This window comes from Leptodactylus fuscus, chromosome 7, assembly GCF_031893055.1.
Source record: "Leptodactylus fuscus isolate aLepFus1 chromosome 7, aLepFus1.hap2, whole genome shotgun sequence".
Taxonomy (NCBI): Eukaryota; Metazoa; Chordata; class Amphibia; order Anura; family Leptodactylidae; genus Leptodactylus; species Leptodactylus fuscus.
The window spans coordinates 147,886,798-148,030,976 of record NC_134271.1 but is presented as its reverse complement, the minus strand read 5'-3'; the positions used below and the strand labels follow the sequence as shown (position 1 = coordinate 148,030,976).

The following is a 144,179-nucleotide window of genomic DNA, read 5'->3' as shown; positions in this document are numbered from 1 at the left end:
CATATGTTGGGGAAACCACCCAGCGTGTGTGCGGGACCGCATTCGCCAGCATAAATCTAACATCAGGTGCAACCTCACCCATCTACCAGTCCCATCCCATTTTATTGCCATTAAGCATACAGTAGCCCAGCTCTGATTCCAGGTCTTGGAACAGGTGGAGCTCCCTAGAAGGGGAGGTGACAGGGTGCGCCTCCTAAAAAAAAGGGAGGCGTATAGGCTGCAGACCATGGAACCAATGGGTATGAATCGGGAGTACCAATTACAGTGATACCTCAGTTCTCGAACGCCTTGACTTTCGACCAAATCGGTATTCGAACAGGAAATTCGAGAAAATTTTGTCTTGGAATCCGAACAAATATTTGGAACTCGAACAGCCGAACGTCCGAGATTAGCCGAGTTGAGCCGAATGGCGTTCATTCGGCCCAGCGCCTTGCCTGCGTCATCATTGTGAGTCAGTGAGAGAGAGAGAGTACTGCACTGTACTGCAAATTACTGTACTGTACTGTACACTGAATTTAACCCTTAGACATGGGTCCAAAGAAAGCCAGAAGTGGTAATGCAGACAAAGGTAAGCGGAAAGCTGTGAGAACAACGATTGAACTCAAGAAGGAAATCATTGGCAAATATGAACAGGGCACACGTGTGTCGGATCTGTCTGCAGAGTATGGCATGCCAAAATCAACCATCTCTACCTTCCTTAAGAATAAAGCTGTTATAAAGGCTGCCAGTGTTGCCAAAGGTGTTACACTGTTAACTAAGCAAAGGCCTCAGATAATGGAGGAAATGGAGAAGCTGCTCCTTATTTTCATTAAAGAAAAAGAGTTAGCAGGTGACAGCATCAATGAGGTCGTTATTTGTGAGAAAGCACTCCAAATATTTAGTGACCTGAACACAGAAACACCTGGTACAAGTGGTGAAGGTGCTTTCACGTTTAAAGCCAGCAGAGGTTGGTTTGAGAATTTCAGACATAGAAGTGGCATACATCGCGTCACTAGGCATGGGGAGGCAGCTAGTGCAAACCAGCAGGCTGCTAATAGCTTCATAAAAGAATTTAGTGACTATGTCAAGGCAGAAGGGTTTGTTCCTGAGCAGGTCTTCAACTGCGATGAGACCGGATTATTCTGGAAAAAAATGCCAGCCAACACCTACATAACCAAAGAGGAAAAAGCACTACCAGGGCACAAGCCTATGAAAGATAGGCTTACTCTTTTGTTTTGTGCAAATGCAAGTGGTGATTGCAAGGTAAAACCCTTGCTTGTCTATCATTCTGACAATCCCCGGCCATTCAAAAGGCACAATGTCATGAAGAGTAAATTGGCTGTGATGTGGCGGTCTAACGCCAAAGCTTGGGTTACCCGACAATTCTTTACAGAGTGGGTGCGTGAAGTTTTTGCACCTCGAGTGAAGGAATACCTGACAGGAAAAAATTTGCCATTAAAATGTCTATTAGTGATGGACAATGCTCCTGCTCACCCCCCAGCTTTAGAAGAAGATCTAGTTGATGACTATAGCTTCATAAAAGTAAAATTCTTACCCCCCAATACAACCCCTATTCTGCAACCCATGGACCAACAGGTCATATCCAATTTTAAGAAATTGTACACAAAGGCCCTCTTCCAGAAGTGCTTTGAAGTGACAAATGACACACAGTTAACTCTGAGGGAATTTTGGAAAGAACACTTCAACATCTTGAATTGTGTAAACTTGATTGACACTGCTTGGAGTAATGTCACTCATCGCACATTGTATGCTGCATGGCGAAAACTTTGGCCCGAAAGGGACAGTGAGGCTTTAGAACCTGAGTCAGCTCCTGTCGTTGATGAAGATGTTGCTGTGGTTGATGATGTTGTGGCCATAGGAAAGACCATGGGCCTTGACATTCAACAAGATGACATCAACGAACTTGTGGAAGGTCACGCTGCTGAGTTAACCACCGAGGAACTGATGCACCTACAACAACAGCAGCAGAAGGATATGGTTGAAGAAATTTCTTCTGAAGAAGAGGAGAGAGTGGAGGATATTTCTAGTGGCCTTATTCATGAAATGTGTGCTAAATGGGCAGAAATCGCCAATTTTGTTGAACAACATCACCCTGATAAAGTGGTAGCAAATAGAGCAGTTAACATTTTTAATGACAATGTTATGTCCACTTTCCGCAAAATTTTGCAAAGGAGAAAAAAACAGCAAACCATTGACAAATTCTTCCGTAAAGAAATCAGACAAGCAACTGCAGAGCAAGATTCTGATTCTCCTCAGCAAAAGAGACAGAGAACAGAAACACCCAAAGAGCAGTTACCCTCTGTTTTTATTGAAGAGGACTTCCCATCAGAACAATAACCATCCCCCTTCCCTCCTCCCTCCACTTTCATTCCCTCCTGCCATAAAGGTTGGTACAGGTACAGTAAATGAAACACAATTTACTGTACTGTACAATACATTTTATTTTTTTTTGTTTTAATAAATACACTTTTATTTCTTATTTCTTGTTGAGACTCATGTTTTTCTACATATTATATACAAATTAGGCCAGTAAATAGGCATTTTCTGGGGCTTGGAACGAATTAATCCAGTTTCCATTATTTCCTATGGGTTTTTTTGTTTCGGTTCTCGAACAATTTGGTTCTCGACCGACCTCCCGGAACGAATTATGTTCGAGAACCGAGGTATCACTGTATCTGCTTTTATTTGACTGATACTTCCGTGATAATTAACTTTGACTTTCTCTTTTCAGAACCGTCCATAATGCCTCTACACTGGACCCGAACACCGGGATACTGAATGGATTCATATCCTTGATCACTAATGGGACGTGTATCACACCCACTGTGTAATACATGACACTTATACGCACAAGGTGGTTATCTGTCTTTCGCTACTCATTTTTTTCCTTTTTTTCTTTTTCTTTTTTTCAACTTTAGCCAATTTACTTATCCTTGTAATACAACTCTTGTCTTCCTGGACTTGAGTACTGCTTATGAAATTCTACAGACGAATTATAGTAGTATACATACGCTGGCCCTTTAAATAGATGCATTATAGTAGTATACATACGCTGGCCCTTTAAATAGACGCATAATATTAGTATACATACGCTGGCCCTTTAAATAGACGCATAATATTAGTATACATACGCTGGCCCTTTAAATAGACGCATTATAGTAGTGTACATACGCTGGCCCTTTAAATAGACGCATTATAGTAGTATACATACGCTGGCCCTTTAAATAGACGCATTATAGTAGAATACATACGCTGGCCCTTTAAATATTCGCATTATAGTAGTACACATACGCTGGCCCTTTAAATAGACGCATTATAGTAGTACACATACGCTGGCCCTTTAAATAGACGCATTATATTAGTATACATACGCTGGCCCTTTAAATAGACGCATTATATTAGTATACATACGCTGGCCCTTTAAATAAACGCATTATAGTAGTATATATACGCTGGCCCTTTAAATAGACGCATTATAGTAGTACACATACGCTGGCCCTTTAAAAAGACGCATTATAGTAGTATACATACGCTGGCCCTTTAAATAGACGCATTATAGTAGTGTACATACGCTGGCCCTTTAAATAGACGCATTATAGTAGTATTCATACGCTGGCCCATTAAATAGACGCATTATATTAGCGTACATACACTGGCCCTTTAAATAGACGCATTATATTAGAATACATACGCTGGCCCTTTAAATAGATGCATTATAGTAGAATACATACACTGGCCCTTTAAATAGACGCATTATATTAGTGTACATACGCTGGCCCTTTAAATAGACGCATTATAGTAATATACATACGCTGGCCCTTTAAATAGACGCATTATAGAAGTATACATACGCTGGCCCTTTAAATAGACGCATTATAGTAGTATACATACGCTGGCCCTTTAAATAGACGCATTGTATTAGTGTACTTACGCTGGCCCTTTAAATAGACGCATTGTATTAGTGTACTTACGCTGGCCCTTTAAATAGACGCATTATAGTAGAATACATACGCTGGCCCTTTAAATAGACGCATTATATTAGTGTACATACGCTGGCCCTTTAAATAGACGCATTATATTAGTACACATACGCTGGCCCTTTAAATAGACGCATTATATTAGTATACATACGCTGGCCCTTTAAATAGACGCATTATAGTAGTGTACATACGCTGGCCCTTTAAATAGACACATTATAGAAGTGTACATACGCTGGCCCTTTAAATAGTCGCATTTCTTAGTGTACATACGCTGGCCCTTTAAAAAGACGCATTATAGTAGTATACATACGCTGGCCCTTTAAATAGACGCATTATAGTAGTATACATACGCTGGCCCTTTAAATAGACGTATTATAGTAGTACACATACGCTGGCCCTTTAAATAGACGTATTATAGTAGTATTCATACGCTGGCCCTTTAAATAGACGTATTATATTAGCGTACATACACTGGCCCTTTAAATAGACGCATTATAGTAGTGTACATACGCTGGCCCTTTAAATAGACGCATTATAGTAGTATACATACGCTGGCCCTTTAAATAGATGCATTATAGTAGTATACATACGCTGGCCCTTTAAATAGACGCATTATAGTAGTATACATACGCTGGCCCTTTAAATAGACGCATTATATTAGTGTACATACGCTGGCCCTTTAAATAGACGCATTATAGTAGAATACATACGCTGGCCCTTTAAATAGACGTATTATAGTAGTACACATACACTGGCCCTTTAAATAGACGCATTATAGTAGAATACATACGCTGGCCCTTTAAATAGACGCATTATAGTAGTATACATACGCTGGCCCTTTAAATAGACGCATTATAGTAGTGTACATACGCTGGCCCTTTAAATAGACGCATTATAGTAGTGTACATACGCTGGCCCTTTAAATAGATGCATTATAGTAGAATACATACGCTGGCCCTTTAAATATTCGCATTATAGTAGTATACATACGCTGGCCCTTGAAATAGACGCATTATATTAGTGTACATACGCTGGCCCTTTAAATAGACGCATTATAGTAGTATACATACGCTGGCCCTTTAAATAGATGCAATATATTAGTATACATACGCTGGCCCTTTAAATAGACGCATTATAGTTGTATACATACGCTGGCCCTTTAAATAGACGCATTATAGTAGTATACATACACTGGCCCTTTAAATAGACGCATTATAGTAGTGTACATACGCTGGCCCTTTAAATAGACGCATTATAGTAGTGTACATACGCTGGCCCTTTAAATAGATGCATTATAGTAGTGTACATACGCTGGCCCTTTAAATAGACGCATTTTAGTAGTATACATACGCTGGCCCTTTAAATAGACGCATTATAGTAGTATATATACGCTGGCCCTTTAAATAGACGCATTATAGTAGTACACATACGCTGGCCCTTTAAATAGACGCATTATAGTAGTATACATACGCTGGCCCTTTAAATAGACGCATTATAGTAGTATATATACGCTGGCCCTTTAAATAGACGCATTATAGTAGTACACATACGCTGGCCCTTTAAATAGACGCATTATAGTAGTACACATACGCTGGCCCTTTAAATAGACGCATTATAGTAGTATACATACGCTGGCCCTTTAAATAGACGCATTATAGTAGTACACATACGCTGGCCCTTTAAATAGACGCATTATAGTAGTGTACATACGGGCTGGCCCTTTAAATAGACGCATTATAGTAGTGTACATACGCTGGCCCTTTAAATAGACGCATTATAGTAGTATACATACGCTGGCCCTTTAAATAGACGCATTATAGTAGTATTCATACGCTGGCCCATTAAATAGACGCATTATATTAGCGTACATACACTGGCCCTTTAAATAGACGCATTATAGTAGTGTACATACGCTGGCCCTTTAAATAGACGCATTATATTAGTATACATACGCTGGCCCTTTAAATAGACGCATTATAGTAGAATACATACGCTGGCCCTTTAAATAGACGTATTATAGTAGTACACATACGCTGGCCCTTTAAATAGACGTATTATAGTAGTATTCATACGCTGGCCCTTTAAATAGACGTATTATATTAGCGTACATACACTGGCCCTTTAAATAGACGCATTATAGTAGTGTACATACGCTGGCCCTTTAAATAGACGCATTATAGTAGTATACATACGCTGGCCCTTTAAATAGATGCATTATAGTAGTATACATATGCTGGCCCTTTAAATAGACACATTATAGAAGTACACATACGCTGGCCCTTTAAATAGACGCATTATAGAAGTATACATACGCTGGCCCTTTAAATAGACGCATTATAGTAGAATACATACGCTGGCCCTTTAAATAGACGTATTATAGTAGTACACATACGCTGGCCCTTTAAATAGACGTATTATAGTAGTATTCATACGCTGGCCCTTTAAATAGACGTATTATATTAGCGTACATACACTGGCCCTTTAAATAGACGCATTATAGTAGTGTACATACGCTGGCCCTTTAAATAGACGCATTATAGTAGTATACATACGCTGGCCCTTTAAATAGATGCATTATAGTAGTACACATACGCTGGCCCTTTAAATAGACGCATTATAGAAGTATACATACGCTGGCCCTTTAAATAGACGCATTATAGTAGAATACATACGCTGGCCCTTTAAATAGACGTATTATAGTAGTACACATACGCTGGCCCTTTAAATAGACGTATTATAGTAGTATTCATACGCTGGCCCTTTAAATAGACGTATTATATTAGCGTACATACACTGGCCCTTTAAATAGACGCATTATAGTAGTGTACATACGCTGGCCCTTTAAATAGACGCATTATAGTAGTATACATACGCTGGCCCTTTAAATAGATGCATTATAGTAGTGTACATACGCTGGCCCTTTAAATAGATGCGTTATAGAAGTATACATACGCTGGCCCTTTAAATAGACGCATTATAGTAGTGTACATACGCTGGCCCTTTAAATAGACGCATTATAGTAGTGTACATACACTGGCCCTTTAAATAGACGCATTATATTAGCGTACATACACTGGCCCTTTAAATAGACGCATTATAGTAGTGTACATACGCTGGCCCTTTAAATAGACGCATTATAGTAGTACACATACGCTGGCCCTTTAAATAGACGCATTATAGTAGTACACATACGCTGGCCCTTTAAATAGACGCATTATAGTAGTGTACATACGCTGGCCCTTTAAATAGACGCATTATAGTAGTGTACATACGCTGGCCCTTTAAATAGACGCATTATAGAAGTATACATACGCTGGCCCTTTAAATAGATGCATTATAGTAGTATACATACGCTGGCCCTTTAAATAGACGCATTATAGTAGTGTACATACGCTGGCCCTTTAAATAGACGCATTATATTAGCGTACATACACTGGCCCTTTAAATAGACGCATTATAGTAGTGTACATACGCTGGCCCTTTAAATAGACGCATTATAGTAGTGTACATACGCTGGCCCTTTAAATAGATGCATTATAGTAGTGTACATACGCTGGCCCTTTAAATAGACGCATTTTAGTAGTATACATACGCTGGCCCTTTAAATAGACGCATTATAGTAGTATATATACGCTGGCCCTTTAAATAGACGCATTATAGTAGTACACATACGCTGGCCCTTTAAATAGACGCATTATAGTAGTATACATACGCTGGCCCTTTAAATAGACGCATTATAGTAGTGTACATACGGGCTGGCCCTTTAAATAGACGCATTATAGTAGTGTACATACGCTGGCCCTTTAAATAGACGCATTATAGTAGTATACATACGCTGGCCCTTTAAATAGACGCATTATAGTAGTATTCATACGCTGGCCCATTAAATAGACGCATTATATTAGCGTACATACACTGGCCCTTTAAATAGACGCATTATAGTAGTATACATACGCTGGCCCTTTAAATAGACGCATTATATTAGTATACATACGCTGGCCCTTTAAATAGACGCATTATAGTAGAATACATACGCTGGCCCTTTATATAGACGTATTATAGTAGTACACATACGCTGGCCCTTTAAATAGACGTATTATAGTAGTATTCATACGCTGGCCCTTTAAATAGACGTATTATATTAGCGTACATACACTGGCCCTTTAAATAGACGCATTATAGTAGTGTACATACGCTGGCCCTTTAAATAGACGCATTATAGTAGTATACATACGCTGGCCCTTTAAATAGATGCATTATAGTAGTGTACATACGCTGGCCCTTTAAATAGATGCATTATAGAAGTATACATACGCTGGCCCTTTAAATAGATGCATTATAGAAGTATACATACGCTGGCCCTTTAAATAGACGCATTATAGTAGTGTACATACGCTGGCCCTTTAAATAGACGCATTATAGTAGTGTACATACGCTGGCCCTTTAAATAGACGCATTATATTATTGTACATACGCTGGCCCTTTAAATAGACGCATTATATTAGTATACATACGCTGGCCCTTTAAATAGACGCATTATAGTAGTATACATACGCTGGCCCTTTAAATAGACGCATTATAGTAGTATACATACGCTGGCCCTTTAAATAGACGCATTATAGTAGTATACATATGCTGGCCCTTTAAATAGACGCATTATAGTAGTATTCATACGCTGGCCCATTAAATAGACGCATTATATTAGCGTACATACACTGGCCCTTTAAATAGACGCATTATAGTAGTATACATACGCTGGCCCTTTAAATAGACGCATTATATTAGTATACATACGCTGGCCCTTTAAATAGACGCATTATAGTAGAATACATACGCTGGCCCTTTAAATAGACGTATTATAGTAGTACACATACGCTGGCCCTTTAAATAGACGTATTATAGTAGTACACATACGCTGGCCCTTTAAATAGACGTATTATAGTAGTATTCATACGCTGGCCATTTAAATAGACGTATTATATTAGCGTACATACACTGGCCCTTTAAATAGACGCATTATAGTAGAATACATACGCTGGCCCTTTAAATAGACGTATTATAGTAGTGTACATACACTGGCCCTTTAAATAGACGCATTATAGTAGTGTACATACGCTGGCCCTTTAAATAGACGCATTATATTAGCGTACATACACTGGCCCTTTAAATAGACACATTATAGTAGTATACATACGCTGGCCCTTTAAATAGACACATTATATTAGTATACATACGCTGGCCCTTTAAATAGACGCATTATAGTAGAATACATACGCTGGCCCTTTAAATAGACCCATTATAGTAGTGTACATACGCTGGCCCTTTAAATAGACACATTATAGTAGTGTACATACGCTGGCCCTTTAAATAGACGCATTATAGTAGTGTACATACGCTGGCCCTTTAAATAGACGCATTATAGAAGTATACATACGCTGGCCCTTTAAATAGATGCATTATAGTAGTGTACATACGCTGGCCCTTTAAATAGACGTATTATAGTAGTATACATACGCTGGCCCTTTAAATAGACGCATTTTAGTAGTATACATACGCTGGCCCTTTAAATACCTTTAGTAACGAGTAAGCGGCAACTACACTATTTTTCACACAACATTTTTCTACGCATTCCTTTTACCCGTTGGTGGGATCACAGTACAGAAGGGGCATTTATGAGATGGTATCTCTAATGGTACTGATCCAGAAGGTTCTGTATGATTTGTTCATGTATGTTGAGGGCACTAACCTTTACAGTACACTACATACGAGGAGTTCATTATATGGGCCTGGAGTACTGGACTATACTCATGTGACATTGCTTTTTGTACATTCTGTATATAGTTTATTACTTTATTTCTCCATAGAGATGAGCGAACACTAAAATGTTCGAGGTTCGAAATTCGATTCGAACAGCCGCTCACTGTTCGAGTGTTCGAATGGGTTTCGAACCCCATTATAGTCTATGGGGAACATAAACTCGTTAAGGGGGAAACCCAAATTCGTGTCTGGAGGGTCACCAAGTCCACTATGACACCCCAGGAAATGATACCAACACCCTGGAATGACACTGGGACAGCAGGGGAAGCATGTCTGGGGGCATAAAAGTCACTTTATTTCATGGAAATCCCTGTCAGTTTGCGATTTTCGCAAGCTAACTTTTCCCCATAGAAATGCATTGGCCAGTGCTGATTGGCCAGAGTACGGAACTCGACCAATCAGCGCTGGCTCTGCTGGAGGAGGCGGAGTCTAAGATAGCTCCACACCAGTCTCCATTCAGGTCCGACCTTAGACTCCGCCTCCTCCGGCAGAGCCAGCGCTGATTGGCCGAAGGCTGGCCAATGCATTCCTATGCGAATGCAGAGACTTAGCAGTGCTGAGTCAGTTTTGCTCAACTACACATCTGATGCACACTCGGCACTGCTACATCAGATGTAGCAATCTGATGTAGCAGAGCCGAGGGTGCACTAGAACCCCTGTGCAAACTCAGTTCACGCTAATAGAATGCATTGGCCAGCGCTGATTGGCCAATGCATTCTATTAGCCCGATGAAGTAGAGCTGAATGTGTGTGCTAAGCACACACATTCAGCACTGCTTCATCAAGCCAATACAATGCATTAGCCAGTGCTGATTGGCCAGAGTACGGAATTCGGCCAATCAGCGCTGGCTCTGCTGGAGGAGGCGGAGTCTAAGATCGCTCCACACCAGTCTCCATTCAGGTCCGACCTTAGACTCCGCCTCCTCCGGCAGAGCCAGCGCTGATTGGCCGAATTCCGTACTCTGGCCAATCAGCGCTGGCCAATGCATTCTATTAGCTTGATGAAGCAGAGTGTGCACAAGGGTTCAAGCGCACCCTCGGCTCTGATGTAGCAGAGCTGAGGGTGCACAAGGGTTCAAGTGCACCCTCGGCTCTCCTACATCAGAGCCGAGGGTGCGCTTGAACCCTTGTGCACACTCTGCTTCATCAAGCTAATAGAATGCATTGGCCAGCACTGATTGGCCAGAGTACGGAATTCGGCCAATCAGCGCTGGCCAATGCATCCCTATGGGAAAAAGTTTATCTCACAAAAATCACAATTACACACCCGATAGAGCCCCAAAAAGTTATTTTTAATAACATTCCCCCCTAAATAAAGGTTATCCCTAGCTATCCCTGCCTGTACAGCTATCCCTGTCTCATAGTCACAAAGTTCACATTCTCATATGACCCGGATTTGAAATCCACTATTCGTCTAAAATGGAGGTCACCTGATTTCGGCAGCCAATGACTTTTTCCAATTTTTTTCAATGCCCCCAGTGTCGTAGTTCCTGTCCCACCTCCCCTGCGCTGTTATTGGTGCAAAAAAGGCGCCAGGGAAGGTGGGAGGGGAATCGAATTTTGGCGCACTTTACCACGTGGTGTTCGATTCGATTCGAACATGGCGAACACCCTGATATCCGATCGAACATGTGTTCGATAGAACACTGTTCGCTCATCTCTATTTCTCCACAAATGTAATTTACTTGTGTACACATTTGGTGTTTGTCTGCTCATTTTGTTCTATGTTATGTATTCCATTTATAGAGTCTGAGGAAGGCTTTATTTGAGCCGAAAACGTTTACACCTATACCATCTGTTGTAACGAATTCCTGTTATTTGAAATAAATCGGAATTGCAATCATAAAAAACAGTGGGATTCTTCTATATATATGAAAAGATGTCAAAGAGGTGGCACAAAAAGTTGGTGATGGGGACGATTTGGGGACTGATAGTCCATCTGACAGATATCATGTAGTTAGGGTTCAACGATCGGGAAAGATCGGATCCCGATTGGCGATCGAGCAAATTTCGCGATCAGGATCGGCTGGAAAACGATCGATGTTTGAAATCTCAAGATCGGCTCAACCACAAAAGTGACTTTTCCCAAAGAGAAGCATTGACTAGGTTTCTTCTAGGGTTGAGCAATCGGGATCAGAAAATATCGGATTTCACGATCGCATTTTGAATTCTGGTCCCGATCTTTTTAGGCGGGATTGAGTTCTCACGTTAGTTCCCACAATGCTTGGGACTGGCCAATCATTGTAGGGAAAGCTAACATTAGAGTTGAATGATCGGGAAAGATCAGATCTCGATCGGCGATTGAGCAAATTTCACGATCGGCTGGAAAATGATCGGAAATCGGATTTTAAAATCGAGCCTGAAATCTCAAGATCGGCTCAACCCTACATGTAGTACTTCAGGACCGGGCGGTGGGAACCATATCCCTATATAGGGCAGACGTAACCACACGTATATATACAGGTATAAGAATCCGTCTGTATTACATTTACATCTCATCTGACCGAAAAATACTTAAAAATATCTAAAAACAAGCAAATTTAAAAAATCCGGTGGCCGAAGTATAATATACAAAAATAAAATTGTTAGAATACAGATTAGGACAATCCCACAGTCCAGGATAACTACCTTATACATTACTTATCTCTCTTATATAGCGCCATCATATTCCGCGGATATATTACAAACATTGTCCGTCACTGTCCCATATAGGGCTCACAATCTACATTCCCTATCAGGATGGCTTCAGAGGGTTGGAGGAACCCAGAGTACCCGGAGGAAAACCACCAACACGGGGAGAACATACAAACTCCTTGTAGATGGATGTTGTCTTTGGCTGGATTCGAACCCAGGACTCCAACACACAGCATCCAGTAGCGTAGTATAATGCAACACCAAGGGAAAATGACACCAATGTTGGGTCACAACATACTGTATAATGTCAACCAGAAAAAGAACAAAACAAAAAAATCATAACTCCCAGAGACCTGTTCACCAGAACACTGGCACTCACGTCATGCAAAAATTCTCACTTGCATTTTTTTTTTTACTTTTGCACACCCCATAATGCTTCTTTCAGTGGGCGCATGGCTGGGTACGATGAGGGCAGGGCCATCAGTCCCATCAGCTTTATCATCATGGACTCCAGTTTTTGGGCAGATTTCTGTTCAGGTGCACAGGCCCTGGAGGACATGACTGATTTATGACATGGTTCTTCAGAAATTGGGTGCAAACCCTTTATGGGGCAAGGAGTATCAAGACTGGAGTACAAAATGTCAGTCTTAGCCTTATCGTGAGCGACAACCACCAGCTTTCTCAAGGGTTACTCAAGAATGGTGGGATGTATTCAGAAACTCCTGCCTTGGGTATCAACAGAGATTTCTCTGCCCCATTTGTAAAAATGGTGCTCCGGGATATCCAAAATTCAGATTTTTTAATGGTCTATGCAATACAACACATAGTCTATTGATAAGGGTGGTCCATTATTTCGATAATTTTTTTTCTAACTTTGGACAACTTTGGGTCCTATTTTTCAAAAGTTAGGCCCTGTTCCCACGGAGTAACGCGACGCTCATTCTGACACGTAAACACGTGTCAGAGTGAGCGCTGTAAAACAGAATCCCATTGACTTCAATGGGTGCCATCTTGATTGATTGATTGAAGTCAATGGGATTCTGGTTTACAGCGCTCACTCTGACACTTGTTTGCGTGTCAGAATGAGCGGCGCGTTACTCTGTAGGAACGGAGCCTTAGGCTCAACCATAAAAATTGACTATATCTGCTAAAAATTTTGCAATCTTTATGTTAGTTTAACTTTTTCTGCTTCCATTTATTCCATTTTTTTATTTTATTATTTTTGATTTTTCTTCTTTACATCTAGAGACGGAGATGTTTTCAGGTGTATCATGTGAAACTACAGTCATACAACACAAAAGCCCAACTCTTGTCATCTGATGTCCATGTCTATCTGAGCATCTTACAGATGGACAGAAATGTAAAAACATCTCAAAAGATACATAGATGTTCTTTCCAGGAAGAAGTCCACTTTCAGTGGGTGACCTCTAGAACCCATTACTTCTATTGTTCTCAGTCCAGACTTGGCACTTGGAGAATCTTCACCAATTGTCTTCTGAGGACTCCATCACCTCCGTTATCATGTGATGGCAAAAAATCAAGAAGAGGATGATCAATACACAGGCAGACAGCTTGAGCCGTATTATGTTCAGGACCGTGTAGTCTTCTAGTTTCCATTGTTTACCTAAAATAAGCCAAAAAAAATAATTTTAAAATCCCAAAATCGGTGCAACTTGAGATGGACATCACCAGAGGTGTCACAGGGTTGACCATTGGTAATAGTTAGAGATGAGCGAGTAGTACTCGATCGAGTAGGTGTTCGATCGAATACTACGGTATTCGAAATACTCGTACTCGATCGAGTACCACTCGCTGTTCGAATGTAAAAGTTCGATGCAGAACCAGCATTGATTGGCCGAATGCTATACAGTCAGCCAATCAACGCTGGTTCTTCTCCTACCTTTAGAAGTCTCCTCCGTGCAGCTTCCCGGCGGCGTCTTCCGGCTCTTCATTCACTCTGCCAGGCATCGCTTGTAGTGCGGGCATGCGCAGTCGGCTCTGCCCAGGCCCGATGCCTGGCAGAGTGAATTCAGAGCCGGAAGACGCCACGGGGACGCTGCAAGGAGAAGAATTCTTGGAGAATCCAGCCCGACCCTCACTCGTGGACTTGATAAGTATAATTTGATCGAACGTTGCCTACCCCTGAAACGAGCATTTTCCCCCATAGACTATAATAGGGTTCGATATTCGATTTGAGTAGTCGAATATTGAGGGGCTACTCGAAAAGAATATCGAACCTCGAACATTTTACTGTTCGCTCATCTCTAGTAATAGTTGTGAGGCAGAAACTTTATGTAATTTGTGAAGCTACCGTACCTCACTACATGGGGTCTTCAACGTTTGGGCTCAGAAATCAGGCAGGTTGGAGATGAAAGCTACAGTCACCCAAAAATCTCAAGTTTCTAACTCAATCAGGAGATGGCGCCCAACAGCGCTCCCCGTAGGGTGATATTTTGTACATGTACTGGATGTGTGCATATATACAGTACATGTGGGTATTGAGTATGTATATGAATATACTGTATATGTTAGAGATATTTCTCTATCTACATACATAGAGTCACGGCCATATTTGTTGGCGCCCCAGAAATCTTTCCAGACAATGAGCTATTTCTCTCAGTAAATTATTGCGATTACTCGTGTTTTGTTACACTTTTATTTCCTAAATTGGAACAACAAAAAAATCAGAGAAAAAAAAATCTAAAAAAGATATAATTTGATGAAAATATTAAGAAACTGAGCAGACAAAATTACTGACACCCTCAATGTAATATTTGGTTGCGCGTTCTTTGGAAAAAATAACCAAAATCAATCACTTCCTATATGGAAGCAAAACAACCCCAATACGTCTTTGAACCTCCTCCATATATGACTCTTGGTCCGGAGTTCTTTTCTTTTAGGCAGTCCAGTCTCGGTGCCAGCAGTGGGGATCTTCCAGGTCTTCTGACAGATAGATTGCACTGACACTGAGCCAGCAGGACAGCTTGAATGTCTTTGGCACTTGATGGGGCTTTTCCACCATCCGGACTTTCCTGCGTTGCAACCTTTCAGCAATTTTTCTCTTCCATAATCAACTTCTTGATTATGTTGCGCACGTTGGACAAAGGAATCTGAAGATCTCTGGAGATGGACTTGTAACCTTGATATTATTGATTTTTTTCCACAATTTTGGTTCTCATGTCTTCTTCTCCTTTTTCTTGGCTTTATGCTTAGTGTGACACACACAGACACAATGCAAAGATTGAGCCAACCTCTCTCCTTTTTATCTGGTTTCGGGTGTGATTTTTATATTGTAACCAAAACTCGTATGTGAACTAATTAAATACAAAACTTTATTTCGGGTACGTATCCCTACGTTAAAATAGTTAATAAAACTAATATTAATATGTTAATAAAACTAGAGATGAGCGAACAGTAAAATGTCCGAGGTTCGATATTCGTTTCGAGTAGCCCCTCAATATTCGACTACACGAATCGAATATCGAACCCTATTATAGTCTATGGGGGGGAAATGCTCGTTTCAGGGGTAGGTAACGTTCCATCAAATTATACTTACCAAGTCCACATGTGAGGGTCGGGCTGGATCCTCCGAGAAGTCTTCTCCGTGCAGCGTCCCCGCGGCATCTTCCGGCTCTGAATTCACTCTGCCAGGCATTAGGCCTGGGCAGAACCGACTGCGCATGTCCGCACTACAAGAGGACTGTGTGCAGGGGCCACTATGGGGCATAATACTGTGTACTGGGGCCACTATGGGGGATAATACTGTGTACTGGGGCCACTATGGGGGATAATACTGTGTGCAGGGGCCACTATGGGGGATAATACTGTGTGCAGGGGCCACTATGGGACATAATACTGTGTGCAGCGGCCACTAAGGGACATAATACTGTGTGCAGGGGCCACTATGGGGGATAATACTGTGTGCAGGGGCCACTATGGGACATAATACTGTGTGCAGCGGCCACTAAGGGACATAATACTGTGTGCAGGGGCCACTATGGGGAATAATACTGTGTGCAGGGGCCACTATGGGGCATAATACTGTGTGCAGGGGCCACTATGGGGCATAATACTGTGTGCAGGGGCCACTATGGGGGATAATACTGAGTGCAGGGGCCACTATGGGGGATAATACTGAGTGCAGGGGCCACTAAGGGACATAATACTGTGTGCAGGGCCGCTATGGGGATAATACTGTGTTCAGGGGCCACTATGGGGGATAATACTGAGTGCAGGGGCCACTATGGGGGATAATACTGTGTGCAGGGGCCACTATGGGGGATAATACTGTGTGCAGCGGCCACTAAGGGACATAATACTGTGTGCAGGGGCCACTATGGGGAATAATACTGTGTGCAGGGGCCACTATGGGGCATAATACTGTGTGCAGGGGCCACTATGGGGCATAATACTGTGTACTGGGGCCACTATGGGGGATAATACTGTGTACTGGGGCCACTATGGGGGATAATACTGTGTGCAGGGGCCACTATGGGGGATAATACTGTGTGCAGCGGCCACTAAGGGACATAATACTGTGTGCAGGGGCCACTATGGGGAATAATACTGTGTGCAGGGGCCACTATGGGGCATAATACTGTGTGCAGGGGCCACTATGGGGCATAATACTGTGTGCAGGGGCCACTATGGGGGATAATACTGAGTGCAGGGGCCACTAAGGGACATAATACTGTGTGCAGGGCCGCTATGGGGATAATACTGTGTTCAGGGGCCACTATGGGGGATAATACTGAGTGCAGGGGCCACTATGGGGGATAATACTGTATGCAGGGGCCAGTATGGGACATAATACTGTGTGCAGGGGCCACTATGGGGGATAATACTGTGTGCAGGGGCCACTATGGTGGATAATACTGTGTGCAGCGGCCACTAAGGGACATAATACTGTGTGCAGGGGCCACTATGGGGAATAATACTGTGTGCAGGAGCCGCTAAGGGGCATAATACTGTGTGCAGGGGCCACTAAGGGACATAATACTGTGTGCAGGGCCGCTATGGGGATAATACTGTGTGCAGGGACCACTATGGGGCATAATACTGTGTGCAGGGGCCACTATGGGGTATAATACTGTGTGCAGGGGCCACTATGGGGGATAATACTGTGTGCAGGGGTCACTATGGGGGATAATACTGTGTGCAGGGACCACTATGGGGTATAATACTGTGTGCAGGGCCGCTATGGGGATAATACTGTGTGCAGGGGCCACTATGGGGTATAATACTGTGTGCAGGGCCGCTATGGGGATAATACTGTGTTCAGGGGCCACTATGGGGGATAATACTGAGTGTAGGGGCCACTATGGGGGATAATACTGAGTGTAGGGGCCACTATGGGGGATAATACTGTGTGCAGGGGCCACTATGGGGGATAATACTGTGTGCAGGGGCCACTATGGGGCATAATACTGTGTGCAGGGGCCACTATGGGACATAATAGAACGCGCGGAAATGCGTAGGAGTGGATCGGTCGAGGTCTTCGGTGTTGGTTGGGGTGGGGGCCATGTCAAAAGTTCGCCATGGGGCCCCGCCATTCCTAGTTACGCCACTGATAATACTGTCCAGTCTGCTTTAAACTCATAAAACAAGGTTCCTGAGCAGAGACTGGAGAGATTATACCTGTATACCCTGTGGTGTATGTTTAGTGTGTATCTTCTGTGGGTATCTGCTGTAATGGATGGAGTGTATCAGTTTCACTAGTGCGCTAAAGTTCGTAACTGATCAGAGATAAATCATCTAATAGACTTAGAGAAGTGCATTTAGAGACCTCGGTAAACCTGGGCATTGAACCAGTTACATAAATGGTGACACATTATTGTATTAATTCTACAGTCTGCGTCATTTCTACATCAGGAACGGTTGAAATGATAGTTCCTCATTCAAGCCCTGTGGTTTCAGGGTGTTTAAACGGAAAATCCCAAATTTTGTTTTATTTTTTCGTAATTTCCACCCCTCGGTGATGGTTCCACTTTTTCCAGGACAAGGAACCTATTGGCCCTGATGGTAAGTATTAACATGGTTCGCGACCGGTGTATCTGATCTACGATTGATGTCACCAACACGCTCAAGGATTCTACATCGAAGTTCTCTGTTGGTTTTGCCCACAGACACATGTCAGAAGGTATATCACGCCCACGGAGGTGGCATTGATTTTATATGTGAAATTGGGTAGGGAAGGGGCTAATACATGAGCAGTAGGCATTCGATACTTGGGTTCTAGCAATGCTAGTTCAGCAGTAGTGAGCAGGTAGACACAGGGGAGATAGTTTGTATCTGTATGAGTGGCTGGTGTAGCCATGTGGCAGGGATCAGTAGGTGATGGAGTGTTGGTATCTGGAATCCTCGTCACCACAAATATATTCCCACACAGAGTCTAGCCCTATGAGGAATTACTGCCCGCTCCATAGCATTCCCCGGGGAATCTCTGGAAACTAGACTGCCTGATATAGTGTTATCATTGCTAGATAAAGTCCCAATTTATGGGTCCCCGCCGAGTATTTGTTAGGCAGCGCTTTTTTAGCAGGTAGATTAAAAGAGAGTAATGGGGGCAAACTAAAAGCTGACCTACCTGTCAGTTGTATCCTCCTTGGAATGGAGGCCTGGGTGTAGACAGGCTGGGAGGGGAAGGTACTGATCTCGTCTCCACAATCTACATGTAGGAGCTAATATCACCTCCCCACCCCACTAGCTAACAAAACTACAAGACACAAGCGTTTTTAACTATTTTACCGTAGGTCTACGTACCCGAAATAAAGTTTCGCATTTAATTAGTTCACATACAAGTTTTGGTTACATTAAGATGTGAATGACCCCGGTGTCATCACTAGATACAGGTTCTTTTTGTTTTGATTTTTATATTGCCCACACCTGTTACTTGCCACAGGTCTGTGTGAATGATTATCACATGCTTGAAAAAAAAGTTATTTACCCACAATTTTAAAAAAGGTGTCAACAATTTTGTCCAGCCCATTTTTGCAGTTTCGGGGTAAATTATGTCCAGTTTGACTTTTTTCTCTGTATTTTTTGTGTCGTTCCAAACAAAGGAAATAAACGTGTGTATAACAAAACAGGTGTAGCTGCAATAATTTTCTGAGAGAAATGTGTTATAATATATATCGTTGTATTATACTGTATACATATATAATAATGTACAGTATACAGCTGTAAAGTGTGACTCTACCTTCCTTGCAGTATTCCCAGGGGGTGACAGATTTGGAGGCGCTGGTGACGGGGTTCCGTACTGTACAGGTATAGATGGCTTTTGGATCAGGACTTTGTACTTGTACAACACTACTGCTCACGTTTATGTCATTTCCAATTGAACTTTCCCAGGTAATGGTCACATCCGATCCCCGTCCTGTGCAGCTGAGGGTTATATTACACGTCTCAGTCCTGGAAACCTCATAGTCAATCTGGATATTCTCCTCTTGTATAACTTCTGTGCAGGAACATAAAATAAAGTCTACATTTAGAATGTAAGTTCTTTCTCTGATTTTATAGGTAATGAAATTATGGTTTGTTTTTTACTACAAAATCCAGTTTACAGCTCAATGTCAGTCGGCAGCAGTAGGGTTGAGCAATTGTGTTCAGAAAAGATCGGATTCCGATCGGCGATCGAGAAAATGTCACGATCGCGATCGGAATTCCGAACACGATCTTTTTAGGTGGGATTGAGATCGGTACTATTTCCCACAATGCTTTTCTTAGCCTGCACACTGTGTATATGTACCGCTCGTTCTGAGCGGAGTGTATACTCAGTGTGAAGGCTCCGCTGCGGTTCCATAGGAATGAATGGAAGCAGCCGGCACACAGCCTTAACTTAACCCCTGCGCGCCGGCTGCCTCCATTCATTCTAATGGGAGACTAAACTAACATCTCTAGTAGCTACTTACCTCCAGAGATGGCTGCTCCGGTGCCCGGTGTTCTCCTTCTTCTTTGCCTCGCTGCCGTTCCACGCTGCTCTTCTCGCCTCGCTGCCGCCGCCTCCCAGGTTAGTGTTTAAAGAGCTAGGAAGGCGGGGCTTGTGGCTTAGGAGAGTGTGGGCGGGCACAGGGCGGGGAGATGTGACGTCTCCCCTCCCAGTACCCGCCCACACTCTCCTAATCTGGGAGGCAGGGGGCAGCGAGGCGAGAAGAGCAGCGTGGCGTGGCAGCAAGGCAAAGAAGAACACCAGACACCGGAGCAGCCATCTCTGCAGGTAAGTGGACACCAGGGGGGACTAAGTAGCCAGAGGATTAAAAAAATCCTCTGGCTACCTAGTGATTCACTACACAGCGTGGATTCTAACAATTATAGCGTTCAATTGTTAGACTCCATGCTGTAGAGTGAATAGGATTGCTTTTAATATCCGATCTCCGATTAATAAAAAAATCCTATTGACTTGCATTGGGATCGGAATTGGGATCGAGATCGGGTTCGAATGAAAAATGATCGGAAATCGGATTTTAAAATCGATCCTGAAAAGTCAAGATCGGCTCAACCCTAGGCAGCAGTAAAGAATGTTGCATTTTCAATATCCCCTTAATAATACGGTATATACAGATTGCTGCCATTCTATGCTATTACAACACCCTCTAGTGACATAGGATAGGAACAGCAAGCGGTGCCTGATAATGAGGTATTGGTTACCAATGGTGGTGACTATGGTGATGTATAGTACTTATGTACCCATTGTATACAGTCCTATGACTGATCAGTAAATGTCCTTCTCTTACCGTATACTCTGAGGTCATAGATCAGTGCACAAAGCTCTTCTTTTCTTGACGTACTTTTTAGGGTACTCGCTATATAGGTCCCTTGATCTTTCTCGGACAGGTTTCTTAAGAGTAACGATCCATCCTCCATACTGTACACTTTTCCTTGATATCGATTATCCCGAATTTTTAGGTCTTTTCCAGATTCTGAGGTTGCAAAATGATTTCCAGAGGTGAACCAAGTGATGTCTCCCACGACTCCATGTGGATCCACCTGAAGTATGACATCACTGCCCTCGGCGCCAACAACGTGACTCTTATGTCCACAGGATCCATCACATAACGTACCTGGGAATACAATAAAAACAGGTTAAACTGTGATATATAATCATCTATCTGTATACAGTATGGGTTACACCATGTATAGCTTGGCTATAGAAAGGATTCTTTGCACTAAGAGCCTTGGATTGTTCCATTTTTGCAGTGCAGGTTTGAAGGCAATGAAGCCAATTCGATGGTATTTTTGGGTTGTGGGACTGCACCATAAAATAGTGACTTGTCGAGGTAATGGATTGCAACTTTTTTCTTTTACTTGGGTCCTAGGTATGAAGTCATCCAAAGGGCCATGGATTGGTCTACTTTGTCCTCCTTGTATTGGTGTCTTCCGTGAATAGTTGCACGTAAATTTTTGGTATGAAATTCTCCAACCCTTCCCCAATGTGTTCCACAGCTCCAAATATAAGTGCCATAAAAATGATTGTGTGTTGTACAAGGAATCAAGGGAACAAATGTTCAAGCCCCCTACAGGTACTGAAAACAAGAGTAAAGGAAAGTTTAATCAAGTTGTTAAAATTATTTAAAAAATTATAAAAAATTCCCCAATTATTAAAAAGTTTTTTTTGGGTGCAATGAAACGGGAAAAAAAACATCAATTTGGCACGTTTGAATAATATTATCGTTAAGGTGGGATCCATATTTTTATAGTTTGGACATTTTTTGATGAAGGGGTGCCCTATTTAGTTTTGATTATATTTTTTTATTTGTGATCTAGGTAAGGGGAGTGAATGGAATGATTGATTTTTATTTTTTTTTGACTTTTGAAAAAAAAATATTGTTAAAATTTTTTAAATTCTCTTTTTAGGTTCCTGAAGGAGTGACGATATCCCCCTAACCCTGTCTAAGCCTCTCACCTCTACCAGGTTAGTCTTCTGTACATCGGGCTGACGAGATGCAATAACATAGAAACGGCCGTTCTCGGTTGAGAGACTATACCTGGTAATAATCCCGGCATCATTGCAAAACAAAGGCCTCTTGGAAGGTCGAGCATGATGTTAAAGGGAGCAGCCTTTATTGGGCTATATCACTGAGATTCTGTCTTCCTAATTACATCAGGGAAGACAGGCTTGCACATTCCAGTGAGCGCCCTCTATTGGTTTGCAACACTGAGGCACCTGACTTCCTAATTACATCATGGAAGACAGATTTGCATATTCTTAGCATAGTTCCTTGCAAAGTGGAGTGCTAAAGGCTTAATAAGTCTCCACACACCTATATGGTGGTCTCTCCCCAAGGAGTGACGATATCCCTCTAACCCTAGGTTCCTGACTGTCATGGAGATAGTTCAGAACCCACAATCTCAGCGTGAAGAAGCCATCTTAGAAATTGAAAATTAGTGGGTGGTGGGTGACAGTACGGGAGTGGGATTGGAGGGGGGATTGGCCCAAAAAAGAAAGGGAAGAATCTGTTTGTGGGCACTACCACATGGTCTCCATTGCCTGTAATATCAGAGACGTAGGAGTTATTGCGTCTGCTTTTCTTGTGAGCGGGTGCCATAAAAAGACCCAATATCTTGCATAATAGTATGGCTGAAGATGGAAAGGGGTGGAAGGGGAAATGGTAACACTACAAAAATAAATTTAAGAAAAAATTTACAAAAAAATCTCAAAATGGTACCAACATAAACTACGGCTCACCCTGCAAAACACAGGTCTTTGATTAAAAAAAAAAAAAGTTATGGGTCTCAGAATATACCAGCACAGCATTTTTTTAAACAATTTTTGTTTATTCCTTGAAACCAGTACAAGATAGGAAAACTTTTTTTGGCATTGCTGTAAGTAGATATAAAAATATTATAATAATTCATAGGTTTTTCATAAATATTCCCATATATAATTTTTTTAAAAAAACATTCTAAATACAATAAATTACAAGGTAAATAGCGTCATTGAAAAATACAGCTCATCCTACAAAAAAAAAACCTGTGACTATATCAACAGAGAAATAAAAAAAATAATTCTAATTTGAATAATTGGAATGGAACAAAAATTAGGCATGATGGGGAAGGTTATGGTCAGGTCATTATATAATAGAATTATTCTGTAATATTAATATTGGCTCCAGGACAAGTTAGAATTTCACTGATCTCAAAAATCATAAATTCAAAAATTTCTAAATTCATCCTTAAAACAGCGAATGAATCCCATTTGCCAAGCCAAATGTCCACAGACAATCTAAAGGCAAAGTCTTTAAGAGATATAGTAATATCAGAATAAAACACAATAGAAAAATACTCACATTTTAGGTAAATTCCCAGTAGGATCCACCAGAGACAGCTCATCCTCGTTGGCTGCATTGCCCTGTTTGTTCTGATCTTCCTGAGAGCTGACGAGGGATTTCATACTGCAGAGTAAACATCCTCCAAAGGGGAACTTTTCACTTTCTAATATCTAGTTTCAAGGGTTATATATAACGTGACCAAGCTGAGACTTTGGCACAACATCTGCAGGTCCTACCCAAGGATTTTGTAGAGGAACCTGTCCGAAATCCAGATGTGGTAGTCTTCCATCCAGCAACAGTTAGGGTGGAATTCCACAATGGTTTATCTTCTGGATTGTCTTCTGCTTGACCATTGGACATAGGCTTGATACCTTTCCACCCAAATATACCAGTCCAGTTTAGAGTGTGATGAAGATGCTAATTTTCAGACATTTTTGCTGCAATTTTTTGCAAGTCGCACCTAAAGAAAGTCTACAAACCTGGCAGGGGTAGACCCTAATGTGGGTAAAGTGGGTGTAGTGTAAAGAGTAGGATCTTACGCTGAGTGTGATCTGCCACTTTGGTTTTGGAGCCTAAAGTAGGCTTTGTATATAAGACGCATTGTTACCGAACCCACTGTTATACATAGGACCGTCCAACTATCGATGTAGGGAACATGCGGACAGGAAGGTACTTCACAATCTACTTTTCTGTCCGCATGTTCTGTGCAGAAATCTCACGGCAAGCACATGGACCCCATAGACTATAATGGGGTCCATGTGCTTTCACTGCACACTGCTTGCAAATGCATTCGGTAGTCCATTCCCCATGTGGACTCCCCAAATGGATTACCAAACGCAGATATCAGCCAAGGGTGAGTTGAGAGCATAGATTTGTATAGGGAGGTATTGTCCATATATATCACTGCTGAATGTGACACCAATGGTCCAAGGGCTTGGAATTCTATAGAAGGAGTAACCAATCCAAATAGGACGTAACCTTCTCTGAGCATATACTGCCTTGTTATGAAAATTGCTTACTTTTATAGGTAAAATTTTTGTACTAGCAACTGCCCAACAGTATTACAATTCACTGACCTGGGGAAACCCAATTTATGGGGGTCCGTTATTATGTCAGAGCTTAGACCACCTGAAGATCTAAACAGATGTGATCCAAACCTCAAAATAATAGTTTAGGGCACCGTTTCACCTGAATGCCGTTGGCCCAGTTATCAATCACTTGCTACAAGATCCAAAAATGAATTGACCCTTCCATAGAAAATTCGTCCAGTGTTTTAACCCTCCAGGGTGAACTCTGATCCCAGGCATTAGCTCCGAGTCTCCACTGCACGTTAGAGTGAAGACCCAGTAGCTATGGCGGCCATTCTACAGCAGAGAGGCCACCATATCATTCAGACTCTTTTTTTTTTCTCACTAACTTGTCGGAATAGCCTTAAGAATGGCTATTCTTCTCCTACCTTTCGATGTCTGCCGTTCGCTTGAAATCCCGTTTTTTGTCAATATGCAAATAAGTTCTCTCGCAGCACTGGGGGCATCACCAATGCTGCAAGAGAACTCTCTCCAGCACTGCCTCCATGTTCTTCAGCAACGGCCTCTTCACGTGTCTTCTTACGGCGCACGGGGGGGGGGGGGGGGGGATCAAAGTCTGCCAGCAGACTTTGGGCAGAGCGAACTACACATGTGGGTGGCCATTTTTTTATGGCCACTTACGCGAGCATACGCAGTACACTCCTGTAGTTCTATGGCCAAGGCCCGCTGGCAGAGCCAACTTGCCCATGCGTTGAATTTTGACCCCTCGCGCACCAGAAGAAGACACGTGAAGAGGCCGTTGCTGAAGAAGATGGAGGCGGCGCTGGAGAGAGTTCTCTCGCAGCATTGGGGACGTCCCGGGTGCTGTGAGAGAACTCATTTGCATACAGACAAAAAATGAGATTTCAAGTGAACGGCGGTGCGGAGAAGACATCAAAAGGTATGAGATTAGCCTTTCTTAAGGCTATTCTGACGTGTTGGTGAGAAAAAAAAGAGTCTGAATAATAGGATCCCTTTAAAGATGGTGGCCTCTCTGCTGTAGAATGGCCGCCATAGCTACTGGGTCTCCACTGTAATACCTGGGATCAGAGTTCACTCTGGTGAGTTAATACACTGGATGCATTTTCTATGGAAGGTCAATTCATTTTTGGATCTTGTAGCAAGTGATTGATTCTGATGTGCCAAAATTCTTGCTCAAATTTTTTAATGAGTCAAAAAATTGCCTTGTACCAAAATTCTGTCTCAACTGAATTTCCAATTAAGTTTACACCGTTTTAAACTTTGTCTATTTTCTAGAAGAAAATCTGCCTCATTTCTGTTTCGGGTGTCAAGTTAGACGCTCCTAGACCGCGCCCATTCTGGGGCACATTTTTCAAAAAGTTTCGAGTCTGTCGTATTTTTCTGTTCTTTGTGGCACACGCTGTTCTTAAATATGTTGTAAATGCTGCTGTAAATGTAGGGTATGGGGGCACTCGTCCACATTAGGGAGAGTGTTCACCTACATAGGCAGTACGGAGACTTACAAGTCATTCCTGCTCCACTGGGGATTATGGGTAAAAAATATGCAAATCTATTCTCCAGGATGGAATTAGGAGAACAGAGTGCACTCTGTACACCACCCTATAGAGGGCGGCATCCTTAACACCATGAACGACTCAGTTATAAAGTCTTTTAATCATAATGTGGATTTAATTGCTAAATCAGTATTTCTGTCCCAAAAGGAACAGATTCCCAGCTATGGACAGCGCTGTTTCGGCCTATTGGGCCATCCTCAGCATAGCGCAGGGATACTGATTTAGCAGAGTGAGAGACTATAGACCAGGGTATGGGGGCACTCGTCCACATTAGGGAGAGTGTTTGCCTCTGTTCTCCTAATTCCATCCAGGAGATTAGATTTGCATATTTTTTACCCATAATCCCTAGCGGAGCAGGAATGACTTGTAAGTCTCCGTACTGCCTATGTAGGTGAACACTCTCCCTAATGTGGACGAGCTGTAAATGTAGTCAGAAAAGAGTCAAACTTCAGTTGATAAAGATGCCCCAATATAGTCCATCCTGTGGCAAAAAGGTGCCCTACTTACAACCATCTGCGCCAGAAAATGGATGTTTAGTAGAGATGAGCGAACAGTGTTCTATCGAACTCATGTTCGATCGGATATTAGGCTGTTCGGCATGTTCGAATCGAATCGAACACCGCGTGGTAAAGTGCGCCATTACTCGATTCCCCTCCCACCTTCCCTGGCGCCTTTTTTGCTCCAATAACAGCGCAGGGTAGGTGGGACAGGAACTACGACACCGGTGACGTTGAAAAAAGTAGGCAAAACCCATTGGCTGCCGAAAACATGTGACCTCTAATTTAAAAGAACAGCGCCGCCCAGGTTCGCGTCATTCTGAGCTTGCAATTCACCGAGGACGGAGGTTTCCGTCCAGTTATCTAGGGCTTAGATTCTGGGTAGGCAGGGACAGGCTAGGATAGGAAGGAGAAGACAACCAACAGCTCTTATAAGAGCTAAATTCCAGGGAGAAGCTTGTCAGTGTAACGTGGCACTGACGGGCTCAATCGCCGCAACCCAGCTTTCCCAGGATCCTGAATGGAATACACTGTCAGTGTATTCCCGTATACCCCATATATACACCCCAAATCCCCGTTCCAACGGTGTGCCCCCCCACCTTCACCCCAGAAATACCCTGCAAGTCCCCTAGCAATAGAATTGGGGCTATATACACCCACTATTTTTGCTACTGCCATATAGTGCCATTGTCTGACTGGGAATTCAAAGAATATATTGGGGTTACAAATACCCTCATTTCTTGCTACTGGTATATAGTGCCATTGTCTGACTGGGAATTCAAAGAATATATTGGGGTTACAAATACCCTCATTTCTTGCTACTGGTATATAGTGCCATTGTCTGACTGGTAATTCAAAGAATATATTGGGGTTACAAATACCCTCATTTCTTGCTACTGCCATATAGTGCCAGTTTCTGACTGGTAATTCAAAGAATATATTGGGGTTACGTGCACCCAAAATTTTTGCTACTGGTATATAGTGCCATTGTCTGACTGGGAATTCAAAGAATATATTGGGGTTACAAATACCCTCATTTCTTGCTACTGGTATATAGTGCCATTGTCTGACTGGGAATTCAAAGAATATATTGGGGTTACAAATACCCTCATTTCTTGCTACTGCCATATAGTGCCAGTTTCTGACTGGTAATTCAAAGAATATATTGGGGTTACGTGCACCCACAATTTTTGCTACTGGTATATAGTGCCAATTTCTAACTGGGAATTCAAAATGCGCAAGGCTCCCGGAAAGGGACGTGGACGAGGCCGTGGGCGAGGTCGGGGGAATGGTTCTGGGGAGCAAGGTAGCAGTGAAGCCACAGGGCGTCTCGTGCCTACTCCTGTGGGGCAGCAAGCATTGCGCCACTCCACAGTGCCAGGGTTGCTTGCCACATTAACTAAACTGCAGGGTACAAACCTTAGTAGGCCCGAGAACCAGGAACAGGTCTTGCAATGGCTGTCAGAGAACGCTTACAGCACATTGTCCATCAGCCAGTCAGACTCTGCCTCCTCTCCTCCTATTACCCAACAGTCTTGTCCTCCTTCCTCCCAAAATTCCCAAGCTTCACAGAACAATAACCCCAACTGTCCCTGCTCCCCAGAGCTATTCTCCGCTCCATTCATTGTCCCTCAACCTGCCCCTCCACGTCACGATTCCACGAACCTAACAGAGGAGCATCTGTGTCCAGATGCTCAAACACTAGAGTCTCCTCCATCTCCGTTCGATTTGGTGGTGGATGGCCAGCAACCCACCCTCATCGACGATGATGTGACGCAGTTGCCGTCAGGGCATCCAGTTGACCGGCACATTGTGCGGGAGGAGGAGATGAGACAGGAGTTGGAAGAGGAAGTGGTGGATGATGAGGACACTGACCCGACCTGGACAGGGGGGATGTCAAGCGGGGAAAGTAGTGTGGATGTTGAGGCAGGTGCAGCACCAAAAAGGGTAGCTAGAGGCAGAGGCAGAGGTCAGCAGCTTAGGCGAAGCCAGGCCACACCCGGAATCTCCCAAGATGTTCCAGTTCGTACCCAGCCCCGAAAAACTCCCACCTCGAGGGCACGTTTCTCGAAGGTGTGGAGTTTTTTCAAGGAATGCGCCGAGGACAGATATAGTGTTGTCTGCACAATTTGCCTCTCGAAATTGATTAGGGGCTCTGAGAAGAGCAACCTGTCCACCACTTCAATGCGCCGTCATTTGGAATCCAAGCACTGGAATCAGTGGCAGGCAGCAACGGCAGGACAAAGGCCGCCTGCCGTTCACGCCACTGCCACTGCCTCTGCCACTGCCACTGCTGACTGTGCTGGCGATGCACTCCAGAGGACGAGCCAGGACACCACTTCATCTGCCTCCGCCACTTTGTTGACTTCTTCCTCATCCTCCCCTGTTCCTGTCTTATCTCCTTCTCCTGCACCATCAAAGGCACCATCAGGCGCTTCTTTACAACAACCCACCATCTCTCAGACATTGGAGCGGCGGCAGAAATACACTGCTAACCACCCACACGCGCAAGCCTTGAACGCCAACATCGCTAAACTGCTGGCCCAGGAGATGTTGGCGTTCCGGCTTGTTGAAACTCCCGCCTTCCTGGACCTGATGGCAACTGCGGCACCTCGCTATGCCGTCCCTAGCCGTCACTACTTCTCCCGGTGTGCCGTCCCCGCCTTGCACCAGCACGTGTCACTCAACATCAGGTGGGCCCTTAGTTCCGCGCTTTGCACAAAGGTCCACTTGACCACCGACGCGTGGACAAGTGCATGCGGACAGGGACGCTACATTTCACTGACGGCACACTGGGTGAATGTAGTTGAGGCTGGGACTGCTTCCCAAACTGGCCCGGTGTACCTCGTCTCCCCGCCTAACATTCCTGGCAGGGACACAAGAAGAACACCCCCCTCCTCCTCCTCCTCCACCGCCTCCTCCTCCGCCACCGCCTCCTCCTCCGCCACCGCCTCCTCCTCCGCTGTTAGATTGACCCCAGCTACGAGTTGGAAACGTTGCAGCACTGGCGTTGGTAGACGTCAGCAGGCTGTGCTGAAGCTGATCAGCTTGGGGGACAGACAGCACACTGCCTCCGAGGTGAGGAATGCCCTCCTCGATGAGACGGCAATATGGTTTGAGCCGCTGCACCTGGGCCCAGGCATGGTCGTTTGTGATAACGGCCGGAACCTGGTAGCAGCTCTGGAGCTTGCCGGACTCCAACATGTTCCATGCCTGGCCCACGTCTTCAACCTAGTGGTGCAACGTTTCCTAAAGAGCTACCCCAATGTTCCAGAGCTACTGGTGAAAGTGCGGCGCATGTGCGCCCACTTTCGCAAGTCGACAGTAGCCGCTGCTAGCTTAAAATCTCTCCAGCAACGCCTGCATGTGCCACAACACCGGCTTTTGTGCGACGTCCCCACACGCTGGAACTCAACGTTTCAGATGTTGAATAGAGTGGTTGAGCAGCAGAGACCTTTGATGGAATACCAGCTACAAAACCCTAGGGTGCCACAAAGTCAGCTGCCTCAGTTTCACATCCATGAGTGGCCATGGATGAGAGACCTTTGTGACATCCTACGGGTCTTTGAGGAGTCCACAAGGAGGGTGAGCTCTGAGGATGCGATGGTGAGCCTTACAATCCCGCTCTTGTGTGTTCTGAGAGAATCCCTGATTGACATCAGGGATAACTCAGATCACACAGAGGAGTTAGGGATAGCATCCGATCCGTCACAGCTGGAGAGTAGGTCCACACATCTGTCCGCTTCACTGCGTTTAATGGAGGAGGAGGAGGAGGAGGAGGAGGAAGAAGAGTTGTCCGATGATGTGATGGTGATACAGGAGGCTTCCGGGCAACTTCGAATCGTCCCATTGTTGCAGCGCGGATGGGTAGACATGGAGGATGAGGAGGAAATGGAGATTGAACTTTCCGGTGGGGCCAGAGGAGTCATGCCAACTAACACTGTGGCAGACATGGCTGAGTTCATGTTGGGGTGCTTTACAACCGACAAGCGTATTGTCAAAATCATGGAGGACAACCAGTACTGGATCTTTGCTATCCTTGACCCCCGGTATAAAAACAACATCTCCTCTTTTATTCCGGTAGAGGGGAGGGCCAATCGCATCAATGCTTGCCACAAGCAATTGGTGCAGAATATGATGGAGATGTTTCCAGCATGTGACGTTGGCGGCAGGGAGGGCAGTTCCTCCAGTAGGCGACCAAGTTCTCACCGGTCCACACAAACGAGGGGCACACTGTCTAAGGTCTGGGACACCTTGATGGCACCCCCTCGCCAAAGTGCCGCCACGGAGGGTCCTAGTGTCACCAGGCGTGAGAAGTATAGCGCATGTTGCGGGAATACCTTTCCGACCACAGCCCTGTCCTCTCCGACCCCTCTGCGCCCTACACGTATTGGGTGTCGAAGTTGGACCTGTGGCTTGAACTTGCCCTATATGCCTTGGAGGTGCTGTCCTGTCCTGCCGCCAGCGTCCTATCTGAGAGGGTGTTCAGTGCAGCCGGTGGCATCATCACTGACAAGCGCACCCGTCTGTCAGCTGAGAGTGCCGACCGGCTCACTTTGATAAAAATGAACGACCACTGGATAGAGCCTTCATTTTTGTGCCCACCTGTGTAAAGCACCCCAACATGAAACTCCATGTCTGTACTCAACCTCTCCAATTCCTCCGCATCCTCATACTCATCCACCATAAGTGTTGCACAATTCTGCTAATACTAGGCTCCCTCCACCCTGATTTCCCCCAACTCTGCTGGTTAGAGGCTCCCTCCACCCTGATTTCCACCAACTCTGCTGGTTAGAGGCTCCCTCCACCCTGCTTTCCCACAACTCTGCTGGTTAGAGGCTCCCTCCACCCTGCTTTCCCACAACTCTGCTGGTTAGAGGCTCCCTCCACCCTGCTTTCCCACAACTCTGCTGGTTAGAGGCTCCCTCCACCCTGATTTCCACCAACTCTGCTGGTTAGAGGCTCCCTCCACCCTGCTTTCCCACAACTCTGCTGGTTAGAGGCTCCCTCCACCCTGATTTCCACCAACTCTGCTGGTTAGAGGCTCCCTCCACCCTGCTTTCCCACAACTCTGCTGGTTAGAAGCTCCCTCCACCCTGATTTCCACCAACTCTGCTGGTTAGAGGCTCCCTCCACCCTGTTTTCCCACAACTCTGCTGGTTAGAGGCTCCCTCCACCATGAATTGGTCCAAACTGGGTTTTTTAGAGGCTCCCTCCACCATGAATTGGTCCAAACTGGGCTGTTTAGAGGCTCCCTCCACCATGAATTGGTCCAAACTGGGTTTTTTAGAGGCTCCCTCCACCATGAATTGGTCCAAACTGGGGTTTTTAGAGGCTCCCTCCACCATGAATTGGTCCAAACTGGGGTTTTTAGAGGCTCCATCCACCATGAATTTGCCCAAACTGGGCTGTTTAGAGGCTCCCTCCATCATGAATTGGTCCAAACTGGGCTGTTTAGAGGCTCCCTCCATCATGAATTGGTCCAAACTGGGGTTTTAGAGGCTCCTTCCACCATGAATTGGTCCAAAATGGGTTTTTTAGAGACTCCCTCCACCATGAATTTGCCCAAACTGGCCTGGTTAGAGGCTCCCTCCACCATTAATTGGTCCAAACTGGGCTGGTTAGAGGCTCCCTCCACCATTAATTGGTCCAAACTGGGCTGGTTAGAGGCTCCCTCCACCATGAATTTGCCCAAACTGGGCTGTTTAGAGGCTCCCTCCATCATGAATTGGTCCAAACTGGGGTTTTAGAGGTTCCCTCCACCATGAATTGGTCCAAAATGGGTTTTTTAGAGACTCCCTCCACCATGAATTTGCCCAAACTGGGCTGGTTAGAGGCTCCCTCCACCATTAATTGGTCCAAACTGGGCTGATTAGAGACTCCCTCCACCATGAATTTGCCCAAACTGGGCTGTTTAGAGGCTCCCTCCACCATGAATTGGTCCAAACTGGGCTGGTTAGAGGCTCCCTCCACCATGAATTGGTCCAAACTGGGTTTTTTAGAGGCTCCCTCCACCATGAATTGATCCAAACTGGGCTGGTTAGAGGCTCCCTCCACCATGAATTGGTCCAAACTGGGCTGGTTAGAGGCTCCCTCCACCATGAATTGGTCCAAACTGGGTTTTTTAGAGGCTCCCTCCACCATGAATTGGTCCAAACTGGGCTGTTTAGAGGCTCCCTCCACCATGAATTAGTCCAAACTGGGGTTTTTAGAGGCTCCCTCCACCATGAATTGGTCCAAACTGGGGTTTTTAGAGGCTCCCTCCACCATGAATTGGTCCAAAATGGGTTTTTTAGAGACTCCCTCCACCATGAATTTGCCCAAACTGGGCTGGTTAGAGGCTCCCTCCACCATTAATTGGTCCAAACTGGGCTGATTAGAGACTCCCTCCACCATGAATTTGCCCAAACTGGGCTGTTTAGAGGCTCCCTCCACCATGAATTGGTCCAAACTGGGCTGGTTAGAGGCTCCCTCCACCATGAATTGGTCCAAACTGGGTTTTTTAGAGGCTCCCTCCACCATGAATTGATCCAAACTGGGCTGGTTAGAGGCTCCCTCCACCATGAATTGGTCCAAACTGGGCTGGTTAGAGGCTCCATCCACCATGAATTTGCCCAAACTGGGCTGTTTAGAGGCTCCCTCCATCATGAATTGGTCCAAACTGGCCTGGTTAGAGGCTCCCTCCACCATGAATTTGCCCAAACTGGGCGGTTTAGAGGCTCCCTCCATCATGAATTGGTCCAAACTGGGGTTTTAGAGGCTCCCTCCACCATGAATTGGTCCAAAATGGGTTTTTTAGAGACTCCCTCCACCATGAATTTGCCCAAACTGGGCTGGTTAGAGGCTCCCTCCACCATGAATTTGCCCAAACTGGGCTGTTTAGAGACTCCCTCCACCATGAATTTGCCCAAACTGGGCTGGTTAGAGGCTCAATCCACCCTGATTTTCAAAACAAATGTTGGTGCCAACCTCAACTTACTACAAGGGCCAAATTCACTGCTGGTGACAAGCTCTCCTCACTGCAAGTGCCAAATACACATGTTTCAAGGTGTTTTCCTACTGTCAGAGAGGTGGTATTGAGTGTGTAAAGTGTGTAGTTGTTAGGCTGTGATGTTGGGGTAATAGAGGGTCTTTGGTGTGTTAGATGCCCCCAGACATGCTTCCCCTGCTGTCCCAGTGTCATTCCAGAGGTGTTGGTATCATTTCCTGGGGTGTCATAGTGGACTTGGTGACCCTCCAGACACGGATTTGGGTTTCCCCCTTAACGAGTATATGTTCACCATAGACTATAATGGGGTTCGAAACCCGTTCGAACACATGAACATTGAGCGGCTGTTCGAATCGAATTTCGAACCTCGAACATTTTAGTGTTCGCTCATCTCTAATGTTTAGTGAATTCACCCAAATTTAAAAGATCTTTTTTGTACAGCAGATGAATAGATTGTTTGGAATATTAGGAAAAAAACTTGATTGTGGATATGTCACATAAACAAGCACAAAAACAAGCAGAATAACAAGAAAAACAATCCTGGTGACCTCTCCACCAGAATGCCTGGAGACATAAAATTTGCTGAATAGTGGATGGAGCCTTAAAAAAAACAATAGACTATAGATATTTGGAGTTTGTCCTCTGAAACTGAAAATGTTCCACTCGTATGCTGTGGCAGAAATAGCTGACTCCATGGTTCTCCCTACGTAGGTGCCATTTCCCAGTGGACATTTTGGCTAGTGGTTGTTGACTAACAGTTTGATGCCTCGTGTTATGAGATTGCTGAGCGCCCCAAGACCTTCCCTGAAGGAACGAATATTTTAATGCAGAAATGTCTGGTGTATGGTTTGGTTGTCTACTTACCTGCTCATGTAGGTACCTAAAAAGAAGATTTATGCTTGAGCTGTGGCTAGCTGGCTACAGAGAAAGACGTATCCAGTGATATTTCCTGAATACATATTCTCTTATTGGCAAATCTGCCAATATACTGGCCTCAACCCAGGGTAGGGTTGAGCGATCGAGATCGGGAAAGATCGGATCCCAATCGGCAATCGAGGAAATTTCACGATCGGGATCGTCTGGAAAAAAGAGCTTCTCGGCCTTTTGGCTAAGATCAAGTGTAGTATCTGTTCTTATCAGAAGCAGTAAGTAAGTGAAACTGCCGGAGGTGCTAGACTAGGGCCCACCGTGCAGGAGTAGACCGAACGCTGTGGAGATGGGAATGGAGCAACCACTTTGGGCACGTTGGTGGGGGATGCAGTCAGTAATCTGTTCCGCCAGTGGTTTTGACGCCAGCCACTGTAGGGGACCGACAGAACGCTGATGACGCTGGCAACACGACCACCTGGCGCTTCGGTGCCAGTGGATCTTGGCTGGGGGCCGGGGAGCGCTCGAAGGCCTCTTGTGTTGTGCCCTGGGGGCTGAGTGGACCCCGGGGTGCCTTAGACCACTGGGCGTGGGAAACCCACTGGTTTTCGGCACATTGCGTGGCACAAATTTACACCTTTTTGAGAACCCCACCCCCTATGCCTGGATTACCAGAGCGGGAGAATTTTTATAGATCCGGTGGTAAACCGGGCTCTTGATGGGCACTTTACCACTTATTTAACTGTTTTTCACTTCTTTTGTTCACTCGTCACCTTTTTTTTGTGTGTCGACGAAGGGATGCTGTCCCCTTTTGGGACGCCCCCGACGGACGTTATGGAAGGTGAAGTCTGCAATGGGCTTCCCTTCTGTCTCTTTCTTGGTGATCCTCCCAGGGTTGACTGGGGAGGACGCAGGTATTCGGTCTGAGTCCGGGAGTATCCTAGGTGGTGGCAGCCCAAAGAGAAACCAGACGAGGGTCAGTCCTTAGTACCCTAGGTGGTGGCAGCCCAAGGAGAAACTGGACAAGGGTAAGTCCTTAATACCCTAGGTGGTGGCAGCCCAAGGGGAAAAAGATGTTTGAGGGCTTTCGGCTTCGGCTGTTTAGCCCACTGGTATTCGACTCCGCTTGGCGCCTTTTGGACCTTGTGGGGAAGGGTAAACATCGGGAACCCTCTCTTCCATTTTGGGGAGGGGAAGGGATCGTTTTTGACAGACAGCATCCTGGGCACGTTTTTTTTAGTGGCACTCCCACTTTTTTCGTGCACTGTGGTGTTTACGATGGCACTGTTTGAGGCCTCCGATTAAAAAAAAACAAAAAACCTCGGGAACTCCATACCCTTTCGGGGAAGGGTACGTTTTTGACAGCATCTTGGGCACGTTTTTTTTTAGTGGCACTCCCACTTTTTTCGTGCACTGGGTGTTTACGTTGGTACTGTGTGAGGCCTTTGATAAAAAATCGGCTGGAAAAAGATCAGAAATCGAATTTTGAAATCTAAAGATCGGCTCAACCCTAAAAGTGACTTTTCCCATTGAGAAGCATTGACTAGGGTTGAGCGATCGGGAAAGATCGGATACCGATCGGCGATCAAGCAAATTTCACGATCGCCTATTGGGATCAGCTGGAAAATGATTGGAAATCGGATTTTAAAATCGATCCTGAAATCTCAAGATCGGCTCAACCCCACATCAGGGTCCTTTCCTCAGGTGCAAGTTCTCATTTTTAGGGGTTCTTTGATTGAATCACGAGAGTTCTGCAATGGCCACATTAATTTGTCGCATTTGTGTGGCCTACCCACCAAGAGCGGTCTACCCACCTCTGCTGCACTATTGCTATAGCATTCCTCTCATGTCTGTAACTGACATACCCAAGATACCGCTCAGCAGTCTGAGGAAACCCAGACCCTACTTGTTCCTCTGGACCTCAATGGACCTCCATAGAGTTATCGGAGTCATCTTCTGTCTGGAAAACCGTTATTTTATACTTCTTCCACACAGTGGTCATACCTCTTCCTAATACATAGGCCAAGCTCAAAAATTTATTTCTGAATTTATTGTGGAAGGGAAGAGATCAAGAATTTGGCTACAAACCATGACCAGACCTTGGTTCTTGGGGAAAAAGAGCGCTCTAAATGCTAAAAAAATATATTATGATAGTACTTAACCACATAAAATCTTGGTGGCACGGTAGTGCTTGCAGCCATTGGGTTGACATTGAAGAGACTGCAGTGGGTGTTCCACTTTTAGGCATGCTTGATCTTCATGACGTTGGCCTTGTCTTCCTACCTACTTCCCCAGTTTGGTCTTGAAACAGATCCAGGTCCAGCCAACTTCTACGGGGGATCTTCTGTATTCTACAAGACTCTTATTCACCTGTTGGAGCAGATTAAATCTTTCTATGTTAGGAGACGGGAGAAGGACCTATGCCGACCAATTTTTTTGCCAGAATGGCAAAAGCATCCTAAACCATTGGAAGTCAGCCTGCAAGATCTCCATCAGGTGGTATCGTAATCTCAACTTGTTCACATCGATCATACCTCACCATTCTGGTGCACGGGCATACAAATCATTTACGAAGAGCCTAGAATGGGAATGGGAATTCGAGAAAATTTACAGATCTTTATGGCTAAAATGAGTTAGGTCTCTAAGGGGTTAAAAAGCGCTCATGACACTGGAGTCAGGTGTTAGCTATATTTACTAGAAAAAGCGAACCGGCTTGGATGGAACTGGATTCAACTTGAACTTTTCAAAAGTTTTCATCTTGTCCGAACGCAAAACTCTTGGGGCTTGTCATCCATAAACGTAAGTGAAATTATTATACGGTGAGATCTCTGCAGACCTCAGGGTATAATAGCTGGAGGACCAGGGGAGATGTAAGATGTAACTAAGATTTATACTCACCTCTTCTTGGCCCCCTCGTAGTGTCCCACTCTCTCTCTAGGTCTTGACCTTTTGGGTGATGTCTAGAGATGAGCAAGTAGTATTCCATCGAGTACCTCACTGCCCTAGGAATGCGTGTAAGCAGCCGATGACCAAGGGGTTAAGAGCATTGAATATTCGATGCACTTAACCCCTTTTTGATCACCCTCTTACACGCATTCCTATGGCAGCGAGGTGTTCAATCGAATACTACTCGCTCATCTCTAGTGATGTCATATGGCCTGATTTGGCCTCATTGGTCCATTGGGGCTTGCTGAGCATCATGATGGTCAACTGAGGGTCAACTCACCTGAACCAGAGATCAAACAAATCTTTAGAGGTTCACCTGTCTCAAATTTTTTCTTGATACATAAATAAAAAAATTGCAATAAAAAGTGACAAGTTTCAAAGAGTTTTTCTCATTTTAATAGGGTTGAGGGGATATCGTCCCTCCATAGGGAGAGACCACCATTTAGGTGTGTGGAGTCTTATTAATCCATTAGCGCTCCACTGTGCAGATGTCTTCCTAGTTACATCATGGACGACAGACTTGCACATCCTCAGGGAGCGCCCTCTATTGGACTGCATGACTGAGGTACTGACTTCCTAATTACATCATGGAAGACAGATTTGCATATTCTTCCCATAATTTTAATAGGACTTTGAGACATTGCTTACCGCCCAGCGATGAGGCTGAGGAGTGAGGAACACCTCCCCAGTACTCATCTATGGACGAGTACTATCAGGATTAGGGGAGGTGTTCCTCACCACTCAGCGTCATCGACGGGCGGTAAGCCCCCTCTCCCAGTACAGACCAATAGAGGCTACTGTGAGGAAGAGCGTTCCTGACTGACTGTCAGAAACACCCTTCTGATAGTGAAGAGCTACAATACCGCCACCGATAGCTCTTCAGCGGTGGCACAGAACGGGAAAGCTGAAAGTGCGCTGAATTCAATGCACTGTCGTCTTTCTAGCGTTGTATCACACCGCATGTGCCCGAAGACGTGAAAGATACTCTTTAAATATAACAATGTATTATAAGAAATGTTGCTGCCCCAGAAGAAGCGGATCTGCAGTGTAGGACACATCATGTGATACAAACAAAACCAACGTCACATCTTTACTCCATCATAAGCAGAATCATCATTTCTCGTAGACGTTCAGTCTCCTCCAAAAATACATAGAGGGGCGACCACCAGGTGTCAGTGCAGAGCTAAAAATTTCAGACAAATATTTTAATCGCAGTTCTTTTTACCCTATCCTGGGCCGAGATTCGCTTCCGGGTTGATATTTCTAGCACACGTGGGTCTGAGTCACTGTATTATGACACGTGCTGCTTCACTAGTCATCGCCCTTAACCCTACCTAGTTATTAACAAAGAAATAGCACCAAGAATTGGACAGTCATTCTGTTAGATGGCAGCCATTCTTTCTGTCATAGGAATAGAAGAACGGAAAGAACAGTCAAGACAAAACACCACTGGATCCCGAGAGATCCCATTGATTGTAACGGGTTGTGTCTGGTATCCATTATGGAAGCTGTCTTATTGCAAGACTGTAGCCATTCTCTCCATTCTGTTCTGTTATAGGAACAGAATAATGGGAAGAAAAGTGAAAGTGGATCCGTCAATGGAGGCCAACAGATCCCACTGACTATAATGGGGTCCATCCGATATCCATTTTTCCAGATGAAAGTCGCTCTTACCATTCTTCTAGTCCTTCATAGCAACAGATGAAGGGAAAGAATGGTAAAGACGGATCCATGATGAACACCAATGCAGCTGACAGATCCTATTGACTATAATGGGATCCATCTGGTATCTGTCATAGAGATGAGCGAACAGTGAAATATTCGAGGTTCGATGTTCGTTTTGAGTAGAGCCTCAAAATTCGACTACTCGATCGAATATCGAATCCCATTATAGTCTATGGGGGAAAAATGCTCGTTTCAGGGGAAACCACTATTCGACTCAAGGAGAGTCACCAAGTCCACGAGTAGCAGGAGGAGAGTGTTTAGGAGGAGCGCTGAGCAGTTAAAGCGCATGGACCCCATTATAGTCTATGGGGTCTGTGCGTTTTAACTGCACAGTGCTTGCAGTTGCGCTGATAAAAAGTAAGCTCCCTCGTAACCGCAAGCTGACAGCTCTCCTAGCTAGCAAAGACGAACCTGCTGCAGAACCAGCATTGATTTGCCGCAGGCTCGTCCTTGTTAGTCAGAAGAGCTGGCAGCTTGCTGTTACGAGGGAGGTGAATTTTTCTCATAGGAATGCATTGACCAGCGATGATTGGCCAGTGTACAGCATTCGGCCAATCAATGCTTGTCCTGCCGGAGGCTCGTCTGTGAGGAGGCAGAGTCTAAAATCGGACCACAATGGAGACTGCTGTGGTCCTATCTTAGACTCCGCCTCTTCACAGACGAGCCTCCGTCAGGACCAGCGTTGATTGGCCGAATGCTGTACACTGGCCAATCAATGCCGGTTAATTCAATTTTATGAGAAAAAGTAAGCTCCCTCGTAACAGCAAGCTGCCAGCTCTCCTATACTAGCATTCGGCCAATCAACGCTGGTTCTGAATCGAATATTTACTGCGAATAGCAGCAGTAGTATTCGATCGAGTATGAATATTTTGAATACCTACTCGATCAAATACCTACTCGCTCATCTCTAGTACCCATCAGTTTGCGTGCAGGACTTTTTTTGTCCATAATTTTAGACTGTCTATAAATTTAGTGGTGCCTCCGACACAAATGTGACTTACTCCATGATCACAGACAGATCCAGGATCTGGGGTAATGGGGAATATTCTTATTATTAATATTTAATATTATTTCGCTCTTCTGTTTCATTGGCAGCAAACCAAGTCAATTTATTCACCGGCTGACGTTTACGGCACAGAAATCCACCTACAAGAAGATGCCACGTACATACCGTCACAGTGTCTGCTGTGGGTCTCACTAGGAGGTTTTACTTCCTCTCTCACAATCTTCCTGTTAGTCAAGTTGAAAATAAACCAAATCACGAGAACTCTACGCTCCAGATATATGACACACTATATAATGAGAAGACAAAGTCACTCTACTTGTGACTGCAAGCAATCCCCGATGGTAAGACAAAACCACGGAGAAAGCAGAAGTCGCGCTCTACAACTATTCACTGGGTAAACAGGACAGAACTGTGGACATAATGTAATAAAGCCAACAGCAGGTAAAGAGCTCAAAAGGGCAGATACATAAAACACATCATCATCCACGTGGTTACGGCATCAGTCAGCCCTACTCGAGTTTTTCTGGTAATGTCTTCTTCCATGGCCACCAAAGAGGTTATTTCCCCACCGTAAAGTTCATAGAACAATTAAAAGTATAAAAAAACCCCACAAAAAGTACAAACTAATAAACTCTAAGAGAAGATAGAAGTATATACAGAACACGAAGAGAACATGAAAAGAACATGAAGAGAACATACCACTAATATACAGAAAAAGTAATATATATATAAACACCAGAGGCAAAATGGACATAGTATTAAAAGCTAAAAGAAGCTAGAACTACCGTATATACTCGAGTATAAGCCGACCCGAATATAAGCCGACCCCCCTAATTTTTACCACAAAAAACTGGGACAACTTATTGACTCGAGTATAAGCCGAGGGGGGGGGGGGGATGCAGCAGCTACTGGAACATTTCAAAAATTAAAATGGACAGAGTTTTTGGGTGCAGTAGTTGCTGGGGAAGGGGAGGGGGTGTTTTGGTTGTCTGTCTGCCCCTTCCCTGAGCTTGAGGACTGTTTTTTCTCCCCCACTTGGAATTCAGCCTGGCTGACTATAGGGTATCTGCAGTGCTCCTATTAACCCCTTCTCGACGATCCCCTATATTCAGTAGGCCGGGCACTGTCAGACACAGGGATACCTAATGTGTATAATGTGTCTCACACTCATTTTCTGTTTCAGTATGTATTCTAGGGAAAGGAGGGATTTACAACTTTTATTTTACTTTTTTTAAATCTTTTTTTTTTTTTTGCACTATTTTATGGGAGATTCTATACATTGATATTGTGGCTGGTCATAGACCCCCTCCCCCCTAAAAAAAAAATATATATATATAAATTATTTTTTTTTTTTTTTTTGCTGACTTGAGTATAAGGGAGGGAGGCTTTTTCAGCACAAAAACTGGGCTGAAAAATTTGGCTTATACTCGAGTATATACAATAAATAAAAACACGATAGGCAAAAAGTACATACCATGGATATCTATAAACAAGGCAAGGGTATAAAAACACAAAAAGCAAAAAGTACATACCACAGATATCCAAAAACAGTAATGTGTATAAAAATACAATAAGCAAAACATACATTCTATTAAAATCTAAAAGAAAATAAAGGAATATAAAACCACAAAAAGCACATACCACGGATATCTAAAAGGTATAAATATATACATATACATAAGGTATAAAGTTTTGTTATTTCACATGGACCCCCAAAAATATTAATAAAAGCTCATCGAAACATTATCTGTACCCCAAAGTGGTGCCTTATAAAAGTACAACTCATCATGTAAAGAATAAGCCCTGACATAGCGATGTCAACAGTAAAATGAAGAAGTTATGAATTTTGGAAGATGGAGAAGAAAAATATGCAAAAAGTTTCCGAGCATTAAAATACTACCGTACGACCTTAAGGACTCACTGAAGTAACATAAGGGGACACTCTTCTACATATGCAGTGATATATACAGGAACAGAAAGAGAAGTCACCATACAAAATGGGAAGTCGAATATTCTAAAGTTCTATCATATGTATTCTGTTGTGGAAGTCAAATCTGAAAGCTCAGGGCAAAATGTAGTGAAGTCTCTAAAAATGAGCAGAAAAAAGAACAAGAAAAACTCCTAAACTGATGTCTCAAGACCTCGTATATATATGATAGAATTTTCTGTCTAAAAATAGTCCTGAATAAGAAATTTGGGCCCATGGCCATATATTGGTTGTAGGAGTCTCCAGAACATCAGAGTAAAGGATTAAGATTTTTTTCACCTCCTTTGCACCTCCCCCTATTAGACTCTGTCGTCTGAAGAGAATAATACTGTCACTTTCACTTTGACTAGGGTTGAGCCGATCTTGAGATTTCAGGATCGATTTTAAAATCCGATTGTCGATCATTTTCCAGCCGATCCGGATTGCGATCGTGAAATTTGCTCAAACGCCGATCGGGATCTGATCTTTCCTGATCCCGATCGCTCAACCCTAACTTTGACATAACTTTGGCTGTGTTTGCCTGACACCATGTTCACAGCTGCCTTCAGGTTTCTGTTTTTCGGGCTCATGCTCCTCCTCATCTTCTCCTGATCTTCTGCCTTGCATAGGCATACGACGCTGCACTATACAGGGATGAAATCTCGCGCATGCGTAGTCAGCTCTGCCTCTTCTGGTTCGGCCAGAGCCGACTGTACATGCTCGGTCCGTCATTTTGTGGTGGCCTGTTACACAAGCGTACTGCGTCTCCTGCTGCCCAATAGTTTATTGTCCTCCTCTAATTTACCCCAGTTTATAGTGTGGGGACATTGTAGGGGAACATTTTAATGCGGGGGCATATAATGTTAGGGTGACTGTAGGAATATTATACTGTGGGGGTACAAAGAAAAGTTAATGAGAAGGGGTGGAGTCATCATAAAAGTGGGGGCGGAGCTAAAATTGCAGCAACTCTCTTCATATTCTGTCCCTATTTCTGTCCTTTGAAAGTTGGGAGTTTTCATGGAAAGTTGAAACATGTGCAGGGTCTTGCTAGTCCTTTTACTGTATAAGCCTCAATACACGGTGTCCTATCAGTTTTTTTCTACTGTTAATCATCACATTCTAGCTGCAGCACATTTTACATTTGTCTCTGAGGCAGTGGGCGTATACGACAAGGCACAGTCTGTCCCCTCCTCTATCCATTACTGACATTACTGGTTTCTTTTTATATAATTCTGCCAGGAGTAACTGTACAATAGTAAACAAGTAATTGAGAAAAGCCCAAGTGTCCATAATATAAGAGATTCAGGAACACTAGACTGGAAATACATATATGGCAAATACATGCAGGCAAAAAGATCTATGAACACGGTCAGTAAAGCTGCTGACTGTATGTGAATAATATCCCATCTGTAATCACTCAAGCAGCCATAATTAGATACCAGTACATAGAAGACTTTTCTTACATTGTAAGGTGTGATATATGAAGAAGGTCAATCCTTTGCACAGAGCAAACAGTTTACAGAGATGCTGTGAGGAGAATTAACCCCTCCCCTCTCCTTATAATGCATGAAGACAGAACAGAACCTCACTCTTCACTCACTGTGAAGAAGTTTTGCTAATGGGCGGCATGTAATGCTACATTTGCAGTAGAGGACTCTCCAGTGGTCATGGCTAGCTCATCATTGGGGATTTACCTTCTACTACCTTTTACAACTCCTTACCATTAGATACATTTTTGAAATGGTGAACAAGATGTGTTTACTAGAGATGAGCGAGTAGTATTCGATCGAGTAGGTATTCGATATACTCGTACTCGATCAAGTACCACTCGCTATTCGAATGTAAAAGTTCGATGCAGAACCAGCATTGATTGGCCGAATGCTATACAGTCAGCCAATCAACGCTGGTTCTTCTCCTACCTTTAGAAGTCTTCTCCATGCAGCTTCCCCGCGGCGTTTTCCGGCTCTTCATTCACTCTGCTAGGCATCGGGCCTGGGCAGAGCCGACTGCGCATGCCCGCTTGTAGTGCCCAGGCCCGATGGCTGGCAGAGTGAATTCAGAGCCGGAAGATGCTGCGGGGACGCTGCACGGAGAAGACTTCTCGGAGGATCCAGTCCAACCCTCACTCGTGGACTTGGTAAGTATAATTTGATCGAACATTGCCTACCCCTGAAACGAGCATTTTCCCCCCCATAGACTATAATAGGGTTCGATATTCGATTCAAGTAGTGGAATATTGAGGGGTTACTCGAAACGAATATCGAACCTCGAACATTTTACTGTTCGCTCATCTCTAGTGTTTACATAACTCTTATATAACCTTATAACCTTGGAGAGCCCCTTTGGTCCTTCCCCATTTCTAACCCGGTGAAGTTCACAGTTGTGGCCTATTGCTGCATCTATTTATTGTAAAATGAAGAAGCAATTTTGCAATTTTGTTTTTGTTATGGTTCCTTAGAGCTTTAGAAACAGACAAAATATTTCTTCACCAACCATTGAGCCAAAGAGTACACAGAATGTTTGCGGTATGTCGTCCCCTTCATGAAAAATCCCGTAGTCAGAGAGTAGCCCTAAAATCTTCAGGAAGTCCTAAATAAATACACAAAGCCCTGTTTTTTTCTCTATTCCCTGCCATTCCTGAGTAATTGGTGCTGGTAGTTTTGGTGCCTGATATGCTAATTAGGCTCTTTATTATCAGGTGGTCTGTCTCAGGGAGAAGTAGGGAAGGGAGCATTATTCGGAACTCTCTGACACTATCCAACCAGAGGCGAGTGTCTGAGCTCAGAGTTTGTTTGTAGTCTTTTACCATGGAGACACCTAGATCTCCATAAGAGCTGTAGACACTCAAGAATGTTCCACTCCAGACAGATGCACTGCGGTGATGTCTCTTCATGTGAAACTTAACCAGAACTGTAATTTTTTTCATATACTGTAGGATGATTTTCTCACTTACTGACCAGTCTTGGTCTATAAATTTCCGTTACTTGTCTTGTGGGTTTTCCGCTTATCTTACATCCGCCTTTACACTTCTTGTGTGTAAACCACTAAAAATTTAACATCTACAGATGTGTCAAGAGCTCTCAAGCATATAGGACCTATAGTACCTTTATTTGTTCATTTTTATTGCAAAAATATATAAAAAAATAAATAAAAAAATATTCATATATTCAAGTATTGCAATAACCATTACCCTTCCTGACACCTCCAATTATTAAAGGGGGTTTCTGACCCCCAAACAAAAATTAGAATAGGGCAGGAAAGAGGTTGAAGTACAGAAACCAAGTCATACTTTCCCGCCCTTTGCCCTACTGTCCCAGTTCCTCCGTGTTAGTCCCGAGTCTTTGGTTTTGGCACTCCATTATCATGCGTCTTGCAACCAATCACTGGTCTCAGCGATCATAGGAAGTTATTGGGCACCTTATCGCTACAGACGTTGTGATGTTATTAGGGTTGAGCGATCGGGATCGGAAAAGATTGGATTCCGATCGGCGATGGAGTAAATTTCACGATCGCAATTGGAATTCCAATCCTTTCCGGTGGGATTGAGGTTGGATGCTTGGTTACCGGCCATTCATTGTGGGAAAACCTAGCATTAAGGTTGAGCGATCGGGATTGGAAAAGATCGGATTCCGATCGGCGGTAGAGCAAATTTTACAATCGGGATCGGCTGGAAAATGATTGAAAATCGGATTTTAAAAACGATCCTAAAATCTCAAGATCGGCTCATCCCTAGATGCCGTACCAGACTACTGCAGAAGGGATGGTGGGATGAAGGAAACATGGTGACTAGAGATGAGCGAACACTAAAATGTTCGAGGTTCGAAATCCGATTCAAACAGCCGCTCACTGTTCGACTGTTCGAACGGATTTCGAACCCCATTATAGTCTATGGGGGGAAATGCTCATTTCAGGGGTACGCGAAATTTGATAAAATTATACTTACCAAGTCCACGAGTGACGGTCGGGTTGGATCCTCCGAGAAGTCTTCTCCGCGCTGCGTCCCCGCGTCTTTTTCCGGCTGGAATTTACTCTGCCTAGGCATCGGGGCCTAGGCAGAGCCGACTGCGCATGCGAGGGCTTGCCCGCGCATGCGCAGTCGGCTCTGCCTAGGCCGGATGCCTGGCAGAGTGAATTCCAGCCGGAAGACGCCGCGGGGACGCTGCACGGAGAAGACTTCTAAAGGTAAGAGAAGAACCAGCGTTGATTGGCAGAATGTATAGCATTCTGCCAATCAACGCTGGTTCTGCATCGAACCTTAAACTTCGAACAGCTAGTAGTGTTCGATTGAGTACGAGTATTTTGAATACCGTAGTATTCGATCGTACACCTACACGATCGAACACTACTCGCTCATCTCTAATGGCGACTTCAGCTGACTGCAGTCCTGGGTGTAAGAAAGCCGCCCCCATCTGATACCTGTACATCGTACAATGGGTTAGAACAAACAAAAAGAAAAGTCACCAATATAAATGGTTTATTAAACTGACAAAAAATTCAGATAAGAAAAACACAAAAAAAAACAAGTTCTTCTACTTAAAAAAATATATATCTTAAGTACATATTAATTACAACTCATAAAATAAGTCCACGCTCAAGAACATGTCCACATGTGTGTCCATCACAGAACCAAAACAAGAGAACGGACAACATCAGATCCCACGAATCCCACTGACGGTAACAGGATCCACCATGGATGAAGAATCCAGAATCCATGTCCGGGATTTTTATTGGTTTCTGCCCCCGAGGCTCCAAACAGAGAGTCCGTGAACGTGTCCTACGCCATTACCAAAGTCCCAATAGCCGTTTTGTAATACCGATATGTTAGGCATATAACCCGTATAATATCAGCACTACAGTAATATAATAATACTGACGGGCCATCTCTTAGAGAGGAACTTTAACCCCATAAGACAACCTATACAAAAAACATAGCAAATGAAATACTGATCACTGACGGACCCAGCCGTATCTAAAAACACTGTAAATAATAGTTTTATACATACTATACACTCTTTGTTTCAATGTGCACATTTTTTATCTGGTCATGTAAATCATATAAAAGCTCTGTAAACCTAAAAAGTAAAAAAATAAAAATAATTTTTTTTTAAATTATATTATTTTCTCTTTTCTCTCGGGACTTTCCTTTTCCGTGCGGGAGTCTTCCTGGGGGCGATTTCCTTGTACGTGGGGTTTCTTTTACCTGGTGTGTAAGTGGGGAGGGGTTTGTTTTGTTTTTTCAAGGAAATGTTTTTTTTTCCCAGTTACTGCACTTTTTTTTTTTTTTTTTAAATAAAACTTTGTAAACATTTACATGAAACACTTCTGTTTCCACTGATGCTCCCTGCTAGCTCCACTCCGACCCCTAACCCATAATACACTTAGTACTTCACGTTGAATCTAGTAACTAGAAATAAATGAATCCATTTGCACCTACTCAACATTATTTATTATTTCCCCAAAATTTTCCAACGGATCTGAATTTTTTGGAATTATATCTGTACGAATCAGGAAAACGGCAGCTATTTTGCTTTTAGTTTTAAGGCCTGGAAGGGAATCTCGGCCCCCCCCCCCAACGCAGCCGCCGGTCTTCTGTTCCTCTTGCCCAGTGCCATCTCCCATCTTCATGACATCATTTGGAGCATCTTATTCTGACATCCATAACTTTTTTGTTTTTCTTTCTTGATGAAGCTATGTGTGCGGGGTTTTTTTCTGTTTTTTTTTGCAAAACAAGTTGTAGATTTTATTGGGACTAGTTTATGGTCTGTAGTTATTGATCAAATTTTATAGCCTCTTTAGGGGAGGCGAGTGATTGAAATACATTCATTTGCACATTGAGGTTTGGTTTTTTACGCCATTCACCATACGCGATAAATAATATTATTATTAATCTTTATTTTTTACGTTATTTTTTTTTTATTTGGAAATAGTTTTTTAAATGTATTTATTTTTTTAGACTTTTTTTCAAACTAGTTTCACTTTTATTTTTATTGTCCCACAAGGGAAATTGAACCTGGGATCAATTGATCCATGTACAGTATACTGCATTATTTCTCTACTGCAGTATATACTACAGTCACTACTTATATGGATTAGGACAAGGTATCTTGGAGGCTGTTGACTGGCTTCTAGAGATGAGCGAACACTAAAATGTCCGAGGTTCGAAATCCTATTCGAACAGCCGCTCACAGTTCGATTGTTCGAACCCCATTATAGTCTATGGGGGGAAATGCTCGTTTCAGGGGTAGGCAAAATTCGATAAAATTATACTTACCAAGTCCACGAGTGACGGTCGGGCTGGATTCATCTTGAAGTCTTCTCCTGGCGCAGGGTCCCCGCGGCGTCTTCCAGCTGGAATTCACTCTGCCTAGGCATCGGGGCCTAGGCAGAGCCGACTACGCATGCGCGGTCGGCTCTGCCCGGCCCGACACCTGAGCAGAGCCGACTGCGCATGCGAGGGCATGCCCGTGCATGCGCAGTCGGCTCTGCCTAGGTCGGATGCCTAGGCAGAGTGAATTCCAGCCGGAAGGCGCCACACCGAGAAGACTTCTAAAGGTAAGAGAAGAACCAGTGTTGATTGGCAGAATGTATAGCATTCTGCCAATCAACGCTGGTTCTGCATAGAACCTTAAACTTCGAACATCTAGTAGTGTTCGATCGAGTACAAGTATTTCGAATACCGTAGTATTCGATCGAACACCTACTTGATCGAACACTACTCGCTCATCTCTACTGGCCTCCCCTTAGAACTTCACAAACTCACTGTTGGGGTCACAGAAGATTACACTGATCACAGTATCTGAGGGGTTAATCTTCTGGAGTCGGAGCATTTTCTGACTCCAGCAGTTAGTTACAGGGCTTGGCTATATACCACAGCTGCAAACTGGAAGCTATGTATCAGTTAGAGAGCTGAGGAATCTGTTCCTTTTGGAATACAAATACTAATTTGGCAATAAACCCCGCATCATGTCGGTTGGCTTATTAACTGAGTCATGCATGATGTTAAGGGGGGTTCCCTCTAGATGGCAGCATACAGAGTGCACTGTTCTCCTAATTACATCCTGGAGAATAGATTTGCATATTTTTTTACCCAGAATCCCTAGCGGAGCAGGAATGACTTGTGAGTCTCCGTACGCCTATGTAGGCGCACACTCTCCCTAATGTGTTAGAGAGTTGAAGCAAGGATAGGAATTAGAGAAGTTCAGTGCAAAAAAACAAATGTGTAAGAGCAAAGAATGTGATTAAAAAAAAAAGCTGAATCTCCTATTGGTCCGTCACTTCGGTCATCCCTTTGTTTATCTTTCTGCAGCCTATCACGAGCAAGACATCCATGTGACCCATAGAATTAGTCACTGACCTCAACCATGGGCTACAGAGGTCATGTGGGTATATAAGACACGACTGCTGGAGACCAACGGAGCACCAGCGCAGGTTCGGAGGGGAACACAAGAGGTTAGGAATATTACCCCAATTTTATCATGATCCCTACACTTACACCATTTTATTTTTTTCAAAACGTCCTTAAAAGCCCCTTTAAGATCCATGGAAAACTGTGAAATCTTGGGCTGCTCTGGGCCTTCCCATTAGAAACCACGGAAAGTAGAGTTATTGTATGCCCAATGTGAGAGAAATAGTGGAAATGTGACCTAACATGGAATAAGGATCCAGATTATGCAGGGGTATCACCTTACACAGTATTAGCAGACTAGACCCCCCCCCCCCCCCGTCCTCCTTACAAGAAGTAGCACATTTCCGAGGTAATGATTGCCTCACAATTTCAGTTCTGACTGTGGTTTCCGGAGTGAATTATTTCTAGACGTGCCAAACCCTATTCAATCTAGCAGAAAATTGGTGTCAATGCACACTTCTTCATAGCAGCACAAACTCAAAAATAATAAAGTACTGGATCCTTCATGTAACAGACAACGGTCCGTTCCCTCAGAACCATTGTATCTTGTGGTCCAAGGAACTTCAGTCCCACAGTAACATATTCTACTGTATAACATTTGGTCATATTAGTTCATTCGGCACCTGATAGAATAAAACCAGAGTCAAATAACCAAGGAAGATTTCTAGATGCCATGATGACTTGGCCACCAGTTTATCGCTCAAATCCACTTGTGAATTCATAAGTTCCTGATAAGAAATCCAAGGTAAGGGAGAACAAAGATTTATTTACATGCTGGCTTGATGAAGATTTTTGTGGCTTAGGTCAAAAAGTTTGGCCTATGTTATATTAAAAGACCATCATGAGATGTTGTTTCCATCTTAGGTGCTCCATAAGTGATATCCAGATAGTGCGGTCTATAGATGGCATCCTTGGTTTGGTTGATACTTCATGGCTCTTGTGGAAATCAGACATGATTTTTTTATGGATTAGAACAGGGGTCCTCAAACTGTGGCCCGCGGGCCACATGCGGCCCGACAAGCACTTCTGTCTGGCCTCGCCAACAACGCCGGCAGGCGTGCATTTATAATGAAGCTCCTGGGGAGCTCGGGCCAGGCCATGGAGCACACTTCACTTTACCTATTGGAGGGCATCGCTCCTGATGTCTGTGCCACCTGCTCTGCCTCCGGCCCACTGTTTAAAAAGTTTGAGGACCCCTGGATTAGAAGGTCAAAAAGTTTGGCCTATGTTATATCAGAAGACCATCAAAAGACACCATTTCCATTGTAGGTGCCCCAGAAGAGATATCCAGACAGTGCGGTCTATAGATGGCATCCTTGGTTTGGTTGATACCTCATGGCTCCCATGGAAATCAGACATTTTTTTGTGGATTAGATGGTCAAAAAGTTTGGCCTATGTTATATCAGAAGATCATCACGAGACACCGTTTCCATTGTAGGTGCCCCTTAAGAGATATCCAGACAGTGCGGTCTATAGATGGCGTCCTTGGTTTGGTTGATACTTTACAGCTCGCATGGAAATCAGACATTTGTTTGTGGATTAGAAGGTCAAGGCTGGTTCAGAAATCAGACGATAAGTTAGCAGTCTATTGAACACCTCCCAATATTACAATGAAGATGGTTTACGTTTGAACCTTGAAATGAAATAAGAAACATGGAATCAGTGACTCAAGCAATGTCAATGCCATACAAGGACTTTTAATATATTTTGGCCAAACGCATTAAGTTTTTGAAATATTCTGAATTATTTTTTGTGGCTTTCAATGTAACTTGTGCTCAAGACACAATATCTATACTTAGAAAAGACACCGACATTTGCTTCCTGTAGATACTGAGACCACAAAACACCACTTTACCCCAGATCGACATGTACAAGCTATAGAAGCGTTTGTGAAAAATTATATTCTAGCACAAGACAAAAATTCTGAACACTCAGAGACCAAAATGTAATTGACGACAAAACCTTTTGAAATGACTTTGTTTTCTTCGTTCGGGATGGTTTAACCCATCTCTGGTTTCAGAATGAGTAGAATGGGTCTATTGAGTCATGTAACACACCCAGACTGGAGATGAGCGAACTGGTTCCTTACCAGTAGGGTATGGTCATGTTTGGGGATTGTAGAAAATCAGATACAGAATAATCTATAATATATAAGATCTAGATGTATTTTTATTTCAGATTGGATATTGTCCAATGATTTTCCTGGAAACACAATGACATCTCTGTGACCAATAATACAGGAACACTGACACTTGGGGTACAGTATGATGACACGGGATACATTGAACACTATGGATGTTATATTTGTGTCGTACCTCGGGCAGAGTGACGGTGCTGTACAAGCTTTCTGCTCCATTTACCTCTTTCCTGTCCCACGTCTTTGGAGAATTTGTTGTTTTCTGACATCAAAATATGAAACATTCTCTTACTATAGTAATATATGTCCAGTTATCACTTACACCTTGTAGTCACATAATTAAAATACATATTCAAGATAGACAAATAGGAAGGACGGTGGTGGTGGGGGGGAGCACCTGCTGCAGTTAGTTGTCTTATAGCCAGATATAGAATGAAACTGACACTTGGGGTACAGGATAATGACACTGACACTTGGGGTACAGGATAATGACAGGCTGACACTTGGGGTACAGGATAATGACAGGCTGATACTTGGGGTACAGGATAATGACATGCTGATACTTGGGGTACAGGATAATGACAGGCTGACACTTGGGGTACAGGATAATGACAGGCTGACACTTAGGGTACAGGATAATGACACTGACACTTGGGGTACAGGATAATGACAGGCTGATACTTGGGGTACAGGATAATGACACTGACACTTGGGGTACAGGATAATGACAGGCTGACACTTGGGGTACAGGATAATGACAGGCTGATACTTGGGGTACAGGATAATGACACTGACACTTGGGGTACAGGATAATGACAGGCTGACACTTAGGGTACAGGATAATGACACTGACACTTGGGGTACAGGATAATGACAGGCTGATACTTGGGGTACAGGATAATGACACTGACACTTGGGGTACAGGATAATGACAGGCTGACACTTGGGGTACAGGATAATGACAGGCTGATACTTGGGGTACAGGATAATGACAGGCTGATACTTGGGGTACAGGATAATGACAGGCTGACACTTGGGGTACAGGATAATGACACTGACACTTGGGGTACAGGATAATGACAGGCTGATACTTGGGGTACAGGATAATGACACTGACACTTGGGGTACAGGATAATGACAGGCTGACACTTGGGGTACAGGATAATGACAGGCTGACACTTGGGGTACAGGATAATGACAGGCTGACACTTGGGGTTCAGGATAATGACAGGCTGATACTCGGGGTACAGGATAATGACAGGCTGACACTCGGGGTACAGGATAATGACAGGCTGATACTCGGGGTACAGGATAATGACAGGCTGATACTTGGGGTACAGGATAATGACAGGCTGATACTTGGGGTACAGGATAATGACAGGCTGACACTTGGGGTACAGGATAATGACAGGCTGATACTTGGGGTACAGGATAATGACAGGCTGACACTTGGGGTACGGGATAATGACAGGCTGATACTTGGGGTACGGGATAATGACAGGCTGATACTTGGGGTACAGGATTATGACACTTGGGGTACAGGCTGATTGTTGGGGTACAGGATGATGACACTGAACACTATTACAGCACTATATTTGTGTCCTACCTCTGGCAGTGTGACGGTGCTGTACATGCTTTCTGTTTCATTTACCTCTTTCTTGTCCGACTTCTTTGGAGAATTTTGTTGTTGTTTTCTTGTTTTCTGACATCAAAACATGAAATTTCTCTTACTATAGTAATATATGTCCAGTTATCACTTACATCTTGTAAGCACATAGTTACAATCCATATTCAAAATAGACAGAGGGGGAGAGGCTCCTGGTGCAGTTAGTTGTCTTATAGCCAGACAAAGAACTGTATGCCAAGATGATGATAATAATAATAATAATAATAATAATAATAATAATAATAATAATAATAAATAATAATATTTACTTTACTTAGCACATGATCCTATGCCCCTATAGTGTACACAGCACAGAGCAATATAGTGTATAGAACACATGTCCCTATAGTGTGACTTTATTTCATGGGTTATCCATGTTATTTCTTTACACACCATGGCATTGTTATAGTCACTTGCTCCTGTAGACTTGGTCTCCTTTCCATTTTGTTGGATTTCCTACAATAGAGAAAAGAAAAAAAAATGCACAAAATGACATTATTGTTTAGGGATTGTAGAAAATCAGATACAGAATAATCTATAATATGTAAGATCTAGAAGTATTGTTATTTCAGATTGGATATTGTCTAATGATTTTCCTGAAAACCCAATGACATCTCTGTGACCAATAATACAGGAACACTGACACTTGGGGTACAGGATAATGACAGAAGTATTGGCGCCCTCAGCCTAATACTTGGTAGCACAACCTTTAGACACAATAACTGCGCACAACCGCTTCCGCTAACCAGCAATGAGTTTCTTACAAGGCTCTGCTGGAATCTTAGGCCATTCTTCTTTGGCAAACTGCTCCAGGTCCCCCCTGAGATGTGAAGGGGGCCTTCTCCAAACTGCCATCAGGAGATCTCTCCCCCTCCCCCACAGGTGTTCTATGGGATTCAGGGCTGGACTCATTGCTGCCACTTTACAAGTCTCCAGGGCTTTCTCTCACCACCATTTTCTAGTGCTGACCTGAAGTGTGTTTTGGGTCATTGTCCTGCTGGAAGAGCCCTGACCTCTGAGGGAGACCCAGCTTTCTCACACTGGGCCCTACATTATGCTGCACAATGTGTTGGTCGTCTTCAGACTTCATAATACCATGCACACGGTCAAGCAGTCCAGGGCCAGAGGCAGCAAAGCAACCCCAAAACATCAGGGACCTCCGCCATGTCTGACTGTAGGGGGCGTCTTCTTCTCTTTGAAGGCCTCTGTTTTTCCCTGTAAACTCTATGTTGATGCCTTTTCCTACTTTTGTCTCATCTGACCAGAGAACATTCTTCCAGAACGTTTTTGGCTTTCTCAGGTAAGTTTTGGCAAACTCCAGCCTGGCTTTTTTATGTCTCTGGGTAAGAAGTGGGGTCTTCCTGGGTCTCCTACCATACAGTACCTTTTCATTCAGGCGCCGACGGATAGTACGTGGTGACACTGTTGTACCCTCGGACTGCAGGGCAGCTTGGACTTGTTTGGATGTTAGTCGAGGTTCTTTATCCACCATATCTTGCGGTGAAATCTCTGGGCAATGTTTCTTTTCCATCCAGGGAGGTTAGCCACAGTGTCATGGGCTTTAAACTTCTTGATGACACTGAGCACGGTAGACACAGGAACATTCAGGTCTTTGGAGATGGACTTGTAGCCTTGAGATTGCTCATGCTTCCTCACAATTTTGTTTCTCGAGTCCTCAGACAGTTCTTTGGTCTTCTTTCTTTTCTCCATGCTCAATGTGGTCACACAAGGACACAGGACAGAGGTTGAGTCAACTTTAATCCATTTCAACTGGCTGCAAGTGTGATTTAGTTATTGTCACCACCTGTTAGGTGCCTCAGGTAAGTAACAGGCGCTGTTAATTACACAAATTAGAGAAGCATCACATGATTTTTCAAACAGTGCCAATACTTTTGTCCACCCCCTTTTTTATGTTTGCTGTGGAATTATATCCAATTTGGCTTTTTGACAATTCTTTTTGTGGTTTTCCATCGAAGACAAATTAAATTTGTGATTGCAATCATTATCTGGAAGACAATGAGTATTATCTGACAGAATTGCAGGGGTGCCAATACTTTTGGCCAACACTGTATATATGTGTATCTATCCCACAGCAGTGCCTGCACAGTTCCCCACTGTGGCACAATAGACTGTGGGGCATCATAGAGGTTACAGGAGCCACAGTGGACCCTTAAAGCTCTATTATGCCCCACAGTTGCACACCCATGAACTATTATTATACTTAGGGATCTTCTCAGACCCCCGAGTATAATAATCGGAGCCCCAGGGGAGGTGAGGGAACATAATAAATAGTGATACTTACCTCTCCGGGATCCGATGTTATTATCATACAGGCCCAAAGCCTGCTAGGATTGTGTCAGACGTCACGTGGTCTGGGATATGACCATATAGGCCAAAGCCTATGCTAGCAGTACTATACAGACACAAAACTTGTGCTAGCAGTAATAGGCTATTACTACTAGCACAGGCTTTGGGCCTAGATTGTACTGCTAGCATAGGCTTTGGCCTATATGGTCATATCCCAGACCACGTGACGTCTGACACATTACCATACAGGCCCAAAGCCTGCTAGGATTAACATCGGATCCCGGAGAGGTAAGTATCACTATTTATTATGTTCCCTCACCTCTCCTAAGGGCTCCGATTATTATACTCGGGGGTCACTTGACGCTGACACTTGGGGTAAAAGATAATGACAGGCTGATACTTGGGGTACAAGATAATGTTATTTGGGGTACAGGATTATGACACTTGGGGTACAGGCTGATACTTGGAGTACAGGATGATGACATTGAACACTATTACAGCACTATATTTGTGTCCTACCTTGGGTAATGTGACGGTGATGTACACGCTATCTGGAACATTTATCTCTTTCCTGTCCGACGTCTTTGGAGAATTTTGTTGTTTTTTTGTTTTCTGACATCAAAATATGAAACATCTCTTACTATAGTAATATATGTCCAGTTATCACTTTCATTTTGTAGTCACATAGTTAAAATCCATATTCAAGATAGACAAATAGTCACCATACCAAAGGAAGGACAAAGTGGGGAGAGGCTCCTGCTGCAGAACTGCTATAGAACTGCAAGCCAGGAGAATAATAATAATAATGATGATAAAAGTATTATTATTATTATTATTATTATTATTATTATCATCATCAACAACAACAATCTGAAGAATGAACCTATCAGGATATTTAGTGTGGAATGAGCACACTATAAAAATAAAGATAAAAACTATTGAAAAAATAGCTTTCTATATACTGTAAATTTATTACTGAAATTATAGGAGGAGATTTATGAAGCCTGGCGGTTTCTATGCTGGTCTTTATTTCTGGTGCGGAGGGTCCACGCCTCCTCATAAATCTGCCACGCCCTGGGGCAAGTCATAGCTAGTACAGTATAGAGTTCAGCTATACCTTTCTCCAGTTTTCTGGCATAAATGATAATAAATCTTATGGGAGCTGGTGATCCCACCCCTAGCCATGACCCTTTTTAGGGAAGTGTCGAGGGTAGAGAAGAGGAGAAAAAAGTGGCAATTTTTTTCCACAAAAACTTAACTTGTATCATCGGCCCTACCAAGTTTTAAAAATGTCCATTGCAAAAATCACACAGCCAATTTTTCCCTTTCACGTGAATACGGCCTGAGACTTTTTCAGGTTTGGTCACTAATGGGTCAAGGAGTCAGGCATTCTGGGTCATCACCTATGAATGGAGATTGAGAATTATTCTCCATCATGAGGATCACACCCTTTGTGAAACCACAGGATGACGCACCTTGTTGACATACTGGACCTCACTATATAAAGTCTTAGATTGTTCATCTTGACTCTGATGAGAAGGACGTTCCTCTTGTTTTTGATTGTCTCCTTTCTGTAATATATTTAGATATGAGAAATAAATATGACGTTAGCTGACTTTTTATTTTTATCCCCCTACACCCAAACAACCCACCAGAGGAGATAAAAAAAAACACAATGTAACCCAAAATGGACAAAAGACTCTGGAGACCAAGGAGTCCAGCCAAGGGTTCCAAATTTTAGACATTTAGAACATCAACATTCTGATAGTAAGAACCTTCTCTTTCCTAAATTCACCTATCTGATAGATACTTAGAAATCCATAATGTAAGCTTAGATGCGACAAATAGTAACCTACAAACCAAAGTCGTAACTGGAAACTGTCCAGAAAATTGAGGTAAATCTGATAGACACAACCTCAAAGACTTAACTGGCTTAGAACAATGCCAACCCATATGGATCCAGTCCACGCCACCCCTAAACTCGACAACTTAGGGAGTAGATTGTACAAGTTCTGGGGTGGAGGAGGCAGAGATACAGAGTGAGCTTTAGTCGTTGGACTTTCAACAAGATGCCCAATGGAGAATCTGACCAAAATCCCAATCAATAATAGGGACATGAAAAACCATCCCAGGGCAAACTCAATTGGCACTCTAGAGCACTGGACTGGTTCAAGGAGAGGTCAACCATTGACAGAAGCCACCAGCAAAAATTTCTGTAGGGATCACATGATGATCAACTAGAGCTTGATAAATGAAACTTCCAGGAGAACCAGAATCCAGAAAACTTTTGTTGGTACATTAGTTTGACCTGGAATCTGGGTGACAGGAACGGATAGCTTGGGAGAGGGAACATCTCTAACTAGAGTAGACTCCCAACAGTTCAAGCTGATTGGATCCCAGTTTAAGGGAATACTTGCGGACATAGCGTTCCTTACGACCACAAAAGAGACCGAGGTTATCATTGTGCAACCCTTAGGAAGGAGTTTCAGGTGCTCAACCTGTTTGGGTTTCTGAGGGACTTCAGGAGCTGGGAAGAGGTTAAGGAGTCAGGCATTGACTGTCAGGGTCATTATCTATAAGTGGTGATTGGTAGAAAGACATATCATACACACCCAGGGAACATTGCTTAAAATACTCCTGATATTTGTACCTTGACATGCTGGACCGTAGCATATACAGTTTTAGACTTCTGCTCCTCTCCTGGACTCTGATAAGGATTTTCCTGTGTTGTTTCAGGATCTTCCGTCTGTAGAATTAGTATTATGTTGAAGAAATATATATCACATTATCTGACATCTTTTTTTTTATTCTTATTTTCCTATTTCAGCAGTACAAGTCACCCAGTATACAACAGTACTTAAATAAGCCCCTAACCCCAAACCACCCACCCACTACGGTAGAGGAACAACCCCACAATGTGACCCAAAATGGACAAATGATTTACGAGACCAAGGAGTTCATCCGAGGCCGTATCCTCTGATAATAAGAATATCCCCTTTTCCTAAGACCGTCTACCTGAGATTTCCAGAAGTTAACAAGGGAGACCATGGACACGGGAGACCAGACTGGGCACATCGGCCAGATTAACTGGTGTGGACCTGGTCAGGAGACGGGACTCTTTGTATCATTGTGATCTATGATGGTGGGAGTGCTCGCTTCCTAGTGGGTCTACTATACTGTAATATATACAGTGCGGGAGAGTATAGCCACAAGGAAGCAGGGATTTCCAACATCATGGATCATGAGGATACAAAGAGTCCTGTCTCCTGACTAGGTTTGGACCAGGAATTCCTACTCTTGTATGGACCGGGTTTTCTGGTCCAGCTTGCCTTGTGTATATGTGTGTGTATGGTGCCTTAGCGCTAACCACAAAGTGACGGCAAGTTTATGTGTAGCAAATAATCATCTAGAGACTGCCCAGAGAATTCAGGTAAATCTCTCAATAGACACAACCCTACTTAGCTATGGCTTCCCGATACGTAACTAACTTAGGACTAAGCAAACCCATATGGATATGGTCCTCAGTTGCCCTCAAACATGTTGGACATTGATTCGCATCACATCTTATATGTAAATATAAAAATTAGGAGAAAAAGGTTTTCTATAAATTATTATATATTGTACCCATCTGTTTGGCTCTTAGAGTCTACAGCATAAAAAAATAAAATAAAAATAATACAAAGATAATAATAATAATAATAATAATAATAATAATAATAATAATAATATAATTACAATAAAGATAATAATGATAATATTAACAATAATAATAATAATAATAACAACAATAAAGATAATATTAACAATGATAATAAATATAATAATAATAATAATAATAATAATAATAATAATATAATTACAATAAAGATAATAATGATAATATTAACAATGATAATAATAATAATAATAATAATAATAATAATAATAATACAATAAAGATAATAATGATAATAACAATAATAATTATTATTATTATTATTATGATTATTAATAATAATAATCTGACTACTACTAGTAATAGACTAAACTCTGTAGAGAATTATAATGGATCCTCTTTAGGGTTGAGCTGATATTGAGATTTCAGGATCAATTTTAAAATCCGATTTCCGATCATTTTCCAGCCGATCTCAATCGCGATCGTGAAATTTGCTTGATCGCTGATCGGGATCCGATCATTCCCGATCACTCAACCCTAGTCAATACTTCTCTATGGGAAAAGTCACTTTTAGGCTGAGTTCACACATAGTAAAGTGGAGCGCAATCTGGCACGTATACGCGTGTCAGGAGTTTGCGCGCTCAAAAAGATCCCATTGATTTCAATAGGAGTTACGAGCGTATACAGAGTATACACTTGTAACTCCCATTGAAATCAATGGGATCTTTTTGAGTGCGCAAACTGCTGACACACGTATACGTGCCAGATTGCGCTCCACTTTACTATGTGTGAATTCCCCCTTGCGATTGAGCCGATCTTGAGATTTCAAAATTCGATTTCCGATCATTTTCCAGCCAATCCTGATCCCGATCGTGAAACTTGCTCGATCGCCGATTGGGATCTGTTCTTTTCCGATCCTGATCGCTCAACCGTAATCCTTTTCATTCATTTCAATACAAGGGACACTGGATACATTATATAGTACAAATATCAGCACATATCAGGAATATCGATCTATAAGTCACACCTACTCGACTAAAATATTATCTAAATATTAATATTTTGTATTATAGAATAAATAAGGGATTCTAACCAGAGCGTTCTCTGTCGGAGGTTCCATACTTTGGCTTGCACCTAAAATAAAACCCCAAAGTATTAGTGTACTCTAATTCACTCCTGATAATAACTAGAGATGAGCGAACACTAAAATGTTCGAGGTTCGAAATTCGATTCGAACAGCCGCTCACTGTTCGAGTGTTCGAATGGGTTTCGAACCCCATTATAGTCTATGGGGAACATAAACTCGTTAAGGGGGAAACCCAAATTCGTGTCTGGAGGGTCACCAAGTCCACTATGACACCCCAGGAAATGATACCAACACCCTGGAATGACACTGGGACAGCAGGGGAAGCATGTCTGGGGGCATAAAAGTCACTTTATTTCATGGAAATCCCTGTCAGTTTGCGATTTTCGCAAGCTAACTTTTCCCCATAGAAATGCATTGGCCAGTGCTGATTGGCCAGAGTACGGAACTCGACAAATCAGCGCTGGCTCTGCTGGAGGAGGCGGAGTCTAAGATAGCTCCACACCAGTCTCCATTCAGGTCCGACCTTAGACTCCGCCTCCTCCGGCAGAGCCAGCGCTGATTGGCCGAAGGCTGGCCAATGCATTCCTATGCGAATGCAGACTTAGCAGTGCTGAGTCAGTTTTGCTCAACTACACATCTGATGCACACTCGGCACTGCTACATCAGATGTAGCAATCTGATGTAGCAGAGCCGAGGGTGCACTAGAACCCCTGTGCAAACTCAGTTCACGCTAATAGAATGCATTGGCCAGCGCTGATTGGCCAATGCATTCTATTAGCCCGATGAAGTAGAGCTGAATGTGTGTGCTAAGCACACACATTCAGCACTGCTTCATCAAGCCAATACAATGCATTAGCCAGTGCTGATTGGCCAGAGTACGGAATTCGGCCAATCAGCGCTGGCTCTGCTGGAGGAGGCGGAGTCTAAGGTCGGACCTGAATGGAGACTGGTGTGGAGCGATCTTAGACTCCGCCTCCTCCAGCAGAGCCAGCGCTGATTGGCCGAATTCCGTACTCTGGCCAATCAGCACTGGCTAATGCATTGTATTGGCGTGATGAAGCAGTGCTGAATGTGTGTGCTTAGCACACACATTCAGCTCTACTTCATCGGGCTAATAGAATGCATTGGCCAGCGCTGATTGGCCGAATTCCGTACTCTGGCCAATCAGTGCTGGCCAATGCATTCTATTAGCTTGATGAAGCAGAGTGTGCACAAGGGTTCAAGCGCACCCTCGGCTCTGATGTAGCAGAGCCGAGGCTGCACAAGGGTTCAAGCGCACCCTCGGCTCTGATGTAGGAGAGCCGAGGGTGCACTTGAACCCTTGTGCAGCCTCGGCTCTGCTACATCAGAGCCGAGGGTGCGCTTGAACCCTTGTGCACACTCTGCTTCATCAAGCTAATAGAATGCATTGGCCAGCGCTGATTGGCCAATGTATTCTATTAGCCTGATGAAGTAGAGCTGAATGTGTGTGCTAAGCACACACATTCAGCTCTACTTCATCGGGCTAATAGAATGCATTGGCCAGCGCTGATTGGCCAGAGTACGGAACTCGACCAATCAGCGCTGGCTCTGCTGGAGGAGGCGGAGTCTAAGATCGCTCCACACCAGTCTCCATTCAGGTCCGACCTTAGACTCCGCCTCCTCCAGCAGAGCCAGCGCTGATTGGCCGAATTCCGTACTCTGGCCAATCAGCACTGGCTAATGCATTGTATTGGCGTGATGAAGCAGTGCTGAATGTGTGTGCTTAGCACACACATTCAGCTCTACTTCATCGGGCTAATAGAATGCATTGGCCAATCAGCGCTGGCCAATGCATTCTATTAGCGTGAACTGAGTTTGCACAGGGGTTCTAGTGCACCCTCGGCTCTGCTACATCAGATTGCTACATCTGATGTAGCAGTGCCGAGTGTGCATCAGATGTGTAGTTGAGCAAAACTGACTCAGCACTGCTAAGTCTCTGCATTCGCATAGGAATGCATTGGCCAGCCTTCGGCCAATCAGCGCTGGCTCTGCCGGAGGAGGCGGAGTCTAAGGTCGGACCTGAATGGAGACTGGTGTGGAGCGATCTTAGACTCCGCCTCCTCCAGCAGAGCCAGCGCTGATTGGTCGAGTTCCGTACTCTGGCCAATCAGCGCTGGCCAATGCATTCTATTAGCCCGATGAAGTAGAGCTGAATGTGTGTGCTTAGCACACACATTCAGCTCTACTTCATCAGGCTAATAGAATACATTGGCCAATCAGCGCTGGCCAATGCATTCTATTAGCTTGATGAAGCAGAGTGTGCACAAGGGTTCAAGCGCACCCTCGGCTCTGATGTAGCAGAGCTGAGGGTGCACAAGGGTTCAAGTGCACCCTCGGCTCTCCTACATCAGAGCCGAGGGTGCGCTTGAACCCTTGTGCAGCCTCGGCTCTGCTACATCAGAGCCGAGGGTGCGCTTGAACCCTTGTGCACACTCTGCTTCATCAAGCTAATAGAATGCATTGGCCAGCACTGATTGGCCAGAGTACGGAATTCGGCCAATCAGCGCTGGCCAATGCATCCCTATGGGAAAAAGTTTATCTCACAAAAATCACAATTACACACCCGATAGAGCCCCAAAAAGTTATTTTTAATAACATTCCCCCCTAAATAAAGGTTATCCCTAGCTATCCCTGCCTGTACAGCTATCCCTGTCTCATAGTCACAAAGTTCACATTCTCATATGACCCGGATTTGAAATCCACTATTCGTCTAAAATGGAGGTCACCTGATTTCGGCAGCCAATGACTTTTTCCAATTTTTTTCAATGCCCCCAGTGTCGTAGTTCCTGTCCCACCTCCCCTGCACTGTTATTGGTGCAAAAAAGGCGCCAGGGAAGGTGGGAGGGGAATCGAATTTTGGCGCACTTTACCACGTGGTGTTCGATTCGATTCGAACATGGCGAACACCCTGATATCCGATCGAACATGTGTTCGATAGAACACTGTTCGCTCATCTCTAATAATAACACAATGACATCTGCCTATGAATGACGTGTTGTTATTGGGGTCCTATTCAAGGACGGCTCAGTGATGGTCCATGAGAGGCAACTAACATGATGGTTACAACAGTCTTATATATAAGACACAAGTGTAATGACTACTGTATAACCCAAAGAAAAATACCAACTGCACCAGAATGTGTGGAGCAGCTCCTATTGAATGATACTAAGAGCTGAAGCTGTTGAAAGGCCCCCATTAACTTTGGCAAAGGGCCCTATACTTGTAGACAGTGTCCTAACATTCTCCTGTACCCCAAGCAGTGGTTGTCAGTACTGGAGCAATGACAACACTTGTATATAAGTAGAGATGAGCGAACACTAAAATGTCAGAGGTTCGAAATCCGATTCGAACAGCCGCTCAATGTTCAACTGTTCGAACGGATTTTGAACCCCATTATAGTCTATGGGGGGAAATGCTCGTTTCAGGGGTACGCAAAATTCGATAAAATTAAACTTACCAAGTCCACGAGTGAGGGTCGGGCTGGCTTCTGCTTGAAGTCTTCTCCCGGTGCAGCGCCCCCGCGGCGTTTTCCGGCTGTAATTCACTCTGCCTAGGCATCCGGCCTGAAGCTTGAGCAGAGCCGAATGCGCATGTGCAGTCGGCTCTGCATAGGCCAGATGCCTAGGCAGAGTGAATTACAGCCGGAAGATGCCGCACGGAGAAGACTTCTAAAGGTAAGAGAAGAACCAGCGTTGATTGGCATTGTATAGCATTCTGCTAATCAACGCTGGTTCTGCATCAAACCTTAAACTTCGAACAGCTAGTAGTGTTCAATCGAATACCATAGTATTTGATCAAACACCTACTCAATCGAACACTACTCGCTCATCTCTACATATAAGTACAGTCCTAGGTGGTGTATGTGAGTACTTTCTTAGTACACTGTGCCTATCAGATGGCGCTCCACATGGCAGGGATCTATGACACTCTCAGTGTTAGATGCTCCTCAACAACAGAACCTTCTCCATAGTGGTCTGTGGCAAATATATATATATATATATACATACATATATATATACATACACACTCACCGGCCACTTTATTAGGTACACCATGCTAGTAACGGGTTGGACCCCCTTTTGCCTTCAGAACTGCCTCAATTCTTCGTGGCATAGATTCAACAAGGTGCTGGAAGCATTCCTCAGAGATTTTGGTCCATATTGACATGATGGCATCACACAGTTGCAGTCGCAGATTTGTCGGCTGCACATCCATGATGCGAATCTCCCGTTCCACCACATCCCAAAGATGCTCCTCTATTGGATTGAGATCTGGTGACTGTGGAGGCCATTGGAGTACAGTGAACTCATTGTCATGTTCAAGAAACCAGTCTGAGATGATTCCAGCTTTATGACATGGCGCATTATCCTGCTGAAAGTAGCCATCAGATGTTGGGTACATTGTGGTCATAAAGGGATGGACATGGTCAGCAACAATACTCAGGTAGGCTTTGGCGTTGCAACGATGCTCAATTGGTACCAAGGGGCCCAAAGAGTGCCAAGAAAATATTCCCCACACCATGACACCACCACCACCAGCCTGAACCGTTACCGATACAAGGCAGGATGGATCCATGCTTTCATGTTGTTGATGCCAAATTCTGACCCTACCATCCGAATGTCGCAGCAGAAATCGAGACTCATCAGACCAGGCAACGTTTTTCCAATCTTCAATTGTCCAATTTCGATGAGCTTGTGCAAATTGTAGCCTCAGTTTCCTGTTCTTAGCTGAAAGGAGTAGCACCCGGTGTGGTCTTCTGCTGCTGTAGCCCATCTGCCTCAAAGTTGGACGTACTGTGCGGCGTTCAGAGATGCTCTTCTGGCTACCTTGGTTGTAACGGGTGGCTATTTGAGTCACTGTTGCCTTTCTATCAGCTCGAACCAGTCTGGCCATTCTCCTCTGACCTCTGGCATCAACAACGCATTTCCGCCCACAGAACTGCCGCTCACTGTATGTTTTTTCTTTTTCGGACCATTCTCTGTAAACCCTAGAGATGGTTGTGCGTGAAAATCCCAGTAGATCAGCAGTTTCTGAAATACTCAGACCAGCCCTTCTGGCACCAACAACCATGCCACGTTCAAAGGCACTCAAATCACCTTTCTTCCCCATACTGATGCTCGGTTTGAACTGCAGGAGATTGTCTTGACCATGTCTACATGCCTAAATGCACTGAGTTGCCGCCATGTGATTGGCTGATTAGAAATTAAGTGTTAACGAGCAGTTGGACAGGTGTACCTAATAAAGTGGCCGGTGAGTGTATATATATATATATATATATATATATATATATATATATATATATATATATATTTATTTCTCCAGTCCTCTATTTGAGTCTTCTGGTCAGTATAACTAGGCTTGGCCCAATTTCCAGTGATGTCACTAACTATGGAGTGGTGTGCATTATACATGAGTGATAGTGAAGTGTCATACTGACACTTGGGGTACAGGATAGTGACAGGCTGACACTTGGGGTACAGGATAATGACACTGACACTTGGGGTACAGGATAATGACAGGCTGATACTTGGGGTACAGGATAATGACAGGCTGATACTTGGGGTACAGGATAATGACAGGCTGACACTCGGGGTACAGGATAATGACAGGCTGATACTTGGGGTACAGGATAGTGACAGGCTGACACTTGGGGTACAGGATAATGACAGGCTGATACTGGGGGTACAGGATAATGACAGGCTGACACTTGGGGTACAGGATAATGACAGGCTGACACTTGGGGTACAGGATAATGACAGGCTGATACTTGGGGTACAGTATAATGACAGGCTGATACTTGGGGTACAGGATAATGACATTATTATTATTTCCAGGACATTGTACATACTGTAGGTATTCTTGTATAACTTACCTTTCTGTTGTATTACACTTTTCCTGAAGCAACGTACATAGACAATCCCAATGATCACTATGATCACTATGACAATTACCGATATAGTTAGAATACGTTCCCTATCATGGAGGTCGCTCCTCTTCTCTGGTCCTGCAGGAGGAATATAGAAGATATTACTGTATATCAGGATATCTCACAGTCTTGTTACTTCTTGGTAAATATTATATTAGTGATGACTTTCCTCTGCCCGGTCACTATATACAGTAATACTCCTATATAGAGCAGGATCTGATGTCACAGTCTTATGATTATAGTAAGAGATACATAGACATATACATATATACATAGACATACATAGACATACATATATACTGTAAAAGCGGATGCTTGGGGCTGGTTGTTAGGCAAGTAAAATACACGTGAAGCTTGGTCTTCAGGTTCAACGGATGTTCGGTTTATTAAGAGCAAATTCACAAAGTTCAACATAAACAGCTTTCTTCAGCAACAAAGGAAAAGAAAAGGCTTACTTCAGCCACAAGGCAATCACTTCACTTCAGTGGAGCATGATCGGAGATGAGCCTGAATCTCCTGCCTAAGAGGTAATACCTCAGTGAGTCCAGGGCCCATTTGACTGCTAGGCACTCTTTTTCCACAATGGAATAGTTCCTCTCTGCAGAATTTAATTTCCGGCTTAGATACATCACTGGATGTTCCTCTCCATTGACCTCTTGCGACAATACGGCTCCTAAGCCGACCTCTGAGGCATCAGTTTGCACTATAAACTCTTTAGCAAAGTCTGGTGCTATTAATACTGGTTGTCTACACAGGGCTGTTTTAAGACTCTGAAAAGCCCTCTCTGCCTCGGGTGACCACTGTACCATCACCGACTTTCTTCCCTTAGTGAGGTCGGATAAGGGTGCTGCCATGCTAGCAAAATTGGGTACAAATCGCTGGTAATACCCCACAATACCTAAAAAAAGCTCTCACCTGTTTTTTTGTGAGTGGGCGAGGCCAGCTTTGTATGGCATCTACTTTATTGTTTTGGGGTTTAATCAAGCCCCTCCCTACAATATAGCCCACATACCTCGCCTGCTCCATGCCTATGGCACATTTTTCTGGGTTGGCTGTAAAACATGCTTTCTTAAGAGAATCCAAAACAGCCTGAACCTTGTTCAAATGGCTGTTCCAGTCTAGACTGAAAATAACAATATCGTCCAGATAGGCTGCCACATATTCTGTGTGTGGGGCAAGGATGGTATCCATTGCCCTTTGGAAGGTGGCAGGAGCTCCCTTCAGACCAAATGGCATCCTAGCATACTGGAAACAACCGTCAGGGGTGGAAAACGCCATCTTCTCCCTGGCATCTTTAGCCAGTGATATCTGCCAATACCCCTTTGTCAGATCTAGGGTGGTTATGTACCTGGCTGGACCCAACCTTTCAATGAGCTCATCTACTCACAGCATAGGGTAGGCACAGTGGCGTAACTAGGAATGGCGGGGCCCCGTGGCGAACTTTTGACATGGGGCCCCCCCGACAGTATTATGTCCCTTAGTGGCCCCTGCACACAGTATTATACCCAATAGTGGCCCCCTGCACACAGTATTATGTCCCATAGTGTCCCCTGCACACAGTATTATGTCCCATAGTGGCCCCTGCACACAGTATTATGTCCCTTAGTGGCCCCTACAGGACTAAATACTGTCACCGCTGATCGCTATACCAGGACAAATTGTGGATAAAAAAAAATCTGGCCCTGTGCATTACAATTTAGTAACTCCATGTGCCTCATATTAATAGCAGTTAACCCCATCATCTCCCTCACATTAACCCCTGTGTGCCTCACCATAAGAGTTACTGATATGTGAGAGACATGGAGGTAATAATAAAGTATCTTCATTACTATTACCCCCAAATGTCTCACATATCAGTAACTCTTATGGTGAGGCACACAGGGGTTAATGTGAGGGAGATGATGGGGTTAACTGCTATTAATATGAGGCACATGGAGTTACTAAAACACAAGTAATCCCCCCATATGCCTGATAGTAATAAGTAACCCCAGTACGTACCTGTGTACCTGATAGTAATAAGTAACCCCAGTACGTACCTGTGTACCTGATAGTAATAAGTAACCCCAGTACGTACCTGTGTAGCTTCAGTTTCATTTTCCTGGAGCAGCTTCTTCCTCTTCTCTTCTGTGCTGGACGGCAGGGATAAGCCCCGCCTCCTCCTCTCATTGGTGGGCAGAGGACAGCAGAGAAAGGGAGGGGGAAGAGAGGGGGAGCGTCCTGCAGCGCTGACAGGAGCCAGAGCTGCAGCTCCTGTGTCTCAGCCGTTGCTGCAGCTTCGGGGCCCCCTGTTGGTGGAAAGTATTCCACCAACAGGGGGCCCCGATCATTATACTCGGGGGTCCGAAAAGACCTCCGAGCATAATGATAGCAGCGGTAGCAGCTGTCACCGGGCCCCTAATGTCCCGGGCCCTGTGGCAGCTGCTACGGTGGTAGTTACGCCACTGGGTAGGCATCCATTTTTGAAATGTCATTAAGCTTTCTGAAATCATGACAAAACCGCCAAGTCCCATTAGGTTTAGGAACCAGTACAATCGGACTAGACCAGTCACTCTTGGACACTTCAATCACTCCCAGAGATAACATCCTCTGCACCTCTTCTGACACAATCTTCCTACGGGCCTCAGGTATCCTATAGGGTTTTACTTTTACGTGGGGTTCTGTAATGATCTCATGCTCTATCACAGTGGTACACCCTGGTAAACCAGAAAACATCTCCTGGTTGTGTTGCAGGAATTCTTTTGTTTCGTGTTTCTGAGAAGTGGACAGAGTCTCTGCTATTCCCACTTTGTGGTGTTCTGACTCTACAACTGTGGAAGGGGAGGTTACCGTGGCCAAGGACTCCCTTTCTCTCCAGGGTTTAATCAGATTTACATGGTAAATCTGGGTGGGTTTCCTTTTCCCTGGTTGGTGCACCTTATAATTTACTTCTCCAACCCTTTCCAATATCTCAAAAGGGCCCTGCCACTTAGCCAGGAACTTGCTTTCTACACTTGGAACAAATATTAGGACCCGGTCACCTGGATTGAACTCTCTCACTCTTGCAGAGCGATTATATACACACTTTTGCATTTCCTGCGCTTTCTGTAAATGCTCCTTTACTATGGGCATTATCTTGGAGATTCTCTCCTGCATGTTGGCCACATGTTCAATAACACTGCGGTATGGCGTGGCCTCAGATTCCCATGTTTCCTTAGCAAGGTCTAAAGACCACGGGGATGTCTAACGTATAATAACTCAAACGGGGAGAACCCTGTAGAGGCCTGAGGAACTTCCCTAATAGAAAATAGCAGGTACGGTAATAGGCAATCCTAATCTTTTCCATCTTTTTCGACAGCCTTTTTTAGCATTGCCTTTAGGGTTTTGTTGAATCTTTCTACCAGGCCATCAGTTTGGGGATGGTACACAGAGGTTCTTAACTGTCTGATTTTAAAGACCTTACATAGTTCCTTCATGACCTTAGACATAAAAGGTGTACCCTGGTCTGTCAGGATTTCCTTGGGAATCCCCACCCTAGTGCACATATGAAACAGCTCCTTGGCTATGCACTTGGCTGTGGGTTTCCTTAAAGGGACCGCCTCTGGATACCTGGTGGCATAGTCCAGTATAACCAAAATATATTGATGCCCTCTGCCTGACTTCACCAAGGGCCCTACAATATCCAAAGCAATCCGTTCAAACGGAACCTCAATGACAGGCAAAGGTATCAAGGGACTCCTGAAATGTGTAATAGGAGCATTTACCTGGCAGGTTGGACAAGACCTACAATAGTTTTCTATTTCTTTATAGCACCCTGGCCAGTAAAACCTTTGCAAAATACGTTCCCTGGTCTTGTCTGCTGCTAAGTGGCCCCCTAACACATGTGAGTGGGCCATATCCAACACCATTTTCCTGTATGGTTTAGGAACCAGTAGCTGTTCTACAGTTTCACCATTAACCCTTGTCACACGGTATAACAGGTTGTTGTGCATCTCAAAATACGGATACCGCAGTTCAGCCCCTGGTTCCTGTGGTATGTTATTTAGTACTGTCACATTTTCAAAGGCGGTTTTTAGGGTGGGATCTTGTAATTGTGCAGTCCCAAAGTTAACCCTTGATACTTCAAGGTCTGGGAGTACGGACTCAGTATCTGTGGGCTCATCCTCATCCCCTAATAACACCGCCAGAGGAAAATTATCTGTCCCTTGAGCGGTTGCTTCATACCCTGAAGACACCCTGTTATCTGAAACAGACACTTTTACATCAGAAGGTGACAATTTATCCCACAATTCCCAAAATAACGGAAAATCCTGCCCTAATATCATCTCATACAACAGGTTTTTAACCACACCCACTTTATGGGTGACACTCCCACACACAGTCTCTATATGTATTTGGGCTATCGGATAGTTCTTGGTGTCCCCGTGTATGCACACAACCCCCATGACTTGCCCTGGGTCACACAACACAGGAAACAGTTCATCTCTGACCAGAGTTACCAGACTCCCTGAGTCCAGTAGTGCAATGACTTTGGTGCCATTAATTGTCAGCTGACACCTTTGGGGTCTGTCCAGGTCAGTGGTTATGGTGCTGCATACTGGGTGGGCAAGCATGGAGCAGCGTCGCGCCATATTACAATCCATAGGTTCTGATTTCTCAGGACAACGTGCGGCAATATGTCCAGGAGCATGACACCTCCAGCATACTATTGGGCGAGGCTGTGCTTTGGCACTTGCTCCTACCTCTTCCAGCTTCTGGTATGCAGGGAATGGCCTCTGTTCCTCGGCCGACTGATTCCATCTTTTACTGGCCCCGGGGTTCCTCAAGGAAGTTTTTTCCCTAGTGGGGCGTACAATAAAGTTTTCAGCAGTAGTATACCTCTCAACCAACTCCACAAGGCTGTCTGCGTTGTCTGGACTTCCCCGGATAACCCAGCGCTGTAATGGAGCAAGGAGAGCACTTACATAGCGATCCATTGCGACTCTCTCCACCATCTGTTCTGAGGTAAGTGTCTCAGGAAGTAGCCACTTTCGGATCAGGTGGAACAGGTCATACATCTGGGACCGCGGCGGTTTTTCCAGAGAGAAGGACCACTGCAGCACCCGCTGCGCTTGGACTGCCACACTGACTCCCAAACGGGCAAGTATCTCGGCTTTCAACTTGCGGTAGTCCTTAGAGTCTTGTACAGACAAATCAAAATATGCCTTTTGCAGCTCGCCAGTCAGGTAGGGAGCCAGTACCTCCGCCCACTGCCCCTAGGCAGCTTTTCTCTGTCTGCAGTGCGTTCAAAAATAGTCAGGTATGCTTCCACATTGTCCTCAGCAGTCATTTTCTGTAATGAGGCATGTACCTGTTCCCGGACATCACTCACAGGAGCGGCTACAGGTACACCTGTCTGCGCTGCCACCATTTTTAGGAGAGTTGCCATTTGTTCCATCAGCAAGCGATTGGTCTCCTGCTGTTGCACAGTAGAGCGCACCAACTGCTGGACCAGCTCCTCCATAGCTCTGGTATAGTCCTTTGGCAATGTGGCGGTCTCCACCCAAGACATACACAGCTGAAATGGCTATCTTCAATGGTTTGTTGCGCCAAACAACGACACTTGCCTGCCCATCTCCTCCACCATATGTAAAAGCGGGTGCTTGGGGCTGGTTGTTAGGCAAGTAAAATACACGTGAAGCTTGGTCTTCAGGTTCAACGGATGTTCGGTTTATTAAGAGCAAATTCACAAAGTTCAACATAAACAGCTTTCTTCAGCAACAAAGGAAAAGAAAAGGCTTACTTCAGCCACAAGGCAATGCAGTCCATAAACTTAACAGGCTGGCCCTTCTGGTTCTCCTCAGCTATACTGGGTTTGGGTCCTCAGCTCTCAACAGCAGCAGCAACAATGAAAGTCAGAGACACACCCAACTGTGGGACAGGGTTTAAGGCTCCCACTGCTGCTATTACCAAACCCTGGAATAGAGCATCGGGCCCGGGTCTACAAACTAACCCCAAAACCTGGACATGAATTTATCCCTCACCAGGTGGAGAGGAGCCATCTCAATGGGATATATCTCCCCTCCACAACCATTCCCACTGCCTGCCTACAATACATATACATATACATACATATATACATACATATATACATACACATACATAGACATATACATACATATATACATACACATACATAGACATATACATACATATATACATACACATACATAGACATATACATACATATATACATACATATATACATACATATATACATACACATACATAGACATATACATACATATACATATACATACATATATACATACATATATACATACACATACATAGACATATACATACATATACATATACATACATATATACATAAATATATACATACACATACATAGACATATACATACATATATACATATACATACATATATACATACATATATACATACACATACATAGACATATACATACATATACATATACATACATATATACATACATATATACATACACATACATAGACATATACATACATATATACATACATATATATATACACATACATAGACATATACATACATATACATATACATACATATATACATACATATATACATACACATACATAGACATACACTCACCGGCCACTTTATTAGGTACACCTGTCCAACTGCTCGTTAACACTTAATTTCTAATCAGCCAATCACATGGCGGCAACTCAGTGCATTTCGGCATGTAGACATGGTCAAGACAATCTCCTGCAGTTCAAACCGAGCATCAGTATGGGGAAGAAAGGTGATTTGAGTGCCTTTGAACGTGGCATGGTTGTTGGTGCCAGAAGGGCTGGTCTGAGTATTTCAGAAACTGCTGATCTACTGGGATTTTCACGCACAACCATCTCTAGGGTTTACAGAGAATGGTCCGAAAAAGAAAAAACATCCAGTGAGCGGCAGTTCTGTGGGCGGAAATGCGTTGTTGATGCCAGAGGTCAGAGGAGAATGGCCAGACTGGTTCGAGCTGATAGAAAGGCAACAGTGACTCAAATAGCCACCCGTTACAACCAAGGTAGCCAGAAGAGCATCTCTGAACGCACAGTACGTCCAACTTTGAGGCTACAGATGGGCTACAGCAGCAGAAGACCACACCGGGTGCCACTCCTTTCAGCTAAGAACAGGAAACTGAGGCTACAATTTGCACAAGCTCATCGAAATTGGACAATTGAAGATTGGAAAAACGTTGCCTGGTCTGATGAGTCTCGATTTCTGCTGCGACATTCGGATGGTAGGGTCAGAATTTGGCGTCAACAACATGAAAGCATGGATCCATCCTGCCTTGTATCGGTAACGGTTCAGGCTGGTGGTGGTGGTGTCATGGTGTGGGGAATATTTTCTTGGCACTCTTTGGGCCCCTTGGTACCAATTGAGCATCGTTGCAACGCCAAAGCCTACCTGAGTATTGTTGCTGACCATGTCCATCCCTTTATGACCACAATGTACCCAACATCTGATGGCTACTTTCAGCAGGATAATGCAATGCCATGTCATAAAGCTGGAATCATCTCAGACTGGTTTCTTGAACATGACAATGAGTTCACTGTACTCCAATGGTCTCCACAGTCACCAGATCTCAATCCAATAGAGCATCTTTGGGATGTGGTGGAACGGGAGATTCGCATCATGGATGTGCAGCCGACAAATCTGCGGCAACTGTGTGATGCCATCATGTCAATATGGACCAAAATCTCTGAGGAATGCTTCCAGCACCTTGTTGTATCTATGCCACGAAGAATTGAGGCAGTTCTGAAGGCAAAAGGGGGTCCAACCCGTTACTAGCATGGTGTACCTAATAAAGTGGCCGGTGAGTGTATAAATACATATATACATATACATACATAGGTCCATCTACTTTTCCACCACCAATAAGCTGATATGTACTTCTTTCTCTTTCTAAGGCTGAGGCCTCTATAATGTGGAACTGCAGCTTTTTTGTTGCATAACCCTGGAGCCTCACCCTAAAGTGGCTATTTGGCAGTTGCAGTGCATATTATACTATCCTGTACTACAGCTGCTGCAGAAGCTCTTTAAACTGGGTTTTCACACTGCGTTTTATTAGTCTTGTAAAAGCAGTTGAAAATCCTTATGAAAAAATATGCATTTTTGGAAAATTGATGATGGTGTTTTAGCTAGTTACTAGAGATGAGCGAGTACTGTTTGGATCAGCCGATTCGAACAGCACGCTCCATAGAAATGAATGGATGCACCTGGTACTTCCGCTTTGACGTTGGCCGGCTGCTTAACCCCCCACGCGCTGGCTACGTCCATTCATTTCTATGCGAGCGTGCTGTTCGGATCGGCTGATCCAAACAGTACTCGCTCATCTCTACTAGTTACCTGTATTGCAGTATTCCTTGGGGATCACAGTCTTGGAGACGTTACTGACAGGGTTACTTGCGGTGCAGATATAGGTGAGGTTCACATCACTGGGTGGTACATACAGGACCCCTCCGGTCACATTGACATCACTGCTGTTAATATTCCTCCATGTTATAGTCACATCTGGTTTGTCCACAGTGCACAACAAGGCCGGGGAGCAAGTGTCATTCCTGGTGATGGTGCCGGTGATCCTCAGGTCTCCAGGGCATAATCTCTCTGTGTAAGAAACATTAAGAAGAACATTGTGAAGATGATCTAAAGAAGGTTGAAGAATAAAACCAATCGGTCATGGTCAGACGGGGGTGTCTGTGTCCCAACAGCAGTAAGAGGATTGGTCATGGTGACTTGGAGAAGGCTGGAGAATGTGCAAGGAAACTGGTCGGCCCATCTGTGACTGGATGCCATCAAACTGGGTAGATTGTTATATGGTTACCTGGGCAAGTGGAGATACTATAAGTAGCCTACCTGTATGTAGTGCGGTGATTGTACAGTGCCATACACTGCCTATGTAATGAGTGGGGGGCTGCAGGCCCACCCCAGCTCGGGGGCCCACTATGCATTATCATGTTGACCAGCCCAAGCCTAAAACCAGTCATGGACCAACATTTTGTTATACACATAACAATTAAAAATGACAATTAGTAAAGCCTATGGAGACCTTGGACATGGAAGAAATGAGTCTTAGATGTGTCGGGGGTTTCCATGAGTTATGAATTTGCTGTAGGTTTAGGCCTCAATCTTCATCCCTTCAGTCAGTGTCAGATATTGCGGTATACAGTGCACAATCTGCTCCTAGATCCAGACTTTTCTGCTGTGGTCAGGTCTCTTTCAGACAATACATGTTGGATGTGCGTCCATGATGCTACGGCCATCCCTAGCTCTCCTGAAATACCATAGATTCTGTGTTGTGCCTTCTCCTTCCTCTGCCCATGAGGAATCTCCTCTCCCTTGTTCAAACATACACTGAAGACATATAACGCGTGATCTCTATAACGTGTGATCTCTCCTCCTCCCCTGCAGACTCTGCCATATCTGTCTCATCCTTTTCTACACTCTCATGCATTTCTACTTATGTGATCTGCCCTCCCTGAAGACTTAGATGTGCAGATGGGTGAAATCATCCAGCATGTATAACCTTCTCCTCTTCCCTGTTACTATCTTTAGAGGGCGGCGTATAGAGGCACTGTTCTCCTAATTACATCCTGGAGAATAGATTTGCATATTTTTTACCCAGAATCCCTAGCGGAGCAGGAATGACTTGTAAGTCTCCGTACTGCCTATGTAGGCACACACTCTCCCTGATGTGTACGATTATCCCCTGACCCTAGTCTATAGTCTCTCACTCTGCCAAATCAGTATCCCTGCTCTATGCTGAGGAGGTCCAAAAGACCAAAACAGCGCTGTCCATAGCTGGGAATCTGTTCCTTTTGGAATAGAAAAACTAATTTGGCAATAAACCCCGCATCATGATAGTAGACTTTTTACCTGAGTCATGAATGATGTTAAGGGGGCTGCCCCTAGAGGGCGTCATACTGAGGCACTGTTCTCCTAATTACATCCTGGAGAATAGATTTGCATATTTTTTACCCTGTTACTATCTCTAACACTGAGAGAAGGAAACCGGGAGCAGACAGAGGTGCAACGTAATGTCAGATCTATGTAAAAGACAGCAGCACAGTCAGATATGTGATAGAGTTACACAGAGTTTATAACTACAAAGTGGAAGGAAATTTTTATATGTTTCTTTTACAAAGTTTCTTCATTGATCGTATGCATTATGTAATCACAACTTTCTGACTGTTTCCTGTCATGTTGCATATTTTTGCAATGTAAAGCAAACCCGATAACCTACCTGAGAGAAGGACAGTGAGAGGGGGAAGGGGGCAAGAGACAGCAGGGGGAGAAACTGAGCTCTGTCATATATAGGTATATATATATAGGATTCAGAGCAGGACTCAAGTAGGGTAAATCATGACAGGACTCCTAGGTCAGACTGTAAGAGTCCTAATTGCTCCGCCCACACACAGTGATTGACAGCTCTCCCTGTATCCATCTGTACATAGAACTCTGTCAACCATCCCGTATGTATGAGGAAACCAGGACTCTCGTTGTCTCTCCTAGGAGTCCTATTAGGATTTATTCTGCTTTTTACTGAATTACATACCCTTACATATTACAGAGCTCAGTTTTTTCATCTCTACATACCTAATAAAGAAACTGACAGGTTTGCTTTAGATACCTGTTTTTTGTGGACCAATGCTCTATCCACATCTTGGTCACCCAGCCTGAAGCCCTCGGTAAATACACAGTCCAGTCATATTAATGTGACCACCGCCCACTTTTGACGTCAACGTTAAATAACCAATGGCAGAAGGCAAGTGCCATCAGCCATCTGGGTGCACTCATCATTGTGGATGGCACGATGGACCAACACCAGTATGCATCTATCCTTGCAGACCATGTTCACCCCTACATGCGAATTGTTTTTCCTCAGGATGATGGCATCTACCAGCAGGACAATGTGACGCGTCATAAAGCTTGCAGTGTACGTGCGTGATTCGAGGAGCACCAGGATGAGTTTACCGTACTCCCTTGGCCAGCAAATTCCCCGGACTTGAACCCAATCCAGAATCTGTGGGACCACCTCGATCGGATTGTTCGCGCCATGGATGCTCAAACGCGTAAACTAGCGCAGCTGGCCACGGCACTGGAGTCGGCATGGCTCAACATCCCAGTGACATCATCACAACATCCCCTCTCTTCCTGCACGTCTCGCAGCGGTCCGCTCTGCTAAAGGGGGTTATTCTGGATTTTGACAGGTGGTCACATTAATGTGACTGGACTGTGCATATGGCTGAGATATTTTGCTTCTTCCCCTCCCCCCACATGTCCTCTGCAGGCTACAATACTTCCTCTTTCCTTACATCATGTTTTCAGTTACTTATCTTCAGAATTGGAAGGAAAATGGTGCAACAAATGGTAAATAGATTACTAAACAACCAAATCCCTTTCTGATGTCTTCTATTCTGTAGCTTCTACAAGTATCTTTGTATCAGGCAGGTTCTGTCTCACATTAAGGTTACAAGTGTAACATTACTTAAGTTCCTGTTTCAGACCTTCTCAAAACTCTCGTCACTTCCATGTGGTCATCGTGTGGCTCTTTGACGCTCTATTACAGGATCTGTCACTGAGTTATAGGTTGTTGTATTATAATAAATGGGAAATACCTGGGCCATGTTCTCTGCGGCTTTATTAGAAATGTATCCTATCTAACTTCCTTTTTACTATAAAACAGGCTTTACCATTCTCCTTAGTAACTCACTAACTCATCTGTTACTAAGGAAAGTCCATTTGTATTATAAATATTCAGAGCATTTACCAAAGGTCAATTTAAATGGCCGTATCTCTGGTTTTATACCACCTTGGTTAAAAGTTCTCGTGTCGCAACAAAGCTGAGATTCTCATTTCATATGTTTCCAGGATGGAAGTACTTGCTTAAAAAAAAATTAGAGATATCACTAGTTAGAAACACAGTCTTGAATTTGTAGTTAGTAACTTAGTATTCGGCACTTCATGTTACTTATAAAATCACAATCCAAACTGTGTTTTAAACAAGTGATGTCTCTATCCCTTTGAAGGGACCATCCCCATCTTTGGAAAATGCTTCAGCTCTATGTATTACATTGAGTAGAGCTATACGGACAGTGTTATCCCGACATTGCTGAGCTACAGCATTGCTAATGGGAACTTCACAGCCTGTTTTCTATTAATAGGAAGTTAGATAGGTTACTAAGGTATATTACGAAAATGGTCACCTCACACTTATGATTGTCCTTGGTGTCTGTTCAAGGTCAAAGTGCAACTCTAGAACCATTTTTTTTCTTTGGGGAACTGGTGAAGCTCTTGATCACTACCTAGTGCTGTGTCTATGCTTCAGGTTAGCATACCTCCTGGAACTTATATTTGTGTCCCAAATGTTCTTGCTTGGGGAGAACCCCTTTCTTTTTGCGCTTTTAGCTATAGACATTAGTTTTGACATTGAGATGGTTAGATCTAAAATCAATGCACTTTTATAGATTTGAGGATCTTGTTCACAGGATTGGTTTTGCATGCTCAGGATATTTGTTTGCTGCGACTTACCATATATAGTGAGATTAAAGTGTACACAGGTGTCTTCTGCTCTTCGTATATCTGCTTTATAGATCCTCTGATCTTCTTGTGATAAGTTGGAGATGTGTAAGGATCCATCAGCCTCACTTCTCACTCTTCCCTTGTACTGTTCTATCACCTCTTCATCATCAATATATCCTCCAGGTTTAGTGGTGACAATACGTGTAGTTCCTTGTAATAAAAGCCAGTCAATCGACGTCTTCCACTCCTGAGGGACACGTAGAATAACTTCTCCTCCTGCAGCTCCAGATACATTTCTCTGTGAACAGGAATCACCAGTGATGACACCTGGTACAAAGTAATTGTACTGGATTAGTAAGTGGCATGTGGTAGATATTCTGTATATTAATTGAATACTAATATTTGCCTGTTATATGACTTTTCTCATATTTCCATATAGGGGGCAGTAGTGCACCATTTAGCAGTGTGATATATATGCATGTGTGATTGGTTGTGTTCAATGATGTAGATGGGATTCTCGCAATAAATGAGTGTTGAAGTAGAGTCCCAACCCGTAGATATCAGCGATGGAGAGACTTCGCACTCGTATAAATATACAGTAAATTTTGTGAAGTTCTTCAGAGAGGAAAAGAGATGAGCGAACAGTGTTCTATGGAACACATGTTCGATCGGATATCAGGCTGTTCGAGATGTTCGATTCCATACGGACACCACGTGGCAAACTCCAAAAAAATTTGATTCCCCTCCCACCTTCCCTGGCGCTTTTATTGCACCAATAACAGCGCAGGGGAGGTGGGACAGGAACTACGACAACGGGGGGCATTGAAAAAAATTGGAAAAAGTCATTGGCTGCCGAAATCAGGTGACCTCCATTTTAGACGAATAGTGGATTTCAAATCCGGGTCATATGAGAATGTGAACTTTGTGACTATGAGACAGGGATAGCTGTACAGGCAGGGATAGCTAGGGATAACCTTTATTTAGGGGGGAATGTTATTAAAAATAACTTTGGGGCTCTATCGGGTGTGTAATTGTGATTTTGTGAGATAAACGTTTTCCCATAGGAATGCATTGGCCAGCGTTGATTGGCCAGCGTTCATAATTCGGCCAATCAGCGCTGGCTCTGCTGGAGGAGGCGGAGTCTAAGATCGCTCCACACCAGTCTCCATTCAGGTCCGACCTTAGACTCCGCCTCCTCCAGCAGAGCCAGCGCTGATTGGCCGTATCCTGGAGACTGGCCAATCAACGCTGGCCAATGCATTCTATTGGCGTGATCAAGCAGAGCTGAATGTGTGTGCTTAGCTCAACTACGCCGGTGGAGTAGTTGAGCTAAGCACACGCATTCAGCACTGCTTCATCACGCTAATAGAATGCATTGGCCAATCAGCGCTGGCCAATCCATTCTATTACCGTGATGTAGCAGAGCCGAGTGTGCACAAGGGTTCTCCTGATTCTGTATACTGATTCCGTATACTGGCCAATCAACGCTGGCCAACGCCAGCGTTGATGCAGAGCTGAGTGTGTGCCGAGCTCGCACAGCAGAGCTGACCGGCACACGGTGTAGTTGAGCAGAACTGGCTCAACACTGCTGAGTCTCTGCATACCCATAGGAATGCATTGGCCAGCCTTCGGCCAATCAGCGATGGCTCTGCCGGAGGAGGCGGAGTCTAAGGTCGGACCTGAATGGAGACTGGTGTACAGCGACCTTAAACTCTGCCTCCTCCGGCAGAGCCAGCGCTGATTGGCCGAATCCTGCAGACTGGCCAATCAACGCTGGCCAATGCATTCCTATGGGAAAAAGTTAGCTTGCGACAATCACAAGCTGACAGGGATTTCCATGTAATAAAGTGACTTTTATGCCCCCAGACATGCTTCCCCTGCTGTCCAGTGTCATTCCAGGGTGTTGGTATCATTTCCTGGGGTGTCATAGTGGACTTGGTGACCCTCCAGAGACGGATTTGGGTTTCCCCCTTAACGAGTATATGTTCCCCATAGACTATAATGGGGTTCGAAACCCGTTCGAACAGTCGAACAGTGAGCGGCTGTTCGAATCGGATTTCGAACTTCGAATATTTGGGTGTTCGCTCATCTCTAGAGAGGAACCTTTCTTACGTAATATATTCGCTTTTCCACTGTGCTCACATTCTGTATCTATCTACGTTCATCTACAGGGTCTGACGATGGTCGAACTGACCGAAACGTTTCCACCATTGTTTTGCACGAGTGTTTGGTGAATAATTGCACAAGCTCTATTGTATCTTTATACGAGTGTGGAGTCTATGGATTACTGCCTGATTGGTGGAGACCATGTTTGGCAATTTTTGGGAACAGTTTTTAGGAAGAAAATGGACACATTAGTATCTTTTTGATGGACAGAAAGGCAACTACACTATTCTGTCCAGCTAAAGCCACAGATCAGATGAAAAGCAGAAGAAATAGAGCCCAAGGCATCATCCTAAGAACAGTTTCCCTATGAAGTGAATGGATCCATTTTTTTTTTTTTTTTTTTTTTTTTAATCAAAGGCCTCACACAGTGCCAACGTAAACACCCAGTGCACGAAAAAAGTGGGAGTGCCACTAAAAAAAATGGGAAAGGGGGTTCCCGACGTTTACCCTTCCCCACAAGGCCCAAAAGGCGCCAAGCGGAGTCGAGTACCAGTGAGCTAACAGCCGAAAGCCCTCAAACATCCTTTCCCCCTTGGTCTGCCACCACCTAGGGTATTAAGGACTGACCCTCGTCCAGTTTCTCCTTGGGCTGCCACCACCTAGGATACTCCTGGACTCAGACCGAATACCTGCGTCCTCCCCAGTCGACCCAGGGTGGATCACCAAGAAAGACAGAAGGGAAGCCCATTACAGACTTCACCTCCCAAACGACCGTCGGGGGTGTCCCAAAAGGGTACAGCATCCCTTCATCGAACACACAAAAAAAGAGTGACTAGTGGACAAAAAAAGGTGAAAAAACAGTTAAATAAGTGGTAAAGTGCCCATCAAGAGCCCGGTTTACCCGCTGGATCTATAAAAATTCTCCTGCACTGGTAAACCAGGCATAGCGAGTGGGGTGCTCAAAAAGGTGTGAACTTGTGCCACGCAATGTGCTGAAAACCAGTGAGTTTCCCATGCCCAGTGGTCTAAGGCACCCTGGGGTCCACTCTGCCCCCAGGGCACAACACTAGAGGCCTTCGAGCGCTTCCCCGGCCCCCAGCCAAGATCCACTGGCACCGAAGCGCCAGGTGGTCGTGTTGCCAGCGTCAGCAGCGTTCTGTCAGTCCCCTACAGTGACCCATGCCATACCACTGGCGGAACTGATTACTGACTGCATCCCCCAGCAACATGCCCAAAGTGGTTTCTCCATACCCATCTCCACAGCGTTCGGTCTACTCCTGCACGGTCGGCCCTAGTCCAGCACCTCCGGCAGTTTCACGTACTTACTGCTTCTGATAAGAACAGATACTACACTTGATCTTAGCCAAAAGGGGCGCATATTATTACAATTAAGGGTTATATGGGCACTATTACTACTAAGGGTTCTGTGGGGGCATATCATTACTCTACGGTTAGTCTACATAGTCCAGTCATATTAATGTGACCACCGCCTACTTTTGACGTGAACGTTAAATAACCAATGGCAGAAGGCACGTGCCATCAGCCATCTGGGTGCACTCATCATTGTGGAAGGCACGATTGATCAACACAAGTATGCATCTATCCTTGTGCACCATGTTCCCCCCCACATGTGAATTGTTTTTCCTCAGGATGATGGCGTCTACCAGCAGGACAATGCGATGTGTCATAAAGCTCGCAGTGTACGTGCGTGGTTGGAGGAGCACCAGGATGAGTTTACCGTACTCCCTTGGCCAGCAAATTCCCTGGACTTGAACCCAATTAACAATCTGTGGGACCACCTCGATCGGGTTGTTCGCGCCATGGATGCTCAACCGCGTAACCTAGCGCAGCTGGCCACAGCACAGGAGTCGGCATGGCTCAACATCCCAGTGACCATCATCACAACATCCCCTCTCTTCCTGCACGTCTCGCAGTGGTCCGCTCTGCCAAAGGGGGTTATTCTGGATTTTGACAGGTGGTCACATTAATGTGACTGGACTGTGTATATCTGATGGGAACACATTATATCACTGGGGTTTTATGGGAGTCACTATTACTAATAGGTATAAATTATTACTACTGGGGCTCTATGGGAGACATTATTACTAATGGGGCATACTGGTGGATCACTATTACTATTGGGACTGAAGGGGCTCTTTGAGGATACACTGAAAAGCAGTGGTGTAACTAGGAATGATGGGACCCATGGCGAACTTTTGACATGCCCCGGGCCCTTTAGCAGCCACTACCGCTGCAACCCTGATAGTTACGCCCCTGCTGAAAAGCATTATTACTATTAGGGACACTATGGTTCCCACAGTTACCAACAGGGGCACACTGGGAAACATTATTACTATAGGTGCATAATGGGGCAGTTCTGATAACGGGGTACTCTGGGTAACATTATTACTATTGGAGACATAGGAGGGCTCCCTTACCATCAAAAACACTGTTTACTGGGCACAATTACTTTTTAGGGCACTGTGTGACACTTACTACCAAGAGGGGCACTAGTATTTTCAGGGGTTTGCACAGCAGTTGCAATATTAGTGGTAGCAGCAGCATGGACCACACAAACCTTTGGAGTCATTTTATGAACCAAATCGGCCATAAAAATTTTTATTTTTCATGAAAATCTTGCACCTGAGGGGCACCCGTTTTATATTTGAGTGTATGGGGGCATCCATGAAAACGTACAAAAATAGGTGATGCCCCATATTTTGATGGATGGGGTTGACATAATGGGACACTGAAGTGTATGGGGACGTATGGGGCTAAAGTAGGAGGGAATAAAGGAATATTATACAGTATGTGGTCAACACAAACCTGGAGTTGGCCAAGATGGCTGCTCCCATAATTATGTACAGAAAATGGAATAAAAAATAGAAAATAAAACAGATTAGAAAAAACAGCAATAATGTTCACCGGATTTAATAAACACGTAAGAAAATATGGCTACACATTAATTTTAAATCTCCAAAAACATTTAATGAAAATTAGTCTGTAATTGAGTTTATTTTATATATAGCATCCCAGAAATATTAATTATTATTATTATTATTATTATTATTATTATTAATATAAAATAATAATAATATAATAATAACAATAATAATAAAATAATAATAATAATAATAATAATAATAATAATAATAATATTCCCAGTAATTCAAAATATTCCACAAGTTCAAATTGGGGGCAATCGGTGATGAAATGTCCACTTGAAAAGATAAAAAATTAGCCTCCTGCCAAATGATTCTGATTCCTTAAAATTTTGCAAATGCACAGAAATGTAATCTCCCAAAATTAGAAACATATCATCCATGGATAGCAATATTTTGTCCACACTCTTATTGTTTGTGTCTGTTCTGATCTTAATAGTCAGTATCTGTATATTAAATAGTTGGTATGAAAATATTAAAGGCTAGTCCTTGTACTCCTGTTTAGATAACCTGACCTTATAAGATAAGATAAGATAGTCCTTTAATAGTCCCGGATGGGGAAATTCAGTGTATATATCGGTTATTTTAATTTCAGCTGTGGTTTTGCAATACTGTAAATGCTACCAACTAATAAAACCATTCCCAAAGTCAAATCTATGCAAAGTCCACAGAAAAGGCCACTCCATCATACCGAAAGCTTCTATGGTGTCAGAGATGACATATCCGTCATGTGAAAATATATTTTTCAATTCCTATTAAAACATCCCCTAACAAAGCACTGCCCAGAACACCCCACTGATGTCTTCCTATAGTGTATTCTGGTGCCCTCCATGCACACAGTCATCCCCTTGAAGGAAAATGTGATCCACCAGGTGGCTTCTATTGCCCCATGGTCAAGATCTCACGTTCTAATGCCCATTGTAGGCACAGGACAGGACAGGGCACCGAACACTCTCCAACTCCACAGCCCCATATAGAGCAAACCTTAATACCTTATATATACTGAAACCTTTCCATAATAGCCACAAGTAACCTTTCCAGCAATTTGTGCTAAAGTATCTCCTCTGTGGTACCAGTCGGGAGGGGGTAGCTATACCGAATCGCCATCAATATATCCACACATGAGACTTAGGTGCCCATAGTCCTATAACTTTTCACTATTTTTCCATTTGGGGACCACTTTTAATAGGCACTAGATACTAGTGCTGCATTGGAGATCCATCTGACCCAGTCACCTAGGGATCACAATTTGGTTTTTGACAAAGTTGCTCAGATACTTCCAATGTATCAACTTCAAAAACTGATGTATCACTCATTCCCTAATATATCATGGAAGATAATCTCCCGTATGAAGCATTCTAGGTGCCCATATGGTGTCTTCTAAACATACTGTCCCATATTGTAGCACATGGGGTGTGTAGAGGTCTGTAATGTGGACCAGTAGGGTATGTGCACCACCGTACCTGATTTTGCTATATACATGAGGCAGCGGCATATTACAATAGTGAAGTCATAGTCATGTACAGCCGGTCCTCCTACAGCAAGGCTTGCCCGCCGGTGGCTCGGTAGTCACATGTGGATCACCAGCTGTCGGCAGCCGGAGATACTATTGTGTAATATAAGTATTAGACACAACTACAACTCGATTCATGTCTCTGACTGGTAACACTAGGGTTAAATCACATAATTCGGTATATATATATATATATATATATATATATATATATATATATAATACATTGTCATAATGCCTAAAACGTATATATGACAACATACCATACACTGGATCTGTCCCTGAGCTTCTACGTGATATCATTTTACATCCTCACAATCCCCCTCCCCCATCACACGGCTCTATACAGAATATAAATCCACTATAGACAATCATATAGAAGAAATACTCACCGGGCTGGAGCGATATCACTAGTAGTAGTAGGAGCAGCATCGTAACTTATACATCACCCAGAGTGATCAAGTACCGAGTGACTCTGAAGGAGGAAGTACAAACGTAGCTGCATTTCCTTTATTTTTTTGACAGGCAGGGCCAGTTTTAGGCAAAATGGGGTCCCGGGCGAGATTTCGAGTGGGCCCCTAAATTCTAAGATAGCGTACCAATGACACAATTCAGTAACGGAATACACATGTAATTATTTTAAACTATGATTAGTTAGCATATGCAAGGCCACAATGAAAACAACAGCAAGAAATTGGCTGATACCTGCGAGCGGTAGAGACAGCTATCTACAACTAGCATACCTTTGCGAGCCAAGACAGACCCCCAGACGTCTTCACCAGCGCTCACCGCAAGGAGAGATGGATTTTGCTGGATCTGGGGATCTGAATTGTTACCAATCAGATAAATGGACTGCTACAGAAACCAGCACAAAATCCAGTAATCTAACCAAGTGGCGTGGATGCAGAAGAGAAGTCGTACAGAAGGGTCAAAACCAGGATAGAACGACTAAGCAGAGACAGGAGACAGAAGCAATATCCAAGTGTCAAAAATCCAGCCAGGAACATCACATTAGAATCAGAGGCAAAAAGTGAATCCAAGAAGCAAGCCAGAGGTCACAAACCATATAGGAACACAAAACGGAAGCCAAGCTAGCAGTAGCAAACTAATAGTCAGCACATGTGTCCGGAGGGCAGGGTCTTATAGAGGTCTCCACAACTACTAAGTGGACCAACCAAGAAAGCCTCTGAAAGTGCAGAAGCTTCCCAGTTTGGCCAGCCTCATATATGTAAAATAAATCTTTATCTTGGACAGCCCCTCTAGGCTAAGGCTCCACATTGCGTCCCACACAAAAAATTGCTGCTGGAAAAACCACAGCAGCAGCACATTGCGTTTTTTTCCTGTGCTGCTTTTCACAAAGTCTGGTTCTGGAAATGGCTGCGTGGTCGCTGTGCATATTTTCCTGCACCGTGGGGGTAGGATTCACTATGTAAAATTCGGTGTTTTTTTTCACAGCCATTCCGCCAAGGGAAAACCGCGGTGTCTATGCCACATGGGGCCACGGCCTGAGACCTGGTTCATCTCTGTATTCAACTCTCCATTCGGGGTGTCCGCTTGGGCATCCCTCAAACAGAAACCTACTTTTCCTCATCAGTGAAGTTCTGCAGGGTGCCCCTTAAGCCGTGAGGGCCCTGGGCAATCCCTGTTGACAGGACCCTGTAAGGGCAAATTTACTAAAACTGTTTTAGGTTAAGGCCCCACTTATCGAGCTGCAGCAAATAAAACGCATCACTTTTTTTTTCCCACAGAGTTTTCCTCCGCCTACTCTGTCCCAGCGGTGGATTTCTTTTTGCAATATATGGCTGAGATTAGCCAGAACCCCATCCACTTTGCAGGAACTGTAAAACACAGCGGTCTTGCTGACACAACGTTGAGCCCTGGCCTTATATACTGCACCAGATTTATCACAGTGACTGCCAGATGATAAATCTGGTTTAGGCTGTCTAGCCTAAGTTTACCAGATGGAAACCAAAAAAAAAACTTAAAAAAATTACAAATCCATGTGGGTGAGAATACAACCATAGATAGATACAATGAACTGTTTACGCATTTTAGGAGGTAACACCGTCCTGTGTGCCAAAAGTTGTCACCTTAGACATACCATTAAGTTTATGCTCAACAGAAATTCATAAAAGTGCATCACTCATATACTCTCCTGGGATACTAGTACTAATGGTATATGGTGTGTATATATATATATATATATATATATATATATATATATATATATACCTGATGGATATGTCATGACATAGTAAACTACAATTATAGGGGACTGAGGGGTTTTGACAATATTTTAGAATTTCTATGAAATGAGCAAGACAATATGTGACTGTGTGGTATTTTAGAGCTCCCTAGTGGCTAAGAGGTAGTAGTATCTCAGAAATGGTTTCGATACTTTCAGCCCTTTCTAGAGTCTTCTAAGGGCTCGTTTACACGGGCACAGAGGGGGCGGATTATGGCACGTAATCCACGTCATAATCCGCCCCCTCACAATGGTGGTTTATGTAACCTCCGGAGTCGACCCATTCATTTGAGCCTACTCTGGAGGGGGAAGCTGCGACAGTCGTGGCAGGCAGGGTTTGGCCCGAGAGTGACACTCTCAGTGCCAAAATCTGCCCTACCGCCCCCCCCCCCCTTCCCGTGTGAACTAAGCCTATTTATAACAACACTCTTTAACCACTTCAGTACCGGATAATTTATCTGGTTAAGGACCAGACACATTTTGGGGATTTTTTGCATTCGCGGTTTTGCGAGCTATAACATTTTTATCATTTGGGTTATTCAACTAATTTTTGAACACCATTGTTTTGGTGAGGTGGCTTATTTCCCCTGTAATTGGGTCTGATACAAATAGTCCCAGATACAGGAGGAATACAGCCTCCTGCCAATAACTGGAGAGCTGACTTGGGTCCTCTAGGACCCGGCATCTCTAACAGTCTCTGATCCCGGCTCCCATAGCTGTGTATGTATGGGTATGTCCATGCAGAGCAATAGTGCCTCCACCTGCATGTATATACCCAATCCAGAATTGGTTATAAAGGTTGTCCATCTATTAAACATTATTATTAGAGATGAGCGAGTAGTGTTCGATCAAATACTACGGTATTCGAAATACTCGTACTTGATCGAACACTACTAGCTGTTCGAAGTTTAAGGTTCCATGCAGAACCAGCGTTGATTGGCAGAATGCTATACATTGCCAATCAACGCTGGTTCTTCTCTTACCTTTAGAAGTCTTCTACCGGCGCAGCGTCCCTGCGGCGTCTTCCGGCTGGAATTCACTCTGCCTAGGCATCCGGCCTAGGCAGAGCCGACGGCGCATGCGCGGGCATGCCCTCGCATGCACCATCGGCTCTGCTAAGGCGTCGGGCTGGGCAGAGCCAACCACGCATGCACCGTCGGCTCTGCCTAGGCCCCGATGCCTAGGCAGAGTGAATTCCAGCCGGAAGACGCCGCGGGGGCGCTGCACCGGGAGAAGACTTCAAGGGAAATCCAGCCCGACCGTCACTCGTGGACTTGGTAAGTATAATTGTATCGAATTTTGCCTACCCCTGAAACAAGCATTTCCCCCCATAGACTATAATGGGGTTCGAAATCCGTTCGAACAGCCGAACAGTGAGCGGCTGTTCGAATCGGATTTCAAACCTCGGACATTTTAGTGTTCGCTCATCTCTAATTATTATACTTAGATTTTTAAACAAGATTTTTTTTAAAAAAAAATTTACATATAAAAAACCCACAAAAAATAACCTCCACCTCCCTTTCTTAAAAAAAAAAATTAACATGTTAGTTATTGACTCTGAAAATGTCTGCGTGATTAAAACATTAAAAAAAATATATATATATTGAATATGGTGAAAGTTGTATCAGGAAAAAAATCTAAACGCCCAAATTGCCATTTTTGGCTGTTTTTTGTCTCTCCCCAAAAATCTAATAGAATGGGATCCAAACGCCATAAATTTTCCAAAATGGTATCAATAAAAATTCCAGCCTACAGTCCCACAAAAAAAAAATCGCAGATCTTCAGAACACGACTTGGTTTGTAGACAGAAATAAGAAAATCCAAAGGTGTAAGAATGTGATGAGGCAAAGAATTTTTAAAAACTTTTAAATTTTTAATAAATCACAAATTCATACAAAACCTGAAATATGCAAAATATAGCTGTACATGAATACAATGTATAATACATAAATACATAACCATCGGACGCGCCCCGTTCTGTAAGTCAGTTCTATATACTTTTTATGTTCGGATGTCTAAACTGTTTATAACTAGAGATGAGCGAGTAGTACTCGATCGAGTAGGTATTCGATTGAATACTACGGTATTCGAAATACTCGTACTCGATCGAGGACCACTCGCTATTTGAATGGAAAAGTTTGATGCAGAACCAGCGTTGATTGGCCGAATGCTATACAGTCGGCCAATCAACGCTGGTTCTTCTCCTACCTTTAGAAGTCTTCTCCGTGCAGCGTCCCTGCGGCGTCTTCCGGCTCTGAATTCACTCTGCCCCATAGACTATAATAGGATTCGATATTCAATTTGAGTAGTCGAATATTGAGGGGCTACTCCAAACGAATATCGAATCTCGAACATTTTACTCTTCGCTCATCTCTATAAAAGATGATTTAAGTATAAAAAGGAAATACAAAATATTCACTTTGAGAAAAAGATTTCTCCCAGAAGAGTCTTCAGTGTCCACCAGAGGTCTGTAGAACTTCACTTTTTATGTGATGAATGAAGATACAGAAAATGAGGAGTAACACAATGCCGGACAGTACCCATCGTATTGTATATACTGTAGCGAGATCAGTTTGGTGTGTTCCCAAGGAAGACTCTGAAAAATACAGAATTATTAAGATATTTTTGAAAAATATAACAAAGCAAAAATTCATTCCTGAGTCTATACCATCATGGACATCAGAGATCAGAAGCTTCGGCTCAGGACCCTTGCAGATAATCATGGCGGTGGTCAGTGTGCTGTCCATGTATTTCATGGCTAGCACACTGACCCTTTCTTTCCTATGGGCTTGTACACATGACCGGGAATTTTACGGTCTTGTGTGTGGGCTGACAGTCCAAAATATAGAGCAGGTCCTATTTCTGTCCTATTTTAGGTCCTTGCTTCCGTGGCTCCTATTCATTTAATGGAAGGAGCCACAGAGGCACGGCCTGTTCATGGGTCCCTGGGTCCCTCATGTGCCGCCTGTGCTTTTAATTTACGGTAGGCCGGTTGCAGCACAGTCATCAACCAGCCTTAGGGAGCCTTCACATGGAGGTACGCTGCGCTCATTCTTAACGTAAAAACACGTTCAGAATGAGCGCGTAAAAAGCAGCTTCCATTGATTTCTATGGGTGCCTGCATATGCGCACTACTCATTGAAATCAATGGGAGGCCTTTTTGGTACATTTCCCTTATTGGGCCAGCATCGTAGTTCAGCATCAGTATCGGGACATGCTGAACTGCTGACTACTGGCCCGATGCTGCCTGGCACTGGAGCTGTGTATAAAGGAGCAGCGGATCACAGGACGCCAGAGAGGAGCGCCCAGACCCTGCCCTCACTTTGTGGTGCGGAGAGGATGGTGGAGCTCGGCCTAGTGTGAGCGGTGTGCCACCATGACAGATGCTGTGTGCGCGTCACTGCAGCATCAGGGGGTGACGTCCGGCTTCACTGTGTCCTCCTGGCACTGGGACATGCAGCCCAGCCACTGACAAGTTTATGTTCACCGACAATCACCACGTCCCGACCCCATCACCATCTGGGTCCAGACCCTGCCCTCATTCGTGGTGCGGAGAGGATGGTGACGGGGTCGGGATGTGGGCTGACTTGGTGATTGTCGTGAGCACAAGCTTGTCAGCGGCCGGGCTGCACAGTCCACTGTCGGGAAGACATGGTGAAGTCACGGTGGCACACCACTCACACCAGGCCGAGCTCCACCATCCTCTCTGCACCGCAAAGTGAGGGCAGGGTCTGGGCGCCTCTCTCTGGCATCCTGTGATCTGCTGCTCCTTTATACACAGCTCCAGTGCCAGCCATGTCCCGATGCTGATGCTGAACTGCGATACTGGCCCGATAAGGGAAAAGTACCAAAAAGGCCTCTCATTGATTTCAATGGGTAGCGCGTGTATGTCGGCACCCATAGAAATCAATGGAAGCTGCTTTTTACGCGCTCATTCTGAACATATTTTTACGTTCAGAATGAGCGCAGCGTAACTCCGTATGAAGGCTCCCTTAGTAGCCACTAGAAACTTCAGCTCACGGTTATAGGGAGTCTGTCACCAGAACCCAGCAGATTAACCCACATCGGTATGGTCACCTGAATCAATTTCTGTTTCCCTCTTGGGAATCGGTGTGTCGGTTGCTACGATATTCCTATTTTTGTCAATACATAAATGAGCTCTTTGGAGCGATGAGGGCACTGTTGCTTTACCAGTTTGGTAGCGATAGACGAACCTGAAGATTTGTATCATTTCGAGTCCAGGAAGTTCCAGCCTAATGATTCATTTCCGCCCAAACTTGTTCATCACCGACCAGAAGAAGGCCCCAAGGAAGAGCTGGATGCCATGAGGATGCCCCAGAGAGGTTAGGGAAAGTGAGTATACCTGTACATTATGTTACTGCACCTCCACATATTATACTCTGGGTTATGAAGTGATCCCTGAGAATAATAGAGGTTCATGAGTAATGAATTCCCAAGACTTCAGGTTCTGGTTGGGTTGAAGCTTTTGGAAAATTTGGATTGAACCCAGTTTGATCTAGTCTGGTTCATTCATCTCTACTCTATGGAGTAATGGAAACACCTTCATTGCTCCAAGGGCTCATTTGAATATTGACAAAACCAGTGATACATATCGGCAATGGAGTCAACAATTCACAAGGGGAAAACACTGTTTGGTTCAGATGACCCCGACCTATATACCTGTGGGGATTGTTTTGTTATTCTGTGTTCTGGGGGCAGACTGTCTTATATTTACGACCTATTTATATGTTCACAACTGTATATGAGACGGGAGACAGGAAATGAAGGGTATACATAGGCAGTAGTATGACTGACACCAGTAAGTAGATAGAGTTACCTCTCTCACAGTAGGTCTTGGGGATCACAGACTTGGAGACGTTACTGACAGGGTTACTTGCGGTGCAGATATAGGTGAGGTTCACCTCACTGGGTGGTACATACAGGACACCTCCGGTCACATTGACATCACTGCTGTTAATATTCCTCCATGTTATAGACACATCTGGTTTGTCCACAGCGCACAACAATGCCGGGGAGCAAGTGTCATTCCTGGTGATGGTGCCGGTGATCCTCAGGTCTCCAGGGGATAATCTCTCTGTGTAAAAGACAAGTAAGAAACACTCATTATATACAGGATTCTTCTCCTACTATCATGACTATTGTTGTGTAATGGCACTCCTATTATTAAAAGGTCATACTATTGTCCTTAGAACTCTATTTGAAAAAAAAAGGTTATCAGAAACATTCATCCAGCAAAAAATAAGTCCTGTTGCGCCATCAACAAAAAAATAAGAATGTTCTCAGGAGTTGGTGATGCAAAGATAATTTATTTTTTCCCCAAATGGGTTTGGATTTTGCAAAATTAGTAATTGTATGTAAAACCTATATAAAGATAAATGAGTTATCGCTGTAATCGTACCGATCCGTAGACTAAAAGTAACAAATGCTGTATGGTGAATGTAAAAAAAACTTTAAAGCGTTAAAAAGCAACACTACAAATTATAATTTTTTAGGCCCTCATATAAAGTTTAATCAATAAGTTATTGCCCCCCCCCCAAAAAAAATGGTGTCATTAAAAAACATCTCATCTCACAAAAAAACAAGTCCTCCTATGGCTACTTGTACAGTGGAACAAACTTTCTTTATTGAATGGAATTAATCTTCTTAAAATTCAGTTTTAACACAAGCCCTGAGGTCAGTTAATGGTTTCCTATTTTTTGTAGTGTTCATAGGTGCTGCAAATGGGGCCAATATTTTTGTTGACATTATACTCACCTCTCCCCAGTTCTCTGTTTACAGAAGTGACTGTTGTTTATAGGTCTCCCAACTGAGGTCACCATTCATGTGCCATCATGTGAGGCCTGTACTTGGTTATATCACGACAAATTGGACATAACTGCTGACATAAACCAGGTGCTGCCATGGAAAATGGTGGACCAGGTAGAGGTGAGTATTTTTTTTTTAATTATTTGCCCCATTTGAAGTTAAGCTTTTTTTGTTGCAGATTTTGTTGCGTTTTCTTGAGCCCAAGCCAGGAGTGGATTGAGCAGAAGGTAGACGTATAAGAATTTCTTGTATATTTCCCATTCCCTTTGTAGCTATTTTTGGTTTTGGCTCAAAAGTATTGGTCTTTGAGCGAATGATAAGAGGAGAGGCCTCGTTGGTCACTAGAAAGTGAAGAGAAACAAGACCGGGACTAGACACACAGAGGTTCCCAAACCTTTTTTCTCGTAGTTCCACTTTTAAAATTTTACTGGTTTCGGTGGACCCCCTGCTGCTACATTTCTTCCATATTCCCAAAACTCGTCAAAAAATGTGAAGATTAGATCTAACGAGTCTCCCATCGAGTCTCCCATGGACCCCTGGGGATCCACCTGGACCACTTTGGGAATCACTGCTTTACACTCACCTCGGCACCCTTGAGTGTGCCCTAAATCCTAGGGCTAATTTAGCATGACACTGTCATAAGAAACCTTTGTTCAGAAGATTTCTAAGTAAGATTGAAAAGCTTTTTCAGAAAGGGGAAATGTCCAATAATAGCAATAGTCTCGCCACAAAGAAGTCATCCAAGAAAAATCACAGAACTAGAACACCAAGTACTGAAGCGCCTGGTAAATAAAATCACTTGGACCTTATTGCTTCACTCCTTACAGAGAAGAGATGGCGGTTTTCAACAAAAGCAAAAATTTAGCATGGTTCCCCCACCTATACATGTACCCCATAAAAATACAGTACACAGTTCCTCTATACTGGCCACAGTGTAAATATAAATAATACTCCTATAATGTATTTGTATCAATGCTCCATAAGCATACAGTAAGTAATACTACTATATTGTATACATAAATAATACAACCATACTGTCCACTGGATCATAGATGGAACCATGGTGAGCAGAGGACATAGGTGAGGTTTGAAGCACAATTTCACTATCTGGAACTTTATTGAACATATAGGGGTATTGCAGATGCTCGGAGGCGCTCACTCACTACCGGAATGCATAGTGTCTACTGAAAATACTGTAAGGTCATGGAATACGGTTGATTTTTCCCATTCACTTCAATACAAGCGAAGCTGCCCCAGCTTGTATATGGTTTCCTGCAGCCAAATCAGTTGATTGGTGTTGGGTCTGGGTGATGTTCCCCCATTGATCCAATTCTGATGACCTATGGTGGAGATAGGCCGTCAGTATCAATGCCCCATGGGTCTTGGACATCCTCTTTAATTTATATTGAGTAGAGCTAAGACAGAATTGAAGATAATATATAACCTACCGTAGACTGTCAGATTAAACCGCACACAGACCACAACCGCCGATATTCGTATATCTGCTTTATAGATCCCCCGATCTTGCAGTGACAAGTAGTAGATGTGTAAGGATCCATCGGCGTCACTTCTTACTCTTCTCCTATATGATTCTGCCACATCAATGTCATCAATATATCCTCCAGGTTCAGTGGTGACAATAAAAGTTCCTTCGGGATCCAAAACCCAGTTGATCGCTGTGATCCCTGCTTGATGGACACGTAGAATGACTTCTTCTCCTTCGATCCCAGATACATTTTCCCATCGACAAGAATCACCAAAGATGACGCCTGATACAAAGTAAGTATACAGGATTAGTAGGTGGCAGGATGGTGCAGTTAAAGAGGACCTCACCTCAGGTCACCTCTCCTGTTTTAGTAAATATCTGAATTTCACATCAAATAAATCTGGAGAATCTTATAATGCTATGATATACAATTTCTCTGTTGATCCTCCAAGGGATTTATAGATACTTTGCTAACTGGGTGTTCTTGTTGTAGGAACCTATCTATAAAACATAGTGTAGAATACTGTCAGGGCTCCTAGCAACCTATCTATAAAACATAGTGTAGAACACTGTCAGGGCTCCTAGGAACCTATCTATAAAACATAGTGTAGAACACTGTCAGGGCTCCTAGGAACCTATCTATAAAACATAGTGTATGACACTGTCAGGGCTCCTAGGAACCTATCTATAAAACATAGTGTATGACACTGTCAGGGCTCCTAGGAACCTATCTATAAAACATAGTGTAGAATACTGTCAGGGCTCCTAGGAACCTATCTATAAAATATAGTGTAGAATACTGTCAGGGCTCCTAGGAACCTATCTATAAAACATAGTGTAGTACACTCTTAGGGCTCTCAGGAACCTATCTATAAAACAGTGTATGACACTGTCAGGGCTCCTAGGAACCTATCTATAAAACATAGTGTAGAATACTGTCAGGGCTCCTAGCAACCTATCTATAAAACATAGTGTAGAACACTGTCAGGGCTCCTAGGAACCTATCTATAAAACATAGTGTAGAACACTGTCAGGGCTCCTAGGAACCGATCTATAAAACATAGTGTATGACACTGTCAGGGCTCCTAGGAACCTATCTATAAAACATAGTGTAGAATACTGTCAGGGCTCCTAGGAACCTATCTATAAAATATAGTGTAGAATACTGTCAGGACTCATAGGAACCTATCTATAAAACATAGTGTATGACATTGTCAGGGCTCCTAGGAACCTATCTATAAAACATAGTGTAGAACACTGTCAGGGCTCCTAGGAACCTATCTATAAAACATAGTGTATGACACTGTCAGGGCTCCTAGGAACCTATCTATAAAACATAGTGTAGAATACTGTCAGGGCTCCTAGGAACCTATCTATAAAATATAGTGTAGAATACTGTCAGGGCTCATAGGAACCTATCTATAAAACATAGTGTAGAACACTGTCAGGGCTCCTAGGAACCTATTGTTAGGATTGGTTCTTGCAGGTCTCCGTCCCGGCGCACAGCGCCACCTGCAGCTCAGTCCGACTCTCTCCCTCATGCAGTGAGACGACTGAAGTATATGTCCAGTTTTCCCCCTACTGAGCATGCTCGGACATTTCAGAGCTGCTCGGAAGTTAAGTCCCGTTTTGGCCACACAGAGCATGTCTGGTGAGGTCATGGGCACCGCCCTGCTGGGCGGGGACTTCCCCTTAAATAGTTTGAGTTTCTGCCGCCCGGCACTCACACTTAAACTCAAACCAGGGAATGACACCGCAGGGCTAGGTTCCGGCAAATCTTAGGTGACAGGTTAGGCCTCTGTCTGGGGATACCTCTGTCTCTAATTCTGGGAACATTTAGGTAGAACCTGTAAAATCCTGAACTGCCAACTCCACACTAGGGCTCTGGAGCAGCAGATGCTGTCCTAGCACGTGGCACTGCAGCAGGTGTGGTTTCTCTAGTTTGCCTATTGCTTTGTCTTCCGCCACTGCTACTCCTAGTGGTTAAGGAGTCTTGTTTTGTGTTTCCTGACCAGGGGTGACGTTTAACCCCTGGCAGCCTGGGCTGCAGCCTAAACTCTGGTGCAGTCTCCCAGTAAAGGTTACTGGTGCACGGCTACTGCAGCTAATTCACATTAAGAACCGTACACACCCATTCACCCAGTGAAATTAACTGGAGTGAATCCTGCTTAGCAGCTACTACACATCAAAGCCGCACACACACCATTCACCCAGTGAGATTAACTGAAGGGAATTCCCCTTGCAGCACTGTTCACATTAGGAGCTGCACCGCCTCCCTTCTCCAGGTAAATCAACTGGTGTATGTGTGTTGCCCCTGTACACACTAGCGCAGTACAGCAGCTTGCTCAGACACGGCCGCCCCAGAGGCTTGTGGACCTCACTGCAGTGACCTGCGGTTCTGTGGTTACAATACTATTTTTTATATTAGTCCACAGAACCATAACACCTATCTATAAAACATAGTGTAGAACACTGTCAGGGCTCCTAGGAACCTATCTATAAAACATAGTGTAGAATACTGTCAGGGCTCCTAGGAACCTAGCTATAAAACATAGTGTAGAACACTGTCTGGGCTCCTAGGAACCTATCTATAAAACATAGTGTAGAATACTGTCAGGGCTCCTAGGATCCTATCTATAAAACATAGTGTAGAATACTGTCAGGGCTCCTAGGAACCTATCTATAAAACATAGTGTAGAATACTGTCAGGGCTCCTAGGAACCTATCTATAACACATAGTGTAGAATACTGTCAGGGCTCCTAGGAACCTATCTATAAAACATAGTGTAGAATACTCTTATGGCTGAAAAGACCACATAGTAAAATGCAGCGGCTATTTTAGTTCCCCCAAGACAAATCTCCATTTGTTAGGTATTGTAAAAAACAAAACCATTTGTAGTATTTGGGTTGAACCTGGCTCAATACAAGCTGATCTGCCCATTTCAAAGTGCATATTTTTTTATGTCACTAGCTATGCCATCACACATACCATTACATAAGTTACAATATAACACACTTCTTACAATGATATATCCTCAACATTTCTAACTATGAAACTATATTCACTCGTCCTGTTCCTGCTGAGTCAGCATTCTGTGTGGCAACCACTTTTTTCATAAACCCATTGACTTTCAATGGAAGAGTTGGGACTTTGAAAACAGATCAATGTTTCCAATCTGAGAAAAAGTAGAAGCCATGAATTCCAGTTGTGTGAATAGAACCTAAGAGGCTAATTCTAGCTAGCAACAATACTTTACTACCAGTAGACAGCCAATTACACGGCATACATTGCATGGCATAATATCTACATAGCTACAAGACCATAAAGGTAACCAGCTGGCGATTCCAGCACATCAGGGGAAATATTAGCCCAAAGCAACAGTATTGGTGCTGAACAGTGGAGTCCATGTACAATTATTGGCCTTTTTGTAAAGGGTGGGTAGACCCAATATCAACCGTCTTGCTTCCAACCTGGGAAATATACACGTACCGCCACAAACTCAGCATGATCCCCATTCTATATCAAACAGGTCTTGATAATTGTTTTTTTGAACTTCTGAACCAAAAATCTGCTTTGTTCTCTAGTAAAGCCAATGTGGGGAAGCAATAATCTTGAGGGGTGGGCAGCCATATTGGCTGTCCCAGATATACCAGATAAACTAATAATAAAATATAATACTTACAAGGCTGAAGAACCAACGCCATAAGGAACAGCAGGCAGGGCAACATCTTCATTATTTAGTAATGGCTGAGAAATGAGAGTTTCTGCAGTGCGACAGGATCTACAGACGCAATCTGACCACATAGACGGAAAAACAGGAAGTCTGTAGAGGACACGAAGTGTGATTCTCATGATATAGCTTTCAACTTCATGGAATTGTTAGAGAGGTATCTACAGAGCACCACAGCAAATATGCCCAGTCCTGGTCTATACTCGATCATAAACTAAAGTTGGTCAAAACAAAATATGTTATGTTGGATTTTTTTGTCCACCTGTTGGTTGTAGTCACTGGGTATAGGCTAGACTGGCAGACCCATGGACGATTAGGCAAACTGCACCTTGATGAATGGGCAATGGAGTGATGGGGTGGAGATACCATAAGAAATAGTACATTGGCCCTTACTTTAACTAAAAAATTGTGGTCCGACCTTAGACTCCGCCTCCTGCAGAACTAGCGTTGATTGGCCGAATGCTATACACTGTATAACATTCGGCCAATCAACGCTGGTTCTGAATTGAATCTTTACTGCAAATTGTGAGTAGTATTCGATTGAGTACGAGTATTTCAAATACCATAGTATTCGATCGAATACCTACTCTATCAAATACTACTTGCTCATCTCTAATAGGAATGAATTGCATTAGTGATTCCCTGAGGTCTAAAGCCCCCTAAGGGTCCATTAAATGCAGTATAAAAAAAAATATATATATATATTTTTAAAAAACCCACATAAAAGAACACAAAATTAGAAACACCGTGAAACCCATACAGATTAGGTATCCCTGTCTTCCCGAAAATGGCAGTTCTACGAGCATATAAAGCATATGGCGAAAACCATATTGGGAAAAAACAAAACCTAAAACCTACATCTGGCACCTCTAAAAAGGCTCACTATCCACATATACACAAAAAATATAAAAAACCAAAAAAACAATCAAAACACACGAAGACAATGAAAACCAATTATAACATGAAAAACCATGACTCAGCACGAAATAAGGGCGAGTCATTGCGACAGCTGCAGTAATATAATAATAATAACACATACAGTATACCAGGGAAGGGGCAACACCAGAAAAATACTCAAAAATAAATGCAAAAATTATTAGAAGAGCATAAAATACTGGCAATGTTGCATGTTGTAGAAAAACTGTTTTTTGGGGGTTTTTTTGGTAAATTTTGCCGTGGTTTTTGTGAGCCAAAGCCAGATATGGACTCAGCAAAAGGGACAAGTGTAAAAGCATCCTTTATATTCCCCATTCCTTCTGTAACCACATGTAGATTTGGCTCCAAAAAAAAACACAGCAAAATCTGCAACAAAAAAATTCACAACGACCTTATAAGATGTATATTTATCTCATGTCTATTGCAGAAACTAATATCACATCAATCCGATTTTATTCCATTTATTATCATTGAAATACAAAAAAAAAAAAAAATACAAAAATATACAAACAAATTTTAAAAAGTCTGGAATTCTAAAATGAAAAACCAAATCTAATCTAAATCCCTTTATTTTTTTTAAAAAAAATCAAATAAACAGAAATTTGCAAAATGTCCATATAAAATGTTGATCATCTTTCTCTTACACTTCTGTCTTCCCTGTGTTGGAGAACAAGTCACTTTTTAACAAACCACAATGGAACTGGTGGAAAGTCCATCTATGGAATGAAGGTCGTGGGTGAGAACGTCAACCTGAAGCACACCGGACCTGGACCTAACACAAATGGCTCCCAGTCCTCCTTGTACTGGAGGTTCTTAGACATCTTCAGTGTCCACCAGGGGTTTTTATAACTTCACTCCTTATATGATGACGGAAGACAAAACCGGTGATAAGTAACACAATGCCGGATAATATCAAACGGAAAATATTTATTGTACCAAGATCTTTTTGGCTTCTTGTTATCGAAGAGGAATCTGAAAAAAAAAAAGAAATTAAGTTTTGCTTTAATACACAAATAGGACAGAAGATTAGTGTTACGGTTCTGTGTATATATACATACATATATATATATATATATATAAATGTTTTTTAAATGACAGAACCTCTAGTCTGCAGAACACTGCAGCGAGGTCCACAGGCCCAGTGGGCGGCTGTATGTCTTAACTTAATGTGAACAGGGTGCAACAAACACTGGCCGAGGAGCGGCGCGGTACTCACTGTGAACAGAGTGCAACAAACACAGGCAGTGGTGCGGTGCAGTACTCAATGTGAACAGGGTGCAACTAAACCTTGCTAGTTAAGCTCACTGGCCAGGAGCACCAGTACTGCTGAAACAACAAGGCTGCCAAGGGTTAACTCACCCCAGGTCAGCAAATACACCTGCTTCTGCAACAGCTAGGAGTTACCAAGGAAGTTTGAACATGCTTCTGCAACAGCTAGGTGTTACCCATGAAGATTGACAGTGTAAATAAGGCTATCTCAGAGACCAAACCTGCTGCAGCTCCTCAGGCTGGAACAGTCTCTACTGCTCCTAGTCCTGGTGCAGAGCTGACAGTTCAGGGTTTACCTACCTAACAGCACCCAGAATGAAGCAGAGATTTTTTTTTTTCTTAGAAAATTATCTCAGCACTGACAAATACACAGCCCGTAAAACGGGCGCACTGTCGTCATCATCATAATTTTCCTTTTAAATTCTTTTTTATTTCACAACAAAATAAAGACAATTTTACACAACAACATTATCTGGTTCAGTCTTTCCATTTTAACCTTTTCCAGATCCCCTCCGCGTCATGACCCTTATGTTGGTCCAATAAATAAAAGAAATTAAGCTTGTCTAAACACATATACACACAATCATCCACATTCAGGTCCCTTTCATGCCTAAACGTATATAAGTTTCTTGCATCCCAAATTGTTTCACGCACACAACACAAAAATAACCATAATACCCTATCATTCACTCCCCCCAAACATATCATACCAAATAATGCAAACAAAAAAGTTTTACACTCAATCCCCAATAAGCCCCTACATAACCCATTCATTCTTTTCCAAATTGACTTTGCCCTGCCACACTCCCATAGCATATGTCTCAAATCCTCGTCACCCCCGCACTCCCTGTACGGGCACTGGGCAGATGGTGTTAACCCTTTTCTGTGCATGATACTTCTCACAGGCACTGCATCCTGAGCGGCCATCCAGGCCAGGTCCCGCTGCCTGTTAGTTGGACCGTATCTGATCACCTCTTTCCAGGCTTTTTTTGTTTTTTCAGTGTTCAAGCCATTTATCGGACATAAGTCCTGAGACCCGCAAACCCTTTTCAGCAACTTTTTATTACTGACGCACACACTTTTTTCATATATGTTTAAATGGTGCTTTTTTACAAAACGCTCCAATTCCAAGTACCAAGGAGCGCAAATAAATGCTATCGGCCTCCTGCCGTCCTGGGCTAGCCACCCCAGCCTTCCAAGCACGGAACCGCAGGCGTACCTGCATAATCCCCCCACCTTGTTATTCCTGTCTACTAATTTTAAATAAAAAACCACCAAATTAATCCCAATAAAAACCTTCAAATCTGGGAAGCTCAGTCCTCCCAAGCTTTTGTCTTTAAATAAAATATCCCTTTTAAGTTTTTCAATTGCTCCCCCCCAAAAAAAACACACATACTCCTAGTCAGCTTATTGACCACCCTGTTATTGGGTGGAAATACCAACGCCACATACAAAATAATGGGCAAGATGACACTCTTGATAATAAGAATTTTCCCTGTAAAAGACAGGTCTCTGAGTCTCCAAAAACCAAGTTTACGGTTTATTTTGCTCCCAACCTCCTCCCAGTTCACATTTCCCTTTAAATCAGCATCAAACTGAATCCCAAGAATTTTTATATTTTCCCCCGAATTTTTTATCCCCTCCACCAAAATTTGCCTTTCAAAAAAGAAAGATTTAAACATGGATTTATCCCAATTAGTTTTAAATGCAGACACCACGCAAAAACAGTCAACCAACAATTTCACTCTCCTCACATCACACTCAGTCTCACAAAAAACACACACATCATCCATGTATCCTCTCACTTTCATCACACTCCCACTACATCCAGGCACTAGAAATCCTCTCATCACCTTATCACTCCTAATCATACACAACAAAGGCTCAATCACACAACAGAACAGCATTGGGCTTAATGGGCAGCCCTGCCTCACTCCAGACAACACACTAAAACTCTCAGTTAGGCACCCATTCACATTCACCACACTACTCGCACCCTCATACAATCCACGCAGCAAACTGACAAACCCATTCGCAAACCCCATTTTCTCCAACACCAAAAATAAAAACTCATGCGACACCCGATCAAACGCTTTGTCAAAATCTAAAGAAACTAAAATAATCCCTTTCTTACGTTCTCTACAATCAAACAACAAATCTCGTAAACCCACCACACTCATGTATTCTCCTTTCAGGCACCGCACACACTTGATCCTCATTCAGTACACATCCAATCACTTCACGCATTCTATTGGCTAACAGTTTTGCAAAAAGCTTATAATCACTATTTAATAGTGAAATGGGGCGCCAATTTTTTAGCTGATTTTTCTCCCCCTTCTTATATAGCAAAACAATCAAACCCACTTTCATCTCATTCAACATTCTCTCACCACCAAACAACCTTTTCATCACTTCACACACATCCGCTCCAATCACATCCCAATATTCCATATAAAACTCATTCGCCAATCCATCCATACCCGGACATTTATTCTTATTTAGCTTTCTCACCGCACCTTCTATCTCACTATCAGTCAGTTCCTCTACCATACCCTCAGCCAGCTCCCCTGGCACACCTGTCTTCACTGCATTCAATACATCCTCACTTGCACCCAGTTCACACTGCTTCCTATCATACAACTTACTATAAAACTCATGCACCACATTCAGCACACTCGCACCTCTCACCTTTCCCATACGCTCATCAACCAACTCCTCAATCATTCTTTTGTCCCCTCTCACCTTTTTAAAGAAAAAGCTGGAACATTTTTCACCTCTCATAATGCTCCACCTGCGACCTGAAAATAATATTTTTACCTTTGTCCACCAAAACCCCATCCAACGCTTTTCTGGTATCCTTTATTTGTTGTTCAACATCATGGCCCATTCCTTTCATTTTGAGTAGATACTCAAGCCTTAAACTATATTGTTTCTGTATCCGTCTTTTTTTAATGGCCCGCAATCGGCCGTTTTTTTTTTTTTTAAAAAGTCCCCCACCATCCCCTTCACCCACACCCACCATTCAAATAAACATGTAAAACACCCTTTCATTCCCCTCCACCTCTCATACTTCCTAGCAAATAAATTTTTAACCCTTTCATCCTTCAGCATACTAACATTCATACGCCACACACCCCGTCCATATATTGTGTCACCCAGTGTAAACTCACCCTTCATACATACGTGATCAGAAAAACCCTTTCTCACATACTTCACATTCACCCTAGAAATTAAACTCCCCGTATAAAAGAAAAAATCAATACGTGAAGACACTAGACCCCTATCAGAAAAATAAGTGTGCGGCGCGGGTTTCTCCGCCACCGCGTCCCTCAGCCCAAAGGTCCCCATTAATCTTTTGAGAACCTGCCCTGAGGCGTCCATCCTATCATCGGTAGTCCCCGCCCTTCCTCCCCTTTTGATAATGGCGTTGAAATCGCCACACAGTAATGGGAATACCTCCCACCAAATGAAATTTCAACTTTTCAAATAACACAATTCTGGCGTTTTTTTCCACCGGCGCATATACGTTTATCACCTTGAACGTATGGCCCATGAAATCCAAAACCAAACAAATAACCCTCTCCTCCTCAATAACATAAAAAGAAATTACCCTTAAGTTTGGGTTTGCAACTAAGGCCCCCACCCCATCGTTCCTATTCACACTGGAGTGGGACCAGAACGCCTCCCCCCTCCATTCTTTCTTACTTGGGGTCCCGGATAAGCAGCATTCCTGCAACAAAATTAAGTCCCCTCCCTCTTGAGCTAAATTCTCCAACACAGCCGCCCTTCTGTATCTGGATCCTATGCTCCTGACATTTTGGGAGACTATCCTGAATGGGATCCCCATCATAAATTAAATAAAAGAAAAGAATATTTGTACAATAATATTACATCATATATATGTACATATAAATTCACGTTCCTAAATGAACACAGAAAACATTTCACGTGGGGTCCCCCTGATATTGGGTGACCTTCCCCAGCTCAGACACTTGGGCTTCTTCCAAGTAACTCTCCGCAGCTGGTGATCCTGACACCAGCAAGGGGCTAACATCCCCCCGAGGGCTCTGGACCTCAAAGGGGTTGACGATGACAGGGACATCTGGGCCTGCCCCCACACTCTGAGTCCATCCTGGGACACTTGCTGGGGCGACCTTTGCCGCGACATCGGCCGCTCCTCCCTCCTTTCTCATCTTTTGACCTCACACCAGCCATTCCAGTCCCTCCAGGCTCTGGAGGAGAACTTACGTCCATGATGACTTGGGACTCCGGAATTTCACTTTCGCTCACAGGGCTGAGCGCCTCCTCTATCTCCAAACTGGCAGTCATCTCGGCCCAGTCAGGAGGGGCACCAGGTCGCTCCCCCGACGGGGTCTCCGGGACCTCCGCCATTGCGGCTTCTAGTGCAGCTATGGCATCTGCAGTTACAGAAGACTGTACATCAGGCACTTTCACAGGCTCCGCCTCCGGCGCTTTGGGCACCACCCTCACCTTCCTTTTCACTTTTGGGCCTTCTGCAGACTCCGCCTTCGGGACCGCCCCCTTGGGCTGTGCAACCACCGCCGAAGATGGTCCCGGCTCAGTCAACATCTCTGACACCCCCTGGAGTGCCAGGGCCTCATCGTCCAACTCAGGGAAGCTCGGCATTTCCACCGCTAGGCCACTTCTGACCCTGACAGCTGCAGCATAGGTCTTCGGTGCAACCTCAGGAACGTGTACGTCCACACCCTCTGCCAGCGCCTCTACTACATTTTCACTTGTCCTAGGACACCTGCAGACAGTATGTGAAGTTGACCCGCAGATATCACAGCGGGGGGCCGCAGGACAGGCCCCCGCTACATGCCCACTTTCGCCGCAGTTGCGGCACCGTACTTGACTAGTGCAGTTTTCTTTCACGTGACCGTAGTCACCACATTGCCTGCAGTACTCGGGCATACCCTGGTAGTACAGATAGCCCCCATTTCCTCCCACAGAAAAGTTCGCTGGGGGGTGCTTCACACCCCCTATCCCAAGGGGGTCCGCCCTCAGCGTACACCGGTATTTAGCAAAACCATCGTACACCCTCCATTTATTTCTGCCAACGTGTGCTGGCTTCACCTTAGAACAGTATCGGCCCAGGAAGGCCTTCACGATTTCCACCGGTACAAAGGGGTTGTACATCATGACAGTTATTACTTTATCCCCTTGGAAAAAGCGGGGCTTCATTATGATATCCCTGAAATGAGGGCTATTATTTTTTGCAACCAGTCTCTGGTAAATCTTCAGGCAGTACTGCTCAAAGTAAAAGGACACATCTATGCTCTTGCTACTTTTTATAAAGTTCTGTATACAGAACACCTGCTCCAAATCCACTTCAGACAGTCCCAATAAGATTTTCTCCACTACATGCTCCAAAGCCAACTCTGGCACCACATGTTCCTTCAGAAAGGCAAATCTGATGGTAAATCTTCTATATTCCATACTTTCAAAACTATGCCCAATGGCACTACTTGCGTTTTTAGGCGCTGCTGGGTTGGCGTAGGGGCGGACCCCCTACACTGATGATCCTCCTTCTGGCACGAAAAACCTCCCTCCACTCCGATGATCCGGCATCATGAGGTCTGCACCAAAAGGTGAACAAGGTGCAACTAAACCTTGCCAGTTAAGCTCACTGGCCAGGAGCACCAGTACTGCTGAAACAACAAGGCTGCCAAGGGTTAACTCACCCCAGGTCAGCAAATACACCTGCTCCTGCAACAGCTAGGAGTTACCACGGAGGTCTGAACATGCTTCTGCAACAGCTAGGCGTTACCCATGAAGTTTTTTTTTTCTTATTTCTTATGGTAGAGTTGGAAGGGACCTCAAGGGCCATCGGGTCCAACCCCCTGCGAGTGCAGGTTTTCCTAAATCATCCCAGCTATATGTTTATCCAGATTCCGCTTGAAGATTTCCATTGATGGAGCGCCCACCACCTCCCGTGGCAGCCTATTCCACTCTCTCACTCCCCTCACTGTCAGAAAGTTTTTCCTAATGTCTAATCTGTATCTCTTTCCCTTTCGTTTCATCCCATTGCTTCTTGTACTTCCTTGTGCTAATGAGAATAGGGGAGATCCCTCTGCACTGTGACTACCTTTCAGATATTTGTAGACTGCTATTAAATCTCCCCTCAGCCTTCTCTTCTGCAAACTAAACAGTCCCAGTTCTTTTAGCCGCTCCTCATAGGACATGGTTTGCAGACCTTCCACCATTTTGGTTGCTCTTCTCTGGACTTGCTCCAATATATTGATGTCTTTCTTGAATTGAGGCGCCCAGAACTGTACACAGTATTCCAGGTGTGGTCTGACCAGGGAAGAGTACAGCGGAATAATGACCTCTCTTGATCTAGATTCAATGCTTGTCTTAATACATCCCAGAATTTTATTCGCCTTTTTTGCAGCAGCACCGCACTGTTGGCTCATGTTGAATTTGTGATCTACTATTATGCCCAAGTCCTTTTCCCCTATGCTATCACTTAGTTCTATTCCTCCCATACTATATATGTTTTTTACATTTCTGTTACCCAGATGTAGAACTTTGCATTTGTCCCTGTTAAATACCATTTTGTTCGCCTCAGCCCATTGTTCCAGTGTGTCTAAGTCCTTTTGAATACACTCTCTCTCCTCTCTAGTGTTGGCTATTCCTCCTATCTTCGTATCATCTGCAAATTTTATGAGTTCCCCAATAATTCCATCGTCCAGATCATTTATAAAGATATTAAAAAGTACTGGGCCCAGAACAGAGCCCTGCGGCACCCCGCTTTTGACTTTCTTCCAGTTCGATGTGTAGCCATTTAGTATTACTCGTTGTGCCCGATCATTAAGCCAGTTGTGAATCCACCTAACTGATTTTTTGTCAAAGCCATACTTAATCATTTTTTCAATAAGAAGGTTATGTGATACTTTATCAAATGCCTTACTGAAGTCAAGATATACTATGTCCACGGCATTCCCTTGGTCCAACCATTCAGTGATTTTGTTGTAGAAGGAAATCAGGTTAGTCTGACAAGATTTATTGGTCATAAAGCCGTGCTGGCTCTGGTTAATTAATGCCTTCCCATCCAGGTACCGAAGTAAATGTTCCTTGACAATTTGCTCAAAGATTTTTCCTGCTATCGAGGTCAGACTTACCGGCCTGTAATTTCCTGGATCGTCCCTTTTCCCCTTTTTGTAGATGGGGACAACATTTGCCCTTTTCCAATCTAAAGGGACCACTCCTGTTTCCCATGACTTACCGAAGATTATAGCAAGGGGTTCTGTTATTTCCTCTGCTATCTCTTTCAGGACTCTAGGGTGTAAATCATCTGGTCCTGGGGACTTGGTTTCCTGTAACTTGGCTAAGTGCTCTCTTACCAGACCTTCGCTTATAGTCAGCTTGGAGTCCTCCTTCCCCTCATCTCCATCACCATTAATGTCGATATTTCCATTAGTTTCTTGGGAGAAGACGGATACAAAATATGAATTTAGTAGCTCCACCTGCTGTTCCACCATGTTAACTGTTTCTCCTTTGTCATTCTTCAGGACTCCAATGGTCTCCTTCACTTTTCTTTTGCTTTTAACATATCCCCAAAATCCTTTTACCTTACTCTTTGCCTCTTTTGCAAGCTTCAATTCGTGTTCAGCCTTAGCTCCTTTGATGCTTGTCTTGCAGAGTCTGCAGACTGCTGTGTACTCTTCCTTAGGTATAGTTCCCATCTTCCACTTTTTGTATGTTTGCTTTTTCCTTTTTAGCAGGTTATGTAATTTTTTGGTCATCCATCCTGATATTTTTAGGTGCTTCCCATTTTTCTTCCTTCTAGGTATTGTTAGTTCTTGTGCTTTAATGATTTCCCTACGGAAGATTTCCCACCCTTCATGTGCATTTTTGTGCTTAAGAATTTTGCACCATGGAATTCTGCTAACCCTTGCCTTCAGGCTCTTGAAGTCTGCCCTGCTAAAGTCGAGCCTTGAAGTCTGTGCCTTCTCAGGTTGTCTTCTTCTTGCAACCCCAAACTCAAGTATAGCATGATCGCTGAATCTCAGTGTCCCTGCTACCCGTAGTCCCTTAACCATGTGCTCTTTGTTGGTTAGGACTAGGTCCAAAATGGATGTTCCTCTCGTGTTTTCTTCTACTAGCTGGGCAATGAAGTTGTCTGCTAGAGAGGATAAAAATTTGATGGAGCCTTTACTCTTGGCTGTATGGGTTTCCCAATGAATGTCAGGGTAATTGAAGTCTCCCATGATCACTATTTCATGTTTCTTTGAGAGCGTGGTCATTTGCTGTGAAAAAATCTCATCCATGTCTTCTGTCTGTCCTGGTGGTCTGTAATAAACGCCTAGTATGATGTCCTTATCATTGTTTTTCCCTTGAATTACTACCCAAATAATTTCCAGTAGATTATCATTCTGTAAAACTGTAATTTCTGTGGAGATGTGTTCTTTTTTTAACATACAATGCAACTCCACCCCCTCTTTTATTAGTTCTATTCTTTTTGAATAAGTTGTATCCTTCCATCTGTATGTTCCAATCATGCATGTCGTTCCACCAGGTTTCTGTGATGCCGATGACGTCATAGTTTTCCTTGTGTATCATCAGCTCTAGTTCTCCTTGTTTGTTTCCCATGCTTTGTGCGTTTGTGTAAAAACATTTCAGATTGTGCTCTGTTGTATCCTTTTTCGTAATTTCCTTCTGAGTATCCTGTCTTGGGTCCTCTTTACCACATCTAGTAACCTTGTTTAGTATGTCTTTTAGCTGCATGTTCTTATCTTTCTTTTTTCTTCCCATCCCCTCTTCTTCTAGTTTAAAGCCCTTCTGATGAGTGTGGCAAGTCTTCTGGCAAATATGTTTTTCCCAGGTTTTGTGAGATGTATCCCGTCTCTAGCAAGGAGTCCATCGTAGAGGTAATTCACGCCATGGTCCAAAAATCCAAATCCTTGCTCTCGGCACCACCGTCGAAGCCAGGTGTTTACCTCTAGTATTCTATTCCATCTCCTGATGCCATGACCATCAACTGGGAGGATTGATGAGAATACTACCTGCGCATCCAGTTCCTTCACTGTCTTCCCCAAATTTTCAAAGTCTTTATAGATAGTTGGTAAATCATTTTTTGCCGTGTCGTTTGTACCCACATGTATCAGTAGGAATGGGTAGTCGTCCTTGGAGCTGAGGAGGCTTGGTATCCTATCGGCCACATCCTTGATTTTTGCTCCTGAGAGGCAGCATACTTCTCGTGCGGTTAAGTCTGGCCTGCAGACAGCTGCCTCTGTGCCTCTTAGCAGTGAGTCACCCATAACCACTACTCTTCTTTTCTTCCTTGCAACGCCATTTCTTGTTGCTCCTGATTGTCTCTGGGTGACGTTTGTTTCTTCTTTTGCTGATAGGTTATTTTTGTCATTTTCATCCGCCTGCATGAGAGTTTCATATCGGTTACTTAGCTGTGTGAGTGGTGATGGCCTTGTGATCCATTTGCATCTCTTGGTCACATGTGTCCAGTTTTCTGCCTCTGTAGGTTCTCTCAAGTATTCTTCCCTTACTGTATTCGGGGGACTTGCATCAGTCTCTGCAACTGTAGGCTCTCTAGCACTTTCATCCCCTACTGTGTTCTAGAGGCTTGCTTCAGCTTCATCAATGAAGACCTCACTTTCTTTGATGCTTCTCAACGTCACTATTCTTTCTTCCAACCTCTGCACTTTTTCTTCTAAAAGGGCCACTAGTTTACATTTCATACAGGTGAAGTTGGCTTTATGGTCCGGCAGATCTGTAAACATATAGCAAGTGTTGCAGCTCACCATGTGGGTTTTCTCCTCTTCCATGTTGCTCATTAAATTTGGATGAATGATCTTGTATATGTTTTTTTTTTTTTTCCCTCGTCTGATGCCGTCTACGAAGTGTAGAACCTTGTTTTTGCGTGGTTTTGCGATGTCCTCTAACCAGCGAGACCCAGCAATTTCCAGCAATCAATGAGATTAAGGCGACTCTTCTCGTCTTCCCAGCATGCACCAGAAATATTCAAATGAGCTTCCAATCCCAAGTTTGACAGTGTAAATAAGGCTATCTCAGAGACCAAACCTGCTGCAGCTCCTCAGGCTGGAACAGTCTCTACCGCTCCTAGCCCTGGTGTAGAGCTGACAGTTCAGGGTTTACTTACCTAACAGCACCCAGAACGAAGCAGAGATTTTTTTTTTTTTTTTTTTAGAAAATTATTTCAGCACTAACAGATACGCGGCCCGTAAAACGAGCGCACTGCCATCATCATCATAATTTTCTTCAAATTCTTTTATTTCACAACAAGACTTTTACAATTACAATACACCATTATCTGGTCCAATCTTTCCATTTTAGTCTTTTCCAGATCCCCTCCGCGTCGTGACCTTTATGTTGGTCCAACAAATAAAAGAAATTAAGCTTATCTAAACATATACCTATCCAATCATCCACATTCAGGTCCCTCTCATGCCTAAACGTATATAAATTCCTTGCATCCCAAATTGTCTCACACGCACAACATAAAACTAACCAAAGCACCCTATCATTCACTCCCCCCAAACTTATTATACCAAATAATACAAAAAGAAAAGTTTTGCACTCAATTCCCAATAAACCTTTGCATAACCCATTCATTCTCCCCCAAAATAACTTTGCCCTGCCGCAACCCCACAGTAAGTGGCGCAGATCCTCATCCCCACCGCACTCTCTGTACGGGCACCGGGCAGATGCTGTTAACCCCTTTCTGTGCATAATGCTTTTAACAGGTACTGCATCCTGAGCGGCCAGCCAGGCCAAGTCCCGCTGTTTATTGGTTGGACCATATCTAATTACCTCTTTCCAGGCCTTTTTTGTTTTTTTCGGTATCCAAACCATTTATCGGACATAAGTCCTGAGACCCACACACCTTTTTCAATAGTTTTTTGTTACCAACACACACACTCTTTTCATATATATTTAAATGATGTTTTTTAACAAAACGCTCCAGCTCCAAGTACCATGGAGCAGAAATAAAAGCAATCGGCCTCTTGCCATCTTGGGCTAGCCACCCCAACCTTCTGAACACGGAGCCGCAGGAGTACCTGCATAATCCCCCCACCTTGTTGTTTCTGTCAAGAAGTTTTAAATAAAAGACCACCAAATTAATACCGATGAACACCCTCAAATCTGGGAAGCTCAGTCCACCCAAGCTTTTATCTTTGAATAGGATCTCCCTTTTGAGCTTTTCGATTGCACCCCCCCAAAAGAAAACACACATACTCCTCACCAACTTGTTTACCACCCTGTTATTGGGTGGGAATACCAATGCCACATATAATATAATTGGTAGAATAACACTTTTAATGATGAGAATTTTTCCTGTGAAGGACAAGTCTCTAACTCTCCAGAGACCCAGTTTGCGATTTATTTTATTCCCAACCTCCTCCCAATTCACATTCCCCTTTAGTTCAGCGTCAAACTGAATCCCGAGTATTTTAATATTCTCCCCTGAATTTTTTATCCCCTCCACCAAAATTTCCCTTTCAAAAAAGAAAGGTTTAAACATGGATTTGTCCCAGTTGGTTTTAAATGCAGACACCACACAAAAACACTCAACCAACAGTTTCACTCTCCTTACATCACATTCAGTCTCACAAAAAACACACACATCATCCATATACCCTCTCACTTTCATCACACTCCCACCACATCCAGGCACTAGAAATCCTCTCATCACCTTATCACTCCTAATCATACACAACAAAGGCTCAATCACACAACAGAACAGCATTGGGCTTAGTGGACAGCCCTGCCTCACTTCAGACAACACACTAAAACTCTCAGTTAGACACCCATTCACATTCACCACACTACACGCAGCCTCATACAGTCCACGCAACAACCTAACAAACTTACTCCCAAACCCCATTCTCTCCAACACCAAAAATAAAAAGTCATGCGACACCCTATCAAATGCTTTGTCAAAATCTAAAGAAACCACAATCATCCCTTTCTTCCGTTCTTTACAGTCAAACAATAAGTCACGTATACCCACCACACTCTCATGTATTCTTCTTTCAGGCACCGCACACACTTGATCCTCATTCAGTACACATCCAATCACTTCACGCATTCTATTTGCCAGCAGTTTCGCAAAGAGCTTATAATCACTATTTAATAGTGAAATGGGGCGCCAATTTTTTAGCTGGTTTTTCTCCCCCTTTTTATACAACAGCACAATCAAACCCGCTTTCATCTCATCAGGCATTCTCTCACCACCAAACAACCTTTTCATCACCTCACACATATCCGCTCCAATCACCTCCCAATATTCCATATAAAACTCATTCGCCAACCCATCCATACCCGGACATTTATTCTTATTCAGCTTTCTCACCACACCTTCAATCTCACTGTCAGTCAACTCATCTACCATACCCTCAGCCAACTCCCCAGGCACACCCGTCTTCACTGCATTCAATACATCCTCACTTGCACCCAATTCACACTGCTTCCTGTCATACAACTTTCTATAAAACTCATGCACCACATTCAACACACCCGCACCACTCACCATTCCCAGCCGCTCATCAATCAACTCCTCAATCATTCTTTTATCCCCCCCTTACCTTTTTAAAGAAGAAATTTGAACATTTTTCGCCTTTCTCATAGTATTCCACTCTTGACCTAAAAATAATGTTTTTGCCTTTGTCCACCAGGGCACCATCCAGCTCTTTCCTGGTGTCCCTTGGTGTTCCACATCGTGGCCCATACCTTTCATTTTAAATAAATAATCAAGCCTTATACCATATTGCTTCTGAATACGTCTTTTTTTAGAGGCCCGTAAACTACCTGTTGCATACGTGATCCGAATAACTCTTTCTCACATACTTCACATTCACCCTAGATATTAAATTCCCCGTGTAAAAAAAGAAATCAATTCGTGATGACACTGACCCTCTATCTGAAAAGTACGTGTGCGGCGCTGGCTTTTCTGTAACCGCATCTTTTAACCCAAAAGTCCCCAATAGCCTTTTGAGGACCTGTCCTGAGGCATCCATCCTGTCCTCAGTAGTCCCCGCCCTACCCCCCCTTTCAATGATGGCGTTAAAGTCGCCGCACAAAATTATAGGGATACCTCCCACTAAATGAAATTTAAATTTTTCAAATAATTCAATCCGCGCATTTTTTTCTGCCGGCGCATATACATTAATTACTTTAAACACATAACCCATAAAATCAAAAACCAAACAAATAACCCTCCCTTCTTCAATAACGGAAAAAGAACTTTTAAATTAGGATTTACAACCAAAGCCCCCACCCCATCATTTCTGTTTATGCTAGAGTGGGACCAGAAAGACTCCCCCTCCCATTCGTTCTTATTCGGGGTCCCCGATAGGCAGCACTCCTGCACCAATATCAGATCACCTCCCTCTTGTGCTAGGTTTTCCAATACAGCAGCCCTCCTGTACTTGGAACCTATACTTCTGACATTATGGGAGATGATTCTAAGTGGAACCCCCATCATAAATTAGATGAAAAAACAGAACGTTTGTACCATAATATTACCCCATATTATATGTACGTATTCACATTCTTAAATAGAACACACAGGAGAAAAACACATTTCACGTTAGTTCACCCTGGTATTGGGTGACCTTCCCCAACTCGGATACTTGGGCATCCTCCAAATAACTTTCCACAGCTGGTGATCCCGACACCAGCAAAGGGCTGACGTCCCCCCGGGGGCTCTGCACCTCGAAGGGGTTAGCTATGACGGGGACCTCAGGACCCGCCCTCACCCCCTCAGAGTCCATCCTGGGACATTTGCTGGCCCGGCCACGACAAACACTGCTCCTCCCTTTTTCATCATTTACTCTTACCCTGGCCATTCCGGTCCCTCCAGGCTCTGGGGGAGAGGTCACATCCATAATCACTTGGGACTCCGGGATGTCACATGCGCTCATTGGGCTGAGCGCCTCCTCTATGTTCAGACTGGCAGACATTTCAGCCCAGTCAAGAGGGGCACCAGATCACTCCCCTGATGGGGTCTCAGGGACCTCTGCCACTGCGGCTTCCAACGCCGCCATCGCATCCGCGGTTACAAAGGATTGTCCCTCCGGCTCTTTCGCAGACTCCGCCTCCAGCACTTTGGGCGCCGCCCTCACCTTTCTTTTGGCTTTTGGGCCTTCTGCAGGTCCCGCTTCTGGGACCACCTCAGGAGCCTGCCCCCTGGGCTGCGCGACCACCGCAGAAGATGGACCCGGCTCCGTGAGCATCTCCGACACCCCCTGGAGTGCCAGGGCCTCATCATCCAACTCCGGGAAGTTCGGCATATCTACTGCTAAACCGCTCCTAACCCTGGCAGCCGCGGCATAGGTCTTTGGTGCGGTTTCAAGCACAGGTACATCCACGCCCTCCGCCAGCCCACCTACAACATTCTCATCTGTCTTGGGACACCTGCGGACAGTGTGTGTGGTTGACCCGCAGATATCGCAGCGGCGGGCCGCAGGGCAGGCCCCCCGCAACGTGTCCACTTTCGCCGCAGTTGCGGCACCGCACCTGGCTGGTGCAGTTTTCCTTCACATGGCCATAATCTCCACATTGCCTGCAATATTCGGGCATACCTTGATAATACAAATAGCCCCCATTTCCGCCCACAGAAAAATTTGCTGGGGGGTGCTTTACGCCCCCTATCCCCTGGGGGTCCCCTCTCAATGTACACCGGTACTTGGCGAAGCCGTCATATACCTTGTATTTGTTTCTGGCAACATTAAACGGCTTCACCTTTGAGCAATATTGGCCCAGGAAGGCTTTCACAATTTCTACTGGTACAAAAGGATTGTACATCATTACGGTGATCACTTTATCCCCTTGGGAAAAGAGGGGCTTCATTATAATGTCCCTGAAATGGGGGCTATTGTCTTTGGTAACCAGTCTCTGGTAGATTTTTAAGCAATATTGCTCGAAATAGAAGGACACGTCAATACTCTTCATGCTCCTTACAAAGTTCTGTATGCAGAACACTTGCTCCAAGTCCACTTCAGACAATCCCATCAAAATCTTTTCCACTACATGCTCTAGTGCAAGCTCTGGCACCACATGCTCCTTCAAAAAAGTAAACCTAATAGTGAATCTTCTATACTCCATTCTTTCCAGATGTGCCCAATGGCACTACTTGCGTTTTTGGCGCTTGTTGGTGTAGGGGCGAGCCCCCTACACAGATGATCCACCCTCCGGTACTGCAAGCCTCCCTCCACTCCAAGAATCCGGCATCACGCGTGTGAGGTCTGCACCAAAAGGTGAACAGGGTGCAACTAAACCTTGCCAGTTAAGCTCACTGGCCAGGAGCACCAGTACTGCTGAAACAACAAGGCTGCCAAGGGTTAACTCACCCCAGGTCAGCAAATACACCTGCTCCTGCAACAGCTAGGAGTTACCACGGAGGTCTGAACATGCTCCTGCAACAGCTAGGCGTTACCCATGAAGTTTGACAGTGTAAATAAGGCTCTCAGAGACCAAACCTGCTGCAGCTCCTCAGGCTGGAACAGTCTCTACTGCTCCTAGTCCTGGTGTAGAGCTGACAGTTCAGGGTTTACTTACCTAACAGCACCCAGAACGAAGCAGAGATACCCCACACAGAGGCCTAGTCTGACAACCTGCCTGAATACTGGAGCCTAGTCCTGACTACTGTCATTAACAAACATCCATGGACTTTAGTCAATCATTAGTCAAAGTGTGAACACCCGGCGGGCGTCGGCTCACACTATTTAAAGGCAAGACCCCGCCCAATAGGGGTGGTGGTAATGACCTCACTGCTCATGCTCAGTAGGGGAGAAATGACAAAAGTCTGAGCATGCTCAGTATGGTGAAAGCTGGACTTAGACTGACCCGCAGGTGGCGCTGTGCGCCGAGAGAGCAACCTGCGGGACCCAATCCTAACAATTAGGCAGTGCCAAGTCTGTGTCTACCATCTGATTGTTCTTAAAGGGATTATCATTTTGTATAAAATATGAGCACACTTAGTAATATACTCAAGTGTATACTGAGTACCAAATACTGCACCCAATATAGAAATGCCAGATTGGTGGAAAACTGCTTTCCCTGCTACCCTATAAAAGAAAACTCTGAGGTTACTTTTGGGTAGTGTACCTCTCAGTTAGAGATCGTTGACTGCCAGACAAGCCTCTATAACATACTCAAAGAAATTTTACCCAGTTTACAGTGTTAGAGAAGGGGCACATCATACGGAGAGAAACAGGATTGTTGTTTGGATGAATTGCCAGCTATACGGGCCGCTCTGATCTGGCTGTTAGGAGGTGACGGGAGCAATGGATGGCCCAGACAGATAACCAGTAGAGAGGAATGTTTAATCCACCAACAAGTACAAGCAGCATCTTGAATTGCGTAGGCAGTTTGCTTACTTGACTACCGAACCCATGGATTGTTTTTTATTAGAAGATTACTACATTTTATTTGGAGTCCATGGAATATTGTTTCCTGCACCAGCTGGAATTACAAGCATGGACTTTATTTGACGTTTGATACAATTGGTGAACCATTTAACCCCATTTTCAGCAGGATAATGCTTGCCCATACACAGCAGGAATGTCTCCACCAGATTACAAGACTTCCTTGACCAGCTCGGTATCCAGATTTATCAACAATTGAGAAGGTGTGTAACCAGAAGGGGTGCTAACTTTGGCAACAATGTATGTGCTAGATGTACAGGCCCAGCTGTGCTGAAGGATACTATACAGAATTTATATACTTTCATGCCCTACAATATCTCATCTTGTATCCAGACTAGAGGCACCGACAGGGACTTAGAGTCTCCACTCATTTGTACAGTTTTCCCCAATAAACTTCCCCTTTCAACTTAATTTTTTAATCACTTCCATAGATCATCATTCCATTCCCACTGAGAAAACTTTATTCATAGTTACATAGTAGATGAGGATGGAGGAAGACACCAGTCCAACAAGTCCAACCTATCACACTTCAGAACTCAGTGGTCCAACTAGATTGTGGGCTCCTGGTACTTGAGCCACTTTGATCCAAGAAATACCAGATTTATTACAAGACCAGATCGTTTTAAGAATTCTGGCAGATCTGAGGCGAGTACTCACAATATTAAGACTGGCGTCCAATGAGCTGGTCCTAATAAATAACTAATATATCTATTGTTATAGAAAATAAACATTAATGGGGAATAGTAGCAGGTTGGCCTTTATTTTAATACTAACTTTTAAATCTAAAAAATTGAGAAAATTGTTATTATGGCAAAAAGAAATACAATATGGAACATGGTGGACAGGCGGACAGCGGCAGTAACATCATCAGTACTGTCAGCAGTGGCATCAGCCAGAGGTCGGGGAAAATCCGCCATTATTGGAAAGCCTGTTTCCATTGTCCTGGGAAAAATTCTGTATTGCAACATGGAAGAGGTATGGGAGGATCTTATAGAATATTGTCCCATAAGAATATCCCACAAACCCAATGTCCGTCTTCATGCTTTCACCAATTTAGAGTTTCCGGCAGGGCCTTGTGTCATGTGTCAGTCTGTACCCACTGGGGGTAATATAACCTAGGAAAGATCCATCAGTTGGACCAAATGGGTCAAGCAATAACATTGGCAGAGACCATACACCTCCAGACCCCAGACTCTACTATGTAGGGTACATATCTAGATACAGGGATATTTATTACCCCGTATAAAGTCATCAATTTGTTCTGAAAGTCCTGCAGATCTCTCCGAGGTGGCCTGAATAGAAGTCATGTCATCTTAGCTCAATATATCTAACCCAACCAGGAGAGATGGTCATAGGACAAAGACAACTTCTACTTTTTCAGTAAACGATGAGGGGAAGTTGTCTTACGTAATCTTCCACTGAAGAAAGTGACTTTAACCCCTAAGTGTGATGAAACCTGGAAAGTCAAAATTCAATATCAATAAGCAAAGGATCATTTACTGTCCTGACCTCTCCCTCCAAACTCTCCCCAACTGGACACTTGTTTAACCTTAAATGTGCTGATTAGGGTTGAGTGATCAGGATTGGAAAAGATCGGATCCCAAATGGCGATCGAGCAAATTTCACGATCGCTATCGGCTGGAAAATGATCGGAAATCGGATTTTGAAATCTCAAGATCGGCTCAACCCTAAAACCCTTTTCACCATTTCCTGAAATTAATTGAACACTTTGGTTGTATTATACAATTGTACTAGGACTCTTGTATGGAAACCACTGTCAATGGTGATCACTGGAGCCCACATTCGGGGATCCTATTACTACTACAATGTTATCTCCTGAGTTGTTCATCTAAATGTCTATATTATTTCCGCCATTTAACATCACATTGGATATTCCAACCATCAGGCTCATTAAAGTCACCAAAATCTACAAGTTATCGTAATCCATCAGTTCTAACCACAGCGCCCTCTTCAGTTTGCCTACAGATCCAGATTGTTTACAGGTCTGATCCTGATTTATGCTGATTTAAAGGGAGTGTGTCATGACCCAAGCATATTACTCCAGGCTTCCAGATATATAGGTTAGGGTCACCTGAGTCATAGAGTGCTTTTCTCTTGCGAATTATTGCCTCTGTTGTTGAGATATTGATGTTTTGGTCAATACGCAATCAAGCAATTTGTAGCAATGACAACACCCTCACACACATACACTGATTCACAGAAGACCTCCATGTCATTCAGGTGCCCCTGACCTATCTATCTGTGGGGCTGGATGGATATGCTGGTTCTGAGGACAGACTCCCTTTAAGATTCTCCTTGACATAAATGGCTCCTCCACCACCTCGTTTTTCTCACCGGCTTTCCTATATAATGTATTTCCAGCTGGTTATTTCCCACCTTCTACACAGAGCTCTTTCTCACCTGGAGAAACCCGGGAACACTGTTAGAATAATGTTCTTTGATTTCTCCAGTGTGTTCAACACCATTCAGCCAGGGCTACTGAGGGAGAAGCTGAACCTTGCTGGAGTGGACCATCACCTGTCCAGTTGGATCCTAGACTACCTGACAACCCGCCCTCAGTATGTGAGAGCCCAGGACTGTGTGTCTGACACTGTGATCTGTAGTACGGGGGCACCACAAGGTACAGTTCTTGCCCAATTTCTCTTCACACTGTACACTGCTGAGTTTAGGCACAACTCATCTAGCTGTTACTTACAGAAGTACTCCGATGACTCTGCTATAGTCGGCCTTATCACTGATGGTGACGATAGGGAATACAGAGACTTAAACCGGGACTTTGTTGAGTGGTGCCAGCGGAACCACCTCAGGATTAATGCTGGGAAAACCAAGGAGATGGTGGTGGACTTTAGTAAGCGGAGAGGTGCTCCGACCCCGGTGGAGATCCAAGGAACATGTATTGAGATAGTCAGGACTTATAAGTATCTAGGCGTGCTCCTCAATAATAAACTAGACTGGGCTGATCACCTGGAGGAGCTGCACAGAAAGGGCCACAGCAGACTCTACCTGCTCAGGAGGCTGAGGGCCTTCAGAGTCCAGGGGCCACTACTTAGGGCCTTCAACTCTGTGGTTGCTTCAGCCATCTTTTTCGGTGTGGCCTGCTGGGGGAGCAGTATATCAACCAGGGACAGAAATAGACTTGACAGGCTGATCAGGAGGGCCAGCTCTGCCCTGGGGAGCCCCCTGGACCCAGTACAGGTGGTGGGTGACAGAAGGATACTGTCTGTGGTGACCTCCATGCGGGAGAACAAATCCCACCCCATGTATGGGACCTTGATGGGACTTGGCAGCACTGTTTCACCCCAAGTGTGAGAAGGAGCGCTATCGCAGGTCTTCCTTCCAACCACGACCAGGCTGTATAATCTACATCAAACCAAGCAAAGACACTCCACACAGAAAACTAATGATTATGACTATGAAGTCTTCCTTCTTTCTCTTCCGTTCCTTAGCTGCTATGGACTCCTAGTATATCTTCTCTTCTCAGCTTGTGTGTCTACATCTGTAATATATTACTGTGTATTATCCTGTATCTGTATTACTAGGCTGCTGTAACATGCTTAAATTTCCCCACTGTGGGACTATTAAAGGATTATCTTATCTTATCTTAACTTCCAGAGAATCTAGAGGCATCAGTCACCGACCACCGTACAGTAATATCATGAGGTCCTCTATGTTAGGATGTGGTATCATTGTAAGTGTGTAACATCTGTCCCACCAGAGAAGAGCCAAAGCCAAGAAAATAGAAAGAGACATGAAGACAGAACAGTAAGAAATGAGGATTTGAGTTTGTGTAGACACTAAAGATGGAGAAGAAGAGCATATAACCTACCATATACAGTGATATTAAACCACACACAGATCTCATCTTCTCCTCTTTGTATATTTGCTCCATAGATCCTCTGATCTTGTAGAGATAAGTTGTAGATGTGTAAGGATCCATCCGCCTCACTTCTCACTCTTCCCCTGTACGGTGTCTTCACATCATCATCATTAATAGTTCTTCCAGGTTTAGTGGTGACAATATGTTTTCCCTCTGGTAATAAAACCCATATGATATATTTGACCCTCCCCTGAGGGACACGTAGAATGACTTCTCCTCCTTCAGCTCCAGATACATTTTTGAGTTGACAGGAATAACCAAAGACGACACCTGATACAAAGTAATTGTACTGGATTAGTAAGTGGCAGAGCAATATAATGAATACTGTTATAATCATTTTACTATTATACTCTTAACTCCTTAAGGACACAGCCCAAAGTTGCCTTAAGGACCAGGCCTAAGAGTACCTTCTGGACCAGGCCTCATTTTTCAAACCTGATGTGTCAACTTATATGGCAATAACTTTGAGATGCTATAACTTACACAAGTGATTTTGAGATTGTTTTTTCGTGATACATTGTACTTCATGTTAGTCATAAACACTGATAAAAAATTTTGTATTTATTTATAAAAAAAAAAAAATAGGGAATTTGAAATTTGAAAAAAAAATTCAATTTTCAATTGCCTGGCAGAGTGAATGAAGAGCCGGAAGACGCCGCGGGGAAGCTGCACGGAGAAGACTTCTAAAGGTAGGAGAAGAACCAGAATTGATTGGCCGATTGTATAGCATTCGGCCAATCAATGCTGGTTCTGCATCGAACTTTTACATTCGAACAGCAAGTGGTACTCGATCGAGTATGAGTATTTCTAATACCGAAGTATTCGATCGAATACCTACTCGATTGAGTACTACTCGCTCATCTCTATTTGTTATACAATTTCTCCCGAGCAAAGAAATCCCCCACATGTGGGTGGAAACTTAGGATTAAGTACACGGCAGCGCATGGAAGGGAAGGAGCAGAAAACCAAACCGGCTAAATCTGCGCTCCAAAAACCAAAATAGCGCTTCTTCACGTATGCGCCCTGCTGTGTGCCCAAACATATATGACACTGGTGTATCCAGGATAACGTACTTACTGCCATATTTGGGAAAAAACTGCTGTCTGGGCACAGCTGGGTAGGAGCGCTATTTTGGTTTTTGGAGCACAGTTTGGTTTTTGGACATCATGCCACTTTTGTAGAGCCCCTGAATTGCCAGTAGACATATCACCCCATTTTGTAAACTACACTCCTGAAGGGATTTATCTAGGGGTACAGTGACCCTTGAGTGTTGCATTCATTTAATATCCAGAAATGAATGCGCAGCTGATAATGAAAAGCAAAAACTGCAATTTTTCCAGAGATTCACCATTTCTGTGCATGATATGTTGTGTCCCGCTTGTATTGTCATGGGTATAAGCCGGGCAGAACATATTACATGCTGAAAGTACATATTTCTGGAAAAAGTGCAATTTTCACCTTTTAGCTGTGCATTCACACAACACTTGGGGGGGGTTAAAAATGCTCACTGTACCTCTGGATAAAATCCTATAGGGGTGTAGTTTCCAAAATCGGGTCAGATATCAGGGGATTCCACTTTACTGGTGTTGCAGCTCTGCAAAAGTGTCATGGCATCCAATAACCAAACTGTCTAAGTCTGTGCTCCAAAAACTAAGTAGTGCTCCTTCCCTTCTGTGTCCGGCTGTGCCCTAATATCAGTATATACCCACATATGACATTACGTACGTTATCCTGGGTACACCAGTGTCATACATGTGGCATAAACTGCAGTTTGGGCACAGCAGGGTGCAGAATGGAAGGAGCATGATGTGGCTTTTGGAGCGCAGATTCGGATGTTTGCGCTCTGAACACCATGTCATGTTTGTAGAGCCTGTAAGGTACCAAAAAAAGTGGATTGACTCCAAAGGAGTGACCCCATTTTGAAAACTGAAACCCTCAAAGAATTTATCAGGGGGTGTAGTGAGTATTAGTATCCCAGACGTGACTGCACAGCGGATGGCGAAGAGGGAATATATAAGCGGTGCAGAGGACATTGCCAACACCAAATTCTCTGCTCTATTCCCTGCCCAGTATCTCCTATGGTTGGGGGAGGGGTCACTCTAGGGGGTCACTTCTGGTGTCTTTTTCCTTGTAAGCTCTAAATCTGGGGTGCCCCCTTATATACGCTCACACAGCTTATATATATATATTATATTTTACCTAGAAACTCTAGGCTTTATCAAGTAAAGCCTAGAGTCTTAGACAATGGGAGTCTTATTGTCAGCCATACTAGTCATCTTGTAACCTTAGTAAGATCAGATATGACAATTATCTATACAACTAGATTTCATAAAGGAATATGAGACAAAATACCTAAATCTATCAGTATATAGTAATAATAGTAGAATACTCACATGGCTGAAGGAGAAACACCAGGGGAAGGAGCAAAGAAAGCCCCATCTTCATGACTTAGTAATGTCTGAGAAGTGAGACGTTCTGAGGCAGGATGTAGTGAGTATATACAAGTAGACCACAGGTCACAAATATAGATCATATCACTAATAGAATCTCTGGGGGATGGGGAGTTAAAGGGAGTGTCTACACGTGTATGCAATGCAATATAGTGATGAAGCATTTATTGAAGGGGGTGATCTTTTGAAATGGCTCCAGTTTTATACCAGCAAATAAAATGATTCCGGTATCCTAAGAAATCTGATATCTCAGCTTTTAGAAGCTGCCAAGATTGCAGTACTAGCTATGACCTGAGATATCACCAGTTAAAAATATAGTTGGGAATGTGAATTTATATGTAGCATGAAATGACTACATATGTACAGATTCTTATCTACAGTAAGACATGGAGGCTTAGATATGAGAATTTCAGCTTTATTGTGATACCAGAACTATTTTTCTATCTAGGTGGTATAAAACCAGAGATACGGCCATTTGAAGTGACCATCCCCCTTTAGTAAATGCTTCAGCTCTGGATATTTACAAATGTGTACAGATTTTCCTTAGTAACAGCTCAGTTAGAGGGTTGCCAATCCTGTTTTATAGTTAGAAGGAAGTTAAAGTAAAATATATTACAAAAAATATTACAAAAATAGTCACCAGACTCGACATAGTAGCTAAAAAAAAAAAAAAAGGTGGAAGTTACACTTTAACTCAATTTTGAGTGGTCATCCTTCTAATCAAATCAAATAAACTTAATATAAAAAGTCAGTATAGAAGACCATTTAGAAGACCAGAGATGTGAGATACAGGGTACAACATCAGCCTGCAATGTAGGAGAACGCATGTAGGCTGTAGAAAACAAAGAATTGACAATGTTTAACCACTTCAGGAACCGCCATTGGAAAAGAAAATTTAGAAGAGCAGAAATAAGAGCTGAAGAGTCGGCCATCACAGAACTTTCCTCTTGGATGTCATCTGAATACAACTGAGCAGCCTGCAATGTAGGAGAACACACGCCGGCCATGCGTTTGTGTTTTTTCTTTAAATACCAAGTCTTAATTTTTATTTCATTTATTGTACACATTATGCCCCCAGCATACATAGCTGTAAATCTTATCAAGAAGGCAGGTATGGTAATAAACTGTCTCTGTCTTCTCTCTGGGAAGTCCGGCCATTGTAAGAGCCAACAAGCTTGTAAGGTACGTTGTTGCAGAGTTCGGTGCCAAAGGGCCGACTGAATACACTCAATACTTTTTAACATATAGTACATGAAAGTCAATAAGAACAACGACATAAAGGTCTCAGCCTGTAAACTACATCTGCAAACCCCGCTCGTCCTCCAAAATTTCATCCTAACTAAAACCCTGTGCTCCTTATCTATAGAAATATATATATTACATTGGGAGGAGTATAGAGATATCCACAGATGAGACTTACATCGAGCAATCCCCAGGTAGCTGTGCATTAACTATAAAGACTAGAGATGAGCGAGTAGCGTTCGATCGAGTAGGTATTCGATCGAATACTACGGTATTCGAAATACTCGTACTCGATCGCTATTCGAATGGAAAAGTTCGATGCAGAACCAGCATTGATTGGCCGAATGCTATACAGTCGGCCAATCAACGCTGGTTCTTCTCCTACCTTTAGAAGTCTTCTCCGTGCAGCTTCCCTGCGGCGTCTTCCGGCTCTTCATTCACTCTGCCAGGCATCGGGCCTGGGCAGAGCCGACTGTGCATGCCGCGCTACATGAAAATGGCCGCTTTGACTGTAAGCGGCCATTTTCTTGTAGCGCGGGCATGCGCAGTCGGCTCTGCCCAGGCCCGATGCCTAGCAGAGTGAATGAAGAGCCGGAAGGTGCTGCGGGGACGCTGCACGGAGAAGACTTCTCGGAGGATCCAGCCCGACCCTCACTCGTGGACTTGGTAAGTGTAATTTGATCGAATGTTGCCTACCCCTGAAATGAACATTTTTCCCCCATAGACTATAATAGGGTTCGATATTCGATTCGAGAAGTCGAATATTGAGGGGCTACTCGAAACGAATATCGAACCTCAAACATTTTACTGTTCGCTCATCTCTAATAAAGACTATACAAGCAAGTACAAAATATCCAGAAAATACAAGCCGGCCTTTACAAATTTTTGTCATAAATCAAAAAATAAATTTCAAAAATAAAAAGTTAATTTTTTTTTTCTTTTAAATGAATTAAAAAGAAATGTAAATGTTCATGCCAAATGTCCATATAAAATGTCGGTCACCATCCTTCTCTTACACTTCTGTCTTCCCCATGTTGGAGAACAAATTACTCTTTTACAAACCACTATGGAATGATGGTCGCAGACAAGAACTCCAACCTGAAGCACCCTGGACCTGGACCTATCACAAATGGCTCCCAGTCCTCCTTGTACTGGAGGTTCTAAGACGTCTTCAGTGTCCACCAGGTGGTTTTAGGACTTCACTCCTAATATGATGACAGAAGACACAGCCGGTGACAAGTAATACAATGCCGGATAATATCAAACGGAAGATATTTATTGCACTGAGATCTTTTTGGTTACTCATCAAGAAAGGACCTGAAAAATATAAAATATTAAGGTTTTGTAATAATTCACATCTAGTACCGGTGGCCGAGCCTGGGACTACCACCTGACTGTATTATAGGGGAATATATTTTATGTGGAGGATAAATCTTCCTGCACTGTATAAGCAATCCTATCTCATCCGCTTTATATTAGTATCATCCCAGTATGTAGCTAGTTACCTCTCTCGCAGTAAGTCTTGGGGATCACAGTCTTGGAGACATTACTGACAGGGTTACTTGCGGTGCAGATATAGGTGAGGTTCACATCACTGGGTGGTACATACAGGACACCTCCGGTCACATTGACATCACTGCTGTTAATATTCCTCCATGTTATAGTCACATCTGGTTTGTCCACAGCGCACAACAATGCCGGGGAGCAAGTGTCATTCCTGGTGATGGTGCCGGTGATCCTCAGGTCTCCAGAGGATAATCTCTCTGTGTAAGAAACATTAAGAAGAACATTGTGAAGAAGGTTTAAGAATACAACCAGTCGGTCATGGTCAGACGGGGTGTCTGTGGCCCAACAGCATTAAGAGGATTGGTCATGGTGACTTGGAGAAGGCTGGAGAAAGTGCAAGGAAACTGGTCGGCCCATCTGTGACTGGACGACATCAAACTGGGTAGATTTTTATATGGTCTACCGAGATTATTATATGGATACCTGGGCAAGTGGAGATACTATAAGTAGCCTACCTGTATGTAGTGCGGTGATTGTACAGTGCCATACACTGCCTATGTAATGAGTGGGGGGCTGCAGGCACAACCTGGCTCAGGGCCCACTAGGGATGAATCTGTTTTACAGTCCAATATTTTATTATACACATAACAATTACTAAAGCCTATGGAGACCTTGGACATGGAAGAAATGAGTCTTAGATGTGTCGGGGGTTTCATAGAGTGAAGAATCTGCTCTAGGTTTAGGCCTCAATCTTCATCCCTTCAGTCAGTGTCAGATATTGCGGTATACAGTGCACAATCTGCTCCTAGATCCAGACTTTTCTGCTGTGGTCAGGTCTCTTTCAGACAATACATGTTGGATGTGCGTCCATGATGCTACGGCCATCCCTAGCTCTCCTGAAATACCATAGATTCTGTGTTGTGCCTTCTCCTTCCTCTGCCCATGAGGAATCTCCTCTCCCTTGTTCAAACATACACTGAAGACATATAACGCGTGATCTCTATAACGTGTGATCTCTCCTCCTCCCCTGCAGACTCCGCCATATCTGTCTCATCCTTTTCTACACTCTCATACATTTCTACTTATGTGATCTGCCCTCCCTGAAGACTTAGATGTGCAGATGGGTGAAATCATCCAGCATGTATAACCTTCTTCTCTTCCCTGTTACTATCTTTAGAGGGCGGCGTATAGAGGCACTGTTCTCCTAATTACATCCTGGAGAATAGATTTGCATATTTTTTACCCAGAATCCCTAGCGGAGCAGGAATGACTTGTAAGTCTCCGTACTGCCTATGTAGACACACACTCTCCCTAATGTGTACGATTATCCCCTGACCCTGGTCTATAGTCTCTCACTGCCACATTAGTATCCCTGCGCTATGCTGAGGAGTTCCAAAAGACCGAAGCAGCGCTGTCCATAGCTGGGAATCTGTTCCTTTTGGAATAGAAAAACTAATTTGGCAATAAACCCCGCATCATGATAGTAGACTTTTTAACTGAGTCATGCATGATGTTAAGAGGACTGTCCTCTAGACGGCAGCATAATGAGGCACTGTTCTCCTAATTACATCCTGGAGAATAGATTTGCATATTTTTTACCTTGTGGACCATGTTCACCCCTACATGCGAATTGTTTTTCCTCAGGATGATGGCGTCTACCAGCAGGACAATGTGACATGTCAAAGCTTGCATTGTACGTGTGTGGTTCGAGGAGCACCAGGATGAGTTTACCGTACTCCCTTGGCCAGCAAATTCCTCGGACTTGAACCCAATCGAGAATCTGTGGGACCACCTTGATTGGGTTGTTCGCGCCGTGGATGCTCAACCGCGTAACCTAGCGCAGCTGGCCACGGCACTGGAGTCGGCATGGCTCAACATCCCAGTGACATCATCACAACATCCCCTCTCTTCCTGCACGTCTCGCAGCGGTCCGCTCTGCCAAAGGGGGTTATTCTGGATTTTGACAGGTGGTCACATTAATGTCACTGGACTGTGTATATGGCTGAGATATTTTGCTTCTTCCCCTCCCCCCACATGTCCTCTGCAGGCTGCAATACTTCCTATTTTCCTTACATCATGTTTTCAGTTACTTATCTTCAGAACTGGGAGGAAAATGGTGCAACAAATGGTAAATAGATTACTAAACAACCAAATCCCTTTCTGATGTCTTCTATTCTGTAGCTTCTACAAGTATCTTTGTATCAGGCAGGTTCTGTCTCACATTAAGGTTACAGGTAAAACATTTCTTAATTTCCTGTTTCAGACCTTCTTAAAACTCTCGTCACTTACATGTGGTCATCGTGTGGCTCTTTGACGCTCTATTACAGGATCTGTCACTGAGTTATAGGTTACTATATGTTAGGATGGGTTCCCGCAGGTTTGCCTTCAGGCGCACAGCGCCACCTGCGGGCCAACCCAACTCTTGCCCTCGATGTCGGACGGTGAGGTGACTAGAGTATAAGTCCAGGTCTTTCCCTACTGAGCATGCTCAGACATTTCAGAGTCGCTCAGAAACTAAGTCCCATCGTGGCCCTACTGAGCATGACCGAAGAGGTCATGGACACCTCCCCTGATGGGCGGGGACTTCCCTTTATAAGGTGTGAGGCGACGCCCGCCCGGTGCTCACATTTTATCCTAAAACACTATAGACAGGAGGGTATGACAGTATCTCCAGGCTGCTTCCAGTAGTTGGGCAGGTAGCTAGGTTAGGCCGCTGTGTGGGGTTACCTTAGCTTCCATCTAGTACTGTTAGCAAGACCTATAAGTCCTGAATGTACTGGCAGCTCCACACTACGGCTCGGTGCAGTGGACTCTATACCAGCCGGTGGACTGGCGGCAGGCTTGGTCTCTTAGCTAGGCTATCTGTCACTGTCTGTGTGTGTTATAGCTCCAAGCTGTGCAGAGCCATTTGTGTTGCTGACAGGGGTGACGTTTAACCCCTGGCAGTCTTGTTGCAGCCTGTTCACACTGCAGCTGCACAAAACTAGTTACCCAGTGCAGTGAACTATTTACCCAGTGAGGTTAACTGGTGCAACCTTGCCGCAGCCCGTTCACACTGCTGCAGCCCTGACGCATTCATCCAGTGAAGTGAACTGGTGCATTTACATTACTCCCTGTTCAGACACACTGCTGCCTGGTACTGGCACACGGCCGCCCATCTGGGTCTGTGGACCTCCCTGCAGTGCGGCGCTTCTGTAGTTGTAAAAAAAAAACACATTTTTTATATAAACACACAGAACCGTAACACTGTACTATAATAAATGGGAAATACCTTGGCCATGTTGTGGCATTGCCATGGGGTATATTCAGATTGGTTGGAATTTTTTTTTTTTTCTTTTTAACAATAGCCAACAAACACTTGGGCTTCCTGGGTTTGGAGGTATTGCCTATATTTTTGTTACTGTGTCACCGACCTGCACCATGTAAATGTATTCTAGGTCTTCATTTAATTTGTTTACACTACAAAGATTCAGAATTAATTACCTGTTTTGTCATTTGTACATATATCTGACCTCCCAATGTTGGATTCTTAGAAGCAATACTGATGTGCAGTTCCTTCTAAATCCTAGTCTGGCCTTACCCCAAAAATGAGATGAGCAAATTTTCTACAATCCTACTAATATTATAAATGTGAAAGTATGTGAGTTTGGATGTTTGTGCATTTGGATGTTTGTTCCTCAATCACGCAAAAACTGCTCAACCAATTTGGCTCAAATTTGGCTTCACAGAACTTTCTGCAGACAAGTCTGCCATGTGTGAGTCCGCCCTTACTACTATATAATAGTAAACCTCCAACAATCCGAAAATACTTGAATTCTGAGAAATAAAACCACAAGCACATGAAAAATTGCAGAAAAGTCTCCGGTCATTCAGTCCTAACGTGTCCAGTATTAATAAATGAAGGTTGGTGGATCTAAAGGAGAACGTGAAGGAGCAATAAGGGAAGAACTACTGGAGTTTTTATAGAAGACAAGAAATACATTCTCACATGAAAATTCCAATAGTAAATCGAAGACCCCCAACTACGAGGTGATAGGACACACCATCATGATAAAGTAAGATGAAGACCCCCAACTACAAGGTGATAGGACTCACCATCATGATAAAGTAAGATGAAGACGCCCATGTAGATCCTCTCCATCACCTTGTGAGACTTCTCCATCGCTGAGCTCATGATATGTAAGAACCTGTGAATAGTCTTTGATTCTACGAGTGAGACGACCGAGGTGACACTTCCGTTTCGTACAGCAAAGTAACTACGAAGAAGGCACAGGAAAAGGCCATTAACCCTTCAACTACCCACAGGTTTTGGACATTTGGCATCTCGTAGCCGGAACTATTGTAATAGTTCTAATATATACAAATAGAATAGAATAGAATAGAATAGAATAGAAGTTCATTAACACCCTATGTAATGGCGCCAGAATTTAGTGTATAAGACACACCGCAGATGATGTCAGAGCCAGTTTGGGGTATTGGGGTATGGTAATGTAGCATGCACCCTTTAATACTTTTCAAAGGACTGATTCCCCCCCTTTTTTTGCTTAGAGAGAAGCTACATTTCTGCTACATATGGGCCAAATAACAGGATGTATCAATATAAAAGACTTGCTATTATATATTCTGTTTACATTCGGCATTGGTTATCTGATTTTTTGTCAGGTCATTAATCACAACTGTGACATTTTGTTTGCAAGTTCACTACCCCTCCCTGTGAGCAGTTCAGCCAGTAAACGAAACATAATTGCAGCACGTGACCACTTTTCTCCTTGAAGCCACTCATGGGAGTGAGGACTGAAGAAGTGAGATGCAAAACTGACCCTGTGATGCAAAACAGACCCTGTAGCAGGGAGGAAATTTACATACGGGAGAGTGGAGAAGAGAAGGGTACACAGAGTGTGAGAGCAGGTAGATGAATCATGGGAAATGTAGTTTGTCCACAGACTCACTGCATGAATATAAAGGTCTATACAAGGATCAGCAAGTAAAATAAAGCCATGCAAAGGGTGCACAAGGGAACAGCGAGGATTTAGCTCCATTGTGGGTGTATTTGCAGATAATTTTTGGAAGTCAGAGAACCCCTTTAAGCACAACCATCCAGATTTTGCATAAGAGGAATAAACTGACCAAAGGAGTGTTAATAATTCTATAGACAAGCGCTACCTACTTACTACAGTCTCCATATAGACCAGAGAGTGGTCTCCATTCATCTCCAAGTCCATCTCCTTCAGGGATAGTTGGACTTCAACACAGATGGAGAATCATGTATTTGTTCAATTCCTTATTTTTTTTATCATATCTTTATGTGAACTCAGCCTACGAAAAGGGGGAAATGTGATATTTCAATAGTCTAAGACTGTAGATGGTGATATAACAGGAACAGAACGTCATACAGTGTTGGCCAAAAGTATTGGCACCCCTGCAATTCCATCAGAAAATACTCATGTTCTTCCAGAAAATGATTGCAATCACAAATTCTTTGGTATTATTATCTTCATTTAATTTGTCTTCAATGGAAAACCACAAAAAGAATTGTCAAAAAGCTGAATTGGATATAATTCCACAGCAAATGTAAAAAGGAGGTGGACAAAAGTATTGGCACTGTTTGAAAAATCATGTGATGCTTCTCTAATTTGTGTAATTAACAGCACCTGTTACTTACCTGAGGCACCTAACAGGTGGTGGCAATAACTAAATCACACTTGCAGCCAGTTGAAATGAATTAAAGTTGACTCCACCTCTGTCCTGTGTCCTTGTGTGACCACATTGAGCATGGAGAAAAGAAAGAAGACCAAAGAACTGTCTGAGAACTTGAGAAGCAAAATTGTGAGGAAGCCTGAGCAATCTCAAGGCTACAAGTCCATCTCCAAAGACCTGAATGTTCCTGTGTCTACCGTGCGCAGTGTCATCAAGAAGTGTAAAGCCCATGGCACTGTGGCTAACCTCCCTAGATGTGGACGCAACAGAAACATTGACGAGAGATTTCAACGCAAGATTGTGCGGATGGTGGATAAAGAACCTCGACTAACATCCAAACAAGTCCAAGCTGCCCTGCAGTCCGAGGGTACAACAGTGTCACCCCGTACTATCCAGTGTCAGCGTCTGAATGACAAGGGACTGTATGGTAGGAGACCCAGGAAGACCCCACTTCTTACCCAGAGACATATAAAAGCCAGGTTGGAGTTTGCCAAAACTTACCTGAGAAAGCCAAAAACATTCTGGAAGAATGTTCTCTGGTCAGATGAGACAAAAGTAGGAAAAGGCCTCAACATAGAGTTTACAGGAAAAAAAGAGGCCTTCAAAGAGAAGAAGACGCCCCCTACAGTCAGACATGGCAGAGGGTCCCTGATGTTTTGGGGTTGCTTTGCTGCCTCTGGCACTGGACTGCTTGACCGTGTGCATGGCATTATGAAGTCTGAAGACGACCAACACATTGTGCAGCATAATGTAGGGCCCAGTGTGAGAAAGCTGGGTCTCCCTCAGAGGTCATGGGTCTTCCAGCAGGACAAGGACCCAAAACACACTTCAGGTCAGCACTAGAAAATGGTGGTGAGAGAAAGCCCTGGAGACTTGTAAAGTGGCAGCAATGAGTCCAGCCCTGAATCCCATAGACCACCTGTGGGGGAGGGGGAAAGATCTCTTGGTGGCAGTTTGGAGAAGGCCCCCTTCACATCTCAGGGGGGACCTGGAGCAGTTTGCCAAAGAAGAATGGTCTAAGATTCCAGCAGAGCCTTGTAAGAAACTCATTGCTGGTTACCGGAAGCGGTTGTGCGCAGTTATTGTGTCTAAAGGTTGTGCTACCAAGTATTAGGCTGAGGGCGCCAATACTTCTGTCCGGCCCATTTTTGGAGTTTTGTGTAAAATGATCAATGATTTGACTTTTTTTTTTCATTGCAAGCAAAACAAATGAAGATATTACCAAAGAGTTTGTGATTGTAATCATTGTCTGGAAGAACATGAGTATTATCTGACAGAATTGCAGGGGGGCCAATACTTTTGGCCAACACTGTATGCTTTAAAGAGGTCTGAAAAGCCCAATGACATCCATCATCTGATCAGTGACGTCATCCTGAGCATTTAGGCATTTTGTTATCCAAATCCATTCAGCCATTCCAGAGATATAAGCCTTATTAGTGTTGATGAACACTAGGGTCTACTAGTCGAGTGGGCAGTAACATTGTTTCTTTAGGGGTGGGGACTGTGTTCGTATGAAGTGTTACCGCCTACTTTGCATCAACACTAAAACGGCTTATATCTGTGGAACGGCTGAATGGATTTGGATAAGCAAAACATCAAAATGCTCAGGGTGACAGCACCGATCAGATGATGGATGTCATTGGGATTGTCATACCCGGTGTAAGGTCCTCTTTGAAGCTGCCAACATTTTTCCCGCAGCGCTTTTTAGCTGTGTACCGCTACGAGGGGCTTTAGAGATCACAGAAGAATCTTTTATAAAAAACCTAAATCTATCAGTATATAGTAATAATAGTAGAATACTCACATGCCTGAAGGAGAAAGACCAGAGAAAGCATCTTCATGACTCTGTAATGTCCGAGCAACGAGACGTTCTGATGTAGGAAGTGATACAAGTATACAGCCTGACCACAAAGCAGATCCATCAAGGGGAAACCTACAGACCTATCAGCCCATCTGCGGCTACCAGACAATGGATTTCTACTTTCTGGTTTTTGTTCAGTGATTTTCGTCTCGTCCCAATTCCTCTTCTCATGTAACAAAACGTGTATAAATTTAGTATTGCGGTAATTGTAATGATTCGATGGAAAAAGTTACGGTATGATGTCATTTTTACTGTGTACTATATGAAAAAAAATCCTAAAGGTAATATATAAATGTCATGAAAGTGAAGCACAAAAATAGTGATGGAATTTGGAGTTTTTTATGGCGTAAAAAAAATGGTGCCATATAAAACTACAACTCATCACAAAAAAAACAAGCCCTCATACAGCTAAATCAATGGAAAAATATAAAAGTTAAGGCTTTTGAAATGCAGAGATGGAAGGTATGTCTGACTCTAGGTGGTGTCACTGAGCCGTGGGATTCATGGAGATGAGGGTGGCGGCAAGTGTTCCGGATGGATGATGACCACTTTTAAAGGGATTCTACCATTAAAATCACATTTTTTGTAGATCACATGTAGGAATAGCCTTAAGAAATTCTGTTCTTCTCCTACCTTTAGATGTCTTCTCTGCACCTCCATTTAGGAGAAATCCCATTTGTCGTATGTATGCAAATGAGTTCCCTCGCAGCACTGGGGGCAGTCCCAGCACTCAAACAGCACTGGGGGCTTCCCCAATGCTGCGAGAGAAATCTCCAGCACCGCCTCCATCTTCTTCAAGAACGACATCACTGCGCGTCTTCTTCCAGTGCTGGATTCAAACTTCTAGGCCTCAGGCAGAGCTGACAGCACACGCCCACAGGCCACAAGAAAATGGCCGCTTACTTACTGTGTAAGCAGCCATTTTTCTTGTGGCCGCGGGCATGCGCAGTCTGCTCTGCCCGAGACCTACAAGTTTGAACTTTCTTAGTGTGTTACATTAGGACACGAATATAATACAAAGAAATACCAGCTAGTCTAACGTGCTTCTTTTAACCCTTTCATCCCTCCCTTGGTTTTCTCCCGTCTGGTGGAACTTTGTAACTTGAACAAAATGTGCAAGCCACATAGATCACATTACTGCCGCAACAAACTGATGAAAATCTCATAATTTTTTTTTATTTTGATTTTATTTTTTTATTTTATTTACAGTTTTTTTTTTTTTAATAAACTTTTATCTCAACATATAAAATTATATAAAAAAAAATAAAGCAAAAGCAAATAAAAAACACATGACTACGTTTTGGGCGACCAGTTGTGTATTTTGCGTTTTGTGGTGTGACCCTTACCCTCTCCTAGGGAGGAGCTAGGATCCCTTGTTTGATATATAAACCAGTGTAGACATGTTATGCTTCTAACTTTTTCCTTTGCACTTGAAAGAGGGGAGAAACCGCCGAAACGCGTTGTGAATGTTTTTGTAAGTTTAATAAAATATTAGAGATGAGTGTGTACTATTTGATCGAATATCTCGCCGCCACAGGAATGCGTGTAAGCGGCCGAACTCCAAGGGTTTAAGCGTATATTTGATGCACCTGGTGTTTGGTCGCTTACACGCATTCCTATGGCGGCGAGATATTCGATCGAATACTACTCGCTCATCTCTAATAAATATATTTGATATTGGACCAAGTAGAGATACATTTTAGAAATGTATCTTAATTCACTCTATCCCCAATGCATTGACCGATGTTCCGGGAACCACTGACACGGATATATCCGTTGCCACCTTCATCTGATTTGAAGGCAAGCTCTGATTGATGTGGCAATTTCAGAACCGTCGAAGGTGAGAGGTCAACTGATCAAATTTGATTGTTTTTGAGAAAATCTGTACAACCAATAGAGTATCAGGCTAGATACTACTCGGTACTTGTCTTTTTGTCTCTATAAGTGTAACTGCTGTTATAGAGATCTGATTGCGTCATGTGATATAGTGGAGTGCGTTGGTCTATCGTGTCACACTGGCTCCACCAGCCTAATCTGAAGAGACCCCCACCCCAAGTATAAGAATATCGCATATAGTCCTATCCCAACTTGTTCGACCCGAAACAATCCTTTGAGCTGAACAATCCGAATCTGAACCGAAATACTGCTTTAGAAGTTTGCCCATCATTAGGCTGATTTCAGACAGAGCTTTTTGGTCTGGAATCTGATGCGGAGGCCAACTCAGATTGCAGACCGAAAAATGGGTAGCCGCGACTGGATGCCGATGCAGTGCAGTCACGGAACTCTGCTCTGGATTAGGCCCAAATGAATGGGCCTAGTCGGGAGGGAGTGTCTTCAGGTGCACATTCGGCCGCGGAATCCACCTGAAGAAGAGCATATCGCTTCTTTTTCGGTTTGTTCCCGCTCGCGGAAAAAAGAAATGACCTGCTCCCACTGATTTCAATGAGAAACGTTTTTTTGGTCAGGATTGTGACGCAGATTCTGAGTCAAAATCCTGACCAAAAACCCCTGTCTGATAAGGTTCTCTACTGTGAGATGGTCTTGGGGTGGAACAGGGACTGCTCACTTGACCATAATCATGGCCGGCGTCAGCGCACGGCATAGTCGGGCAAGTGCTCAGCTCCTGCTTTAACGCTGCGGCCTGGCTTGCATGTGTAGGTGCATGTGATGACATCACATCAGGCCTACAATTATGTGAGTGGAGTGAGAGCGGAGAGAGTGGTGGGGGAGCGTTGGAAGGTAAGTGTGTTTGTTTTGTGTTAAACATTAAGGTGGAACATAATGATGGGGGCCCATGAAACTGGGGGGCAAATGAAGGGGAGGGAACGGCATGACACTGGGGCTGAGATGGGGGGACATGAAACTGTGGGCAGATGAAGGGGGGGAGAACGGCATGAAATTGGGGACAGAGATGGAGGGGGGACATGAAACTGGGGGCAGAGGAAGGCTGTATATGAAACTGGGGAGAGATGGAGGCGGCATATAATTTACGGGTGACTGTAGGAGGATTATACTGTGTGGGAGCACATGAAAAATGAATGAGAATGGGCAGAATCAACATAAAAGTGGGCGGAGCTAAATTTGCTACGTGTGCCACACATTTTCCCCCTCTTTCTACTCTTCAAAAGTTGGGAGGTATGGCGTTGGTGACACCACACTCCTGCATGACATCACTCGCTTCATCTGCGACGCACAGTGTCCTGACTCCCCCCGCCTCCTCGACAAGGGGGCCCACTGAGGCTCTGTCGCCCAAGGGCCCATAAAAACCTGGAGCCGGCCCTGGTAGAGATATGTAACATCGTGTACTGAAATTAACATCACCGATTGTGAGAGTGGTGGGGGCTAGAGAAAAAAATCCAACCATCTATAGAAGGAAAAGTTGGAGACGGTGGGGTTGCTGAAAGGTCCGATTCTTAATGGTGGAGTAGTCTTCATTGTCCACCAGGGTGTTGTATGACTTCACTCTTTAGATGATGGATAAATACACAGCCGGTGATGAGTAGGATAAGATCAGATAACACCCAACGTATTACGTATATCACAGCAAGATCCTTTCGGTGTCTTATCAATGAATAATCTGAAAACCAAAGAAAGTTTAAGAAGTTTTTTATGAATTGACAATTTTACCGAAGATGATCAGAATCCAATCCGGTGTCTTTGGCATCATGGTCTGCAGAGAAAAGAAGCCTTAAGAAGCCTAATAAGCTACGTTTCTGAAACGTGGGGCCTAAGCCCAAAAAACGTTGAGCTGTGTTTGGGGGAAAAAAGGTTTCAGTTCACGAGACAACCCCTTTAAGACTTCATATTTTCCAAACTTTAGTTGACATGGCCATATAAGGGCTTATTCTTTGTGCAATGGCCTCTAATTTTAGTTGGGACCATTTGGGGGTTTATATAATGATTTGATTAGCTTTTATTAATCTTTTTTGGAGTCAATCTGAAAAAAAATTACAAATCTGTCAATATTTTTTGTGTGACTTTTCCCATAGGTCATTACGATGAGGCCAACACTATCTTTATACGAGTACTTGTATGTTTTATGGCTTTTCCTAAATAACATTTTGGAAAAATAAATAATTTGCCTGGAGACATGGCGTGGTGATGTCCAGAACTTTTTGGTTTTTTTAGTTGATGGATCTATGTCAGGACTCGGTAGTTTTTATTGATACCTTTTTCTGTTATATACAACTCTTGAATCACTTTTTATTGCTTTTTTTTCTATGTAGACAGAGTTACCTCTCTCGCAGTAAGTCTTGGGGATCACAGTCTTGGAGACGTTACTGACAGGGTTACGGGCGGTGCAGATATAGGTGAGGTTCACATCACTGGGTGGTACATACAGGACACCTCGGGTCACATTGACATCACTGCTGTTAATATTCCTCCATGTTATAGTCACATCTGGTTTGTCCACAGCGCACAACAATGTCGGGGAGCAAGTGTCATTCCTGGTGATGGTGCCGGTGATCCTCAGGTCTCCAGGGGATAATCTTTCTGTGTAAGAAACATATAAGAAACCTTTACACATTACAACTTCTGGACATTAGAAATAACCGACCACCATATTTGACCTTCTTCAGCAGTCCCCTAGACAGTAAAGGTAAAGGAAGGGGAATCCAGCTCTAGGAATTGGTAGCAGGATATTGGTTGGACTCTCACCGGTCAGGAAGTTAAAAACTTCAAAACTTGGGACAATCTCTTTAATGTTGTCCCACTAGGGTGCCATGGACAAAACTCACCTCATCCATACATCAATTTACAAATGGATTTTGGAAGGAGATGGGGTCCCCTGCTCTTCCATACCATAAGTTTAGAGTAGGGTTGAGCCGATCTTGAGATATTAGGATAGTTTTTAAAATCCGATTTTCGATCATTTTCCAGCCGATCCCAATCGCGATTGTGAAATTTGCTCGATCACCGATCGGTATCCGATCTTTCCCGATCTCAATCACTCAACCCTAGTCTAGAGGCTTATTTTTGAAGAGATAGTGTAACCGGCCACTAGTTTTCTAGAATAGATCAGCCATATCAGTGGCAGCTGAATTGGCCGGCATGGTTTCCACCTTTATCCGGACTGAATCACGGTCATTTCTGGCATCGACGTAAAGCCAGCCAGAAAGCATGGAAAACCAATATGGCTAACTAAAATGGTAAGGAATGCAATGAGGGATAAAAAGGAAGCATTTAAAGTACTAAAACAAGAAAGTAGCGACACAGTAAAAATAAATTGTGCAAAAGACAAATAAAGGAGGCGAAGATTGAGGCTGAGAGAAAAATTGCTAAGGAAAGTAAAAGTAATCCGAAATTATTCTTCAATTAAATAAATAAGAGAATAAAAACTGACAATGTGGGCACTCTCAAAAATAATCTGGGTGTAATGGTGGAGGAGGATGAGGAAAAAGCACAACTAGTCTCTATGGTGTTTACACAAAAAAATCCAAGAACATTCTAAGGATCTTTTTACTCCTAGGCCAGTGACAGTGACAAGGGGATGTCCCCTACACCTAGGCCACTGACAGTGACAAGGGGACGTCCCCTACACCTAGGCCAGTGACAGTGACGAGGGGATGTCCCCTACACCTAGGCCAGTGACAGTGACGAGCGGACATCCCCTACACCTAGGCCAGTGACAGTGACAAGTGGACATCCTCTACACCTAGGCCAGTGATAGTGACAAGAGGACATCCTCTACACCTAGGCCAGTGACAAGGAGACATCCTCTACACCTAGGTCAGTTACAAGAGAACATCCTCTACACCTAGGCCAGTGACAGTGACAAGGGGACATCCTCTACACCAAGGCCAGTGACAGTGACAATGGGACATCCTCTACACCAAGGCCAGTGACAGTGACAAGGGGACATCCTCTACACCTAGGCCAGTGACAGTGACAAGGAGACATCCTCTACACCTAGGTCAGATACAAGAGAACATCCTCTACACCAAGGTCAGTGACAATGGGACATCCTCTACACCTAGGCCAGTGACAGTGACAAGGGGACATCCTCTACACCTAGGCTAATGACAATGACCGGGGACATCCTCTACACCTATGTCAGTGACAAGGGGACATCCTCTACACCTAGGTCAGTGACAGTGACAAGGGGACATCCTCTACACCTAGGCCAGTGACAGTGACAAGGGGACATCCTCTACACCTAGGCCAGTGACAGTGACAAGGGGACATCCTCTACACCTAGGCCAGTGACAGTGACAAGGGGACATCCTCTACACCTAGGCCAGTGACAGTGACAAGGGGACATCCTCTACACCTAGGCCAGTGACAAGGAGACATCCTCTACACCTAGGCCAGTGACAGTGACAAGGGGACATCCTCTACACCTAGGCCAGTGACAGTGACAAGGGGACATCCTCTACACCTAGGCCAGTGACAGTGACAAGAGAACATCCTCTACACCTAGGCCAGTGACAGTGACAAGGGGACATCCTCTACACCAAGGCCAGTGACAGTGACAATGCGACATCCTCTACACCAAGGCCAGTGACAGTGACAAGGGGACATCCTCTACACCTAGGCCAGTGACAGTGACAAGGAGACATCCTCTACACCTAGGTCAGATACAAGAGAACATCCTCTACACCAAGGCCAGTGACAATGGGACATCCTCTACACCTAGGCCAGTGACAGTGACAAGGGGACATCCTCTACACCTAGGCTAATGACAATGACCGGGGACATCCTCTACACCTATGTCAGTGACAAGGGGACATCCTCTACACCTAGGTCAGTGACAGTGACAAGGGGACATCCTCTACACCTAGGCCAGTGACAGTGACAAGGGGACATCCTCTACACCTAGGCCAGTGACAAGGGGACATCCTCTACACCTAGGCCAGTGACAGTGACAAGGGGACATCCTCTACACCTAGGCCAGTGACAAGGAGACATCCTCTACACCTAGGCCAGTGACAAGGAGACATCCTCTACACCTAGGCCAGTGACAAGGGGACATCCTCTACGTCTGGAGGAGAGAAAGTTTCACCAGAAACATAGAAAGGGATTCTTCACAGTTAGAACAGCGAGGTTATGGAACTCTCTGCCCTGGGAAGTGGTGATGGTGGATTCATTCAAATAGGGCCTGGATGCCTTTCTCAAACAGAAAAATATTACAGGTTATGGTTATGGACCAGGGTTTTTATACTGACTGCCAGATTGGAGTCAGGAAGGAATTTTTTCCCCTGAAATGGGACAATTGGCATGAGCCTCATGGTGTTTTTTGCCTTCCCCTGGATCAACACTGTAGGGATTGTAGGGATATAGGTTGGACTTGATGGACTGATGTCTTCATCCAACCTCATCTACTATGTAACTATGTAAAGAGGAGCTCCCACTGAAGTTATATCAGCTGGTACACCTGGAAATACAGGTGGGGTAAATAGCAATGGCAGATTGTTTTGGTCTGACTATTTATATGAGCACCACACCAACTTTATTGCTCTCAGCAGGGAAAATGGGTGAACATCAGGGAAAGTGAGTATTGGCACCCAATAGGGTGGAAGGTGACCCGAGCTGATTTGTTGTAACAGGGCCCATGATCCCTTAGCTACCCTACTATAAGCAGTGCAAGCCAGAACTGTATAACATGACCCAGACACAAGAAGATCACTGACCCCGGTGACTACATTGTACATGATCAGTTCTGGGTATATTCATTTACCAGCCAAACAAAACTTGTTATAACTTACCATACACGGTGAGCTGATAGCTCTGACTACAGGTTTCTTCTTCATTAAAAACAGCGCCTACAAATGTTCCACTGTCCTTCAGGGTTATTTTTGCGATTCCTAATGATCCGTCTCCCTTATTGTAGAGCTTTGATTTATAGTCCCGGCCTTTGATATCAATACTGCTGTTTGGTTTAGTCGTTGCGATATGGGCATTTTGGAAAATCCAGGAAATTTCTGTAAAACCTTTTTCATCCACTTGTAGAATCACATTGTCTCCCTCGAGGGCAGAAATATTCTTTTTCTCTCTGCATGAGTCGTAGCAGAAGACACCTGACGAGAGAAAAATGATATTAAGGTGCGTCACACTATCACAACGGACATCCAATGATAGTGTGAGGCCCCACGTTGCAGAAACGCAGCTATTTTTGTTGCAGATGTTGCTGCATTTTTTTGAGCCAAAGCCAAGAATGGCTACAGTAGGAATGTACCAATAAAAGTTCTACGTTGTACTACGAGCGTATCGTGTCCTACTTCCCCAAGAGAGAGCGTGCAACCTGGCAATTTTGGCAATTATTCCCCTAATATTCTCTCTGATTCCAGACGACTCCAGATTACTCTGGTAGACGCTAGCCAGTGGTCGCTGCCCTACATCCACACTCGGACCTCCTTTATAAGAAGCCTGTGACCCAGTCTTGGACTGGATGAGCACCCGTGCCGGTTGCTCTCCTACCGAATACAGATTGGTTTTGTTCTAAGGAGCGCGGCCGTCTTGGATTTTTTGTCGTGACTACAATAAGAACAGAAAATATATAGGATGTTATACTTCTTCCTTCTGCTCAATCCACTCCCGGCTTTGGCTCAAAAAACTAATTCTGCTACGAAAAAACTCTAATTTCCACAACCATTCCACAACAGCCTAATACATAGTGTATAATGCATAATACATAGGTAGTGTGCTTGAAAATTTTGGAAGATTCGGGTCTAATTTGGTTTGATATAAACCAGAGCACTCAACTCTAGTAACAACAGTGATAATCCCACAAATAAAACATATGGTGTGCAACGATGATATACAGTCCTATGAAAAAGTTTGTGCCCCCCATTAATCTTAATCATTTTTAGTTGTAAATATTTTGGTGTTTGCAGCAGCCATTTCAGTCTGATCTATCTAATAACTGATGGACACAGTAATATTTCAGGATTGAAATGAGGTTTATTGTACTAACAGAAAATGTGCAATATGCATTAAACCAAAATTTTGGTCCCCTTGTCATTTTATTGATTAGAATACTCCTAACTACTTGTTACTGACTTACTGAAGCACAAAATTGGTTTTGTAACCTCAGTGAGCTTTGAACTTCATAGCCAGGTGTATCCAATCATGAGAAAAGAGATTTAAGGTGGCCAATTGCAAGTTGTTCTCCTATTTGAATCTCCTCTGAAGAGTGGCATCATGGGCTACTCAAAACAACTCTCAAATTATCTGAAAACAAAGATTGTTCAACATAGTTGTTCAGGGGAAGGATACAAAAAGTTGTCTCAGAGATTTAACCTGTCAGTTTCCACTGTGAGGAACATAGTAAGGAAATGGAAGACCACAGGGACAGTTCTTGTTAAGCCCAGAAGTGGCAGGCCAAGAAAATGATCAGAAAGGCAGAGAAGAAGAATGGTGAGAACAGTCAAGGACAATCCACAGACCACCTCCAAAGAGCTGCAGCATCATCTTGCTGCAGATGGTGTCACTGTGCATTGGTCAATAATACAGCGCACTTTGCACAAGGAGAAGCTGTATGGGAGAGTGATGAGAAAGAAGCCATTTCTGCAAGCACGCCACAAACAGAGTCGCCTGAGGTATGCAAAAGCACATTTGGACAAGGCAGCTTCATTTTGGAAGAAGGTCCTGTGGACTGAGGAAACAGAGATTGAGTTGTTTGGTCATACAAAAAGGCGTTATGCATGGTGTCCAAAAAGAAACAGCATTCCAAGAAAAACACTTGCTACCCACTGTAAAATTTGGTGGAGGTTCCATCATGCTTTGGGGCTGTGTGGCCAATGCCGGCATCGGGAATCTTGGTAAAGTTGAGGGTCGCATGGATTCCACTCAGTATCAGCAGATTCTTGAGAATAATGTTCAAGAATCAGTGACAAAGTTGAAGTTACGCCGGGGATGGAAATTTCAGCAAGACAATGATCCAAAACACTGCTCCAAATCCTCAGGCCTTCATGCAGAGGAACAATTACAATGTTCTGGAATGGCCATCCCAGTCCCCAGACCTGAATATCATTGAACATCTGTGGGATGATTGGAAGCGGGCT

The 144,179-nt window shown here is 43.8% G+C and overlaps 2 protein-coding genes, 1 long non-coding RNA gene and 1 pseudogene across 3 annotated transcripts; 1 reads left to right on the top strand and 3 right to left on the bottom strand.

Annotated features, from left to right (window-relative positions):
- Nucleotides 1–13,911: 13,911 nt before the first annotated feature.
- On the bottom strand, nucleotides 13,912–23,758 carry LOC142214631 (CD48 antigen-like). The gene is made up of 4 exons (XM_075283569.1): nucleotides 23,716–23,758; nucleotides 21,163–21,489; nucleotides 19,629–19,886; nucleotides 13,912–14,054 (listed from the first exon to the last, which is right to left on the bottom strand). The coding sequence occupies exons 1-4, from the start codon at nucleotides 23,756–23,758 to the stop codon at nucleotides 13,912–13,914; spliced, it is 771 nt and encodes a 256-aa protein (XP_075139670.1).
- Nucleotides 23,759–34,872: 11,114 nt separating this feature from the next.
- LOC142214722 (U2 spliceosomal RNA) lies at nucleotides 34,873–34,948 on the top strand (annotated as a pseudogene).
- Nucleotides 34,949–53,450: 18,502 nt separating this feature from the next.
- Nucleotides 53,451–56,416, bottom strand: LOC142213066 (uncharacterized). The gene is made up of 3 exons (XR_012717223.1): nucleotides 56,329–56,416; nucleotides 53,896–53,958; nucleotides 53,451–53,538 (listed from the first exon to the last, which is right to left on the bottom strand). It is a non-coding gene; the product is annotated as an uncharacterized LOC142213066 (long non-coding RNA).
- A 775-nt stretch (nucleotides 56,417–57,191) lies between these two features.
- LOC142214630 (SLAM family member 9-like) lies at nucleotides 57,192–123,878 on the bottom strand. The gene is made up of 8 exons (XM_075283568.1): nucleotides 123,813–123,878; nucleotides 79,047–79,364; nucleotides 74,865–75,122; nucleotides 66,445–66,576; nucleotides 60,558–60,598; nucleotides 58,460–58,555; nucleotides 57,285–57,380; nucleotides 57,192–57,212 (listed from the first exon to the last, which is right to left on the bottom strand). Exons 1-8 carry the CDS (start codon nucleotides 123,862–123,864, stop codon nucleotides 57,192–57,194), a joined length of 1,014 nt encoding a protein of 337 aa, XP_075139669.1. The 5' UTR covers nucleotides 123,865–123,878.
- Between the last annotated feature and the right edge of the window lie 20,301 nt (nucleotides 123,879–144,179).

Bases quoted from the DNA above. Each gene is read 5' to 3' on its own strand.
- LOC142214631 (XM_075283569.1), bottom strand. From the start codon at position 23,758: ATGAGCTGTCTCTGGTGGATCCTACTGGGAATTTACCTAAAAT. The intron at 21,490-23,715 runs GTGAGTATTTTT...TTGTATTCCCAG, and splicing joins ACTGGGAATTTACCTAAAAT to GTACGTTATGTGATGGATCC. The intron at 19,887-21,162 runs GTAAGAGAAGGA...GTTCCTGCACAG, and splicing joins CTATGACCTCAGAGTATACG to AAGTTATACAAGAGGAGAAT.
- LOC142214630 (XM_075283568.1), bottom strand. From the start codon at position 123,864: ATGAAGATGGGGCTTTCTTTGCTCCTTCCCCTGGTGTTTCTCCTTCAG. The intron at 60,599-66,444 runs GTAAGTTATACA...GTTTTATTTTAG, and splicing joins AAGTGTAATACAACAGAAAG to GTGCAAGCCAAAGTATGGAA. The intron at 58,556-60,557 runs GTTAGAATCCCT...CTAATTCTACAG, and splicing joins CTCCGACAGAGAACGCTCTG to ACGGAAGATCCTGAAACAAC.